At 37.1% G+C, this 113,101-nt stretch overlaps 9 protein-coding genes across 10 annotated transcripts; all 9 read right to left on the reverse strand.

Moving 5' to 3' along the window:
• Window positions 1-34,258: 34,258 nt before the first annotated feature.
• Window positions 34,259-41,296, reverse strand: LOC124414461. The gene is made up of 11 exons (XM_046895409.1): window positions 40,757-41,296; window positions 40,234-40,604; window positions 39,926-40,148; window positions 39,074-39,293; window positions 38,693-38,984; window positions 38,000-38,151; window positions 36,837-37,474; window positions 36,257-36,627; window positions 35,955-36,177; window positions 34,650-34,869; window positions 34,259-34,562 (listed from the first exon to the last, which is right to left on the reverse strand). Exons 1-11 carry the CDS (start codon window positions 41,229-41,231, stop codon window positions 34,259-34,261), a joined length of 3,489 nt encoding a protein of 1,162 aa, XP_046751365.1. The 5' UTR covers window positions 41,232-41,296.
• A 1,947-nt stretch (window positions 41,297-43,243) lies between these two features.
• On the reverse strand, window positions 43,244-46,622 carry LOC124414969 (UDP-glycosyltransferase UGT5-like). Its single transcript, XM_046896171.1, has 5 exons — window positions 46,065-46,622; window positions 45,137-45,507; window positions 44,806-45,028; window positions 43,636-43,855; window positions 43,244-43,547 (listed from the first exon to the last, which is right to left on the reverse strand). Exons 1-5 carry the CDS (start codon window positions 46,546-46,548, stop codon window positions 43,247-43,249), a joined length of 1,599 nt encoding a protein of 532 aa, XP_046752127.1. The 5' UTR covers window positions 46,549-46,622; the 3' UTR covers window positions 43,244-43,246.
• A 1,173-nt stretch (window positions 46,623-47,795) lies between these two features.
• LOC124414970 (UDP-glycosyltransferase UGT5-like) lies at window positions 47,796-51,968 on the reverse strand. Its single transcript, XM_046896172.1, has 5 exons — window positions 51,483-51,968; window positions 50,184-50,554; window positions 49,854-50,076; window positions 48,188-48,407; window positions 47,796-48,099 (listed from the first exon to the last, which is right to left on the reverse strand). Exons 1-5 carry the CDS (start codon window positions 51,955-51,957, stop codon window positions 47,796-47,798), a joined length of 1,593 nt encoding a protein of 530 aa, XP_046752128.1. The 5' UTR covers window positions 51,958-51,968.
• A 2,328-nt stretch (window positions 51,969-54,296) lies between these two features.
• On the reverse strand, window positions 54,297-62,720 carry LOC124414462. Its single transcript, XM_046895410.1, has 10 exons — window positions 62,229-62,720; window positions 61,718-62,088; window positions 60,290-60,512; window positions 59,815-60,034; window positions 59,107-59,320; window positions 56,308-56,863; window positions 55,704-56,074; window positions 55,382-55,604; window positions 54,687-54,906; window positions 54,297-54,597 (listed from the first exon to the last, which is right to left on the reverse strand). The coding sequence occupies exons 1-10, from the start codon at window positions 62,701-62,703 to the stop codon at window positions 54,297-54,299; spliced, it is 3,174 nt and encodes a 1,057-aa protein (XP_046751366.1). The 5' UTR covers window positions 62,704-62,720.
• Window positions 62,721-64,155: 1,435 nt separating this feature from the next.
• Window positions 64,156-66,955, reverse strand: LOC124414974 (UDP-glycosyltransferase UGT5-like). Its single transcript, XM_046896175.1, has 5 exons — window positions 66,487-66,955; window positions 65,338-65,708; window positions 65,040-65,262; window positions 64,535-64,754; window positions 64,156-64,456 (listed from the first exon to the last, which is right to left on the reverse strand). The coding sequence occupies exons 1-5, from the start codon at window positions 66,953-66,955 to the stop codon at window positions 64,156-64,158; spliced, it is 1,584 nt and encodes a 527-aa protein (XP_046752131.1).
• Window positions 66,956-67,684: 729 nt separating this feature from the next.
• On the reverse strand, window positions 67,685-70,318 carry LOC124414973 (UDP-glycosyltransferase UGT5-like). Its single transcript, XM_046896174.1, has 5 exons — window positions 69,738-70,318; window positions 68,867-69,237; window positions 68,549-68,771; window positions 68,082-68,301; window positions 67,685-67,999 (listed from the first exon to the last, which is right to left on the reverse strand). The coding sequence occupies exons 1-5, from the start codon at window positions 70,204-70,206 to the stop codon at window positions 67,699-67,701; spliced, it is 1,584 nt and encodes a 527-aa protein (XP_046752130.1). The 5' UTR covers window positions 70,207-70,318; the 3' UTR covers window positions 67,685-67,698.
• A 644-nt stretch (window positions 70,319-70,962) lies between these two features.
• LOC124414463 lies at window positions 70,963-80,492 on the reverse strand. Its single transcript, XM_046895412.1, has 14 exons — window positions 79,979-80,492; window positions 79,285-79,655; window positions 78,963-79,185; window positions 78,393-78,612; window positions 78,009-78,300; window positions 77,327-77,387; window positions 75,590-75,809; window positions 75,216-75,507; window positions 74,349-74,355; window positions 73,415-73,933; window positions 72,714-73,084; window positions 72,408-72,630; window positions 71,359-71,578; window positions 70,963-71,266 (listed from the first exon to the last, which is right to left on the reverse strand). The coding sequence occupies exons 1-14, from the start codon at window positions 80,451-80,453 to the stop codon at window positions 70,963-70,965; spliced, it is 3,798 nt and encodes a 1,265-aa protein (XP_046751368.1). The 5' UTR covers window positions 80,454-80,492.
• A 1,776-nt stretch (window positions 80,493-82,268) lies between these two features.
• LOC124414971 (UDP-glycosyltransferase UGT5-like) lies at window positions 82,269-84,856 on the reverse strand. Its single transcript, XM_046896173.1, has 5 exons — window positions 84,300-84,856; window positions 83,609-83,979; window positions 83,287-83,509; window positions 82,715-82,934; window positions 82,269-82,622 (listed from the first exon to the last, which is right to left on the reverse strand). The coding sequence occupies exons 1-5, from the start codon at window positions 84,772-84,774 to the stop codon at window positions 82,322-82,324; spliced, it is 1,590 nt and encodes a 529-aa protein (XP_046752129.1). The 5' UTR covers window positions 84,775-84,856; the 3' UTR covers window positions 82,269-82,321.
• A 13,224-nt stretch (window positions 84,857-98,080) lies between these two features.
• LOC124414968 (DNA damage-regulated autophagy modulator protein 2-like) lies at window positions 98,081-111,742 on the reverse strand. Of its 2 annotated transcripts, XM_046896170.1 has the most exons (7): window positions 111,314-111,742; window positions 107,577-107,884; window positions 103,535-103,656; window positions 101,473-101,699; window positions 101,209-101,347; window positions 100,709-100,860; window positions 100,200-100,443 (listed from the first exon to the last, which is right to left on the reverse strand). In XM_046896170.1, the coding sequence occupies exons 2-7, from the start codon at window positions 107,657-107,659 to the stop codon at window positions 100,345-100,347; spliced, it is 822 nt and encodes a 273-aa protein (XP_046752126.1). In that variant the 5' UTR covers window positions 107,660-107,884; window positions 111,314-111,742; the 3' UTR covers window positions 100,200-100,344. The 2 variants fall into 2 exon arrangements, with proteins under 2 accessions (XP_046752125.1, XP_046752126.1); XM_046896169.1 differs by lacking the exons at window positions 101,209-101,347; window positions 101,473-101,699; window positions 103,535-103,656; window positions 107,577-107,884; window positions 111,314-111,742 and having other exon boundaries at window positions 98,081-100,443; window positions 100,709-100,850.
• Between the last annotated feature and the right edge of the window lie 1,359 nt (window positions 111,743-113,101).

Below are 113,101 nucleotides of genomic sequence, written 5' to 3' on the forward strand. Positions count from 1 at the left end.
TTTATAACGTATGTAAGAATGTGAGATAATCCTTTCGATTTTTATTATATTATCCTGCAGCCTAGAGTGTGCGAGAAAGTGAAATGAAGGAGAAAAAAGGCGAAGAGATTCGGGGTTGAAATTCCAAAAGCGCCAAATTCCGATTTTTTTGGTGACGAAACTCAAAGTGAAGAAATCAAACTTTTACGAAACATCAAAGGTTTCAATGGTTCGATACGCGTTGCTCAAAATTCCGAAAAGACAAAATGCTGGAAGGGCGTAACTCCGACGAGCCAAAGTTTCGAAAGTGAGAAAATTGAAAAAAATCTGAAACATCGAAATTCGTATTGATCCAAGATTTTCGATCATGTGAATTTTTGATTTGGTAAAATTTCACCACTTCGATCTTTCTTTGTTTGGATTCATTTCGATTTTCGTTTTTTTTTACTGATTTTTTTACACCGACTCGTCGATTAAACTACCCCGTCTGAGTATATTTTAATTTTCCGAATTTTATCCTATCCAAACTTTACTTTTCGTAACTTTGCTCAATCGTAACTTGAATTTTCGAAATCTTGTATTTAGGAAGTTTGATCCGCCGTCGTCGGGTTTACGACGAATCGAAACTTCGTTGTTTCGTCAAAGTTTCATTTCCTTACTTCAACTTTTACCCGAAAATAATTCGGAATTAGGCGTTTTCCAAACTTTTCTAATTCGGAACTCTGATCCCGCCGCGCCGCGCCGCGCCGCGCCGCGGGTGAAGACAGTTACGTGGCTAAAGAAAGAAAGTTTGAGAAAAAAGAGGGAAGAAGAGGAGAGAAGAAAAAAAAAAAAAAAAATTAACACCCTACCAAAGCCACAAACGCAAAAGATGCGGTGTGTAAAGGTAACACGCCTCCAATTGCTGCCAATGAATAATTCAAGGACCCGAAGCTAACGTGAGGATCGTCAAAGTAAGTGGAAGACGTCCGTATCTAGTCGGGCAACAGATGGAGACGCCCACGAATCGATACGTCCGTCGTCCTGGAATAAAGGGAGGAAGAGAAGAAAAAAGAAAAAAAAAAAAACAAAAAAAAAAAAAACAGACATGCACGAATTACATGCCTATATTTAACGCGATAAATCGAAATATTAGTGCTGCGGAATTCAGATTTTTACATTTAAATAGATGATCTATAGGAAAAATTTTCTACGAAATATGTTTTGACAGAAATATTTTTCTACAACTGAATATTTTTAACAGGAACTCGATAGATTCGAATCGAAAATAATCTCGAATGATTTATTTTAAATGAAAATTCTTCTACAGAATATTTTATTATAGAATCTTTTTTTTTTTTTTTTTTTCTTTCTACAGAATAGTTTTCTAGATAGAATACAAATAATTTCAATTTTGAATCAGATCAAATTGTATAAAATTTTCAAGAAAATTTATGATAATTTGTGATTTTTACGATTCGATGATTCTAAAAATATTGTGTGAAAAAATTTATTCGGAATAATATTCTGTAGTTAAAAAATATTCTGTTGAAAATTTGCTATGTAGAAAGAATTTTTTTTAGAACCGAACCGCATTCTATTTGTAATATAATTTGAGGATTGAAATGATTGGTTGGTTGGTTGGTAAAAAAAAAAAAAAAAAAAAAATAAAAAAAAAAGATAAACTTTATCAGGTTTGTTTCTCAAAATATAATCGTATTATCAAAAATCCTGCACGTTGAATGATTCGTGTATTATATTGAATTGATTTACGAACAATATTAATAACAACAAGTGAACTGTTATTAATCGAAGAGTTTCGTTAGAGAAACTACAAACGAATTTGGGAATGTATATTTTAAATGAAAAAACTTGTCTTAACTCAATTCAGTCGTCGATTCTAAACCACTGTCTTTCGATTCTTCGTTTCGACACTTTTTCAACTGGACTGTGGAGCTGATTTGACGTATTCAACAGGGATTTGTCCGTATTTCAAACACTTTTGTACTTTATAACTTTTTTTTTGTTTTCAATTTTAATTTCAATTTTATTTATAATTTAAACGCTGTTTTCATTAAATTGAATTGGAAAAAAATGAACGTACGCCTTAGAATGATAATCATCTACATATTTCGTTTATTGGAATTCGATAATTTGTATACAGGAATTTTCGTTCGGTTATTAGATTTATACTCAATGAATTCAATATAAAAGGGAGAGAAAAAAATTTCCGAGATAATCATTCGCCAGAAAGAATTTTAGTGTTTTACGTTTTCAATGTTTTTTTTTTATCTCGAAATTGATAAAAAAAATTCTTACTCTTTTCGAAACATTTTTTCAAATCTGCAACAACATTTTTTCTAAATTGCTAATTTTCTCCTACTCGTGGTTCAAATTGTGTTTTTTTTTTTTCATTTGAAGCTGAAAATACTTTGACTGTAGACAAAAAAAAAATTCCTGAGCATTCATTTTTTCAACATGAGATTTATTCAAATTGTTCGTTGACCAGAGCATGAAACTATAAATAAAAGTAGTTTTTGCTATGATGCTTTTTTACAATTAGTACAAACAACCGATTTTATATTCAAAAAGTTCATTCAAAGTTTCAGGTTCGAATATTTCAGACTATTCGGAATATAAGTATTGACTTGTTTTTTTCTTTTGTGTGTAGAGTGAGTAGGTGATTCAATTTATCGCAAAACATACAAAAAAAACAACAACAAAAACACGTGTACAAGTATGCCGTGACACTGTATAAAAAATATGGCCATAAAAACGAAGATAAAAAGTTATGTTCCGGTTTTAAAAGCAAGGATAAGAAGAAAGGACAACGATCTAAATCCTAAAATCGCCAAAGTATTCTTATGTTCAATGGGTACCGAAAGGATTTTTACACAATGCACACAACGGTTCGCCTCAAACCCAACACATTGATTTCTCTACCACAACACGTAGCATTCAATGCTTCGCAAAACGTTTTCCAACCGCCGTTCGTTTTTCCACGATTTTTTATCTCACCTAAGAAAATGACTGCGTCGAAAAGACAAGTAAAAAAAGCAAAATTCCTCGGAGACGGTTTGAAATTCTTTTCAATACGGTGTTTTTGAACTGAAAGAAGACAAGAGAAAAAAAAAAAAAACAAAAAAAAAAAAAAGAAGAACCGTTTCTACTGCGCATTATTTTTGACTTTCTCTTTTTTTCAATTCCTTGTTATATTAAACTATATATATCTACTTTTAGTTAACACCGATTTCAAGATTACACAAGTTTCAAAAGATTGCGAAGCTTTTAGGAATTTTTAAAGATTACAAAAAATATTACAAGTTTTCAAAAGAGTTCAGAAGATTTCGGAGAGATTTCAGACGGTGTCAAAATATTACAAAAGACTTCAGATTTTTTTGAAATATTTAAAAAATTTCAAGAATTTCGAAGGATTACAAAAGATTTTATATTGTTTCAAAGACTTCGAAAGATTTCAACAGATTACAAATACTTGCGAACGATTTCACGAGATTTTCATTTCAAATGATTTCAGGAGATTTCTAAGGATCTCAAAGGATTTCATAAAATTTTAAGAGACTCCAGAAGAGTTCTAAGGATTTTAAAATATTGTAAACGATTTCGATAGATTACAGAAGATTTTAAATAATTTCAAATGATTTCAGGAGATTTCTAAGGATCTCAAAGGATTTCATAAAATTTTAAGAGACTCCAGAAGATTTCTAAGGATTTTAAAATATCGTAAACGATTTCGATAGATTTCAGAAGATTTTAAATAATTTCAAACGATTTCAGAGGGTTTTCGTGTATTTCAAGAGATTTCATCAAATTTTAAAGATTTCAAGAGACTTCACAGTATTTACAGAAATTACACCACATTTCAGGAGTAATTCACCCCTCAGCTAACATATTCAAGATGTAATTATTAGCGGGAGATGAATTTGTTGATAAAAAGTGGAAATAATTATGAATTCCTGATAGATTATACATGGACCAGATAAATGTGAACGGGAATTGTCTTGGAAAAGGGCAAAGGGTGAAAATTATTCCATTCATTCCGCTTAACATCCGTTTATTATCCGTTTTTTGAATCCGGCGTGCACGGTTTGCCCTAAATAGAATTACCACGCTAGCTAGATTACAGCGATGATCTGAAAAGTTTGAATTTGTGGGCGTGCTGATTGTGTTGAAGGTTAAATGTTTTCGCCACGTGCGGTTTCCGTTTATCGCTACTGCGAAGTAACAGGCGAGGGTTAAACCGCCTTCGCTTGGAATTGTAATTATCGTCAAGGGTGTACATAGCGTATAATAACTCAAGGAGGATAATTATTGCTCTAGCTGCAACTATATAACCGAGCTGAGCCGAGCCGAGAGTAATCAAGCCAAATTACAAAGTAAAGTATATCGCCGGCTCAACCGCGCGCATTACTCACTGCCGCTTGCCACTAACTAAGTAACCCTGATCTAGTTTAAAGGCCCAGCAGCTGGGCTCGTCGTCGGGTAGCTAAGTGGTCGAATTCTGGAAGGGCTGAAGTAGATACCGATTTTTGGAAACGGGAAAATCGAGTTTGGTTAGTTCGGCTTTCGTCTCGAACGATGAAAGTCTGGAGAAATCATTTTACACGCAGGTTCGTTTTTGACAATCTGATTTCGGCAGAATATTTAGAAGATTGCGGAAGGGTTTCAAAATATCGAAATCGAGCTCATGTCACTGATTTAGTTTTTCGAAAGCTGCAGACTTTGGTCAGGAAGGAGAAAATTCTGAAAAAAATGGTATATGAGACTTTTTGTTATTTTTGGCAATCTGAACTGAGTGATTCTACATTTAAAAACGATACCCCGAGCTTTCGGATTCCAGTTTTTCCCCCCACCAATAAATCCACCGATTGCACAAAATTTTTAATCCTAACTTTCGCTAACAATAAGTCAATTTACCTACCAGTTCCATTTTAGCGATTTTCATATCCCCTAACAAAAACACTCGTAAAACGGACCCTCTCAACTTTCATTTCCGAATCGTCAGGCAGATGCGTGGATTTCACGGTCGGAATGATTTTTTCACCCCGAAACTTTTCTTCCACCCCTTGAATAGCTCGCCGAGAGACTGATTCTCGGTTGAATTCAGGGCGAGATTCAGCGTTGCTGATTGTGAGCGCAAACCTCGTTGTCAATTAGTCGGGCATTCACGATGCATGTGCCGCGTGAATCATTTTGGAGCACACTTGCTGTCTATCTCTCTCTCTCTCTCTCTCTCTCTCTCTCTCTCCGACATATCATGCATATGCAGATCGATCCGTGCGGCTGTGCACTGCCGGGATATATAACAACGTGAATCCATCGACCGTCCGCCTCGTCGCTCGTAATTAGCTCCTATAATTAGAAAGCCAATCGTAGCTCTATGTACCACATGTAGATCCGTGCGCATATGTGTGTGTGTGTATTATATATAAATATACACACATATATATATGCATGTATATGCATACACACTTCACCGTTCACGCCCGTTCCAGGATTATACGGAAAATAATTTGATCGCTCTTCCGTGCCTGCGTTATACCTGCGTCAATTGAATTACTGCCGATAAACCATGACGATTATGTACTCGCTGATCCGTGCCGAAGGTTGGTTAACGATAAACACCTGTGTTCCAATAATCGAACGGAAAAATCCGAGGAATATTGGCTCGATCGGAGACTGCTGCGTTTTGGGTTTATTTCACAAGTTTGCGCTAATTCCGATTGTGTTTATCGTTGAAATTTATTTCTCTGTACAGAGCTTGAGCGGAAAATATTATCGGTGAAAACCAGTTTAAGAGTTTAATTTTTGACGTTAATAAAATTCAGATAAAGAGATTTTTTTTTTGGGAATTTTTAGTTTGTCTAGCAAATGTCAAATCGATTGACCTCGAGCGTCTTATGTGCGCAGATCGTAGATTTTTAAAAATATATTTGTTGACTTTGTTTTTTTTTGTCTCGTACAAAGTCTCGATAATCTTTTTTAGATCCTCCGACAATTAAAAGTTTTGTTGAATAGATGTAATAGTCAGTTGGCAAGTTCTCTCCAAATTCTTATCGAATATTTGCGTTTCGAATGAAGGCCGCAATTGCATAACTATGCCATATCCAATCTGCATTCCCAACATCTATTAGCGCGGGTTATCTGAACGAGAATACTAAAATATGCCTTGATTTCGTGATTGCTTTGAGAATATCTCGTAGCTATTATTCCATACGATGGAGTATCAAGGGTTCCAAGTGTACCAGTTTATTGACCTCATTTCAAGTATTGACCATTTGAGTCTTAACTGTTTGGTCCACTAGTCTGGAAATTAGCAAGTGTCACTACTAGAGTGTGTACAATTAGTAATGAAGATTTGTAAGTGTCTCAAAATCCTTTAGCAACTGGTTTCATTCATAGTTTATATAAAATTTCGAGGCGCAAGTTAGTATTTAGGATTCCTGAAAGTATCCAGATTACTGAGTCTTAATCGTGTGATTAGCTGTTCAACTTAGATTATGTCATTACACGGACTAGCAAGATTCCAGTGTCATAACGTGATGATGTCAATGACTTACTAGTCATATAATACTAATTGTGCTTTGTTAATTGAACGGGATCAGAGAGGTTTAACCTGCTTTATCGTAACAAGGTTTGCCGGTGCAGGCGTCCCGTATTTACAGGCTCGACCGCGTCATCATTTCCCGTTCTGAATCTCAGAAGGATCGAAGTTGCACTTGCTCGTCGGTGTGTTCAAGCTCCGGGGACCCGATTTATTTGCGAGAAAAAGTATCCGGCAAGTCTGGTGCTGCCCATCTGGCGGTGAATGGTTAAAATGCCTCCACCGTCACTCGCAGTCTTACCGTGGCCACTAAACGCCTAGCCGAACAAGCCGAATGCCCCCACTCTGATTGAAGAGAGAGCAAGAGAGAGAGAGAGCGTGTGTCTGGAATGTCTGTCATCGTCGCTCTCACGATTCAATGGCTTTGGTGCTCTAGTAGGCATTTTTTTTTTTTTTCTGGAAATTTGATAAAGAACGGTGAGATTTTTTTTTGAAAATTTTTTATCTTCTCACGCTTGGCACTTTTTTGAATTTAGAATCTGAAAGTATAGTATGAATCGTAAGATTTGTAATAGTTTTGAATAGACTGTTTCAGGTTAGAGCAATAATTTTTTTTCTTGCTGGAACACGGTCTGTAATTTTTTTTTTCTGTTGCCGAAATCAGCCTTTCTGAAAGGATTTTTAGGTCCAGTCTGAGACGTGTTGACTCTAACCCATTTTAAGTAAGGTAGAAAAAAGTATAAATTTGTCCCAGTTTTTTTTGCAGAATTTTACTAAACAATCATGTAGTACGGTTTGACAATTCCACTGGTTTCATTTTGATATGAACAATAAAATGTTAATTTTCATGAAGCTTTGAAAATCGGATTAACCCGTACTTGTGCAAATAAAAATTATCTTAACTATACTCGTTTGTCGATGTAATTTCTTCAGCGCCAAAAGGAGAAAAAAAAAAAAAAAGAAAAATCTGTGAAGAAAGAAACTTTACTGCGAATAAATTAGTGAAATATGTTTTGAAAATAATTCACAAAATTTTTCACTCAAAATTACTTTATATTCATGAACTTATGCATAGAAATAGTTGTTAATAATACTAATGATAATAATAAGAATAATAATCATTGTTCTTACTTACAGAATGAACGCAGGTGTGCAGAATTCCACGCAGAACGAGATATTGGCGAATTTCGGTGAGTGTAAAAGATTTGTTCCATTTTGTGCTTTGCAGGAAATCTGAAAAATCAAACGAATGATTTTTATTCATTAACATTGAGTTTTGATACTTTCCGTTGATCTCTAATTTTAGTGGTAATTTTCGATGCAAATACTAAAGCGTTCCAAGAAATTTTTGCAACGCTATAATCACGTAATTTGAAGTGATTCCGAATGATTTCCGCTATCTCGATTCTTAACTTGTTATTTCGATCAATATTTCAACCATCCAAGGTTCCATCAAATTTTGATAATTGTCGAATTCATGACTTTCTTGAGGAAACGGCTTCTCGTTTTATACCAATTTTGGATACTCTTTAAATATTGAAAAAGGATTCTATCGTATGCGCGATAAATGAGTGATTTTTCAAATAGTTCAGTCAAAAAAGGTCTGAATTAAAAATATTTGGAATATGACTATATTTTTGTGTATCGGAATTTTCGACCCTCAAGAACTCAAATCTGAAGTCGTTCTTGAACAGCATAGCCGGCGTTTCGAGAAAATAGTAAAATTCAACGTTTTTTGCGTTTTTCTCAAAAACTGCTATCGATAGATGAAAAATGACTTGACCATCGTATTGAGTGAAAAATTCTACATCGAATCATGTCCTCATATGACGAAAACGGAGTCGGATTAGTAAATTAAGAAAAAAGAAATTATTTCATAAAAGTAAAATATAAGTAAAATTTCTTTTTTCTTAATTTATTAATCCGACTCCGTTTCCGACATATGAGAACGCAATTCGATGTAGAATTTTCCGCTCTAAACGATGGTCGCAAGTCATTTTTCATCTATCGATAACAGTTTTTGAGTAATGCGCAAAAAACGTTAAATTTTCCTGATTTCTCAAAACGTCGGCTGTGCAACTGAAAAATGACTTAAGATGCGAGTTCTTGAGGTTCGAAAATCCCCGATACACCAAAATGCAGCCATGTCCAGAATATTTTTAATTCAGGCCTATTTTGACTAGATTAAAATTCCCCCCACGAAAAATGGCGGAATTTTTTTTCGACTCTGCGGAGCGAAAGGACGGGATAAACTTGCATTCACCGGTGTTTTACGGGTACGAATAGGATTCTTACGACACGCCTCTTCCTTCGAGGTTAAGGTGAGTTGTGTACTTTAAGTGAGATTTGTACCAACTGTCTAAAGAAATCCCTATATTCTTAGGGAATTATTTTTCTTGAAAACGCTGCCCTGTTCAGTAATGCCGCCATTTATAGTTGTAATGCGAGTTATTTAAAGTCCCGCTCATTTTTTCCCCACGCAGATTCAACATCGCAGCAATTAATCACTACCAATCTAGGGTATTTTGGTGCTGCTGGTACACTTCTTACTTAAGTCCAGCCCAGCGCGAGAGAGAAATTTTTCTGTAGAAAGAAGCCTTTAAAAGGTCAAAGCCTTTAAGTGAGATTTGTACCAACTGTCTAAAGAAATCCCTATATTCTTAGGGAATTATTTTTCTTGAAAACGCTGCCCTGTTCAGTAATGCCACCATTTATAGTTGTAATGCGAGTTATTTAAACTCCCGCTCATTTTTTCCCCATTCATTGTCAGATTCAATGTCGCATTAATTAATTACCACCGATCTAGGGTATTTCGGCGCCGTTGGTAAGGATCTTACTTAAGTCCAGCCCAGCGCGAGAGAGAAACCTAACCTTTTTTGGAGAAACAAGGTGCACTCCCAAGCACACCATGTATACTCACACCACGGTTCGAAGTGTGCCAGATCCCTGGCGACCGGTGAACCGAGTGAAACCTGCATCAACCATGAATTACACACGGTCGAGGGCGCCGCTGTGAAAAGAGGCTTTGCGCCTACAAGCCCGTGGCTATGTATGTACAAAATATAATACATAGACCGTTCTATGTAAAATGTAGACTCGGACAGAGACCCACTGCATTATTTTCCTCCGGCGAGGCTGCGGTAAACCTTTAACCTCAAAACGAGAAAACACAATCGTATATTACAGTATAGCTCTGCAGGACGAACCTTTTTCTTGCTTACAGTGGGGAAAAAACAAAAAAATTTAGAAGTCCTGATGCGGGTAATATGTTTGTTAAATTTTTTTTTTTCTTTCTCTCGGATTTTTTTTCTTTCATAACAACCCTTGTAGTTCAGCTTTGAAAGCGGTTCATATTTGCCGGGTATGCATGAGTAGAGTTAACTCAGGCCACAAAAGCAGCCTCTGAGCTTTGCCCGATTTTCCTCGACACTCGAAAAACCTTTGAATAATTTTCGGCAGAAAAAAATTAACGATGGAGTCTCGGACTTGGTTTCGTAGGAAACCTTACGAGATTGGTATAAATCATAATACATACCTCCAATTAAGGATAAATTTCTCCTGCCTAACTCTCGAGGAGACTATATATAATACCGCGTTAAAAGTCAATTGTTATTTATTCGAATCGTTTCCAAATGCTGAAAACACATCATTAATTTATTCAAAAGACTATTATCTAGAATATCACTTCAATGCTTTTTTTTCGATCAATTGTTATTCTTATTTATTTCTATTTTTGAAGCAATATTGATTTTGAAGGCATTACAAAGACACGCCGCTTCGTTGAATTCGTGAAAAATACTTACTTTTTTTTGTGTTTTTTTTAATCTATTTTTAAGAACAATCGTCGTAGCTTTCGGATACAATAATTTGCGATCTTATAATAAATCGACGTGCGACCACCTCGTGAAAAAATCAACAAAAAGTATTTTTTCATGCAAATATATCATGTATTTTTTCCACTTTACTTCGCCTAACTAAGAAGCTGAACAAATGTCGAGAAAAAAAAAGAACAACTAAAAATTTATCGCCGTGATGTATGTAAATTGAAGAATTTTGAGAATTGTGAATTTAGCACAATTGCCACCGAAAAGAGTCGAAACTTTTGAGGTTACGCACATCGCGGTAAACTGTCGTCTAAATTTATGACGGTTGGTCGTCCTGGGAAACATGCCATCCTTTTGAATACTAGCGCATACGCATTAAATTTAATCGTAAGCCGCAGACGACGGAACGTGCAGTTGTTAGGAATTCACTCTGTACACATGTAATTTCAACTGTTCTTTAAAATTGGCTTGCTTCGTAGGAAACTCATCGGTATGTTACATTGAAAGCGTTCTTTATCGGTCTTTTCTATTTCTTGAGGCTTGAATCCCTAGGATGTAGGTTAAGTTAGGTTAAGTTAGGTTACATTAAGTTAGGTTACGTTAAGTTAGGTTACGTTAAGTTAGGTTACATTAAGTTAGGTTAGGTTAATAAATCTGATAACTTTCTTCAAGTAAGCAGCTAGGTTAGATCTCATGTACATGTAAAATGTACACGTTGTGCATGCGCACAGCCCAATATGTAAACTAAAATAGACGTAAATTCACGGGTAAATTATTCAACTATGGTTATAAAGAGTAGGTAGGCTCTCGTAAGAAGAGATTCCCCCCCCCCCCCCCCCCCCCCTCACCTTCCCTGAAACACTCAAAAGTACCATGTGCCATTATACTTGTCGTGGAATAAGCGTTATGGGGTAAAATACAACGCGTAAAAGGGAAGGTGTTTCGGGGGTTATGAGAAGGACGCATCCTCGTTTCGTCCTCCTTCTCGCCCCTCGGGTCTCGTCGTCATTTCGCATCTTTATTTTCCCTCGACTTGTTATACGTGGGTAGAATATACAGAAAACTCTTACGCTAGGCTCGCGTTTTTCTTTTGTCGGAGAATAACTCGAAGCATGAAAAAAAAAAAAGGTGAGATAGTTGAAAGTAGGTAAAGGAGATGTGAAAAATGAGACACTTTTTTTTTTGCTCAGGATCATACCAGGCGTTGCGAAGGATTTTTGAAATTACACGACGCGTCAGGGTGAGAAAAAAAAAAAAAAAAAATGAGAAAAAATAGTGAACGATGGTGTAAAAAATGCGACGCGTAATGAAATTTTGTACGTTAAGAAAAACGCTAAAATTTCAAACTTTACGATGACTTTGATGGCGTCGAGTTCTTTTTTTTTTTCTACTGATGTGCGATTGATCGATTGATTCTTGATTTTGAGGAATCAATTAACCGAAACTAGAGATTCATTGAAAACACAATGAATCGAAGGTACTGATTAATCGAGTAGCTGAGAAAACGAGTCACGTATTAAAAACTACGATCGATCGAATAAAGGGTTGAATGAAAAGGCTGATAAATCGATCTATTCTCGACGAATCGATAAACCGAAATTTTCAATTAATGATAATAGATTCATGGGAAAAATTAAAGTTTCGATTATTTTTTGAAATTATAGTTTATCAAAGTCCACGATTTATCGATTAGATTAGAAATGATTTTATACTCTCTGAAATCACACTGAAATCAGTAATATTAAAATAAAATTCTTCATCAGTAATCATTTGTAGTCATGAGAAATCACTTACGAAATCACAAACAAAACAGACTTTCGGGATTATTAAAAATTCGATATTGAAATTTTCACGTTTAAAAATTCAACTAAACAGACTTTTGGGATTATTAAAAAATCGATATTGAAGTTTTCACGCTTAAAAATTTCACTAAACAAACTTTCGTGATTATTAAAAATTCAATATTTTCAACTCTCTATTACGTCTAACTACATTCTACTTTTTGAAACTCACCCAAACTATGACGTAAATAATTAAAAAAATATGCAATTCCAGAAGCAGCAAAAAAACTGACAATGAGCGTGAATATAACGCGTCGTGTTGAATTTTAACGAAATATTTGACGCGTTTTTCGCTCTGCATGTGAACACGCGACGACCCTTTATTCGTGTCTGTATACTCACTGACAATAAGGGATGCTCCGCAATCACTTTCATTGCACCCTTTCAGTTGCTTGCAGCTGTTGTCCCACACATTCTGCACAATTCTCATACACAATGAAGAAAAGTGTTTGCAAAATTCGCGCAGTCGTACCGAACAGCAAACGGAGCTTAGTTTTTTCGCACTTTTGCGAAAAATTCTGCGTTTTAAACTCCGTGAAAACTCACGTTTTTAAAGGTAAAAAGACGACAGACGACGTTACAGCTTTTTCCCCCAGCTGAAAATATTTCTTATCGAAAATTTATCTCAACCTGTCGAGATGAAAATTTTTCAGGAATTAGGAAACAAAATTTTTTTTCCCGTACCCCCCCCCCCCCCCCCCCCTCCCCTCTGTTTTTAGTATAGAAAAGATTCGATTCGATTTATTTATTCTCTTCACATTAATTGTAGTAAACTTGAACATAATCTTTAAGCAGGATAAAAATGTGAAGATAGATTGATAATAAATTCCCTTAGACGACATTTCCAGGCTTTCGGGATACGTGAAAAATGTACAACGATTCATTTATTCGTATTATTCGAATAAGAAGAAATGAAAAAAAAAAAAAAAAGCGTCAGTTTTTTACCGACGTTACAGTTGATTGCCTTTTTCGATCGGTTTTTTCTTTTGCCCCCATTCTTCACTCCCCTAACACAGCTCTGCTGAATCGAGATTACTTTGCAATTCAACCACGGTTCATATTTCTACATCGAGAAGGGTTTCTTTTTTAGCGTCTTTTCGCCATGCGGACTATAAATCGTTGAATTATACGCCAAGTTTTTTTGTAAATTTTTATACATCACGTATAGGGTATAATATATATATATATATATATGCATATATGTACAATTTGGGCGAAGAAAATTAATCTCGGGATATACTTGCGTCTTTTGTAATGTTGGAATAATCGTATGAACACGATTATTTTATAAGTTTTATTCGGGATGTTTGTATCCTTAAAAAAACCTGGAAGTCCTGGAAATCTTGGAGAATTTTTTTCCTCTTGGATTATCCTGGAATTTTGGGCTAACACAGGGAATTAAAAAAAAAATAATGATCGATTCAAAGAATTAATTTTTACAAATTTAAAAGCAGTATTATAGTACGAAGAAAAAAAAAAAAAACATTTTTTTATCCTTATTTATCCGACAAATAATAATAAATGCTGACAAATCTTTATGCGTGTATATATGCAGGAAAATTTTTACACAAGTTGTATTCAAATAAACGCTCCAGCGGCACTTGAATACCTGGAATATCCTGGAATTCTGAGGAAATTTTAGATCCCAACTTGTAATAATATTGAAGTTTTGTATTAAGAAAATGAAATATTTAAATCCGATAAATTATCTCGTAAATTATTCATATATTGTTAATTCTACAGGCTTTATGTGTAAAATTTATGGATATATTCAAGATAGCAATTTCATTGAAAGTAAGCTGACGATGGTATAATAATGAGAAAATTTCAATAATATTCCCCTGCAGAGCGTATATGAATTAAATTTTTTAATTCGTGCTAATTCCGGTTTGTTAACAACTTAAAACCTCCTTCTGGCAAAAATAAACAAAATTAAAACTCAACGCGAAAGAAATAATGAAAGAAAGGTGATCTAAATATGGGTAGTCATAATTATTCAACCAGAATTCGTATAATTGTACGTAATTTTTTTTTTTTTTTTTATATTCTAATTTTCACTCACCCAAAATCACTTCACGTTGATTTGTACAAATTTTAGCGTGCGGCAGATTGGCCTCATGCTTATAATAAGAGTCGCAAGAATACTAAGTTTTAACCATAAGAACGTGACTTGAATTATAATTGAGCAATTAGCTGCGCTAGAACGAGGTTTATAATTAATTAAAACGCTGAGGATAAGATCCCGTACATACGGATAAAATTCCGACATCAAATCTGGACGTTGTGAGTTGGAAAGTAAGGATCAAAAAAGAATCAAATAAAATAGAATATCAAAAGAGAGAAAAAATTAATATGTAATCAGTGAAAAACAATTGCAAGAAACATTCCGGGAAATTGAGGCCTGAAAGAAGAAATTTAGGAATGAAAGAAGGGATTAAGGGAAATTGAAGCACGAAAGAAGAAATTGAAGAATGAATGAAAGGATCGAAAAATGGAAATAAAAAAAAAAAGAAATGATAAAAAATCGATGGTACTGCAAAAAATATCTCAGAAAATTCAAGGCACGAAGAGAAAAAATTCAGGAATGAAAGGAAACGATGAAAAAGCGAAAAGCAATTGCAAAAAACATTCCAGGAAATTAAAGTTTGAAAGAAGAAACTTGATGATGAAAAAAAGTGAAAAACAATTGCAAAAAACGTCTCACGAAATTGAAGCACGAAATAAGAAATTGAAAAATGAAAGAAGGGATCAAGAAATTAAAAAAAAAAAAAAAAAAATATATGAAAAAGCTAATAACATCAAAGTAAAAAACACAATCGACAAAAAAAAAATCGTAAAAAATTATCAAAAACCGAAAACAATTTCAAAAAACACTTCACGAAATTGAATCACGATGAAGAAATTGAGGGATAAAAAAAGGGATCACAGAATTACAAGAAAAAGAAAAAAATATGGTCAATCGGTAAGAGAAAAATTTCATAAAAAACATCCCAAAAAATTGAATCCCGCGTATCTGCTGCTGCGTGCAATCTATGTATATCTGAACAGGTAAACGCGCAGCGTTTATATTTCGAATCGTTGTAGCACAGGTGAGCCGCCGGTTCGCGGTTTCATCGATTTTCTCAGCCCGGATTTCGGGGCTGCTGCTGCTGCAGCACGAGAGGCGGATTTTCGAAATACATTTTCGCAGGAATTACAACTACAAAGGCGGAGGGTGTTCGGAATATATTTCCCAACCTGCTTTGACAACTTCCGGTCAACTGCATCGCCGCCTTTTTTTTTTTTTTTTTTTTCTATCGTGCCAATGTTGCCCCCGATATTGCAGCTATGTAAGGGCTATTCCGCGCCAACTCGACCAGTGTTAAGCCCCGACCATCTCAGAATCATTTCATATTTTTTTTTATAACATTCTACTCGGTAAAAAATGTGACTTGATTAAAAATTTTTTTTTTTATTTAACCGTTTGTTTTTTATAAAACTGAAAAAGTCGTCAAAAATTCAATGAATAACACAAGACACCGCTTACGTTAAGGAAAACGTGGGCCGAATTTTTTTTCTATTTTTCTTTATCACGTAATACAGAATAAAAAAAATTTTAAACCCAAAATTAACACGGTCAAATCGTAAGCGTCAAAGAAGGGTTAATTTACTTGTAAATGTTCATTTTCACCAATTCAATTCACTCTAGTTAGTAAAAATAATTTTAGGTTTAAAAATTTCAAAATTTCGAATTAGGTGATGAACAAAAAATTGAAAAAAAAAAAAATTTGGCTGACGTTTTCCTTAGGCGGGGGGAGTATTTTGTATCAGTCACTAGATTTTTGAGAATTTTTTCAGATTCTTAAAAATGGGCATTCTGGATTTGGATCTCTCAATGGACTTGATAAAAAAATTTGAAAAAGATGCAGGTCGCTTTTTACCGAGTAGAATGCTAGAAAAAAAAAAACATGAAATGATTTTGAGATGGTCGGAGCTTAACACTGGTCGAGTTGGCGTGGAATACACCATAGGTATACGGTGATTCAAAATTTCACACGGCCATTTTCACAAAGCGCACCAATTCACCGCGTCCTAGATTTTCAAACGAACAATTTTTTTTCCTCCGTTTTATTTTCGGCACGTTATTTACTTCTGGTTCATGGAATTTTCGGACCAAGCAAATTTTTATCCCAAGAGTTCATTTGATTGATAGATTTTTTTTAGAATTATCAGTTAGAAATTTATATAGCTCAAGCTTCATATTTTTATTCGATCATTTTTCGCTGGGGTCTATTTTTTTTTTCCCCGGTTATTTTATAATGTTAGATCATTTTTCTATATACTTACCTTAAAATTTAGTTGCTCTTTTGAAAAAATGCACGCATGTCCTACGGTTATGTCCGATGTATTCCTACCGTCGAAATCCGTCCAGCAAAAGCAGTCTGATCCCATTCACTGTACGGTGTGATAGATTTGAATTTCGATATTTATAATGTATATATACATGTATAATACAAGGGTGCTGCGGGTGGTCTGAAAATGACAGGTTGTATTTGGAAGGGCTCTCTTGTCGTTTTCCACGTATATTATTCTGACAGTTGAAAGTACGTGGATCGACGTTACAAGTCTGTACATGTATCAGGGTGGCCGTTGAAAAAAAAAAAAAAAAAAAAAAAAAATGCTCATGCTCGAAGTTGAAAAATATTTAGTCTACCTTGAAAAAAGAAGATCCTCAAAGTTTCAGTCTTCTATCTAACTATCGAGGGGTTTCGGCAGATTTTTTTTTTTTAAATTTATTTATTTTTGTTTACACTTTTGGCCTTATAAAATATGTGATTTTTTTCAGACCTTGATCTTTTTAAATCTTTTGACGATTCAAAATGATAAAAAAAATCAAACTATAGACAAATAAATCTAGATTTAAAAATACTTGTTATTCAAATATTTTCAATGTTTCATGTGTGCAGTATACAGTCTACACATGATTTATGCTTTGTTACTATTTTGATTTGTTAATTATTTATTTTACTCTTTCTTAAAATTATTTATAGACTAATTTCCAGGGTATACTTTTTTTGTACGCCATGTTCCATTATTCCATCATGAAAAATTGAAAATATTTGAGTAAAGAGTACTTTTGATCACACATTTATTTGTCTACCGTTAGAATTTTTTTTTTCTCTTCAATTTTTATACAATTTAAAAACATTGAGGTCCGAAAAGAAATGAAATTTTATTTTAGAAAGCACGATTTTTTTTTTCTAAACCTGCTGGCAACCCTTAATAATAAGATACAGCATTGAAACTTTGAGGATCTTCTTTTTTCCAGGTTCATTCTAGATTTTTCAACTTGGAGCGTCAACGTTTTTTTTTTTTTACCCGATTAATCGTCTGCTAGAAATTAAACCCCAACGACTATGTACATGGATCTTTAATATCAAACCTCGAGTTTTCCGGGAATCGCGATTATATTGTCAGGAGTAAATATTAGTTAAAATGATTAACGCGTGCGCGCCAAACGCTCGGGGCCGAAAATTGATTGCTTATAAGGCAGAGTGGCTAAGCCTGCCGTGATTATTATTATTTTTTCGTCGTCGACTTGCCTTTAGGGTGTAATTACGGTTGACTATAGTACCAGACGGGATCTAGAGAAAAAAAAATGAAAATAAAAAATTACAATATTAATTGTTTTTTCGCGACTTATATTCTATTTTTTCTGCAGCAGGGCTAAAAAAATTTATTTCTCAAATTATTCTACATTTTCTTCTCATTACCCCCCACCGTTTGTAATAATGATTTACATCATTATTATTATTATTAATTTGTTGCATAATTGTACGTCAAATTATTTTCTTCTTTAAAGAGATGGAGAATTTTTGCGAGTTTTTATAATAATCCTAATTTACGGTGGGGGGATAATCGATAAAATACGAAGCTTAATTCAACTTCATATTACAACCTTATCAAGAAATTTGTGCTAATATTTGAACTGCAGGTTTATTACAGGATTACCGTTCTTTTTTTGCGTTTCATTCGGGTAGTCGTACCCTGATGAGCTTAATTGTTAACGAATGTGTATAATTGACTTTTCAATTCTCAATTAGACGAAAACGAAGGTGTATTCATAACGTAATGAAGTGCGATAAATAATTCTGGTAAAAATGAAAACATAAAAAGAAGTCCAGATCTTTTATTGAATTAATTGATTAATTAGCTAATATTGCGTTGAATTCGATTGAAATTTTTGAAATCAGTAACTTGAAGTTTAATAAAAGCCAGGTTATCAATAATTTGATTTGACCTGTAAACGCCAGAGTTTGTTCGGTTGCCTACCACTGAGGGGAACGAATGTCGGTAAAACAGACCTACCGAGTCAGAATCGCTTCAGTCAAGTCAAGTCAAATAATCACTTTAACGTGACTACGTAACGCGATCATTGAACGCTTCAGCAAAGCTTATGAACAACCAAACCATAAAAACAATTGTACAATAAAGACAGTTCCAGACTGTAAGCGCGCTGCTTACCGATAACGCGGTAAGTCTGTATTACCGATATTTGTTCCCCTGAGCGGTAGGCAATTCAACATATTGTTGTGTTTTCTCGGTTACACTCTGTATATTGAAAACTCTGCAGCATTGCTGCAATATCTACGTACATACGTGTAATTTAATATATTCCTAGGGATTGGACTATAGAAGAGCGTCCAAAACACGCGTAGATACGTCGTGGTGATGGCAGTTGACAAATTAACGGATAACTAATGTCTAATTGAATATCTAATGTCATTAACTACACCGACGACGAGATTCTACGTGCCTATTGCATATTCAAATTTATAATGTTTACATTGAAACTATCTCATCACCATTTCGTGTGGGTACTCCAGATGCGCACATCAATTGACACCCTCCCTCTTGGGTTCTGCTTTACTTTCTGCTGAGGTCGGTCTGCTAGAGGATTAATGATCCTGACGTCTAAAACTAAAATTTGGAGAGAGGTAAAAACAGTTTAATCCTTTCATTCGCACATTTTATCAACTCAATATTTTGCCCTAAATTTTGTTACTTTGAGGTTTTTGAGGTTACTGATCACGGATCTGAAATCAGAATTTGATCATTTCCAAATCCAATATGGCGGATCTAAAATCGAAAACACTATCAAAATTCCATGATTCTTGCCGAAACTTGTTACTCGTGGGTTTTTTGGGGTTATACGAACTAACGAAAAGATAATCTGAAGTTTTGAATAAACACTGAACATCACACTGGGACTGAAACGTTAAAGAAAAAAACAATAATTTTACTTACTGTGTAGCAGGAATGATTCTGAGAGATTTTAAATAGAACAAGTTAAGATATGTTATGAAAATTTGACAGAACTTTTTGTAATCAGAAAGTACAAAGTGCTCAAAATCTGCTGTTTTTTAACCGACATTGATTTGCAAAAAAATATCAGCAAAAAGTGTTTGAAAAACATTCAAGAAAATTTTTTAAATTGAATGCTCTTCGGACACTTTTTGCTAATCTTTTTTTGCAATTCAAAGTCGGTTAAAAAACAGCACAATTGTCGATGTAAAAAATTTATTCACATTTTACCGTAATACTTAGTACGAAAAAGTTCAAATCGAAGGTAAACAAATATAAAAATTATTTCGACCAAGTAAAACCAATTACATTATCGAAGGGATTGCGAATCATTTTGCCAGATTTTCATGCCAATTATTATTAATCATTTATGGAATCATACGTTGTTCATCAACATCGATGTTCATGAAGTTCAGATTTTTTTTTTGTACCAATGGAGTTCCATTCCAAATAAATTATTCCGTTCCATGTGCCTCAGTGACATTTTTCATATTTTGCACTCATTGTCATTCACTTCATGGTGTTTTTATTCTTGAATCTTTGCATTGTCCAGACTTCAACAAAGTGGAAAGTATATTACGAGAGAAGTTTTCGTTTTCATCAATTATGTGAAAAAAAAAAAATCCCCAGAATTGAATACGAAGAGGTAGAAAACCAACAAGAAAAAAAAAACAACAAAATAATAAGAAACGACGAGACCAAAGAGAGAAATCGATCCTGACGCAGCAGCTCAAAACTTAGTGAACATTCATCACGGGGACGCCACGGTTGGTTATAACTTTTTGAGAAATTGGAAAAATTTAGATCTCGTCACGTTCGGCAATTATTTGATCTAAAAGAAAAAAAGTTATTCTTATAATCTCTTTTCCAATAACGACTTTTTTTTTTTTTTTACTGATATACCGATTCAGGCTTTCTCAAGTTATTATAGTTGCATTTATTTTTTCCAACAATTCAAATGAAAAAAAAAAAAAAATTTCTTCTTCCTCTGTTACTGACTTGCAGGTAAAAAAAAAAAAAAAATAATAAAAAAAACAGTTTCAGATGAAAAGAGTTATCAACTCTGCATAATTTTCGGATAATAATTTTTTTGGAAATCGAATGATTACCTTTTTATTTTACGAGAGACATTGGTAATGCTTGATACATTTGTTTTGAAAACCCTTAGACCATTGATCGAAAATTCATAAGCACGAGAAGGCTTGTTATGGGGAATGTGGGTAGTTGTAATAACATGTGTGAATTATATATGGCGGATAATTATAACCTTCAAGGATCCTAGGTGATTATCTCAGACGTAACTTAGAGCCACCTGAGACCTCAAGTATTTCGGCGTTAAGCCGAGCCTCAACTTCAACCCTTTCGGGCTCGAGGAAAACTGGGGAGACGAGCTTTCCCTGAACGACGTAAGTCGCGGAGTTTGCGGTTTCGTCCTTTGTTCAAAACTCGATAAAATCCCGTCACTTTATCGTTTCTGCTTATCATCCGACAATGAGAAGAGTTTTAGAAATTTACGAATAAATTTAGATACCTTCTTCAGGTTCTTCCGACACCCAATTTAATCCAGGATTTATAATTTTTTTTCATTGAATTAGTGACGAAATTAACTCAAGATTTATAGTAATTATAATAAGGATCAAAAAAGTCCTGCCAAACGAAGGTTTGAAAAGTTTCACCGAGAATGAAACCACTTTGTGAGTTACGTGTAAAAATGATAAAAGATTAGCGCCACTTACCGGTAACTCGGTAAGTCTGTTTTACCGATATTCGTTCCCCTGAGTGGTAGGCAATCCAACTCACGTTTCTCGAAAATTCTTAATTAATAACTCAATTAGCGAAAGAAAAATTCTTAAAGATAGAATCAGCATCATAGTCTCGTAGATTCTCAAATCGAAGAAGCAAAAACAAAAAAAAAAAAAGAAGAAGTTTTCCAAAATCGATTTCTGGAAAGAAATAAAATTTTTCCGAATTATCTTGTATAATTTCTGTATCAGCCTATGTCAGGTTCAATCCCGTATTACGTGAGTTAATTAATTAATGCTCTCCATTCGGTGGAAGCTCTGCGAGTTACGCTGTCGCCGAAGATGATTCATCGTTCTTGGATAAGCGATAGAGCTAATGCCGTCGTTTATATGGTTATACACGTACGGAGATCAGAAATTGATATCCTTTCAACTATCTCCTAATGACTCAAGTAGCCAAACTCTGTCATCTGTGGCGCCGTAACAAGGTTACGTCGAAATTTAGGATTTGACGAAACGGTCTCTGAACAAAAAACACGATCACAAAAAAAATGGAAAAAAGTTCAATTGGATAAAAAAAATTTACAAAATTCCGATCATTTTTTTTCTTTCTTAATATTCATTTTCTTTAAAATGAGATCAGGATTTCAATAAAAAAAAGATCATCATTTTGGAAAATCTGAAAAACCTGAAAATATCAGGGGACTCAAAAGGGATCATGGAAAACCGGAAATTGTCTTGGAATTTTTATTTTGGTCATGGAAATAACTGAAAATATCAGTTTTCTATCACGGGAATTGGTAATGATTTTAGGAGGTGACAAATTCACTTTTTTACATCGAGAAAAAAATTGACTTAAACCGACTTCCTTGTACGTTATACTTTTTTCAATTCGAAATGAATTTTAATGTAATATATAGTTAATAAGCTGAACGATTGAGGTTTTAGTAACTTACTAGAACCGGGAAAAATTTCAGGGAAAACTGTCGAAATAAAATTTGTGGTCAGCCTGTATTATTAACGGATTTTTGACAAAATATACGATTGAATACAGTTGATTTGAATTTAACAAAGTATTTTAATTTACAACATCCTTAAAAAAAAATTTTCTCAAATCATTTAGAAAAGTTATCCAAGATTAAAAAGAATCCAGAAGCATTCAGCCGGAAATATTTTATCCCATAAATTTCCTGACTGATTTTCGGTTTTGAAATCACTTTGACGAGTGATTAACTTTGATTTTGCTTGACAGAATTTTCCCACCGTAAAAATTTCTTAACATTATTTCATTCGTGCAGGTTAATTTTCACTTCAAGAAACTTCCGGGCTGAGCGCCTCTCTATAATTTCTTGTAGATTTTCACCACGAAGGAAAATTTAATCAAAAATTGTCGGTATAATTTAGCACAGTCGTTTAAACTGGCTCGGGGCTAAAATTTTCGTCGAGCTTTAATCCTGAATTCTGGGCAATGAATAAGTGCCGAGAGTGAAAGCTTTTTTTCAGAATATATAAATATCCCCATAAAACTCAAATTACCCCGAGCCTTAAATCACACCCCAAAGTATTCTATTTACATAACGTGACTACAACAACAACAACAACAATAATAATAATAATAATAATGATAATAATAATGACAATGACAATGATAAGCAGAGATTATGAATTTCTAAAAATTTACACGCATCTTATTATATATGGGGCATTACACCTCTGAGATTTGGTGCGCGATTTTTTCTATGATTATTCTCACTTTGAAAGGTACTCAGTTTTTTTTTTTCGACTCAATTTGAATTTTCTAAAATTTTTAGAAATGATTTTATCGACCGAGCAGAATTAAGAATTTGAAAAAATTCGGAAAAATCCTGTATCAAATATCCAAATTTTCAAGCTTGGATCCGGATTGGGCCAATTTTAGCTTCTTACTCTTTTTAAACTTTCCCCGAGAAAAAAGAACGTTCAAAAAATTAATATCGATCGAATATCAAAATTCGGAATATCTCTGAAGAGAAAAAAAAAAGAAATTCGAAATGTAGAAAGGTCAGGTCTATAGAAAAAAAAAACGTAGAATCTATTTTCTTACATACTCGACCATTCTACGTTATGACTTTTCTAATTCTATAAAATAGCCGATTCCGTGTTCTCGCAAAAGATCCGATATCGTCGCCCTTCTATTTTCCAATCTCTTTACATTTTCACCCCCTTTCCACCAGCAAAAAACCATAATAATTCATTGGCAAAATATGACAATAAAAAGGGGGGAAAAAAAAAAACGAACAAACATAACCAACGGAAAAATCGTTGTCGACGAATGATTGACTGATAGAAAAAAAGTTAGAAAAATGAAAAAAAAAAAAAAAAAAAAAAAATTCCCTTTAGAGTTTCAAAAAAATTTCACAAAATTACGAAGAGCTTGCTGTTGTACGATTACAATCTTTGTATGCATAGGGCTGGTTATAAGGGTGTGTTGCGTGTATTTGGTAGTGATGTAAGTGTCTGTATATATGTAGAAAGCGATACACGGGGGCTGAAGCGACCCTCTTAATATAGAAGCCCACCTTCTCGCGGTTTCAATCCGATGGCGGAATGCGTAAGAGCTGGAAAACAGGCGGGGGAGGGAGGGAAAGAAAAAGAGAGAGAGAGAGAGAGAGAGAGAGAGAGAGAGAGAGAGACGGCCAAAAACCGCATCCACGAGAAAAGTTTGGCCGAATTTACGCCGGAGGGGAAATACATCCACCTTTTCGTCTTTATTCCTAAGTCTCCTTTTTTTTCTACCCTCCTCCCCCCCCCTCCCCCCTTTTTTTCTCTCTCTCTCTCTCTCTCTATCTAGTTTTTTCTTCTTATTTTTTTATCGGTTTTTTTTTCTCCTTTTTTACACGTGAGCGTAATATCTAAAAGTTTTCACGTTTTCACGGTGTACCATACATATGTATATGCACGCATGGGGCATTCCGTGCGAAATTGACCATGGCCTTACGGAGAGTGTCCCATTCAAGGTGACACAGCCGAATATCTTGCGAACCATGAAATTGAGAGATAAAAAATTTTTTTTAAATAAAACTTTCATGGTTCTAAGGTGGAAATACACACACTTGTGCTTTTCATTCGGTGGACGTTTACAAGATCGTTTTGAGGTTAACATTGCATTTTTAAACGGGTACCGTGTACATCACGTTTATTCACAGATTTGGACTTTACACGAGAAAGAAAAAAAAGAAGATTTTCATTTCACCTTGGATAACCAATTACTAATAGTTTTCGTCTAGCTATCTCAATATTGCATTAAAACAGTCTCAGGATCGGAAACATTTGCACGAATTTTTTTTTTTTTTTTTTTTTTTTTACGATTTTCGGGACAAGAGTAACTTTCTTGAATTCCGCTAAAAAAAAGAGCAATTCGTCGTCGAAATTTGAGCCCCTTTCGTTCGTTTGTTTATTCAATACAGGAAGAAAACGGGCGAGTTTGCTCGGTCGGTAAAGTTAGAAGTACTACACGACCTTAACAATAATTACGAGGAAGAGAAAAAATGTAATTAGATGGTCGGCGAAGCAACGTGCAGTAAAAAAAAAAAAAAAAAAAAAAAAAAAAAAAAAAAAAAAAAAACAACGAAATGTTGAGGAATAAAAATAGAAGAAAAGTTTGAAACTGGGGCGAAAAATAAAAAAAATAAAAATGTAAAACGAGAGAGACAGCGAGAGAGAGAGAGAGACAGAAACTTCCAATTTCTGCAGAAAAATTTCGAGGCATGCTATACAACTACGTTTTATATATATTCGTAAAAATATGCGCGATTATTATTATTATTGTTGTGCTGACATTATTTTTACGGTAATTCCTTTTTTCTTTTTTTTTTACAACGGTAACATTACGCTTACATTTCACGTCCTACCGACTAATGTGCAGGTACATTATATCCAGTTCCATTGTCTTTAACAAAGAAGTTAAAGCCGATATTCCAAGAAAAATTTGCGCATGTAAAATTTACAGACACAAGTTTGATGATTTTTGTCATTTATCGTATTGGTTTTTAATTAGTGCGCGAAGAAAATTTTCATAAAAATAGAAAAGGAAAAAACAATTTTTGAAATTTGTTATTCGATTGAAGGAAAAATCGATTTCGAGAATAAAAATTGCAAAGACTTGAAGCGATTTGACAGATAAATTTTTCAATAATTAAAGTCATTTAAAGAAAGTTTTTACTGATCGGTTTTTTAAAAAAAAATTGCATCTCATTCTTGCAGAATTTTTGCTATTTCTATCTTCTTTTTACATGTTGTGTGAAGTACTTTTACAGACACCTTTTCTAGGTTAGGTTGAAAATTGTACTTTTCATGCATGCAACCTGAAAAGACATTACGTAGCTCTGCTGGAGTTGGAATGAAAGGAAATAGAACTTCTTTTACGACGTGAAGAGTTTTTATGGTCACGTGTTTGATTATATTCGCAGTAACGGGTGTGAAGTGAAATTAAGTGAAATGAAGTGAAATGACGGGGTGAATACGGAAATTTTTTAATAGTAATAAAATCGGAATTTGTGCAGCATTTATTTACACAAAATTAACGCTTTTGCCATTCAAATATTTTCCACAAGTTTCGAATCATCTCTAGAATTTTCTACACGGACTCAACAGTTACGAAGTTAAAAAGTACAAAGATCAGATGACGTTGAACATGCATGAATATTTTTTCTATTCTTTTTTATTTCTCAAGTTTTTCCTGCGAAATGAGAATAAAAATTTTATTTTTACCTAGAAACTCAAATGGCTTCAATTTTTCTGGTTTTTGACATTTTTTTTTCCCCGATCTCTTTCCTATTTCTCAACAAAGTTATTCAAGTAGGTAATTGAATTTTTTTTTTGCCTTTGTTTAAGGGGAAAAAATTATTATTTCAAAAATCTATCCGCACGGATTGAAACTTTCATGATATTTTTTTGTTTTTCAAGGTGAATTCAGGATTTTTCAAGCTGAAGCATGAACTTTTTTTTAACGGCTACTCTGATATAATATATATTTATTTATAAACCATTGCAGCCACGCGATCGTTTTTCCACGATACATTCAAACTCAGGATCAGTTGGGTTCATCGCTTGGGTTGTGTTTATACGGTCGGGTTAAACCTTCGTGGGTTACCATGAAAATAAATTTTCTCCACCCCAACACGCGACTGGTTGTACGTCATATAGGTAGAAGCTGCGAGTCGCGCAATCCTGAGTTTATCCTGCTTCTACATTATGTAGACAAATCGAAATTGTTTATTTCATATTAGCTGGCCAAAAACCGATGCGTTTCCATAATCTCATTATCAGATATTCGCACACCGAGTATTTTTCGCATTATTGTCATCAGTTCAATAAATAAATAAATATAAATATGTATAGATTCATTAGAATTCAGTTTACAATGGCTGGTATTTTATTCCAGATTTATATTTTTTTTAATAAAAAATTGATTTATTAAAAAAAAAATTTCATCTGTCGCACAAGATTTTTTAGGAATTTACTTATGAAACTAATTTTTGAAAAAAAAAACAAAAAAAAAAAAAAAACGCAAGAAAAAAAAAATGAAGAAGGAATCGCAATCCAGTGTGAATTTTATCATGTTCCTAATAGCAAAATGTTTAAGATTAGAAATCTAAATTCAGTGTTTTGAAATTCACTTATCAATCGGAGAGAATTTTTCTCTCAACTTGACGCGGTTCGTTATTGCAGGTGCAAATAAAACGTGCGCAAACTCGGAAGCCTGGGGAGTAAAGTTATATCGAGAAATTCGTTATCCAAAGTCTATTGAATCAAGCCGATTGCGGATCGCGAAGTAAATCTAGCCTGAACAAAGAATCCCGGAGAATCGGAGATTCGCACTGTTTTTTTTTTTTTTTTTTGATTGTAGCGAAATTCTAAACCTTAGAAATGTGCCGAAAATGATGAGCCGAGATTTTCCCGATACTTCTGTGCGAGGAAAAAATATTAGATAGATTTATCCTCTAATTTGAGTATTACGGTTTTTGATAACGCTGAATTTGAATCTGAAACCAAATTTTTTTCGAATTTGAAATGGTGAAGCCAATATTGACGGATGCGAGTTCGAAAAATATAATTTTATTTCGAGGAAAGTTAGTTTTATCAATTTTTTCACATCCCTGAATTTGAATCTGAAATCAGATTCCTAAAATTCAAAATGGTGGATTCAATATGGCGGATGCCCTATTCGAAGAATAGTTTCATTTCGAAAAAAGTTAGTTTCATTGAATTTTTCAGATCCCTGAATTTGAATCTGAAACTGAAATTCCTAAAATTAAAAATTTTGTATCCAATGTGGCAGATGCAAATTCGAAAAATAGTTTGATTTCAAGGAAAAGTTAGTTTCACTCACAATCAGTTTTTTAGATCCTTGAATTTGAATCTGAAATTATATTTCTAAAAGTCAAAATGGATATCTGATGTTAGATTCAAATTCAACGATTTCAAAAACCACAAGAAACTCACTTTCCTGGCAATCAAACCATTTCTCGAATTTGCGTTCGCCATATTAGATCCGCCATTTTGAATTCATATTATTTGTTATACCGCAAAAGTGACACTGTGTTTCGATCAGCAGTCTGTTTGCGGCATTTCAGGTTTTATCCAACGGCTAATCAGCTCATATTCAATTCGTCCATTCTCCCAGCTGCACTATGTATGATATACGAAACTGGATGTGTGCGATATGAATATGTATATCTGCCTGATGTGATCCGTTTATTTGCCATCCGAGACCGCGATTAAACGGTTAGAGCTCCCGTTGTTTATCCACACAAATTGTGTTGTTCATTTTCTTTCTCCTTCGAAAAAACTTACCCCATAGATATTACACACATAAATTTAATTATTAAGGGGTTTTTCTGTTCCAGATGCCTAAGTTTAAGGCATTTTTCTAAGCGAGATGAAAAAGAAATAAAAAATATTTTTACCATCCATTTTTTTTACAAGATCTTTATTAAGGTTTCAAAAATACAAAAAAAAAAATTCATAGATAAAAAATCAAAAATACAATAAGTTACAGGGTGATAAAGTGTCGGTGGGGGGGAGGGGGGGGGGGAGGGCGGGGGGCACGTTTTTGATTCTTGTAGCGTTCCGAAACAAAAAATCCAAAGAAATTCTTTATTAGTAAATTTATTAGAATGGTCCGGAGCACGGAAAGAGAAAAAAAAAAAGTTTTTTCACAAAATGCCGTTCCAATTCCAAAAAAAAATCCAATCATATAAATTATTTCGTGCAAATTTTGTCAAAAATTCAAACTTTTTGCTGTCAATTTAAGTTCCATTGACAATGTTTTTTTTTTTTTTTTTTTTTTTTTTGTTTTCTTTTCGATTCCATTAAGCTGTTTCGTTAATCTCGTTGCAATTTTATCGATCGATGAAGAATATATAATTTTCACGCTCACCTGAAATTCGTTGGTAAAAAAAGAGGAAGGAAAGAAGAGAAAAGCTCGGTCACGCTTTCGGGGGCGATTGAATTGGCGATAAAAGGCCGCGTGTCGGAATTACGGTTGGAATTGAAACTCGCTCGGCTATTCAGGAATTATGATAACGAACCGAATCGGCTTGAATATCGTTGAAAATCGGCCCCATCCCTCCGCTTTGATTTGTACCGGGTATTCCACGCCAAATCGCCAGGGCTCTAATCCTCAACCTCTTGGATTTTGTCTTAAGATTTTTTTAACTCTTCGTTGCATCTCTAAGAATCATTGAAATTTTATACGATTGATTTTATTCGCGTGAATCTGTAGTACTTAAGATTTTCAAAAAATCAAACGTATTTTGAAAATATTTAAAAATTCTCAAAAATCTTACGTCAAGTATGAAAATTTTTTGAAAATCATCAAGTAAAACAGATTTATTGAAAAAATAATCGAAGAAATTTTGAGATCTTTTTAGAGCTGGAACGGCAATATAAAAAATCAAACTCAAAATCTAAGAGGTTGTGGGTCAGATCCTGATCGATTTGGCGTGGAATACACCATGTCCATAAATGATCCGATAAATTCGGAGTGCTTCAATTGGAGAATTTTATCACGTGCTCATTGAATTTTCAGATCCGGCAAGAAAAAAAACGTAAATAAATTTATTCCGAATTAAGTTGAACCAAATTTCGATTCTCTCTGGCAAGCTTAGTGATTTATTTGAAACGAATTTTTATGCCATCTGATCTATCTTTTAGAAATTGAAATATTCGTTGAAAATAGACTTTCACATTACAATTTATTTTCGTACTGATTGTGAGTTTTATTTCATCATATTAAAATTTATTCATTATCTATTTGAACTTCGTTCGAAAGATCCTGAGAGAGGGGGGGGGGGGGGGGGGGGGGATTCATAGATCATATATAAATTAGATCCAAACTTTGTTTCTATTCATTCTTTCCACGCCGATTGTTGAAATGAAATTCTAAGCGACGATGAATAAATTTTAAACTGATGAATAAAATTTTTGTTTGCCTGTACTTGTCAGACTGTATATATTATTCGTACATTTTTGTTACTGTTTCGTATAATTGATTAAAATCTGTCTGTTTGAAAAGAAAATTTATTATTGTTATCATTATTATTATATTCTTTTTTTAAACTCCGAATGAGAGATTGAAAAATATTTTACTCCGGAAATGAAATCTCTTGGAAAATATGTTTATTTGACAAACTTATGTCGATATGTTAATAATATACGATAATTTTTTTTCACCCAGGAATGAAACGTTTATCATTATTTTATTATCACTTAAACTTCTTTTGAATAATTATTCAAACGTTCATTTGAAGAGTTGTTTTTGTTTTGTTTTGTTGTATTCGACGTCGAATTTTTAAGAAATTAAAAATCCATTTCACACGATACTTAGATACTTGAAACAAAGAATTATGAAATATAAAAAAAGACAAAATTCAGTCGAATTTTCAAGTATTCAAAAATCTTTTTATACAACATTTAGATACTTGAAATATAAGAAAAGACAAAATGTAGAAACATAAAGTGTTAAAAGCCATAGCTTTCGGTATCGTTAAAATTCCCTCAAAAATTCCCAAAAGTTTGTAGAAAACAAAAATTTACAAAGTTTGTTTATAAATCTAACTAAATATGATGTGAAAATTATGATTATATTTTATTTTAATGGTTTGTCTTAAAAAAATATCCTCCCAAAAAAAAACTTTAAAAAAACACCCTTCACACCAGACGAACCCCTTAAGAAATCCGAGTAATTTTCCCGCGCAGGAGCAGCGTTATTACATATATCAGGAAATTGTGCAGCCTAGAAATAGCATGTAATTTCCGAGATAACAGACCTGTTAACCACCCCCGTATATGAATATCCGGGCATTTGCCTTTTCACCACCGGCGCCTTCGCGGCGGAATATAATTTTTAATCGCGTGACAAATTCCTGCCATCGAGTAAAATATTCACATAATATAACGTTATTACGATTTTACATCAAATTCTCGAGTTATTTTTTTTTTTTTTTTTCGTTTTTTTAAACATGTCGTTTCAACGGAGCTTTGCTGATGAATAATTAATCGAACGGACAGAATTATTATTGCTCGTGAATTTCATCCGGGGTTGAAATTTAAAATTCAGTTTAACAGTTCGAATTACATAAGCATACGTTGATTATATTTTTTTTTTTTTCTTTACTGGATCAAGCTTCCTTTTATCACGATCATTATAGATTGTACAATCGAGAATCGGATTAACGCAACTGTAATAAATGTTGTTTTTTTTTTTTTTGATTTTTGGTTTTTCAATTTACCAAAATTAGAAACGAATTGTACTTACTTGTGCCTTTTTTTTATATCCTGAAACGGTTGGTACAAGTTTCTCAAATTTCGCACTTTTACCTACTGAATTTGTTTTTCAGAAAATTTTTGCTCAAAGGTAATTGAGATAATTAATTTTATAACACCCGCGGGCGAAATTTAATAATACAATGAATGTCAACTTGATGCGTACGGAGAGAATCGATTCGGTTTCCCCATTAGTAAAAAAAAGTTTCTAAAGTTTCTTTTTCCTCTTTTTTCGCACGTATTTCGCATAATTTTAACTAAGTAGAAAAGAAATTTGATTTTTGACGTTTTAAAAAATTTGCAGCGACCTCTTAAAATTTTTTTTTTTGAGCTGTCCTTGGGAGTGGGCTCTTAAAACATCAAAAACTAACATTTTGTCACACGAGACTCGAAACAAAAAAAAAAAAATAGTCGGTTTTTTTACGCTACCCTAATATATATATTATTAGATCTCAATTCGCGAATGTGTGTCTCTTCATTTTCAAAGGGCAACGTGAGTAGATGCGATTATGAACTCGCTGGACAGTAATGTAATTGTTAAAGAGCAATTATAAACTTTTCCATTGTACCTATGATAATAATACAGGAACTCGATCTACAGTCTTTATCTTTGCGATGCGAGCTATGACACAGACATTTTGTGGTTACGCAGTTTGACCGGTAAATTCTGTAGCAAGTTTTGAGTGATTTTAGAATTATAGTATTAAACGAAAAAAAAATAAAATAATAATAATAATAAACGCGGAGAAAACTTTTTGAAAATGAAAAAATTCACTCTCCTAGAGAAATTATCTATAACCATGTTTCTGGTTGAAAAGTTTTATTAGTTGTCTGAGAACAAATTATACTAGTAGCACTATTCAAATTAAAACATTCCGATTGGTTTTTCTTTTCTTTTTTTTTTTTTTACAATAGAAATTTTCTCTTGCTCGAATCGATAAATTTTTATTCACGGTGATGTTAATTTAATTTGAAGAAAACGTTATTGATCGTTTATTATTTTTTTCTAGTCACCTTAAGGATGAAATTTCTCAACGCAATTAAAATAAGAAAAGCGTTTCGTTCTTCTTTTCTTTTTTAATTCAAGAGAAATCGTGCAAATTTTCACAAATTCTCTGAAAAGATCGTATCGGTAATCGAAAAATATATGTTAATTTTTCGAATATATGGATATATTCGTAGACTCGAAAAAAATTTTTACTCAAATTCAATGAAATCTGTCAAAATCCAGCAAATTTTTACCTTGCCTTACTGTTGAATCGCAGGTTTTTTTCGTATTTCTTTGTTTCAGCAATAACTGTACGCATTTCAATCATGCATTTGCTTTGTTGGAAAAATTGATAAAATAAATATATTTTATTATTTTTTAATCCTTTTTGATCTTTTTTTTAATTTTTTGAAATGAAATAGAAAAAAAAATCCGTCTCATCTCGGACTCGGTTTTCGAAATATTTGACGAAGATACTACAGTTTTTGAAAATTATTTGATAATTTTGAAAAAGGTCCTTTTCAAAATCATTCTCAATATTCATAACTAACTATCCAGTTGAATGAAAAATCTGAAAAAACTAAGGTTACTGCTTCAGAGTTTGTAAATTTGCATGAAAAAAATTTTGATAAAAATAAAAAATGGTGAGGATCAGACGTTGGTTGGATTCGCAAGGAATTCCGCCTATAGTAGATCGCAGTCAACAAGTTACCCCGAGCTGGATATGGCGAAACCGTTTTTGTGGGCACATCTGCCGAGTTCGACCCTCCGACAGCGTCTGCATGACCTTTTGCCTCAAGGCGTGGCTTCCGGGGGTTGGGAATATAAGAATTTCGGTCCCTCAGAAGTCGTATTTCATCCTTGGAATCAGATCATCGAAGGACATGCGATTCATTTTTTGGGGATATTTTCCCTCCGGGATTTTTTTTCCCAACCCCTGTGTACGAAGAAAGTCTCGAATCGTGGAAGGACTGAAAGAGACGCGTTGCTATACGGAATACCGAGTCTGAATGAGCTCTCTATGAGCTTTTAAGTAATTACGCCAAATGGACACAGGCGAGACGTTTGCTCAGGGGGTAAAAGCGCGCGTTTTTACATCCCTGCTAAGTGCTTGCTTCGCGTATAATCTTGCGGCCTTCATCGAGCTAAAGTCAAGACGAGGCTTTATTATTCAATTCACCGGGTTTCTCTGTTTGAACAAGAAAGAAAGAAATGACGATAAGAAGCAAGAAATATTGTTCAATCGACGGTTTTGTGATCCAAGAAACTTTGTCCTCGATTCTACTCGATGTGTGGAATAAAAATTTGTTTGAAGCACTGCATTATGGAAGAAAACTGATTAGCAGATTACTTTTGTTATCTTTTTGAAACTTAAGTTTCTATCGGGCGGTAAACAATAAGTTATATTCAATATTTCGTCCGTAAAAAATTCACAAAGTTTCTTCAAATATTGACAAATATGATGTAAAAATTATCAGAAATTTTATTTCAACGATTTGTTCTAAAAAAAAAAAAAAAAAAAAAAAAAACGGTCTTCACGCTGGTCGACCACCTTAAACTGTTATAAAAATCACATGCTTATTACTGGAACGTCGAATCCATTGGCCAGAAATAAAATGGCTTGCCAAACCAGCATTTTAATGATTAATAAATCAAATCTAGCGAATATATTTTTTAAGAGTATTAAAAATATTTCAACACAAAGAAATATACAGCAGTGAAGGTGAAATAAAACGAAGTAGAACCTCGATTGTCAAAGAGCTATTACGCCCTCACCATATGCTGTGGTAATCGAAAAATTCATACGCTATGCACTATTGAACTGAATGCACATTTTCCAGTCATTGGTATATCGGATATTAATTACCTGCAGTTCCACGTGAGAGGCATCATTGAATTAACTAATAAGAATTTGCGGTAGCTCGGATAACCAGAGTTACATATACAACTACGAGGCAAACTCGAATAATTGTAACCTCGGGTGAAGGAGGCTCGGATAATCGAGTCTTTACTGTATTGTAAAAAGTTTTTTCTTAAAAGTGTGTTGATATTTCGTCAACGTCATTCATTCACAGACTGTTTGAATTATACGTATGTTTGCTGATAAGATAAACATGAGTTTCTTTGCTCGATTTGTTTTCGTCGAAATACTTTTCATGATACACTTAATTTCATGCTATTTGTGGAATGGATTAATACAATTTTTCTTTTTTGCCAACTGACAGCTGATTACGGCTTAGGAAACAAACACTGTTAACCAATACCTTGTATAACAAAACTAGTATTATAATCACAGCTGTCCATATCGCGGTAGAAATAATAAAAATCAGGTCCATGTCCTGCCGCTGATACCAAGGATCGTCGGCGGTCGTCGAGTGGAGATGAGGAGCACCCTTGTGACGTATCACGTGTTCCGTCCACCAAACCGCGTTCTCCAACGAATCGTGCGGCTTGTCTTTTAGCAAGTCCCTCAATTCGAGCATCCGTTTCTTGTAGCTGGAAAGGATTCAGGTAACTGACATCCATACAACTGCCAGTGCAGTCACGTGACGAATTGTGGTGACTGAAAAGTGTTTTGTTTACCTACTATCGAGCACAATCGACTGAATTGCTTCTACCAGGTCCATCCTGTTGACGGTGAGGATTTCCAACTTCTTTCCAACACCAAGGGAAACCAGTTTATTCACGTGTGTGTCCTGATCGCTGTAAACAGGTAAACCGATCACGGGAGCGGCCTGAGAAATCGCCTCCTCTGTGCTTTGAAGTCCTCCTTGGTATATGAATACTTTCAGATTTGGATGCGCTGAAAAGACGCAAATTTAAATTTTGAATACATGTTTCGGTCCCTGTTGATTTTTTATCGCCTTTTTTCTGATTTGCCATGTTATATGTGGTCACTTATCATCACAAATAGAATATCGGCTCGCAGTGAGTGTTTTTTGGGAACAATCGAGCTGAATAAAAATACTAACCATCTATCTGAATATATTACGTAATCAACGTTGTAGTTGTTCCTCGAAACTTCAGAGTCAAAATTTAGTCAGCAAATGAACACCAGACACGACGGCTGTGTTCAGTATCGTTCCGTTCCTCCATGTTTAAATTTGATGATTATTGTACATCAAAAACAAGCGGAAATTTTCCGAATGGACACGGAATTGAAGAATGGGCCGTTGTGTGTTGAATAAGAATTCAGTCAAAGTAGTTCCAAAAAACCGAAAACTATGAAGCGAGTTGTACTTTGTTCAAAGCAATTAATCCTCAACAAAGCTTAGTAACAAAATACCCGTCTTTCGGATAACGAAGTCATCTTTCTTCTGGCTTTACTCAGATTTTAGATAGAATAACTGACAACAATCGTTGTTACAGTAACTACTACAAACCTGGACACGAATTTCTTCATTCCAATACCCAGGTTTTCAAGAAAGTATTTGCAACTTAACTGACACGCTAAACAACACAAATACTCGTGATGATTAGTGACTAGATGATCTAGGTAAAGCCAGTCGGCATCTTAACCTTAATCGGTCACATCTCAGTAGAATCGCGTAACGGTCACGCTGACAATGAGTGAAATTGCCCCGAAACATAATATTTTGCTCCAACAATGAGATCTAAAATTGCAAAACAAAATCTCGGTATTGTTTATAGATCCAAAATTGATTGTTTGAATGTTTTAAAACATCGGTAACGTTACGGAAAGTGTCAGAAATGTCGAAAAAGGACTTTACTTCGCATGTAGAATGGCGCGAAGAGACTCATTTTCACGATTAAGGGACTCTTCGAGAAGTTTGAAAGGTGTTTGGCATGAATTTCATCCCAAGTGACCGATTAGGGTTAAACTTATACGGATAAATGAGATCGGTAATGGGTTCCAGACTTGGATACCTAGAATGGACTGCTGTGGGGCCCACTTCATGATTATCACGTTGTCCGGTCGGCCAGGAAGAGTATCACCTTCGAACTTCCAAATAACGGTGTAGGGTAGTAACGAAAATGCGGCTATAAACTCTTTTCGCAATTCGTTACTCATCATGATGCTTTTGACATTTGTTCCGAGGCTCATGTATATGAAGCCTTGCGTCGCGTCATTCAAAATCTTCCGAAGGTTCTAAGCTCGAAAAGATCGTTAGATTTCTTGATATCTCATCAGAATCATCAAACGGTTTTAAATATCTTGAAAACGATACCTTTGACAGCGGCTTGACTGTCTCTGAGATGTGAAATCCACCGATGTCTATTATTTTGGGAATATTCGGCCTGACAAATGAAATCGGTGCTTGCTGATTGACGAAAATCACACTAACATTTTTTTCGATATCAGCAACATCAGGAACATCGCTTCCAAAATATTCCCTAGCAATCGCCTGTTGCCTCGACAGATAATCCGTCCTGTAATAGTGTACAAATCTCCAAGCGTCCACGAAATTCTGTAGCCTTTCCCAAAGTGAAGATTTTCCAAACACTTTTATCTTGGAGTCCCAATGCGCTGGATGAGATGGCATTATGGGATTACCAATTCCATATTGCAAATGAATCGGCAAACCGAAAGATGCTACACCTTTATAACAAATGACAGACGGTATCACACTAGGATCTACCACAAGACTTCGAGAATCGTTGTTCAATCGTTGCACGTATAGCGCTTACGACCTACTTCTGGAGTCTTGATGTAAGTTGTACTATCGTTGCCGCAGCATTCACTAGAACTGCCGTATCTACGATAATTTGAAGACAAGTAGCTGAACAAACGTAATGAAAATTACATACCCACAACTGGAACGCCAAGTCGTTCGGCGAGAGGTAAAATAGCCGGCCAATACAGCATCTCGATCATCAACAAGTCAAACTTCAGTCCACTGTTGGGTGAATACAATTGTTTTACTTCCGGAATACTGAGAACGTGTTCAGTCATCGAATTGAACCTTGACATTACTCTCTGGACCAATTCAAGCCATGACTCCTTCTTTCGAATTGCTATCCAATCTATGTCCTTATTAAAACCATCGTAGAGAAAATGTATATCTATTTCCGTGTAGTTCTTCAGGCCTGGATCTTTGATCGGGTCCGTAGTGATGACAACGAGTTCATGACCTCGCTCCCTCAGCGCCAGCGTTAGTCCGCGATATACGATTTGATGACTGATCGAAGGAAACGGAAATATTCCGAGTATTCTCGATGAAAATACATGGTGAAAAACACTCGTGCATAGAATCAGTGCGGCCATTATTAATATACGCGACATCTTTGTACACACATCTAAAATAACAACGGCACAGCGTGCAGACTGACGTTTTGAAGCAGGCAGACGTCTATTATCTCTTCGTATCCAACAAAACGGCATCCGACGATCTGCGTGGGATTGTGGTGGGAGCGAACGAGTGACGACTCCTTGGCTGAATTCTATGCTTATCGAGTAAATTAAATGGTGCATGTGTGGGGCTGGTCAGCTGACTTACGATTGATTGTGAGTCGAAACATACATAACAGTTGATTTATCCAGACGGTTCGGTGCTTCCATGTACGTTACGCCAGTCCCCCATCTTGTCGAAATCTATCTTTTTAAGAGAAAAAAAACCTTCGAAAACCTTGCTTTCCAACTGTTTTACCGACGAAGTACTAACTAACGGTCTTTGAAAAGATCGATTTAGTCAAGTTAGCAAGGCTGGCGTGACGTTCATGATGCTTCGTGGATCCCGTAGTTGTACACACAGAGAATTTCTGGTGAAACGGACAATTCCGAGCTGACACGCGCACAAGTATTCGTTAGCAGCATGTGGCGTTGCTGCTGTTATGCGTTGAGGTTATGCGTGTCTCGGCGCATGCGCATTGCGTAGTGCGTGACTCGTAGTTGGCCCTTCCACTCTAGATATTCCCTTTAAACATGGTATGACTGCATCGATTATTATTGATAGACTATCATTTCCACTTACATTTTGCCTCCCAAGAGCCTTCGAGGCAGTGTGAGACAGTATTCGTATGGTTCTACGGTATCTACGCCAATGGTTGAAAGTAATAAGTTCGAGTATAGATAAGACGCGGCGATGAGACGTCGCTTAGTCGTGTCACCAGGTGAGGACTGTTTCTACAAATTCGTTTCAATGTTACGATCCTATAAGTTCGTTCCTCATACATTTGATTGTCGATTTCGTACATTTTGTTTGATTTTAAGTCTAATTTATTTAATTCAATTTTAAATATTTGACCACACTTGTAGAAATGAACTTCTAGGTATCGGCACTTGTAGATAAGAAGTTGTAAAAACGATACCCACTAAAGACGAATGTCTTGGACTCACTTTTGATGACTTTTGCAACGTATACAACGTGTCGCAGAAGACTAATCTACACCACATTCGTCTGGAATGTCATTATCTCTTGTTTTGCCATATCCGATTAATGAAAACTCCTCTGCAATAATGTCAACATTATTGGACACATGTATTTGTATTACTTAAACACTTAACAAATATTTTTTGAAATTCAGAATATCAGGAATCAATTGGTAAGAAAATCTAAAACCTATATATAATAAGAATAATATCTCGGACGATTTTAGCAGACATGGACGCAACAAAAACCTATGGTGCAAATTTCCACTAGGGTGTTATCAGAAGGTTAATAGACTTTTTTCTTCTTGCTAACGAGCAGCTGATACTTCAGCACATGAATACTGTGAAGTAATAACTTGTATAGTACAAATAGTGTTACGATCAAAGCTGTCCAAACTGCGGTTGATATTAAGAAAATCAAGTCCATGTCCTGCTGCTGATACCAAGGATCGTCGGCGGTCGTCGAGTGGAGATGAGGAGCACCCTTGTGACGTATCACGTGTTCCGTCCACCAAACCGCGTTCTCCAATGAATCGTACGGCTTGTCTCTTATCAAATCCCGCAACTTCAACATCCGTTGCTTGTAGCTGAAAACGATTGACGGGATTAAAACCCGTAAGACTACTTCTACAGTTAAATAACTAATTTTAACGATTTTGATACACGTTGTGCTTACCTGCCATCGAGCACAACGGATTGAATCGCTTTCAGCAACTCCATCCTGTTTACAGTGAGGATTTCTAACTTTGTCCCAACGCCAAGGGACACCATTTTATTTACTTGTGTATCCTGATCGGCAAAGACTGGTAGACCGATCACGGGAACACCGTGAGAAATCGTCTCCTCTGTGCTCTGAAGCCCTCCCTGATATATGAAAGCTTTGATATTGGGATGCGCTGAAAAAACAAAATCGTCCAAGACATTGAAAAAAGTTTTCAATCTTGTCTTGTATCGTCAAGATGTCGGGAAATCGGACCACATCAAAGTTACTTAACTTTGGTGATGTCCTTAAATTGTATATTGTTGTATGAAAATTAACATATTACAATATTTCGAGAGAAAAAAAAAATTGCATTTGGTTCAGCACCATATCGATGAAGCGATTGGGGAAAATAGACGCTAGAAAGCTAAGTCCACTTCGTTAGAAATAAATAATTATCATCAAAATGGCGTACTTTCAGACAGTACTGATATCGTATCCCAATACCTTTCTATGAAATAACCTCATAAACACAGTTTCATGTTGTCGACAGATGATTACTGTCAAATCATTATCTACTGCTGATGATAAAAGCCAGAATATTCGTTACCGTACCTGATTTCTTCCACCAATTGATGTAGCAGTTTTCAAGGTAACAATAATTACGACTCGACAGGATAATACTCTAAAAGGAGTAAAAGCATGCAATGAGTCTCAAATCACGTCATAGCAACGTATCGTGAGTGGGGTTAAGTCTTTGGCAAGCCTGTTGGAAGCATAAAGCTGTAGAAACGGAATGATCAAGGAATCAAACATTGTCATGGTTACCTAAAATAGACTGCTGTGGAGCCCACTTTGTGATTATTACGTTATCTGGCTGGCCGGGAAGAATATCATCCTCGAATTTCCAAATGACAGTGTAGGGTAGTTTAGAAAACGCTGCCAGAAATTCTCCCCGTGTTTCCATACTCAACATGACGCTCTTGACGTTCGATCCAAGGCTCATGTATATAAAGCCTTGCGTCGCATTGTCCAAAATTCTCTGAAGGTGCTACATCAGGATAAAAATGATAAAGTTCCATTCATCAATATTCCATTGGAATCATCAAACGGTTGAAATATCTCTGTAACGATACCTGCGACAGAGGATCAATCTGCTTTGAGACGTGGAATCCACCAATGTCTATGATCTTGGGAATATTTGGTTTCACAAACGAAATCGGTGCTTGCTGATTGACGAAAACCAAACTAACGTTTCTTTCAAGGTCTGCGACATCAGGGATGCCGCTTCCAAAATATTTTTCCGCAATCGCCTGTTGCCTTGGCAAATAATCTGTTCTATAAAAGTGCAAGAATCTCCACGCATGCACGAAGTTCTGCAGCCTTTGCCAAAGCGATAATCTACCGAGCTCTTTTATCTCAGCGTCCCAATGAGCTGGATGAGATGGCATTATAGGATTGCCGATTCCATACTGCATTTGAAAAGGCAAACCGAAAGATGTCATACCTGCAAAATATAATACGAACGGTTATGTTACCAAACAGATTGACCAGAAACGTGGACAAGTATCGTTGAACCGTTACAGGAACATCGATTACGACGATTATCAAATATTGGGAGATGTTGAATCCAGTCAAATCGTAATAAGGATCACTTGCCTATGACTGGAACATCAAATCGTTCGGCGAGAGGTAGAAAGGCCGGCCAATACAGCATCTCAATCATCAACAAGTCAAACTTCTCCCCACTGTTGGTTGAACACAACTTTTTCACTTCCGGGAGATTGAAAATTTGTTCAGTTATCACTACCAACCGTGGAACTAAGTTATAGATCAATTCAAACCATGTCCCTTTTTTTCGAGTTGCTATCCAATCAACGTCTGCATTGAAATTCTCGTATAAAAAGTTCACATCTATTTCCGTGTAGTTCTGTAGCGTTGGATCGTTGACTGGATCTGTCGTTATAACGACAAGTTCGTGTCCACGATCCCTCAAAGCCATGGTCAGACCTCGGAATACGACTTGATGACTGAACGACGGTGTCGGAAATATGCCGAGTATTCTCGATGCAGATCCTTGATGCGAAACACTTGCAACAAGAATCAGCGCAGTGGGTATTAAACAACGGAACATTTTCGTAAATTAGAAAAACTCACAGCCCAGTTCACTGAGTAACGGTTTGAAGTCCGAGGCTCACTGTTTAATGAGGTGAACAAAACTTCATCTAATCACGAACGCTTCCCACCGAGAGCTCATGAGAAAGCATGAGATAGCATTTTTATCATTTTATCTGTCGGCGTCTCATTAACATATATTTCATAAAAGGCTGTTCCAAACATTACATTTTAGTCCAGTAAGTTTTGGAAGAAGAAGCGTAAGTTCAAGGTGTTGATATTTTGCCTCATATTCATGATAACCTTAAACGAATACGTGCCTTCCCGTTAAAAAGTTTTCTGATAAGCTAAGATAAAGATAAGGAATCGTCCACATCAGGCCGAATATAAAAATTGGCCAGAACTGGTCTTATGTCGAGAGGTCTAAATATTTCTCATACTTATGTAAACCTCACACAACAATATCACGCAACACAATACACTTGAAACTTCAACTTAAGTTAGTAGAATATAGTAGGTATACGGATCTACTATATAACTATATAACTCGAATGTCGGAATACATGACAGCGTTTTTTGATAACTTCTATGTACGATATACTAAAGCTGAAATATTACGCTACTTACAAGAAAGGATATCATGTTTAGGACTCTGATTAACACATCAAAAAAACAATTTTTCCGTAAAACTGCATTTGAAAGATGGACTCGAGTTTTGAAAGTTGATATTACTGATAAGGGAAACAAATTTCTGAGTTAAATATTTCCATGATAACGGAGAGCAGAGAAATGACTTTACATACCTCGATAGCCTCATACGTTTCTGTATTACAAAATATTTCATCGCAATATTCAAAATCATATGCCGCCATATCTGGCTGTATTTATTGAAACTTGATTTTTCATTGACATTTTTCAATACGGGCATATATTTAAATATCAGGTGATACATGACCATGTGAGTATATCTATTAACGAGGTAGAAAAGCTATATCATACGTGTCTGGATATAGCTATAAATGTTTAGATGTCATTACCTGATATGGCCTCGTGTAACTTGATACGGCCATATAATATAGTCTGATATACCTGTATCAAAATGCAATTTCGATAAAATATTTTATAATATAGAAATAGATAAGAATCACAGAGTATATGTGTCCATATGAGGCTGTATAAAACGAAATTAGGTCACATGGGGCCATATAAAAAGATCAGTCACCGGTTATCTATTGTTATGTATGACAAGATATGGCCATATCTATTCATCTATAATATTTTTGAAACCACCGTATATGGGCATATCTGAAAATTTATTTACGGCTAGTGATGTTTGAGTATATTTTGCTTAGTCATGCACCAGGCTAATCGTGCCGTTTACAGAATGTTGGAAGCTCGTAATGAACATGACACCGTGGAGAAACCAGCGTGATTACGTGGCACCAACAGTAATTGGAATACACGATTCCACTTTGTTTGATAAAGATTGTTGGAACTTTGGTTACGGATACTTGATCACCGCGCATTGAGTATGGATCACTGCGTATGAGAACTCGTTATTCAGTTTCTGGTGGTGGTGGAAGATCATTATCTATACTTTTGTGATAGACACTTCTTTATTGGATCTGAATTGCTTTTATCATATAGAATTCTCTGGTGGCGTATTGCAGACGACGTCGTGTATATTCGGAATGATCGACAAGTTACAATCTTTATTGACATATGAATATACGTCGGTGTTACGAATTTTCATTGTACAACAATGCCTATCAGGATTCACAGGCTTCCCTAGGAGGCAATCGCTAGACGAAATTAACATGCTTCCTTTTTTTTTTTTACTCATCAATTGCCGACTGTGGACGAACAATTCATTTGTATGTAACAAATCTTTTTTGAAATTCAGAATATCAGGAATCGATTGGTAAGAAAATCTAAAACCTATATATAATAAGAATAATATCTCAGACGATCTTAGCAGGCATGGATGGAACAAAAACCTAAGGTGCAAATTTGCACCAGCGTGTTATCAGAGGGTTAACAGACTTTTTTCTCCTTGCTAACGAGCAGCTGATACTTGAGCACATGAATACTGTGACGTAATAACTTATATAGTACAACTAGTGTTATGATCAAAGCTGTCCAAATTGCGATTGAAATAATGAAAATCAAGTCCATGTCCTGCCGCTGATACCAAGGATCGTCGGCGATTGACGAGTGCAGATGAGGAGCACCCTTGTGACGTATCACGTGTTCCGTCCACCAAACCGCGTTCTCCAACGAATCGTGCGGCTTGTCTCTCATCAAATCCCGCAACTTCAACATCCGTTGCTTGTAGCTGAAAACGATCAACGTATTTCAAATTTTTACCACTGCTTCTGCAGTTGGAGGATGAATTTTAATTACCATGAAACTTGTTTGCCTACCTGTCGTCCCGCACAACGGAGTCAATCGCGTCCACTAAATCCATCCTGTTTATATTAACGATTTCCAACTTCTTTCCAACACCAAGAGACACCATTTTATTGACTTGTGTATCTTGATCGGCAAATACTGGCAACCCGATCACAGGAACAACGTGAGATATCGCCTCTTCTGTACTCTGGAGTCCTCCTTGGTATATGAACGCTTTTATATTGGGATGCGCTAAACAGACATTCATAGATGCATTAAATGGAAATTTCTAAGCTAATCTTGCCGGTCGTTCTATTTAGATTGAATTTATGAAATATCTGGACATCTGTCCCAGTAGAATTCAAAGTTGTTCCTAGTATTCGTAGTATCGTTACGTGTAATTTGGGTAACTGGGTAACACGTGAGCAAGTTAGTTACGGATACCCAATATCAGTTACTTGTAACAGATGAGTATACAGGGTGTTCATATCAACTGCATTTTGAGGCCAGACACTCATGGTCAAGAACTCATCGTAACGGTTGTGGAAAGCTTTGAAGGATTTGATTCCAATGACAAAACAGTTTTTTGCAGTTTGGAATATGTAAAATTTGGTATATTTCACAAGAGTATACTGCACACTGTGCACATTCACATTTGTGCTTTTCGTTGTCCATAATTTTTTTAAATTCTGTTTATAAGCACCGGAATTTGGCTTGCTACTTTTTTTTATTGCCAAGTTTGTTGTTCTGTTGACTTCATACAAGAATTTTTTACTGCTATGTACTGCTGAGTAAAACATTGTGTCGCAAGTGATCACATCTGATTCATTACCAAATTCTGCAAAGCCGTGTTCGGCCGTAGATGGCTTGTCTCAAAATGCTTGAAAAATGCTTGAAAAAAAAAAAAATAATAGTAATCAAAGAAAAGTTCAAACTCCACCACGAAAAAAACAATATTAATTAATATCTTGAAAGTGGATGGACATCGAGGAATGTTGCAGTTTTCTTGGTTTCAGGAATATGTCATTCCGACGTCATAGGTGATCCCAAGTATTCCGTTACGTGAAATGATGTATCTTTTTGTTTCTCAAAATGTATGCTGAGTCATGAAATGTTTGAAAAAGAATGAAAAATCAAGTGTTGTTTGAAGAACTGACAAGCATTGATGAAACAAAATGTTAATGAGATCCAAACATTCTTACCTAAGATGGACTGCTGCGGAGCCCACTTCATGATAATCACGTTGTCTGGACGGCCAGGAAGATTCTCATTTTCGAATTTCCAAATAACGGTGTATGGCAGTTGTGAAAACGTGGCAAGAAATTCTTTCCTTGTTTCGTTACTCAACATGACGCTCTTTACATTCGTGCCAAGGCTCATGTATATGAAGCCTTGGGTCGCATCGTCCAAAGTCTTCTGAAGATTCTGCGGCGAAAAACGGTGTGATATTGCGATATGATTGCGTTTGATAAATTGATTTTTTTTTTTTTTAATGAAAATTGTCAAACAGTTTAAATATATCGAGAACGATACCTTTGACAGTGGCTCGATTTTTTTGGATCTTTGAAATCCACCGATGTCTATCATTTTAGGAAGGTTCGGTCTGACAAACAAAATCGGTGCCTGCTGATTAACGAAAACCAGACTAATATTCTTCTCAATATCAGCAATATCAGGAAGTTCACTTCCAAAATATTTTCTCGAAATCTCCTGATGTCCTCGAAGATAAACGGTTCTGTAATAGTGCAAAAATCTCCAAGCGTACACAAAGTTCCATAACCTTTGACAAAGCGACAATTTTCCCAACACTTTTATCTCGGCGTCCCAATGAGCCGGATGAGAAGGCATCACGGGGTTTCCGATTCCGTATTGCATTTGAAGAGGCATACTGAGCGATGTCACACCTTTCCAAGACATGAAAAACAGTTTTACAATTTCATCTATCACAACGGGTGTGGTGCGATTATCGTTGAGCCATTGCAGATACGGCAATTCAATCATCCCGACTTAGAAAGTGAGTTTTACTTTAATTAGCAGGTGATATGTTAACCAGAATCATTGTACCTGCAACGATTTGACAATACAAAATTGACTTGGCTTCGTTGCAGACGATAATTCATCGGCCGGTTTTTTTGCTATTTACTTAAATTTTACAAGGCTTATGGTTGAATAAATTTCAGATTTGAATTTAGCGGATCAAAATACATGAAAATCATACTTGGTCTATAGTTCCATAAATTTTTTTCCCACCAAAACTGCTAATTTTCGGCCATTTTTATGGTTTTTTGCAATTTACTCAAAATTTTCAGGATTTACGGGCAAAACTGACTTCAGATTCGGATTCAGCGCGTCGAAATACATAATGATAGGTAGGTCTGGTCGAAAGTACAGACTACTTTTTTTTTTTTTTTGGGCCGTTGATATATAATCATTCGCTTCGGAATAAAAATCGCTTAGGTACCTATAACTGGAACGTCCAAGTATTTGGCGAGAGATAAAAAGGTGTGCCAATACAGCATCTCTATTATCAACAAGTCAAACTTCTCCCCACTGTTCGGTGAATACAACTTTTTCACATCTGGATGGTTGAGAACGCGTTCGGACATCGGTGTGAACCTTGGCGCGATGGATCGGAACACTTCGAACCAAGTCCCCTTATCCCGAGTGGCAATCCAATCCATATCCTTGGTAAAGTCGGCGTACAGAAAGCTTATATCTATCTCCGTGTAGTTCTTGAGGGTTGGATCGTTGATTGGATCCGGGGTGATAACGATCAGTTCGTGGCCTCGATCTCTCAGAGCCGTGGTCAGCCCTCGGAATACGACTTGATGACTGATCGACGGCATCGGAAATATGCCGAGTATTCTCGATGCAGATCCTTGATGAAAAACTCTCACAGCCAGAATTAGTGCAAGCGTAATAAAATACGCGGCATTCTCGTTCATTATGAATTATTGTATCGGTGCAACGTACCGTCCACACAGCTCATCAGGATCTAAGCAACTTTTAGCACATCGACATCTTCTGTGAAAACCGGACATTCGCGCTATCAGCGAGAATGTTTTTGAAATAAATACTTGCACAAGTTTAATTTCGCAAATTGTTTTTTTTTTTTTTTCTTTTCTTTTACCATTATTAATATTTTATTAACTGCAAAAACAAAACATAAAGCACCACACGTGTGAAAATACAAAGTCTTCAATTACGGAAAAGGTTAAAGGAACAGTTTATTTGCCTTGCTATTTGCATAAATTCGTTGTCGAATGTGTGTCGATGTTCTGAACGCCATTTGTTTGGATAACTTTGAACTGAGTAACGTTATTGTAAAGATTCATGATAAACAAAAACCGTTATTTCGCGATTTTGAAATTGTTTGAAATTCAGTAAACGGTGTAATGAACGAAAATTTACTTATATTTTGCAATCTTAGTTTCTTCAAAATCAGTGTCAAAACAAGAAAATAGTGATTGTTTTCTCAATCTTTCGTAAAGATGATCTTAGCAACCCCAACCTCGTTTATTTAAAAACTGTCTGAATTAAGTGTTTAAATATCGAATAGTCATGAGATTTTTGTTACACCCACTGGGGTATTCGATTATGCGATTATGATCATGTTATTCGATTATTATTCAATTATTCAATATAGGTACGCATATTTAAAGATTTTCGAACAATTTTTAGAAAAAAGAAAAAAAAAAAAAATACAAATATATAATGAATATAAAACGGAATGCTTAGGTATAAAATGAACTTAATCCTTTCTAGTGACACAAACATTCGAACCATCTGAGGAAAAAACTTTCGAAATGTAAAAATATTTGCACAAGAATAATTTGGCGAGGTATTTGTTTAATTGTTTGTTAATAGTCTACATTTAATTTTATTGGCTGCGAAAACAAAACAGAAGACGCAACACGTCTAAAAATACAAAGTCTTGCGTAAGAAAAATAATCGAACCAACTGTGTATTTGCATAAATTCGATATCGAATGTGTGCTGATATTTCCAACTCCATTTATTTGGCAATCATTCGAATTGAACATATGTTGGATTACAAAATAGTCATGACATTCCTGTTAGACTCTTTGGGTTACTTCATTCACTTCGTGGTAGTCACTTGTAATACCCATTATACACAATATTCGCAAATGCCATTCGTAAAATACATACTGCAAGAAAATCTTTGAAGTAATCTAACGCACTTTTTTTTTTTTGTCAACGGATAGTTGATTATGGTTCAGTAAACGAACACCGTAAGCCGATATCTTGTATAATGCAACTAGTGTTATGATCAAAGCTGTCCAAATTGCGGTTGAAATTAAGAAAATCAAGTCCATGTCCTGCCGCTGATACCAAGGATCGTCGGCGGTCGTCGAGTGGAGATGAGGAGCACCCTTGTGACGTATCACGTGTTCCGTCCACCAAACCGCGTTCTCCAACGAATCGTGCGGCTTGTCTCTCATCAAATCCCGCAACTTCAACATCCGTTGCTTGTAGCTGAAAACGATCAACGTATTTCAAATTTTTACCACTGCTTCTGCAGTTGGAGGATGAATTTTAATTACCATGAAACTTGTTTGCCTACCTGTCGTCCCGCACAACGGAGTCAATCGCGTCCACTAAATCCATCCTGTTTATATTAACGATTTCCAACTTCTTTCCAACACCAAGAGACACCATTTTATTGACTTGTGTATCTTGATCGGCAAATACTGGCAACCCGATCACAGGAACAACGTGAGATATCGCCTCTTCTGTACTCTGAAGTCCTCCTTGGTATATGAAGGCTTTTATATTGGGATGCGCTAAACAGACATTCATAGATACATTAAATGGAAATTTCTAAGCTATTCTTGCCGGTCGTTCTGTTTAGATTGAATTTATGAAATATCTGGACATCTGTCCCAGTAGAATTCAAAGTTGTTCCTAGTATTCGTAGTATCGTTACGTGTCATTTGGGGCTGGGTAACATGTGAGCAAGTTAGTTACAGATACCCAGTATCAGTTACTTGTAACAGACGAGTATACAGAGTGTTCATTAGGGTGTTTCATTTTCAGGCGATGTTTTTTTTTCTGTGCTACCTGAAAATCTCATACTTTATAAAAATCAAAAAATTATCCCGCTGGGTAAAAGGTTCCAACTGCATCAGAGACTTAGCTCTTTCAAAAATTCAATTTTCCATATAAATAACACAGAAATTTTTTTTTTCGGTTCCAATTCGATTTTTCGATGTTCAAAATTTTTTTTTGGCAAAAACACGTGTATAACTTTTGTGGGGCATACAATTTGCTACAAAAACTTCTTGTGAGTCAATTCCCCCTGACCAACAGTTTTTAAGTTATAGAGCTGGAAAGGTAAATGTTAATTATATCTCACATCAAATTCTCTTGAAATCATCTCTTAAATCAATACTATAAAATATATAACTATAAAAATGGATGAATGAAATTCATATTCATTCGTTTCATTTTATAGTTATTATTTAATGTAAAAGTATAAACAATTTTGATTTTCAGAGAATTTGATGTGAGATATAATTAACATTCACCTTTCCAGCTCTATAACTTCAAAACTGTTTGTCAGGGAGAATTGACTCGGCAGAAGTTTTTGTAGCAAATTTTATGCCCTACAAAAGCTATACATGTATTTTTCACCAAAAAAAATTTTTAACAGTGAAAAATCGAAATGAAACCGAAAAAAAAAATTTTCACACTGTGCACATGCACATTTGTACTTTTTGTTTTCCTTAATTTTTTTAAATTCTGTTCATAAGCACCGGAATTTGGCTTGCCATTTATTTTTTATTGCCAAGCTTATTGTTCGGTTAACTTTATACAAGAATTTTTTACTGTTTTTTAGTGCTGAGTAAAAAATTGTGTCGCAAGTGATCAAATCTGATTCAATATCAAATTTTTCAAAGCCTTGTCCGGCCATAGATGTCTTGCCTCAAAATGCTTGAAGAATGTGCTTGAAAAGTTCAATCTCGACCAAGAAAAAAACCAAATTAATTCATATTTTGAAAGTGGATGGACATCGAGGAATGTTGCAGTTTTCGTGGTTTCAGGAATATGTCATTCCGACGTCATAGGTGATCACAAGTATTCCGTTACGTGAAATGATGTATCTTTTTGTTTCTCAAAATGTATGCTGAGACATGAAATGTTTGAAAAAGAATGAAAAATCAAGTGTTGTTTGAAGAACTGACAAGCATTGATGAAACAAAATGTTAATGAGATCCAAACATTCTTACCTAAGATGGACTGCTGCGGAGCCCACTTCATGATAATCACGTTGTCTGGACGGCCAGGAAGATTCTCATTTTCGAATTTCCAAATAACGGTGTAGGGTAGTTGTGAAAACGCGGCAATAAATTCATTCCTTGTTTCGTTACTCATCATGACGCTCTTTACATTCGTGCCAAGGCTCATGTATATGAAGCCTTGGGTCGCATCGTCCAAAGTCTTCTGAAGATTCTGCATCCAAAAACGGTTTGATATTGCGATATGATTGGGTTGGATCGATTGATTTTTTTTTTTTTAATGAAAATTGTCAAACAGTTTAAATATATCGAGAACGATACCTTTGACAGCGGCTCGTTTTTTTTGGATATGTGAAATCCACCGATGTCTATGATTTTAGGAAGGTTCGGTCTGACGAACGAAATCGGTGCCTGCTGATTGATGAAAACCAGACTAACATTCTTCTCAATATCAGCAATATGAGGAAGTTCGCTTCCAAAATATTTTCTCGAAATCTCCTGATGTCCTTGGAGATAAACGGTTCTGTAATAGTGCAAAAATCTCCAAGCGTACACAAAGTTCCATAACCTTTGACAAAGTGACAATTTTCCCAACACTTTTATCTCGGCGTCCCAATGCGCCGGATGAGAAGGCATCACGGGGTTTCCGATTCCGTATTGCATTTGAAGAGGCAAACCGAGCGATGTCACACCTTTGAAAAATATGAAAAACAGTTTTACAACTTCATCTATCACAACGAGGTGCTTATAAAAGACCACCGTTGTACACCTCAAAAACGCCGGGATGCAAAACTCCTATACCGCTCAAGTGATCAGAGAAAAATTCCGGCAGTTAATGCCTTATTTTGGCAAAAAGTGGAGCGACTTTTTACTTTTTTGAAATTTGGAAAAAAATTTACAGATTGGTTACCACCCACAGAAACTGGCCAAATTTTCACAGTTGCACTGAATGGATCGAACTGTCCGGTATGATGCCACTCGGCGGTGATAAAACACACATTTTGAGCCCAGTCCCATGAGATTTGATAGTAAAGAGACGAAATGGCAGCTGATCTAGTTCTCGATTACGAAGAACACCGAAATCTCATTTTGGTGACAATTGTCGGTAATTTCTTACCGACATTACACGCATACATTGCCGGCATGCGCGTAATGTCGGTAACAAATGTCGCCAAAATGAGATTTCGGTGTTCTTCGTAAGCGAAAACCAGATCAGCTGCCATTTCATCATTTTACCATCAAATCTCATGGGACTGGGCTTAAAATGTGTATTCTATCACCGCCGAGTGGCGTCATACCGGATAGTTCGATCCATTCAGTGCAACTGTGAAAATTTGGCCAATTTCTGTGGGTGGTAACCAATCTGTAAAATTTTTGTCCAAATTTAAAAAAAGTAAAAAGTTGATCCACTTTTTGCCAAAATAAGGCATTAATTGCCCAAGTTTCACTCTGATCGCTTGAGCGGTATAGGATTTTTTCATCCCCGCGTTTTCGAGGTGGACAACGTGTCTTTATAAGCACCTTAATTAACGTTGTACCTGCAACGATTTGGCGATACGAAATTGACTTGGCTTCGTCGCAGACGATAATCATTCGCGCCCCGGAACAAAAATCGCTTACCTACAACTGGAACGTCCAAGTATTTGGCGAAAGATAAAAAGCTGGGCCAATACAGCATCTCGATTATCAACAAGTCAAACTTCTCCCCGCTGTTCGGTGAATACAACTTTTTCACATCTGGATGGTTGAAAACGCGTTCGGACATCGGTATGAACCTTGGCGCGATGGTCTGGAACAATTCGAGCCAAGTCACCTTATTCCGAGTGGCAATCCAATCCACATCCTTGGTAAAGTCGGCGTACAGAAAGCTTATATCTATCTCCGTGTAGTTCTTGAGGGTTGGATCGTTGATTGGATCCGGGGTGATAACGATCAGTTCGTGGCCTCGATCCCTCAGAGCCGCGGTCAGCCCTCGGAATACGACTTGATGACTGAACGACGGCATCGGAAATATGCAGAGTATTCTTGATGCACATCCTTGATGCGAGACATTCGCGACCAGGATCAGTGCAGCGAAAATTGACCAACGTGACATATTCGTTGATTCGAGATGCGCACAATTCGGTTAACTACTTCGTGGTTCGAAGCAAAACGTTCACTATTCCATCGTGTCAACCAGTATTGAGTTTTATCTAATTACATTCATTTCCCACTCCAGTTTTTTATATCATTTTTATAAGCGCTAGTGCCGAACCAGTGTTGACTTTGCAATAAACGAAGCACAGTCTGCAATGCTAAGGAACCATTAGTTCCGGTTGTTGGTATGTAGTATGTGTAATGCTATCTGTTATCAGTGTTATATTAAGTATGTACACATTTGTTGTAGATTTCGTGGCCTGTATTTTGTAGAAACGAGTGTATTCGTCGATAGAGGCCAATTAGAAACAGGCCATTCTAATTAGCCTCTATCGACGAATACACTCATTTCTCTATACATATACAGTTGTTCTGCACTTATAGTTTACTTTATACTAATAGAATTGAAAGAATTGTTTACACTGAAGATAAAGAGTATAAAGACGTACAATATGTGTGTGAAGTTAGCATATCATTTCTAAGCATATCAAAAATTTGATCAAGTTCTATTTGCATTCAACTGAGTTCTACAGTTCCTAATAGTTTTCAACAATAGTTCTGGTCATTAAATACGTGAAAACGAAAATTGAAAAAATGAACTTATTTCTGTTGGTTTTTTTTTTTCAGTTTTCGGTTAGTTCTATAGTTCTATAAATAAAACTCGAGGAGTTCTGTGAGAAAGGCTACAGAAAATTTCTTTTTTTTTAATCAAAATAAGAATATTTTAGATGAACGATCATGATATGCTGAAGCTTCAACAGGAGTTCTGGGCTTTAATAATTTTTGACATTGAAGTATTTCTGTTTCCGAACGATCTTCCGAAGAGTTCCATCCCTTGCGCATCGTTGAATAATTATAAAAAATTATTAACAATTGTCGACTCGTACGATACGAGTATGGCTTTCTTCTGACTTCCAAAGCGTTTTTCTTATTCTATACGTGCTTTTATAAGCTTCTATGAGCTTTGATTATCATATTGATTTACTAAAATGTTCCATATTCGTACTGTGGCCATATTTTCTAAGCATGCTGCAGTATGTGCAAGTCATATTCTGAAGCATGAGACGGTATTTTTTAGCATTTCAATAAGTAGCGTTTCATGCAGATAAACAGAAGACTTTTTCAGTTATGTGCCAGACTATAACTTTTTGTACAGATAAATAGTTGGACATTTGCGATAAAAGTGTAATTATGCAACATGAATCAGCATGATTAAATAGAACGAAGATGATTACATAATTTTAGGAAGTATCACGAAGTTGGATCAGCATCTTATAACTGTGCGTATCAGCTCGTTTCACAGATTTTTTTAATGATTTCACACGAGAACTCTCCTAGTTTTTGATAAACTTGCAAAATTATTATTTACACGTTTATGATAACAATTCCATCTTTCAAAGTAAATCCTTTTATTAATGTAATTCTGAGTGTGTGCGTATTCCAAATGACATTTTCTCATGATAATGATTAAAAGTTACAACGCTTGTTCGCCTAGTACTAATCAACTTAGGCGTCGAGAATTTTTATTGTCAATGAAATGAAGATAACTTTTCTTTTTTACTGATCATCTGCCAATTGTGGTTTAGAAAATAAATACTGTAAACCATTGACTTATATAGTACAACTATGTATATATTAGTTACTTTTAAGGAACGAGTATAAATAAATAAATTAATAAATTAAGTAATTTGGAGCGACCTCTGAAAATTTTTTTTTTGAGCTGTCCTTTGGAGTGGGCTCTTAAAACATCAAAAACTAACATTTTGTCACACGAGACTGAAAAAAAAAATAGTCGGTTTTTTTGCGCCATCCTAATGTACACGTTATTATTCACAGTCGATCCAATGACCACATTCTGGTCTAGATAACTTCGAGAAAAGAGGCGTAACAACCTCATACGAACACGCGTCTTGCGAAGTTTGAATAAATTTTCCTTAGTCATGTATCATGTTACTTCTTACACTTTTAGATTCCTGGAAATTCAAAATGAGCGTGAAACTGTTTAGAAATTAGCACAATTGACTGAAATATAGGCGAATGTATGATTTCACTTCGTGCATTAAGTGAGGAATAGAACTTGACTTACGAGTATTTGCACCCTTCGATATCCGAAACTTTGATGATTGCCCAAAATTATCGAGCGATGTGTAGCCAGGAACTTGGTATGATAAAAGCGTTTCAAAAACTTATAACGATTACATCTTGTATATTTAAATACATGTAGCTATTACGAATTTTCACTTTAAAATAATTCTTCTCACGATCTTCTTACCCCGAGAATATGCGTAGATGAATTGATCATGCCCTTTTCTTTTCGCTTATCAACTGCTGATTATTCTTCCAGAAATTGATACTGTATACCAATGATTTATACAAGACAAACAGTGTTATACTGAAAGCTGACCAAATCGTGATTGAAATAATGAAAATCAAGTCCATGTCCTGCCGCTGATACCAAGGATCGTCGGCGGTCGTCGAGTGGAGATGAGGAGCACCCTTGTGACGTATCACGTGTTCCGTCCACCAAACCGCGTTCTCCAATAAATCGTACGGCTTGTCTTTCACCAAGTTCCGCAATTCCATCATTCGTTCCTTGTAACTGGAAATCATAAACGTAATCGAAGTCTGTAGGACTGCTTGTGCAGTTGCCTGATGAATTTTTATGATCTTAAAACAAATTGTAAGTACCTGCTGTCGGTTGCGACGGATTGAATCGCTTCTATCAGATCCACCCTGTTCAATGTGAGAATTTCTAACTGCTTTCCAACACCAAGGGACACCATTTTAGTGACTTGTGTATCCTGATCGGCAAATACTGGTAACCCAATCACGGGGACAGCGTAAGAAACTGCTTCTTCTGTACTCTGAAGTCCTCCTTGGTATATGAAAGCTTTTACATTCGGATGCGCTGAAATGAAAATTTGATAAGTGTTCTTAAAAAACGTGATTCAACCCTCGTCGTATCACGAGTTGAGTTAACAGTTGGTATTTGAACTTGTTGTTTAGGAAACGGAAATTGTGGTGAAAAATTGTCTAGAAAAGATGTTAGAATTTTAGTGAAAACCAGACTGTCCTTGTACTTATGGTCTCAAAAAAAGTATCGCCAATCTTTTATGGCGGACGAAATGAAAAAAAAAAATTTCATTTTCAAAAATTCGCTGTGTCTAAAAATTAAAATTAGGCCATCAGTCTCAGCTGACAAATCCGTGAAAAGGAAATCAATTTGTTGATGAGTGAAAAATTCACCTCCTTTCAAGTATATGTCATCCTACCATTCTAAATTGCGGTGAATCAATTCTGCTGTTCAATTTCCAGAATAGATTTTCTCTCGTTAGTACTCATATTCGTTCATATTCTAGTTGACAAACGTATTATGGTATCACCTAGAATAGATTGTTGTGGTGCCCACTTTAGGGTAACAACATTGTCTGGTTTGCCTGGGAGAAAGTCATTCTCAAATTTCCAAATAACGGTGTAAGGCAGTTTAGAAAACGCGGCAATAAATTCTTCCCGTGTTTCCTGTCTCAACGTTGAGCTCTTGACGTTCGATCCAAGGCTCATGTATATAAAGCCTTGCGTTGCTTCGTCCAGGATCCTCTGAAGGTCCTGGAATAAAAAAGGATATGGTATTGCAACAAAGTCAGATCAAGATGTACCGATAATTAACTGAATCATCTGATGATTCAAACATCCCAAAAACCGTACCTTCGATAAAGGCTTGCTCTGCTTCGACACGTGGACCCCACCGATATCTATAATACTGGGAACATTTGGTCTCACGAATGTAATTGGTGCCTGTTGATTGACGAAAACTAGGCTGATATTTTTTTCAATATCACCGATATCAGGAATATCATTGCCAAAATATTTCCTCGCAATCTCTTGCTGCTCCTTCATGTAATCTGTTCTGTACCAGTACATGAATCTCCATGTTTGTACGAAGTTTTTCAGTCTTTGTAAAAATGTCAGGTCTTCCAAATCCACCGCACCGTCGTCCCAAGTTGATGGGTGAGAAGATAGTATCGGATTTCCGATTCCGTATTGCATGTAAACTGAGAGACTCAGAGACGCCATACCTTCGTGAAATATTTTGCATTATTTTGAGGTTAGATTTATCAATAATCACCAGACGTAAATAACCATATTTAAATCGTTGCATGTACAAGAAATTACGATATAACGAATGTCGTGACAAATTGTAACATAGATATTGTGATTTGAGTCCAAGACATATTCACACTGGAATGGAATTAAAGAATTTTGAAATTAGGTCTAAATAATAATTATTTGCATTATCATCATCACTTGCCTATCACTGGAACGTCGAATCGTTTAGCGAGGGGCAAAAAAGCTGGCCAGTAAAGCATCTCAATTAACATCAAGTCAAACCTTTCTCCACTATTGGGCGCGTAAAGCTTTTCTAATTCCGAATGGCCGAGGATGCCTTTGGTCATCGACAACAATTTTGGTTTTATTTTCCTGACGATCCTCAGCCACGTTTCTTTTTTTCGAAGGGCTATCCAGTCATTGTCTTCAGTGAAAATATCGTACAGAAAAGCCACATCTATCTCCGTGTAGTTACTAAGAGTCGAATCATTGATCGGGTTTGGAGTCACAACAACGAGTTCATGGCCTCGCTCCCTCAGCGCTAGAGTCAATTCCCGAAATACGACCTGATGACTTAAAGAAGCCATCGGAAATATGCCCAGAATTCTCGATGCGTTACATACTTGATGCAGATTATGCATGACCAGGATCAGTGTAACTAACAATAAGTACCGCGACATTATCGTTTGCCCGGAATAATGACACCGTGGTTTTCTGACTATTTCTGATTGGCTTGGACCGCGAACGTAACATTGATGCTAATGTAAATCCGATTGATTTGTTTGGTTTTCACTTCACAGTAGGCTTGGAGTTATCACATTGGAGTTCAGACATCTCCAAGGCACGTGGGATCAATTGCGATTGCGATTGGTCCGAATATTAATTCGTACCAATATATGTGATGAATACGTATTTAGTGTTGCTGCAAATTTTGTGAGGGATTCAGGCTCGAGTCGCAATGATCTTATGGATCTTGGATTTTTTATATGTTGTAAGAAAATCATTTCCACACATGTATCATTTTTTATTCTTGATTTGGAATGAATTTTTCTTTTCTTTTCTTTTTTTTTTTTAAACATCTCCCGTATCCATTGTATAAATTTGTAAAAAAACATAAATTGAAAATATTGAATATTGATCAATCAGTCATTCATTATATGATCACCTGTAGATGTGTGGAAATAATTTTCTTACAACATATCAAAAATCCAGACGATTTCACTAGAGCCAAGTCCCATAAGATTATTGCGGGGTTCTTTCAATTTCACTTTTGTGTACGCGTGTTTTTTGTGACAAAATCTTTTAAAGTCGGTTATTTTTTTATCGACCGTCGGGCTCGAGTTTCCAGCTTCGTACTGGAAGTTTTGAGTTGAGGGAATTTAACTTTCTGATATAAACGTTCCCGAAATACTCTCAAGTGTCTACTGATCAGTTGAGATAATGAAGAGAGAAAAAAAAACTCGTAGACTTCGTTATGTATTTTAATCTTATCGTGGATACGGGTAAATTGTTAATGGTTCTTACGACTGATAATGAATATACAATTAATGCACCGAGACTAATTAAAAATAATATCAGTAACACAGCTTATTTATAGCAAGATTTTATGACTACATTCCTCTTTCTCAAGTGTTTGGATTCTACTTTGCTGCGATGGTTGCATTTCGCACAAAGTTTCAAACGTTCGTAAAACTGAGCCAAATTTGATATCCATTCGCATAAAGCTTGCATAATACCAGTATTGACAATTCTATGTCTTGCACAGTCACAATTGAAAACTAGAATAAGTCGAAAAAAGAAAAAAATTGCGTTTCCATTGTATGATTGAAACGGTTGGTCACCAAATGTCACCGAGTGTTCAGCGTTTTGTTAACACAAGAAGTTACGAACTGAGATAAGTAGTATTAATAACTATGTATGTGTTCAATACGGCACGTCAGCATCAAATTATTTTTTCCAAAATCGTTTTGTTTTAATTCGAGATGAGGTAAGATTAGAACGAAGCACGCAATACCGATAGTTCGATTGCACCACAATTCCATGATTCGCTGCAATTTTGTACAAATTTTCTCGTAGTTATTACAGACATTTTTAGTGGTACATTAAAAAGGGTTGTTTACATAGTTTCATAATCAAAATAAACCGAAGCATTGTTTATTCAACGATTATATAGATTAACGTTGGTGATTAACGAAGAGGAAATACTTAAATTCATCATAATTTTTCATATTGTTATACCTACCGTGACAATATGCACAGTAGGGTGGCGCAAAAAAAAAACCGAGTATTTTTTTTTTTCTTTTTGAGTCTCGTGTGACAAAATGTTAGTTTTTGATATTTTCAGAGCCCACTCCAAAGGACAGATCAAAAAAAATTTTTAAGAGGTCGCTCCAAATTTTTTAAAATCTCAAAAATCGTCACAAAATTAAATTAAAAAAATTATATTTTCAGTATTTTGTTTGATTTTTAATTCATGTCGTGGTGTATTGTTATCGATTCTTCCTTACTAAATTAAAGAAAAAAAATTCATGATATTTTAATGTGAATATTAAAAGGTCGCTCGAAAAGATCTAAAGAAATGCACCAAAAAATTAGAAAGAAATTATGAGCTACCTTTTAAAATTCAAATTTTGAACTGGAACTTTCGGAAACTTATGTTTCTTTCTTTTGTCTATAAAATTATACCGTAACGAGAAACAAAATAAAAAATAAAAAAAAAAAAAAAAAAAAAAAAAACGATTTTTGACCATTTCTGACGTTTTAAAAAATGTGGAGCGACGTCTAAAAAAACTTTTTTTGAACTGTCCTTTGGAGCGGGCTCTTAAAACATCAAAAACTAACATTTTGTCACACGAGACTCAAAAAAAAAAAATAGTCAGTTTTTTTGCGCCACCCTAATGCACAGGTTGAATTATCAAGATTTTTTCTTCGCGCTAATAAACTGCTCGTCACGATTCAGGAAATGAATACTGTGAACCAAGAACTTGTATAGAACACTTACTGTTATAATCAAAGTTATGAAAATCACAGATGAAATGATAAAAATCAAGTCCATATCTTGCCGCTGATACCAGGGATCGTCGGCGGTCGTCGAGTGGAGATGAGGAGCACCCTTGTGACGTATCACGTGTTCCGTCCACCAAACCGCGTTCTTCAAAGAATCGTAGGGCTTGTCTCTTACCAAATCCCGCAACTTCAGCATCCGCTGTTTGTAGCTGGAAAAGTTCAATGTCATTTAAATCCATATTACTGGCACTGCACTCACGTGAAGAATTTTGATGACTATGAAACATCAGGGATCATCCATATTCAGGATGCTGACGAATGTTTTTCGGCTCACCCCCTCAAATCAACTTCAAATAATTCAAAAACAATTGCCTGATTTGTTATAAATATAAAAAAGTTCTAACCGAATTGCACACCCTCGCAATCTCATTTTTTTCTTTTTTTTTTTTAATTTACAGGAAGTGCAAATCGTCTAGTTGGTTGCCATATGTGCTGTATAGTATAGTGATGGGAATTTTTTCTTAGACAGTCCCACTAACGCCCACTAAACCCTCGCAGTTACAGATTTTTCTAACGTTATCAGAAATATGAAAGAATTAGGCAGTTGTTTTTTAATCACTTGAAGTTGATTTAGAAGGGGGTGAGCCGAAAACAAATCATCATTACCCCAAATAAGGGGCACCCTAATGAAATATGTGCATACCTGCTGTCTAGCACAACGGAGTGAATTGCTTTCATCAGATCTACCCTGTTAACGCTTAAAATATTCAAATTTTGACCAACACCAAGAGACACCATTTTGTTTACAAGCGTGTCCTGATCGGCTAACACTGGTAAACCGATCAAGGGAACGGCGTGAGAAATCGCCTCTTCTGTGCTCTGGAGTCCTCCTTGGTATATAAAAGCTTTTATATTCGGGTGCGCTAAACAAACAGTGTTAATTAATGAATAAATATTCCAGATATACCCTTGAAACAGTTTTTACCTTCTCGGCTTTCGTCCTGAATATATTTTTTAGCTAGTTTGAAAATTAAACAGTGCGAAAAAATGTTTTGACAAAAATGAAAAAAATTATAATAATTTTTTCGACGTATCAACGAATACTTAAAACAAAGCAAAGTGGAAAAGCAACAATTTTTTACCAGACCAAAGAGTGATTATTATCTAGTTATAATTACCTAAAACAGACTGCTGTGGGACCCACTTTATGATTATCACATTGTCTGGTTGTCCGGGAAGAACATCACCCTCAAATTTCCAAAGAATGGTGTAGGGCAATTGAGAAAATGCGGCTACAAATTCTTCCCGTGTTTCGTTACTCAACATGATGCTTTTCACGTTTGTTCCAAGGCTCATGTATATGAAACCTTGCGTTGCTTTGTCCAAAATATTTTGAAGGTCCTGTGCCCAAAAAATAACACAGAATAGTCGAATGAATCTATCTCATAGATTAAGGGAGGGGGGATTCCAAGTAAGAGCAGTAGAAAAGGATCATTTTATTTAACGTTTTTTATTATTACTAGACTAACGCATTTGAAAGCTGAAGATTTTTGCTTTTAAACACAAAAAGGGTATTCAAATTATGTTAGAAATTGACCGATGTTTGTCCCTTCAAGTTGAACTTTGCTGAAAACGATTGTCAGAACGGTAACCAGCACGCTTGCAGGCGAACGAAATATCCGAAATACAAAAACCAAGACTTTATAGAATCGTCAAAGTATCCTCTAAGCTGTATGGAACAGATTTTTGATAAATTGAAATTTGGCTTAGCTGCGACTTTTTTTTTATCAGATTTTGTGTTGCTTTTTTTCTAGACTTTCAGGAACGCTTTTATCAATTTCTCAAAAACAAAAAGTTGAATCAAAAATCCATTCCACAGAATCACAGAGGATATATTAACGATTCTAAAGCGTTTTGGTTCTTGCGTTTCGGATATTCGGTTCGCCTACAAACGTGCTTACTGTTTCGCTAATCTTTTTCTGCAGAGCTTTACTTGAACCGAGACGACGCGACGTGAGGAAGTTGATTCTTAAGATAATTGCAAGAAAAATATTTTCTGCTTTGAAAGCGGAAATTTGTAGCTTTCGAATGCATTTTGTTTCAGTCTATTTCGCCCATTAGTCTGGCTATAATGAAACGATAGATTGACCATTTTCTATTGCTCTTACCTAGGTAATCGCGTCAAAATAGCTATTTATGTGGCATGCCCGTAAACCGCCTGTTTTTTTGGCAAGGATAAAGATTTCAGGACAAGCTGAAGGCGAGCTGGAAGCGAGTACTGAAATTATCCGAGCCAAAAAACGGTTTACGGGCATGCCACATACAATATTTTTTACGATATGGGCATTGAAAAGCAAAACGAAGAGTGAGGTTATGTCGCGATCTGTTCGACGAAGCTACTTTATTCGGCAGTTTGGGATGCGCACTTCGAACTGCGCATCAAAACTGCAGAATAAAGACTTTATTCCGCAACTTTGTTCGCTGCCGTATAAAGCGTCACTTTACGGAACGAAAACTGCCACAAAAAGTAGACTTTTCAATGCCCATGCCGTAAAAATATAATTTATTGAATCTACTCGATGGCTTTAATATTTTAATAACGCTACCTTCGACAGAGGCTTTGTCTGCTTCGACATGTGGAATCCACCGATATCTATAACTCGAGGAATATTCGGCCTAACGAACGAAATCGACGATTGTTGATTGACGAAAACCAGACTGACGTTTTTTTCTAATTCACCGATATCGGAAATATCGTTTCCAAAGTACTTTCGTGCAGTGGCCTGCTGCTCTTGCATGTAATCTGTTCTGTACCAGTACAGAAATGTCCACAACTGGACGAAATTCTGCAACCTCTGCCAGAAGGTCAGCTTTCCAATTACTTGTATTTTAGCATCCCAATGTGAAGGATGAGAAGGCATTATGGGATTTCCGATCCCGTAATGCATTTCAACATTCAGGCCCAACGACGACATACCTTCGTAAAATGCACGATATAGTTTTCAACTAATTTAAGTCAGTTAAAACACTCCCAAAGAAACTTGAATTCTACAGTTAGACATAAGAAAACCTTTTAAGTCAAGCTTCCAGTATCTCAAAGAAAATCGTCAGGCTTACCAACGACTGGAACATCGAGTCGTTCACCAAGAGCGAACAACGCTGGCCAAACAAGCATCTCGACCAATAACAAGTCGAACTTTTCACCACTGTTCGTAGAATAGAGCTTTTTCATTTCCGGATGGCCAAGCACGGTTTCAGTCACCTGCATAAACTTCGGCGCCAAACTCTGTACCGAATCAAGCCACGTGTTGGTCTCTCGATGAGCAATCCAGTCTAAATCCTTGTTGAATTCCCCATACAAAAAGCTCACATCTATCTCCGTGTAGTTTGTCAGGGTTGGATCCTTGACCGGGTCCGTGGTGACGATGATAAGCTCGTGACCTCGCTCTCTTAACGCCAAAGTCAGTCCACGATATACGACTTGATGACTGATCGAAGGCAAAGGAAACACACCGAGAATTCTCGAGGTGCATCCTTGATGCAAAACACTCGTCATCAGGATAAGTGCAACGAATATTATATGTCGCGACATCTTTGACCGTTCGAGGCACCTCGAAGTACTGAAATTTTTTGCGTGTTAGACTGTTGCCAGTAGTCACATTATCATTTAACATACATGACTGCCTCTTATCTAGTTGATAGTTAACTCTATGCTGATACTTGGCGATAATTAATTGTGACGTATGTATGTATGTGATTGTAGTTACGTTTTCATATCCCAATATTGCATAATACTTCCGATAAGGAAATGAATACGTGCTCTTTAGTGAACCGTGTGTGAATCGTCCTCCTTGAATATTTATCGGTATGATTGTAAACTTGACTGTCTCAACGTTATGTCCACGTGTTGAATCAATGTCAAATTCTCAGTGTATTTTATTGGAGCATTAGAAAATAATTGTGACTTTCACATAGTTTTAGAATATGGTTACGACCTTGGACTCTTCATTGAAACGTCTGAGTACAACAGTGATTTACTTAAAATTATGAACATTTTCTTCGTATGGTGAATGGAAAAAAGGAGGACATTGCGACAGTTATTAGTATTTCGATAAAGGATATTTCGTGATTTGACGGGATTTATTTTATACATACCGAAGAATTTTCGGCTCTTCAGCAGAGGATTCATTTCATACAAATACTTATGAGATTGTTTTAATAATTAATAAACTGTATTCCATGATAGATTCTCATGATCTATCTATTATGTAGGGGGCCATTCATTAATTACGTAAGGATGATTTTGACGATTTTTGACCCCCCCCTCCCCCCCTACCTCCATGTAAGGATATATAAAATTTCTCGAACCCCCCCTCCCTTTTCTTACGTAAGATTCAATCGCGTTTTTCTGAATAATAAAACGTTGTCAGAAAAGGATCAGTTGGACTAAAACTCACAGTTTGACGTAAATCAAAGATTTTTATTTTTTAGCAGATGATTTAGGTTATAGTTTATCATTGCTATCAGATATAGATTATCTTTATATTATTAGATAACTATCTAGTCTTTGAAATATTATTATTATAATTAAAAGTAAGTTTTTAAATAATCTTAAAGTGAACAAACATAAATCAGTTAAACAATCTTTAAACGAATAACACAAGAATCATTTTTTATTTTCCAAATGATTAAAAAAAAATTAATACGCAGGAAGAATTCACTATAATATAATTATTATTTATGACATTTAAAATTGATGAAAATGAACATATTTAGGATTTTTAAATTTCAATAAACAATAAAAATTTGTAAGATAAGATGTAAATCGAAGTGCACATTATGAAATTAAGAAAATCATTCAGCATCCGAAATAGTAATAGATTTTTAATAATAAATTTCGACTTGTAAAATATTAAGTAAGAATGGGTTTTACCTTCCTCCACCCAAGATAGGGGCATGCATAGATTTTCTTAACCTCCCCTCCCCCTGGGGACCCTTACGTAATTAATGAATGGCCCCTAGTAGGTAAATAGCGTGGAGTGAATTACGATGTTTTGGTTTTTTTCTTGGCTGACAGCTGATAGTACAATACGTGACGACCATGAATCAATAATTTGTACGTCACGAGTAGTGTTGTACCAAAAACCGCGAAAATCGCCTTAGTAATGATGAAAATCATGTCCATGTCCTGCCGCTGATACCAAGGATCGTCGGCGGTCGTCGAATGGAGATGAGGAGCACCCTTGTGACGTATCACGTGTTCCGTCCACCAAACCGCGTTCTCCATCAAATCGTACGGCTTGTCTTTCATCAAATCCCGCAACTTCAACATCCGTTGCTTGTAGCTGAAAAACATCAGTAATATCAAATTTCACGCTTCTATTGTAGTCAGATAAAGGGTCTTAGTGTCTTGTTCCAAATACCTGCCGTCAGACGCAACGGATTGTATCGCTTTCACTAGATTGAATCTATTAATGTTAAAAATGTCCAACTTCTTTCCCACACCAAGTGACACCATCTTGTGAACATTTGCTTCCTGATCAGCGTTTACTGGTAAACCGATTAAGGGAACACCGTGAAAGACTGCCTCTTCTGTACTCTGACGTCCTCCTTGGTATATGAAGACTTTTATATTGGGATGCGCTAAACGGACATTCATACAGACGTGGAATGAGAATTTTGTTAGTTATTCCTGTCCGTCGTCGTTCTGTTCATGTTGAATTCATTACAGATTTGGACATCAATCAAGCAGTTGAATTGGAAATATAATTTGGGACTGGGGATCATGTCAGCAAGTCAGTTCAAGAAGTCCAGTATCAGTTACTCGTCACTATAGAAATGTTGGGAAAGAATTAGACAACAAGTGTTCTTGGAAGAGTTGACACGTGTGACTAAAACAAATTGTCAATGGATTCGAGTTACACTTACCTAAAATGGACTGCTGTGGGGTCCACTTCATGATTATCACGTTGTCTGACCGTCCCGGGAGGATCTCGTCTTCGAATTTCCAAATTACGATGTACGGCAGTTCCGAAAACGCGGTAATAAATTCTTTCTTTGTTTCGTTATTCAATATAACGCTCTTTACATTCGTTCCAAGACTCATGTATACAAAACCTTGCGTAGCTTTGTCCAAGGTTCTCTGAAGGTCCTACGATTTAAGTAAGCTTAAGTTGCACATTGATTTTCCTTTGTCGAAATAGTGAGTATTAAGAGTATCATGTACCTTCGGTAAGGACGGGATCCAATCAGAGATCTGAAGCCCACCAATATCGATGATATTGGGAACATTTGGTCTGACGAATGAAATCGGTGCTGGTTGGTTGACGAAAACCAAACTGATATTTTTTTCCAAGTCACGAAGATCCGAAATATCGTTCCCAAAATATTTTCTCACAATTTCCTGTTGCTTCTGCATGTAGGTCGTCCTGTACCAGTACAGAAACCTCCACGTCTCTACGAAGTTGCATAGTCTTTGCCAAAATGTCGGGTGTTCAAGGGCGCCAATTCCACTTTTCCAATGCGATGGGTGCGAAGGAATTATGGGGTTGCCAATTCCGTAGTGCTGTTGGGTAGCCAGACCCGTAGAGGATAGCCCTTTGCCAAATAAATTTCTTATATATGTAATTTTTGAACTTACAGAAATCACAACAAGGATCATAACTCGGAAATTAACGCACTGCCTTTAGGAGGGGGGGTTACAGCTTGGACTGTCAAAAATCTGCCCTATTTTTGAAAGTTGTTGTTGTTGTTGTTGTTGTTTGGAAATAAAAACACTTATAGAAATTTGAGATCGAGAGGTTTATTATTCATAGATTTAATAATATTTTAGAATTTTTTCATTGAAATTAATTACAAAATGGCAGTACGGCGCATATACGTGTCGAACGATCACATTTTCAATCCTGTGGCGCAAATTCCTCGATTAGTTTTTCTCCAATTGGCTTGAAATTTTGACACAATCTTTAAAACTTGTTTATTGATTCGACCTACTGGGTTGATTCTTGAATTTCAATAACAACATTTTTTTATAAAGTTTTTTTTTTAACAATATTGTGGACAGGAATTGAAATTTTATGTTCATAATTGTTTATTGGGCGCTATGCTGGCATTTTGTTGTTAATTTCGCTGAAAAAATTCTAAAACGTTCTTGAAACCATAAATAACAAAACCCTCAAACTCAAATTGCTCTAAGTGTTTTCGTTTTCTAGAAAAAAAAAAAAACGTAAAAATTGGTATGATTCTAGACCGTCGATGATGTACCTCCCTTAACCTGTGGCAGTACAGATATGTTTGTCCGTAAAAACAATTTTCAAGAACCTATAAATATGAATGTAGATAAACATCGTTTTTATACATTATTTGAATCACTTACCTATGACTGGAATTCCGAATTGTTCTGCAAAAGACAAAAAAACAGGCCAACGAATCAGCTCAAGCAATAATAAATCAAATTTTCTTTCACTGTCTGGTTTATACAGTTTCTGCAATTCTGGATGACTGATGATACTTTCAGTCATCAATAAGTACTTCGGTAATAGTTTCACCTGGGCTTCATACCACGAGTAAGTTTTTCCAACCCCCATCCAATCCAAATCCATGGGCTTGTACAGAAAGCTTATATCTATCTCCGTGAAGTTCTTCAGCTTCGGATCGTTGATCGGATTCGGAGTCACAACAACGAGTTCGTGGCCTCGCTCTCTCAATGCCAGAGTCAATCTCCGAAATACGATTTGATGACTAATCGACGGATACGGAAATACGCAGAGTATTCTCGACGCACATCCTTCATGCAAATTACTCAAAGCCAGGATCAGTACGACTGATATGAAATACCGGCACATATTTGTCTTTTTTCTATATATATTTCTGCTACGCTGTTGTTTCCAAACTTGAAGCCAGATGGTGTTGCAGTAATTGTTTCCAATGTGCATCAAGGCAACAGCCAGTGCTGACGAAAACTGTGTTATGGAACACTTTGGTTTCTGTGTTTCAAACTGGGTTCTGTATTCATAAAACGACACTTTTGACCTCCAAATATCGTTCTCCAGATGCGCAAACACCAAGAGGGTAGTCCATGACTCAAAATAATTACGTATCTGTATGTACAGCTTGGTAAAATATTGTTCGAGACATTCGCTGACGTAACTATGCTGTGTATAAATATTTCGCAATCTTGATATGCACAAGCACATGTTCTTTTAAGAAAACTTTCGTATTTTTGATATGAAATGCGAATAATACAGTTGAAAAATCGTCAGTGATTTGAGAAAAATTCTAGACACGAATTATACTTGGTTATCTATCTGCGAAGACGTGATTTTTTTAAACATCCTTTGAAGGTGCTATACCAAAAAAAAAAAAGAAATTTTAGAAGGACATTGGTTTTACCAATGAATTCCACAAGTATTGTTCAAGCATTTGAAGAGCAGAATTTGTGATAGAGTTTGAGGATTCGGAAGAAGAATTTCGCCATTTGATTAATTGCACCCACTATTTAATTTCCAGGAAACAAGATATATGAAATGCACGTGTAATTTCATTGTGCAAATCTTGTATACATAATTCACACATAATTTGTTATGACTTAATACACTTTCTCCTTTTTTCTAATCAAGTGCTGTTGGTTGAGGAAATAAATGCTGTAAGTCAACAACTTGTGTAAGACTCCTAATGTTATACTAAAAGCTATCCAAATCGCGGTAGAAGTAATGAACATCAAGTCCATGTCCTGACGTTGATACCAAGGATCGTCGGCGGTTGTTGAGTGGAGATGAGGAGCACCCTTGTGACGTATCACGTGTTCCGTCCACCAAACTGCGTTCTTCAACGTATCGTATGGCTTGTCTTTTATCAAATCCCGCAGTTTCAGCATGTTTTGTTTGTAGCTGCAAACAATCAGTATAATCAAAGCCGTAGTTCGTTTGCGATTCTCGATTCTGAATGCAAAGAGTGTTTTATTTTACACACCTGTCATCGCGCACGATGGAGTGTATCGCTTCCATTAGACCGAATCTGTCGACGCTAAAGATGTCCAACTTCTTACCAACTCCAAGCGAGACAATCTTGTCGACGTTAGATTCTTGGTCGCAGAAAACTGGTAATCCGATCACAGGAACGGCATGAGAAACTGCCTCCTCTGTGCTCTGAAGTCCTCCTTGGTATATGAAAACTTTCAAATTGGGATGCGCTGAAAAAATATCGTGTTTGAATGTTGAACGAATGTTTTAGATATCGTGAAGTTGCGATGTATCGTTTAAACGAGGTATTCCAATAGTAGTTTTACCCTTTAACTTTCCTCGCGCACAGCATTTCGCGAGAATAAGAAAGAATAAGAAAATGAGAAAATTGCATGATTTTTTTTCCTTAGAATAATTTTCAAACTCAACTGACACTGGAATCCTCAGAATAAAGCGTTAAATAATGCACAACGTTACCCAGGATTGACTGCTGCTGGATCCATTTCATGACGTGGACGTTTTCCGGCTGACCTGGAAGACGGTCGTCTTCAAATTTCCAAATAACGGTGTAGGGTATTTTTGAAAACGCAGCAACAAATTCATCCCGCGTTTTGTTAGTCAACGAAGCACTTTTGGCGTTCGATCCAAGGCTCATGTATATAAAGCCTTGCGTTGCTTCATCTAAAATCCTCTGAAGGTCCTGCGATACAAATCAGCCAAGATTGCGTGATTATATTTCGTCAAACGATAATCTACCGGAAATGCCTAACTTTAGTGATATTTTGGCCACAATACCTTCGACAGAGGTTTGCGCTGATCCGAAATGTGGAACCCACCAATGTCGATTATGTTAGGAACATTTGGACGGGCGAATGAAATCGGCGCCTGCTGGTTGACGAAAACCAAACTGACATTTTTTTCCAAGTCACCAAGATCCGGAACATCGTTGCCAAAATATTTTCTCGCAATTTCCTGCTGCTCCTGCGTGTAGGTCGTTCTGTAGTGATGCAGATATCTCCACGTCGCTACGAAGTTGTATAGTCTTTGCCAGAATGTCAATTTTCCGACGGCTGTTCCTTTCATGTTCCAATATGGCGGATGAGAAGGCATTATGGGATTGCCAAGCTGATAGTGCAGTTGGTGAGGCGGATATAGCGATGTTATTCCTTCATGAATGGTAAGATACAGTTTGTCAATTGAGATTATTATAGCCCGTGGACAAATAATTCTTCTTCTATTGTAGAAAGTACACTCGCAGAAAAATGTTGTTTATGGTTTCATTAACCGACGAATGAAATATGATAACTAAAATAACTTGAGAACAGATCGAGACTACCATGAATTCGGTGATTTTATGTGGAACTTGTATACATTTTATCATAAGACGAACCATTCTCGTTGTATGAGGAACTATCCATTCGATTTCAGCAACCGTATGTAAGTTATTTTCGAAGAGTTCAATGACTTAGTTTTATAGTTGGAACACGGAAACTTCGATAATATTTCTCAAGAGTGTACAAAAATATATCGCTATGAAATACAATGCTTTTGAAATAACTGAAAGACACATGTTCAAGATATTAATATACAGGAAGAATCTTTCAGAACTTGTTAAAGTATAAACACAGATAAAATTTGTTTGAATGACAATACGAAAATCACTTGCCTATCGTTGGAATATTGAATCGTTTAGCAAGAAGCAGAAGAGCAGGCCAACGAAGTGTCTCACATAGTAACAAATCAAACGATTCACCACTTTCCGGTTCGTACAATTTCTGTAGTTCTGGATGGCTGAGAATGCCTTCAGTCATAGCTGAATGTATTGGTGTCGATTTCATGACAAATTCATACCACGTGTACTTTTTTGCAAGAGTTATCCAATCCAGACTCAAGTGTTGGTACAGGAAGCTCACATCTATCTCCGTGTAGTTCTTCAGGGTTCGGTCGTTGATCGGGTTCGGAGTGACGACAACGAGCTCGTGGCCTCGCTCCCTCAACGCCAGCGTCAATCCTCGAAATACAATTTGATGACTCAACGAAGGGAACGGAAATACGCCGAGTATCCTTGCGGCACATCCCGGATGTGAAAGAACCACGATCACAATCAGAGTAGCCGTTATAAGATGCCGCGACATCTTACGATTAATATTCTCGCAATATCAAGGGCCCGGCAATATACTAGTTCGTTTCGAAGCACGAAGCCAGTTGTTGTAGCTATTGCTTGGCAAGGTTCTAGTCTTGGTTCCAAGGTGCACCGGAACCGCAGGCCGTGTGACGAATGCGGTATTTTCTCATAAATTGTTGTTTATACGTCGAATACTAGACTGTCGCGGTTCATATGGTACTTTTGTGGCCGAGCACATCAAAACGTGATCTTCGCCTTTCACATACTCTTCACCAGCTGTGCAAGTCACAAGCGTACAGTTCAACAGTGCAGACAAGGAAGGTTGCGGCGCAGTACGTAATGCGGGATATTCCCAGACGTTGTGTAAACTTCATTCGAATCTAAAAAACTGAGAAAACATGCGCTGCTGTGTATTCTTAAATGTTGTTTCATGCTTCCGACGTGTGAATCCACACAAATTGTGACTTAAATTGTGGTACCTTCAAAATGAACGAAAAATCTTGCTTTCCGAAAATTGTGAGAATTTTTTAAAAAGATCGGTCGGGAGTCATGATAAATGAATTTGTGGGGAACATGATTTATTCAAGATCACCAAGTTATTATAATTTGATTACTTATACCGCTTAGGCTACAGTCGTTATTTGATAATAAAATTGAAAGCGTTCAATACTAATTACTGACATTCAAGTAAATTGATGCGTTAGGTAATACTACACAAAATATCACTCCCAGCGAATTCTTTAGTGCCACATTTCCGCTGCGTTAATTAATATACTTTTTTCTTCCTGCTGACCAACAGCTGTGAATACTTGAGCACACGAATACTGTTAACTAATATCCTGTATAATACAACCAGTATCAAGCTAAGAGCCGTCAAAAATCCAGCAGAAATTAAGAAAATCAAGTCCATGTCCTGCCGCTGATACCAAGGATCGTCGGCGGTCGTCGAGTGGAGATGAGGAGCACCCTTGTGACGTATCACGTGTTCCGTCCACCAAACCGCGTTCTCCAATGAATTGTACGGCTTGTCTCTCATCAAATCCCGCAACTTCAACATCCGTTGTTTGTAGCTGGAAATAGAGTGTAATTAATGGTCCCGAGATCATTTGGTCACTTTATAAATGGACAATTTTTCACAGGCTAAATTCCACGTCATACGTACCCGCCATTCTGCACAACGGAGTGTATCGCGTCAAGTAAATCTTCGCTGTTGAAATTGAGGATTTCCAACTTCTTCCCAACCCCCAGGGACGACATTTTGTCGATTATTGAATCCTGATCGACAAATACTGGTAACCCGATCACAGGAACACGGTGAGCAATTGCCTCTTCGGTACTCTGTAGCCCTCCTTGGTATATGAAAGCTTTTATATTCGGATGCGCTGAACAGACCAAGTATTGGAACCAGGAATTGGAACAATTTTTCAAGTAGTTTTAATCGTATTAGTATTATGCTAGTATGTAAGTTTGACACATGGATTCTTCTTCATTGTTGAAAATTTTTGTTTTAAATTTACTAATAATGTATAGGAAGCGTTATTCGAGTTCGGTATTGGGAATTTACTATACCTGTAACAAGTAGTTGAACTGTTCGTAATTGTGTGATTAGTAATCAATTGCATCATTTAGTAAAATTACCAGACGTTAGTACGATAAGTAGCGTAAACTTGGATATCATTATTCCAGTTATAATATACAAATTTAATGCAGTTGAATAACAGTTTGTTAATTTTATCACATAAGTGTAGAAACTTTATGATAAATGTATAATATAACTGGGGGACAGAAAAGTCAATGTAAACGATTCGATCATTTTTTCAATAACTGTACTCGTAGAAAACGAATTTCAAATCCGGCTGATGTATTTTGCTGCTCAAGCAGCAAAATTATCAGAAGTTGATGCAAATTTGATGAGAATGCTGAATCATTCACTTGCAAACAGCAAATTTTGACTATCCAATGTGGAAACAACCAAGTTTACTGCGACCAATATGAGTTAAATTTTACGAAAGGGACAATTGTGATCAGTGACGCAGCAAATTCTCTCTGATGAATTCAAATTATTTCACTAACTATAGATCAGTAATTCGAGTGAAAAATCAGGATTCCAAATGATTTCGCATCAGAGATATCAACGAAATACCCTGAAACGTCACGAAGTACAACAAATTGAAACAGTTCGAAAAGTGAACGACACCACATCATCATTACCTAGAATGGACTGCTGTGGGGCCCACTTCATGATTATCACGTTGTCCGGCTGGCCGGGAAGAAACTCATTCTCGAATTTCCAAATAACGGTGTAGGGCAGTTTTGAGAACGTGGTGACGAATTCACCTCGTATTTCATCACTTAACAAGGCGCTTTTGACGTTTGATCCAAGGCTCATGTATATGAAACCTTGCGTAGCTTCGTCCAAAATCTTCTGAAGATTCTGTGTCAAAAAGTAGACCAAGATTATGCATCAAACATCTGTTGTTAATGAGATGAGCAAATACTGTGTCTTGAAATTTTTACCTTCGAGAGAGGTTTCACCTGCTCCGAGACGTGAAATCCACCAATGTCAATAATCTTTGGAGTGTTTGGTCTAACGTATGTGATCGGTGCATGTTGATTAACAAAAATCAAGCTAATGTTTCTCTCAAGATCTCGGAGATCAGGTAGATTATTTCCAAAATATTTTCTTGCGATCGCCTGATTTGCTGGCATGAAATCGGTCATGTACCAGTACAGAAATCTCCACGTTTTCACGAAATTTTTCACCCTCTGCCATAGCGACAACTTTCCCACAACCGTCGCACCGCAATCCCAATTCGATGGGTGAGAAGACAGTATGGGACTTCCAATTCCGTACTGAACATTAGCAGGCAGCGCCAGAGACGTGATACCTTGACGACATGTTGAAGACTCTATTAAAATTCAGTCCAACTGAATACCACAATAACGTGATAAACAGATGTTGTTTGAAAGTTTCAGGCATGGGAATGTCAATAATTGAACGATATTAAACCATCAAAAATGTTGTAAATCACGAAATAGAAGTGCTTCATAAAATAGGTACACTTGAAGGAATAATATGTGCGATACTTAAATATTTTCATCACAAAGTATTATCGTACTGAAACCCTTCCAAAATTGGGCCTCAAATCAATTTGTCAGTTCACCCTTATGGAAATAAAATTCTTCATTGATTTTTATTCGCCATTTGAATCACTTGCCTATAATTGGGACGTCAAACCGTTGACCGAAGGACAAAAATGTGGGCCAGTAAAGCATTTCGATAAGTAGAAGATCAAACCTTTGCCCACTGTTAGGTGCATAGAGGCTCATAAGTTCTGGAAGGTTTAGGATACGTTCGGTATGCAATTTACCCCGATCAGACCATTCTATCACTGTATCAAACCAAGCTTTGTTTCTCCGCTGTGCTACCCAATCCACTTTCCCCAGAAAGTCCCTGTATAGAAAATCGATATTTATCTCCGTGTAGTTTTTCAAGGCTGGATCGTCGACTGGGTCAGTCGTCACGACAACAAGCTCATGGCCTCGCTCTCTCAGAGCCATTGTCAGCCTTCGAAAAACGATTTGATGACTGATCGAAGGCGTCGGACATATGGCCAATATCCTCGAAGCCCAACCCGGGTGTAAAGCACACACGAGTACCACGAATGCGGCCAATATCACTTTCCGTGCCATGACGTTCGCGTCTTCGACACACCACCAGCACCGTACACCACAGACTGTGGTCCGAAGCACGAAGCCAACTAATGATAATACATCTCGTATTCGGCGTCGGATAACAGTATCGCGTCACTGACACCTGCCGTTTTTTAACCTATCAGTGGGCATAACGGAGAAATTTTTTGTCATCAATGTATTCCTGTATAATCAGCTTGTAGATGAGTTGTTCCACACTTTTCTTCACATCAATGCTAAAAGCGAAACAGTCGCACGGAAGTAGACGCAATTCAAGAATTCGACACTTCTCTTCACGACATCCATCACTGCTATGCTAGCACTTGCTTTTGTGCGTCAATCGGAGAATCTCGTAAAATTAGTGAGGTATCGCAAAAAATATCTTCCCATCGAAGTTGTATGTGTCGTCAATATGCTTGTTCTTACTCACATTTATTTTGCAATATAAATTCAATTTACCTTGGACCTGAAATAACATGTTTTCTCGAAAAATGCGAGTTTTATGACAGAATCACATTAATCACGACGGTTTCGTCCCATTAAAACATCCAACGCTGCTCTAGTTTTTGTCTTCATTTCTCACCATTGGACTTTATCCGTTTGCGGTATACAATCTACACTCATATATTAATTTGTTAAACTTACTGAATATGCGATCGCTATTGTCAAAAGGTATATTCATAAATTCGTCAACTTGTTTCTCGTCCATAAAGCGCCTCGTGTAGAACGAATGTGACTTCGAACCACTGCATGTAGAATTGAACCCACCAAACTTTTTACTCGTGAAAACGATTGGTGTAGAACCCATACCCTCTCCTTGTAGCAGCAGGGTTATTCAAGAATGGAAATAGATAGACGTGTCGTAATTTCGTTGCAGCATGTACAGCTAGGTGAAATATTGTACGTATTATTACACGGAAATCTCACGTGACTCGTTCGAGGTTGGATAGTTTGAGCGAACTGACGTAATTGAAAGACACGTGAATGTTTCAGATTCAGGCGGCATGGATAAATTCTTGCTTTCAAGAAAATTCTGTCAATTTGAGTATCAAATATTATCAACACTTCTCTGAAATTGTTAGTAACTATAGGAGAGGGAAATACGGCTTTATGTCCAGTGTGTTTGCGAAAAATATGATTTTATTCAATCGAACGAGTTTTCACAAGCGTGTTGCATAGCATAGTCGGGGTGTCGAATTATATACATTGGAAGAATCGATTACTTACTTACATTAAATTACATCAATGTATCACATGTTTCTGATATAGCACATCACTCCTCACCATGTGTCTTTTATAGAATTCGCATATAACAAATTAATGTACTTTGTCTTTTTTAATAGCCGCTATCTGATACTTGAACACACGAACACTGTAAAGTAATAATTTGTACAACACGACCAGTATCGAGCCAAGAGTCGTCAAAAATCCAGCAGAAATTAAGAAAATCAAGTCCATGTCGTGCCGCTGATACCAATGATCGTCGGTGGTCGTCGAGTGGAGATGAGGAGCACCCTTGTGACGTATCGCGTGTTCCGTCCACCAAACCGCGTTCTTCATCAAATCGTACGGCGCGTCTCTTATCAAGTCCCGCAGTTTCAGCATGCTTCGTTTGTAGCTGCAAACGATTAGTATAATCAAAGCCGTAGTTCGGTTGCGATTCTCGATTCTGAATGCAAAGAGTGTTTCCTTCTACTCGCCTGTCATCGCGCACGATGGAGTGTATCGCTTCCATTAGATCGAATCTGTCGACGCTAAAGATGTCCAACTTCTTACCAACTCCAAGCGAGACAATCTTGTCGACGTTAGATTCTTGGTCGCAGAAAACTGGTAATCCGATCACAGGAACGGCATGAGAAACTGCCTCCTCTGTGCTCTGAAGTCCTCCTTGGTATATGAAAACTTTTAAATTGGGATGCGCTGAAAAATATCGTGTTTGAATGTTGAACGAATGTTTCAGGTATCGTGAAGTTACAACGTCTCATTAAAGTGAGGTATTCCGATAGTAGTTGTGCGCAGTAGCGTGCAGGCTTAAAATTTTAGCGATTCGATGTTCGCTAATATTAACTATGCACGTAACTGCTGTCGATTATTAATGCTTGGTATTCCGATGAAACTATAGGTGCTAGATCAGCATCTGTTTGCTTGGATGAGGCGAACGTTGTCAATCTGTACGTGACTTTTGCTAAAAGGGGAGGAAATGGCTGTTTCAGTAACGTGAATAACTGCTTCATAATTATCACTTAGACAGCAGGATAGAGAGAATATTTGTAACGAAATGGAAATGAATTTGAAAAATACCCAAGTCGGGGACGTAACATCAAGTTTCTTCAAGGAATATTCAGAAAATTGGATTATTTTTGTTCCTCGGAACATTTCTCAAAGTTAACTGACACTGGTATCTTCAGGAAAGAACGTTAAATGATGCACAAAGTTACCCAGAACTGACTGCTGTGGAATCCACTTCATGATATGGAAAATGTCCAAAAAATTTTCGCGATTTCTTATTTTTTATACCAAAATTGAATTTTATTTTTGTCTCCCATCAGAGTAAGTGCTAAAAAATACTCAAAAAAAAAAAAAAAAAAAACTTTCTGAAAGATGGCTGTTTACAAAAAATATTTGAAGGTCCCTAACCAATTGTTAAAATATTTTTCATTTATATTTATGTGTATACCCTACGAAATTATGAATACGAGTAATATGTATACAGTTGGTCACAGCTCTCACGCTGTCAACTGAGCCGTGTACGTTAGGGATCTCGTACGGAGATAGCCGAGCGGCGCCGATGAATGACGAAGACGCCAACGAGTGAGAGTTACCAGGAGGGACCAGGACGGACGACAGTGAACTAGCCTTACCTGAAATTCGACAGTGGCGTCGCCACTTTCGACCGGTCCGATTCCATATAAATACGGGCGCCTCGCGCGCTCGCGTCATTCAGTCTGAGTAATTCGCGCGCTGGCGTCACTGTCGTAAAGGGGTAGCCTCGTCTACGGGTTGATTACTAATCTAGAGTCATTTCGTTAGATTTCACTGGTAGCATGTTCTTGGAATTCTCAAATTGTCGAAAGATAGTCAATTTCAGTAGAGCGCTGAATTCGATAGAAGATAGAGTCAATTGTAAAAGAACTTTCGCATAGTGCTTAGTCTGTTATTTTCTAATTTTGTAAAGCTTTATGTTTGATTATTCATTTTTTTTTCTTTTATTATGTCGAGTCTTTGATTTATTTTTATTGTTCCTCAGTTCCATCGATCACTAAAACGTCAGGTTTTCTTGAAAAATGCAAGTTTTGTAATAAAATGCTATTTAACTTGACGATTCTTGTCATAAAAACATGCAACGCTGCTCTAATCTTTGTCTTTATATCTCATAATATAACTATATCCGTTCATCGTATAAAATCTATAGGCAGATAAAAAGTTGTTGGGTTTACCGGATGTGCAGTCGCTAGCATCGAAAGGAATATTTATCAATTCAATAACTGGTTTCCTGAGCTTAAAGCGCGTCGTGTGAAACGAATGTTATTTCGAACTACTGCATATAGAATTGAACTTACGAAACTTTTCTCTTGTGGAAACGATTCGTATAGAATCAATGTCTCCTCTATGTAGCACCAGGGTGATTCAAGAACGAGAGAAAAGAAAACCGTTTCGTAATTTCGTTGCAGCATGTATAGCTAGGTAAAATGTTGAACGGATTATCCATAGACATGTTATGTAACTCATTCCAGCTTGGATAGTTGAGTTAACGGGCGTAATTGAGAGACATGTGAATGTTTTGAATTCAGAAGGCATTGATAAGTTTCTGCTATCAAGTAAATTCTACCAATTTGAGTATAAAATATTATCAACACTTCTCCAAAATTAAAAGTAATTATCGGAGACGTTGACATGGTGCTACGTTCAGTGTGTTTGTGAAGAACATGATTTTACTCAATTTAATGAGGTTCTACAACTGTGTTGCATAGCATAGTTGGGGTGTCGGGTTATAAAAATTGGAAAAATCGATTACTTACTTACATTAAATTACATCAATGTATCACATGTTTCTGATATTGCACATCATCACTCCTCGTCATGTGTCTTATAAAATTCGCATGAAATAAATTAATGTACTTTGTCTTTTTTACTAGCCGCTATTTGATACTTGAACACACGAATACTGTAAACTGATAATTCGTATAACACGACCAATATCAAGCTAAAAGCCGTCAAAAATCCAGCAGAAATCAAGAAAATCAAGTCCATGTCCTGACGCTGATACCAGGGTTCGTCGGCGGTCGTCGAGTGGAGATGAGGAGCACCCTTGTGACGTATCACGTGTTCCGTCCACCAAACCGCGTTATCCAAAGAATCGTACGGCTTGTCTCTTATCAAATCCCGCAAGTTCAACATCCGTTGTTTGTAGCTGGAAATAGAGTGTAATTAATGGTCCCGCGATTATTTTCTCACCTAATAAATGGACAATTTTTCACAGGCTAAATTCCACGTCATACGTACCTGCCATCCTGCACAACGGAGTATATCGCGTCAAGTAAATCTTCGCTGTTGAAATTGAGGATTTCCAACTTTTTCCCAACCCCCAGAGACGACATTTTATCGATTATTGTATCCTGATCAGCCAGTACCGGTAACCCGATCACGGGAACACCGTGAGAAATCGCTTCTTCGGTACTCTGAAGTCCTCCTTGGTATATGAAAGCTTTTATGTTTGGATGCGCTAAACAAACAAAGTGGCCAGATATTAAATTACTCTCTCAGGTAGTATCTATTAGTACTATAGTGCTACCTTTTCTTTATGCATTTGGTTGGCGTTCTGTGGGAGTAATGACATTCACTGTGATTAATATGACTTCACTTTTACAAACGGGGAAAATTCCGGTCCAATTATGCGACAATATTTTTTCTGAAGATTTCAAATTTTCGCGCTAGCAAAAATCAGTAAATCGGGAGAAAAATCAGGGTTTGGAATATTATCCCATCGTAGATATCACTGATACACCTTCAAACGCCAAACTATAAACAAAATTAAAACGAATGGAATAGTAAACGAAACCTTCCCGTCATTACCTAAAATGGACTGCTGTGGGGCCCACTTCATGACTACCACGTTGTCCGGTCGGCCGGGAAGGAACTCATCCTCGAATTTCCAAATAATTGTGTAGGGCAGTTTTGAGAACGTCGCGATGAATTCGCCTCGTATTTTATCACTCAACATGGCACTTTTAACATTCGATCCAAGGCTCATGTATATAAAGCCTTGCGTGGCATTGTCCAAGATCCTCTCAAGATCCTGCGTCAAAAAATAAATCACGATTGCATCACACCTTCGTTTTATGCGTAAAGAACCTACTGAAATTATTCAAAACTGTAATTGTCTTGGCATTTTTACCTTCGAGAGAGGTTTCACCTGCTTCGAGACGTGAAATCCACCAATTTCGATAATTTTCGGAATATTTGGTCTAACGTGTGAAATCGGTGCCTGTTGATTAACAAAAATCAAGCTAATGTTTTTTTCAAGATCTCGGAGATCAGGTACATTATTTCCAAAATATTTTCTTGCGATCGCCTGATTCGCTGGCATGAAATCGGTTCTGTACCAGTACAGATATCTCCACGTCTTCACGAAATTTTTCAGTCTCTGCCATAGCGTCAACTTTCCCAAAACCGTCGCACCGCAATCCCAATTCGATGGGTGAGAAGACAGTATGGCATTTCCAATTTCGTACTGAACATTAGCAGGCAGCGCCAGAGACGTGATACCTTAACGACATGTTAAGAGACTCTGTTAAAATTCAATCCAACTGAATAACACAATAACGTGATAAACCGATGTTGTTTGAACGTTTTAGGCACGTGCATGTCATCAACATCAAACAATCGAAAATGTTGTGAATCACGAAATAGAAGTGTTTCATAAAATAGGTACACTGAAAGGAATAATATGTGCGATACTTAAACATTTTCATCACAAAGTATTATCGTACTGAAACCCTTCCAAAGTTGGGCCTCAAATCAATTCGTCAGTTTACCCTTGCGGAAATAAAATTCTTCATTGATTTTTATTCGCCATTTGAATCACTTGCCTATTATTGGGACGTCGAACCGTTGACCGAAGGACAAAAATGTGGGCCAATAGAGCGTTTCGATAAGTAGAAGATCAAACTTTTGCCCACTGTCAGGTGCATAGAGGCTCCTGAGTTCTGGAAGGTTTAGGACGCGATCGGTTTGCGATGTATACTGTGAAATCCATGATGTTATTATATCAAACCAAACTTTGTTTTTCCGATTTGCGACCCAATCCACTTCCCCCATAAAGTCCCTGTATAGAAAATTGATGTTTATCTCCGTGTAGTTTTTCAGGGCTGGATCGTTGACTGGGTCAGTCGTTACGACAACGAGCTCATGGCCTCTGTCCCTCAGAGCCATTGTCAGTCCACGAAACACGACTTGATGGCTGATCGAAGGTGTCGGGCATATGGCCAAGATCCTCGAAGCCCATCCCTGATGTAAAACAGACACGAGTATCACCAATGCGGCCAATATTATTTGCCGTGCCATGATGTTCGTGATTTCGACACACCACTAGAGCCGTACAACACAGACTGTGGCCCGAAACACGCAGAACTAATCATAATCCATCTGATATGTCGTGTACAAAAAACGCTATCTGTTTGTATACGCTCTTATTCATCTCGCCGTAGAGCATGAATACGCATTTTTTTTATTATGAATGTATTCTTGTATATTGAGTTTATAGATGAGTTCTTTACATGCTTCGTATCAAATGCTAAAGGTAACACACATTCTTACAGACACTCTGGAGTTTTTATTTTTTTTTTCACATTTCGTCAGGCCCACTGCTGATAGGCACGTGTGTTTCACGCGTGAGACAGCGAATCCAGTAGAACTGGCCTTGCTCAGTATTCTAAATTATCAATTTAATAATCAGTTTGCACACACTGTTAGATTGTAAGAGTTTTTTGGTAAGATGAGTATTAAATATAATTTGTACTTCAAAGAATTGGTCGTCAATTTAAAAAAAAGTCGAAATAGAATATTTTCAGTATGTCGGTGTGTATGAATTTGGGGTGGGGTACAAAAATGCGGTAGGAAATCGTGAAAGTCAAATTACCGACAGGTAAAAACGTAGAAAGACCGTAAATACGAAAAGATGACTCGTACGAAGATAAAAACTGAGAACGCAAAAATGTGTAAATAAATTTATCCTGACATTTTTTATACGTGCATGGCCAAGGTGACGAAGGCAAAATATTGAATTGCGATAATACCGAAGTATCGAAAAGTCGATTTTTTTATGTCAGACTCGTGCCTTTGCCGAAAATCTACGAATCCGAATTTATCAATGACGACTGACTAAAGACTCGAAAGGTTGGAATCCCGAAACCCGCTAATGGCCAGAATGCCGAATGATTGGATGACGTCAGAAACACGTAAATTCTCTTCAACTCCACGTGGATCCGGTAGGCGATGTCCAGTACCATTTAGCATAAGGCTACGTGACTATAACAAACGTATTTCGGCCGTTTGGCTTTCTGGCCCTTCTGTATTTTGCGGTTCATAATTTTGCTCGTTCTGAACTACGATTGTCGACAGCTAATTTTTTAGATTTTGCGGCTGCTCGAAGGATTAGTCGCTCTTAGTTTTCGAATTCCGGAACTTTCATTTTTCTGTATCTCCACATTCTGTGCTGTGATCATTCGAAATGCAGACTTTTCTGAAAGTATTTTATCGGATAAAAGACCGTTGGGTTAAACGAACTTTCGGAAAAACACTTAATTCTACTAGGTGATCTATCGAAATTACTAATTCCGGTACACTGATCTTTTCGTTATTTTGAAATTCGTGTCTCGAAAATTTCGGATTTTGGACCAGTCCATTTTTTGCATCAAGATTTGGTAGGGTAAACAGTCTGTGTACTCGCCTAGCAAAACTCAGCACAATTCGCGGATTTTTTAGTTTTTGTATTTTTCAATTTTGAGTGCATTATAAATTCGTACCAGTCATCACAACGTAGCTGAATTCTCGAAATATTGGTATCTCAAAAGTGCTGGGCTGGCGGAACTTTCGTTTTTCCGAATCTGCCAGAGAACCATTCAAGTTGGAAAACCGGGATTTACGGCACAAACTAGCACAAGTCTAGCACAACGTTCAAAAGTGTCGATTTTTTTATGTGTTGGGCCAACTTTCCATGTATAAATGAGTACGTATGAGTGAAATATGATGTTTTGTCAGGCAAATCAATTTCTTTAAGTATATTGCATAAAAAAGTACAGTTCAGGTATCACAGATCATAAAAAAAATTAGAACAACAATCGATCAGTCACATTCAATTAAAAGAACACATAGCTGATACGACATATTATCACTGTTAAAATACATCTTTTGTGACATTCGCGTGGAACAAATCAATCTAATTTGTCCTTCTTGCTGCCGGGCAGCCGATATTGAACCACAAAAATACTGCGAACCATCAACTTATGTAATAAAACTAGTGTCATACTGAAAGCTATCAAAATCGCGGTTGAAATAATGAAAATCAGGTCCATGTCCTGCCGCTGGTACCAAGGATCGTCGGCGGTTGTCGAGTGGAGATGAGGAGCACCCTTGTGACGTATCACGTGTTCCGTCCACCAAACCGCGTTCTCCATCAAATCGTACGGCTTGTCTCTTACCAAATCACGCAACTTCAACATCCGTTGTTTGTAGCTGGAAATAGAGTGTAATTAATGGTTCCGCGATTATTTTGTCACTTAATAAATGGACAATTTTTCACAGCCTAAATTCCACGTCATACGCACCTGCCATCCTGCACAACGGAGTGTATCGCGTCAAGTAAATCTTCGCTGTTGAAATCGAGGATTTCCAACTTCTTTCCAACCCCCAGAGACGAGATTTTATCGATTATTGTATCTTGATCAGACATTACCGGTAACCCGATCACAGGAACACCGTGAGAAATTGCTTCTTCGGTACTCTGCAGTCCTCCTTGGTATATGAAAGCTTTAATATTCGGATGCGCTAAACAGAAAATCCGACTACGTGTTGAACTAATTTCTACGATGGTATTGATCGTATAGTCGTCTAGTGGTACGTTTTTTATGCAATGGGATTGCGCCTTGTAATAGAAACAGAGTTTACTGTGACTAACTTGAGTCATGTCTCACAAATGAGAAGATTAATGGCCCCGTTACGTAGAAATTTGCTTGTAATCAACTCTAATCATAACTAAAAAAAAACCTATAATTCGAATGTAGGATGAGATTCGAATCGACGTTGAAACAGGATTATTGGCTATATACATCCGAACGTCAAATAAAAGAAAAAAAGGTTTCATTGCATTTGAAAACTTGAAAAACCATGTCGTCATTACCTAAAATAGACTGTTGCGGTGTCCACTTCATGATTATCACGTTGTCTGGCCGGCCGGGAAGGAACTCATCCTCAAATTTCCAAATAACAGTGTAGGGCAGTTTTGAGAACGTGGCGATGAATTCATCTCGTATTTCATCACTTAACATTGCACTTTTGACGTTTGATCCAAGGCTCATGTATATGAAACCTTGCGTGGCATTGTCCAAGATCCTCTCAAGATCCTGCGTCAAAAAATGAATCAAGATTGCAATATTCCTTCGTTTCATGCATAAATAACCTACTGAAATCATTCAAAACTGTGATTGTCTTGGCATTTTTACCTTCGAGAGAGGTTTCACCTGCTTCGAGACGTGAAATCCACCAATTTCGATAATCTTCGGAGTATTTGGTCTAACGTGTGAAATCGGTGCCTGTTGATTAACAAAAATCAAGCTAATATTTTTCTCAAGATCTCGGAGATCAGGTACACTATTTCCAAAATATTTTCTTGCAATCGCCTGATTGGCTGGCATGTAATCGGTCCTGTACCAGTACAGATATCTCCACATCCTCACGAAATTCTTCAGTCTTTGCCACAGCGTCAACTCTCCCAATACAGCCTCGCCAGCGTCCCAGTGCGACGAATGAGAGGAAAATACTGGGTTGCCAATTGCGTAATGATTATTGGTAGTCAAACCGAGAGACGTTAGACCTTAAAATCATGTTAAATACTGTGTTAAAATTCAATTCACCGTAATGATATATGGTAGACAAATGTGGTTAAAACGTTAGAGTTACGTCAACAACTTCAGTTACAAGATATTACACAACCAGAAATGTTGTGCATAATGAAGTTCAGCTGCTTTACGATGTTCACTATCGGAAATATTTCGTGCGATGTACAAAATTTCTTATCGCCAAACATTTTCACACTGAAATTGTCGCTTCTCTAAAGAACCTTTTCATCAAATCATCAGTTTCAAATTTTTTCGTTTTTTCCAACAGTTTCTTCTTACAATAAATATAACTTGCCTATGACTGGTACGTCAAATCGTTTAGCGAGTGGTAAAAATGCAGGCCAATAAAGCGCCTCGACAATCAGTAGGTCAAACTCTTCTCCACTATCAGGTGCGTAAAGGTTCCTGAGTTCTGGAACGTTGAGGATGCGATCAGACTGCGACTTGAACGCGGGAGCCCAATTGGCAACGACGTCAAACCAAGTTTCGTATTTTCGGTTCGTAACAAAATCCACACGTTGAATGAAGTCCTTGTATAAAAAATTGATGCTTATCTCAGTGTAGTTTTTCAAAGTCGGATCGTCGACTGGGTCCGTCGTTACGACAACGAGCTCATGGCCTCTATCCCTCAGAGCCATTGTCAGCCCACGAAACACGATTTGATGGCTGATAGAACTCGTTGGACATATGGCCAGGATCCTTGACGCCCATACCTGATGTAAAACAGCCACGACTAGCACCAACGCTACTGATATCAAATGTTCAGCCATGGTTTTCGCGTTCTAGAGACATCACCAGCACCGCACATCACAGACTGTAGTCTGAAACATGAAGCCAACTATTATTAATGTACCACATTCGAGGTTCAAGGACGTGGCATCCCACCACTTAAATCCATAGGACGATATGACTCGGCGATAAATGCGGAAGACCAAGAAGTCGACGGGACGAAATCTTAAAAGTCAAACTATCGATAATCAAAAACGTTGAAATACCATAAATTTATACCGACATTTTTTTTTATGAGAATGCCCAAGATTACGAAGATGGCAAAATATTGAATTGCCGAAATACCGAAGAGTTGAAAAGTCGACAGCGAGTGTAGTGTATAAAACAAAAATTTTTTGCGTTCGTTGCCAATGCTTTAACGTGATTCCAGACTATAATTTATTACATTCATGCTCTAAGGCATCAGGTTTTTTGCTACCAGCTTCACTTCTTCCATTTCTTACATCATGTGTCAAGGGTATGGAAAGGCGCATGTGAAACACACGTGCAACGGCGCCAGCATCAAACGAATCATTTGATGTTGAATATAAAACAAAATCGATTCAAACCAGTTTCTTTTAACGGCTCCACACAAATATGATTTTAGTTACATAATGAACGGGGTCTCCAGGCTCCAGTAGTCGAGGATCTTTCGCAACGTCGGAAAAAAATTCGATGAAATTTTGCGGTAATAGACTGCTGAAAAATGAATCGCAGTTATACGCGTGTTCTCGTTTCTGTACACTGTGTCACGGGATACTTTTCATCTTCTATCATGGATCATCACTCTGAATCGATCAGCTTGAAGAAAGGAGAGTACAAGTCCAACACGATTTTCTGTCGCATCTCTATAATTGGGACCGTATAATAAAGACTTTCTTCTTCTCTCATCAACATTTCCCGCAAATGGTCAGGTAATGACCGTCCGCAATCTAGCGATCTTACACACTAAATGAAGAATTTTTTTTCCTTACCCATTCCGTAGTTTCTAAGTACCTACCTTAGTCACCAACACGGATGTAAAAATCTCGCATCATTTTCTTGGTGTTCATTCGTCAAGTGGAAAACGAACGGATTTGAATTTCTTATTCGACTTAGCCGAATCGCTATAAGGAAAAAGTGTTTTCTCGCGTAATTCATCTTCTGGGAAATGAACATCTCGTTTGCGGAAACATCGTTTGTAGATTATTTGATCGATAATAATTTCACAGACCAAAATATTAGACTATTCTTCAAATATACTCTGAAATCTTGCGAGTTGAGAATGAGAGGGATGAAGAAGTTGACGTATTCAGACTATATAGATAGAATATGTATCCATCTTGCGGTGTGTTTATAATTCACTTTATCTACGAAGGGGCGAAGTTTGCATAAGTGAGTCAAGCAAGGAGCTCCGGGAAAGAAGAAACACGTCGACGAATTGCTACACCGTCAATTTGTCCGGTTAAACCCTGCAAGTGTCTGGTTTCTCGTTAAACTTTTCTTTCATCCCCGTCAGCTGCTGTCGATTTAATGAAGGGCGTTGTATGCGGGACTTGTTATTTTACTTTTTTTCCAACTTTATTTCTATTTATCTTATTTCACTTTCACCGTGAAAAATCGATCGTATAATTTACATCGGAAAAAATGAAGAGTGACAAACTATTATCGTCAACTACTTTTACGAACGATACCGAAGTGAATACCGTTTACAAATTCAGATGTTTTTTTCCTCTTTTTCTTTTTGTGCATAATACTTTTTTTTTAAACCTTTTTCATCTTTTTTTTTTTTTTTTTTTTCTAGCTTCTATACCGGCACGGAATTCCCAGACCATCAAAAACTAGGCTTGTGGGCAAATCCCGAGGATTTTCCGAGGTCGGAAATGAGGTTTGTAAAATTTCATCAAGGATTACGCGTTCCGAAGAAGTTCGTTTCAATTTCGTATACCGTTCCTGCTGTCCCTTTTTTCTCCGTCCTTCGTTTTTCCAGTTCTTGCCTTAAATTTTTTTTTTTTTTCTTTTACCTCCTCGTCTTCTTCTTTTCCTTCCTTGATTTCAGCATCACCTTCTATCTCGTACTCCCATTTTCGGATCTAAACCCAAATATATCCAACTTTTTTCCCCAGGGGTTAGCTCAGGTCTAACCGGCATCCGTTCGATAGGTGAAAAGGCGTTTTATCCTCTCCGCAGCGGAAGTATAACAGCGTCGATGCCTGTACTTTGTGCTAAAATATCAAGGCGACTTGAGATTAATATCAGAAATTCATTTTCTCGCAAAAGATTTCGGCACAAATTTTTGCTCCGCTATATTTAATTTTTTCGTATACATCGTATCTTTATAACGACTTGTTTTTTGTTTTGTTTTGTTTTTTTATTATCCTGACGTTGCAGAGAGCGTATATTGCTGCGTAGCCAAGCTCAGAGAATTTATGAGGATCTTCGCAAAATTCCGCAAAATCGCGAAGCCGAATTTCTTGGCGACATTGTATTGCGAGGGTTCATGTACCGAGAATTTGTGTAGTTCGAGAGAAATGGAGGCAAGTGTAATTAAGCTGGGTCTCCTGATATTTATTCTTCTCCGTGATACAGGGCATTCCATGCCAAATTGTCCAATTTTCAATCCTGTAGATCATTTTGTATTTGATTTATCTTCTTATTACAAATTTTCCTTTCATTTAGCTAACCATTAAAATGAGCTTTGACTCGGTTAAAGTATTCGCGTGAACACCGAGCTTATTTCTCACAGAATTCTGTAATTAAATTTCAGCTATTCGACACCATAGAGAAAGACAATTCCAAGCTTTATGTGATGATTCAAAATTCGCTACGGTAAATCCAAAAACGATGATAAGAGAAAGCAAAAATACATCTAATTTGCATGAAAATTGACGTATAGAAGGTTTTAGAAGTCGCTGATTTGAATCGGAGGTTGAAATCCCTCTATTTCAAGTGAAATCAGAAAATTATTCGAATTTTGTAGAAACTTGATTTCACTCAAAAAACGTTAATCGAAATATGCAAGCTCAAATACTGGTTATAAAAAAATGAATACAAAGGCTGGACAAAAAATCTTGAAGAAGTGTTGATCCTTGGTGGACTTGGCACAGAATGAGCTATAGGGTACTCAACACTAATACAGCGGGCCGAGAGTCGAGGAGAGGGAAACTCATCCAGGCTTGAAGCTGGTCCCCGAATACGGCTGGCGTGGATTTTCATCACTTTCCGAAGTTCCAGGGTCGCCAAAAGTTTGGCTCGTATAGTCGTGGACCCTCGTCCTGACTTAAGACGTTGCCCCAGCGATAGGAGCCTACAGCGAAATCCAAAATAAGCCGAAAGTGAGGGAAGTATTATAATGAGAAGAGTTCTGCGTACAGATCCCGATACCGATATTTTACCGACACGTTAGATGCTTTACAGCTCAGACTCAAACCCTTTTTTCAAATGTCGGTAAGTGTCGGTACCGGGATCTGTACGCAGAACTTTTCTAAGTATACTACCCACGGGTGAAAATGTCGTGATTGGCAATGCGGAAAGAAAAAATTAAGCAAAAACCTTCCACGTCGCCTCGGCTAATTACTCGAGGTTCCAGGGGCGTAATTTCCTGTGTAAGGTAAACTAAAATTATTAGAGCGTGATGAAAATTAACCTGAATCGCAGAGCGCTGAGCTGTGTAAAATGGCGCCTGCCTTCATGGAGTGAAGTTTAACGAGTTTTTAAAAACCTCAAAGATCTCCCGGTAGGTGGCGAGGTTTTTGACAAATCGGGCAAAACAAAAATGACGCTTCGACCGCAATTTATTCGACCGTGTTTCGCGTTTTCTTGTGTGCGGTATACGATGCATTTTCCACAGATTGCACGGGCGGAACTCACCTGGTTTTCTCACAGATAAATATCGCCCGTGTAATTTATCAAGATCTTGTATTTATACGCGAAAACCTTGCGGTGCTGAAATATCCTTTCCTCGGTTTACGACCGTGCCGCATAGTTTCGAAAGGTCAGGGTTGAAATTCCGAAATTGAAAAGTTTTCGAAGCGCCAAATTCCGGATTTGTTTGTGGTGAAACTTAAAGCAAAGAAATCAAAGTTTCGAGTGGTCGAAACCCGATGCTCAAAGTTCCGAAAGTCCAAAATTCCGAAAGGGCATAACTCCGACAAGTCAAAGTTTCGAAAGTGCGAAAATGAGAAAGAAATTCCGAATGATTAAAGATTTTCAATCCTGTAAATTTATGGCTTGGTGAAATTTCACCATTTTGATCTTTCTTTGTTTTGTATTTTACATATTTTTAGGTTCGGAATCCTGGCCATTCTGATTTTTGGTTTTTCACATTTTGTAATTTTCCGAATTTTAATCTGTCGAAACTTTGCTTTATTATAACTGAAATTTTTGAAATCTTGCATTTCCGAACTTTGAGCCGTTGGGTGTGTGACCATTCGAAACTTTGTTGTTTCGTAAAATTTTCGTTTTTTTTTGCTTCAAGTTTCGTCACCAAATAATTCGGATCCAGACGCCGTCGGGAGTTTTAAAATTCAAATGTATTTCAGTTAAAATCTTTAATTTGATCTTAACTTTATCCGGAGTTTTTTTTTTTTCATGAAACTCGTCATCAGGCAGTCAATGCTATATTTTGAATTTATAATTTTACAGAAACGAACTACACAGTCTTGCGAACAATTAATTGCAATGAATTATTTTTTCAAGTAACTCCATAAATCAAAATTTTTATCCATCGTTTAAAAAAAACCGTAAGAAATGTGTAAACCTTGAACCTAAATCTACGATATAAGAATATATGTAATCGCTGTTAGATGTATGTGACACACGTTTTACACATGCAAATAAATCGCAGAAGCAGTCAGACGTGCGAGGGCAAAGGGTGAAAAGAAAATACTCGGGAAACGTCGTGTCGAACAAGCTGTACCGTTGCTTTGCCTGTCCGACGATACATTTTTGACGTCAGAGAAACGTCGGAGCGTCGTTTCACCCGACGAAACCCCGAGGGAATAATATTTTAGGTTTTATTTTCGAGCCATGTACCTGCGGTATTCCGGGTGTGGCGGTTGATGTTTCGCCCGTTGATGTCTGTGATTAAAATTCCCAGCTTCGTTGCTAATTACTTTCCCAATAGGAGGGTAGTTTTTAGACTCTCTTTTACTTTCTCCACCTACTATTTGCGGTAGGTACATTCTATCGACCTTGGAAAAAGACCTGCGAAGTAATTATCGTCTCAAGTTTTCCAACGTCAGGATGAAACGTCATTCCAAAAAAGAAAGAGATTGCGGACATCGAAGTCTACAAAAGCACATAAGCCTGGCCTGTAACAGAACCAGCCATCAAAGTCTAAAAGAATTTGGCGACCTCGTGAAAGACTTCACATTCAATCTCCCGCCGACCTTTGACCTGAGAAATAAATCCTCGGCCGAAGCTGGCTGATCTTATATTTCTTTGCAGCTCTTTATTTCCTGGCTTTCATCTTTCGCAAGTTCCTTTTAAGGTGCTTATAAAGACACGTTGTACACCTCGTAAACGCGGGGATGCAAAACTCCTATACCGCTTAAGCGATCAGAGTGAAACTTGGACAGTTAATGCCTTATTTTGGCAAAAAGTGGAGCGTCTATTTACTTTTTCAAAATTTGGAAAAAAATTTTACAGATTCGTTACCACCCACAGAAATTGACCAAATTTTCACAGTTGCACGGAATGGATCGAACTATCCGGTATGATACCACTCGGCGGTGAGGAACACACATTTTGAGCTCAGTTCTATGAGATTTGATGGTGAAATGACGAAATAGCATCTGATATGGTTTTCGTTGGAACGAAATTAATAAGGAACAGAGTGACGTCGTAAGACTCGTTTCAAGAACGTGGATTTATTTTTATCCCGGACGTGCAATTGGGGGGCTGGAGCTGTACTTCAATGCCGGGGTATTGAAGACTCCCTTTGTAGTTTAAGCTGGACGCTGACTAGGCCGACGAATTTACGACGAGTTTTTGTCCGGACGTGAGAAAAGCGAGAGGAGAGAGCCGAGCCAGAAAACTCGACAGACATGAATCTTTCATCAGTCCTCGCCTCCAGCCTTCCACCTTTCATTCCTCCTCATCCCTACGCTTCGTTCCCGATCTTTTGGACGCCGTCTTTTCCCGCGTTGAGCTAGGTTAGGTAGTGTTAAAGAGGCACTCGCCGTCCCCTTAACCGTGTGACAATGCAACGCCTTATAAATTTTACGTATACCCCTTACTTGCCGCCAAAACTCGTTGTCAAAGTTCACGGTAGAATCTTTGTCTCTGAAGACTCGAGTCGCTATACTCACGAAGAATTTTCATCCTTTTACTCCTGACCATCCGCCGTGATTATAAGCGTACTGGATCGACTGATTCCGGAAGGTCTGAACCTCCGTTCAATCGACTCGAGAAAGCTTACGACGAAGCTTAGGACGAAGGAATTTATCCCCGAGTGCTTTCTTAGGTCCTTGTAAAGGACATCTCGTCCTTATTCGGGCACCACTCATAAACTGCTGACGGAGGTATTATTATTTCGTCGGAATCGAGTCTCCAGACATGAGAAATAATCGATCACCCTACGCCATGCTGTTAAGGCATCAGAGCGATGGAAAGCACCGATAAGATACAAGTTGATGCTGTCGTGTACTGTTTTATTTATGAATTATCGATCAGGAATTCATATTGGCTATGAAATAATTCAAGGTTTTCTCCTACCCCCCTCTCTCTCTCTGTCTCCCTCTATGATGCATGATGAATTTAATGATGCTGCGTACGAAGTGACCCAGAACACGGAGAGAAGGTATAGGAGACATTGCGGAAGGGTGAAAGCTCTCTCTCTCTCTCTTTCGTACTCTTTCAGCGCAGAAGTCTGTTTGCGTTTCTCCTATCCACAGGCAATCCCAATCGCTGACGCTTTGCTTCCGGCTGACTTGCGCCAAGGCTCATATCCTCGCTACATTAACGGGAGCTTGACGTATGCGCACTCACACTCGCGAAAGCCAACCGCCAAGCTCTGTCAATAGGAGTGAATTTCCGATTTCATCCACCTCACTATTCCTATCAGTTTCCCGCCACTACCTTGGTAAACCTAAACCTCTGCCGGGATAACTCCCGGTTTATATGCCCTATTGAAATGCACCTCGATATTCAGATATGATGGAAATATCAGCGGAGAAAGAGACGCAAACATTGAATCAAAGAAACAGGAAATGCTTTTCATTACGCTACTCTTCTCGTCTTTCAAAACGAGTTCTGCTAATGCAGACGTAACGTTATAGACTCTTCAATTTGATTCGCTACCCGCATTCGCTGTATGGTTGATTAAAAATAGAGGTTGTGGACATTTTCCATTCGTGCCAGGGGAGAGAAACCTTCTTCAATAATCACTCTCACGATATTCGTTCATCGGTTGTAAAACGAGCTGGCCAAAGTCGCGAGGTGGAGTGAATAGATCGGAATATGGCCGCCATTGTTCCCGGCGCTTCACAGCGCGATAATATAAATTGAATATAAATTTGCTACCAAACCATTCCTGTTTTCAGATCCGTTGTTAAGAATGTCTGGCAACGAGTCAGAGCTATAATCAGTTCCGTGTAATCGTGACGAAACGAACGTTTTCTTCGGGAATTTTCGCCTAGCGACGAATCTGTAAATACTGATGAGAGTGAGGAACGAATGTTCAGCCAGTCAATCGCTGAACGTTGTAAGGATGACATCGGATACTCGGTTTCTCGTTTAAGTCTAAAATCGACAGTTTTCATATCTGGCATTTGAAAATGTTAATTAACGCGATAAGAATTATACGCGCAGCATGCAATTTGTAACATTTAATATCTGTGAAAAATCAATGGACTGTGAATAAATTAAATATGATTGAGGTGAAAATAAAGGTGATTTATTCTGGTGAATGGTGATACAGGATTATACGTGATCAGGATAACACAAGATTAACGTCTGTCTTGGATGAATGTGACTGGATTTTTAACCCTCAAGGTAATTAAATATGTAAATTCTTTTGTGACGAGTCTGCGAAGAAACTTTTATCCGGGTTTGATTAAAATTTTTGTGTACAGACTTTTAAATGAAGGGGTCTTTTGAAGTACTCCTGTTTTATCTGCGTCTCAAAGGAATTTTTTCATCCCAAGGGATTATTCCAAGTCTGACTTTTTAGCGTATATATATATAATATTCATAGGCTCTTTGAATGTCATTAAAATCTTGGGTAAATTAGCAGATCCGTAAAAGAAATTTCATTTTATATTCCTATAATTAGAATAATTATTTAAACAAGAATCCCTGGAGATGCTTCAAAATCCTAAAATCCTTGAAATCCCTGCAAAGCGAATTAGTATCTGCAGTTTAACATTTAGTTGAAAAAAGTTGTCTACATCAAAAAAAAGTCTGATAACCCAGAACGAACCGAAGGAAATCTTAAGCCAGAAATTTAACAAAATTTTCGTAATAATAAAGTCTTGTTATGATAAAAATTTGCGACAAATTGACGTAATTTTTCTTTTCTAAATAGAGAATTCTAAAAAAGTGAAGACAAATCATCAGACCCGATGATGACTGACGGGATTTTTTCAACGAATCTAATATCTGCAAAATGGCGAGTTGAACGGCGCGGTATTTCAGCTCGTTTAAGGGCACCGCCCAGCGCGGACATGAGGAGTATAAATGCGATCATAAACCGGCAGCGAGTGACACCATTAAACGATTAATATCCCCGGTGCAGACCGAAGCGAGGGCGTAAACTGTTTGACGTAAAATTTTAACGGTTATTGTATATATCAATAACGCGAAATACAGGGAGAGAGAGAGGCAGGTACGCAGCGCTTTAATGCCGGAGCACGGATCGAACCCGCTGCCACAGAAAGTGTCTCCTCATGGCTCATTGAATTACGGTAATGGAGTATTTACTCGTAAAAGTTGGAAGGAATTCACCCCCGTTCGTCCCTTGCCCTAAGCAAACATTGGCTCACATACACACCCCTTTGCAATGTGTTTCTTCGGATATTCAATATCGCTACGAGATTCCATTCTCTACCCACGAAAATGAACCAAGCCGTTAACTTTATCAGGGTTTCTTTCTTCATCATCGTATTACACCCTCGGTGATCGTAAGCTGGCCTGTCCCTACATTAAGTTCACAATTTTCAAGCCGAGGGAATTGCCTTCTGTATAGTAACGATGTTACTAAAAATCATCAAGAATCAAACCCTCGTATATGTTTAGATTTATTTCTTCGGTACTAACAATAAACCTAACTCCTTTAAAAATCTGAAATGAATGATATTTTATTCGAATACCTTAGAAACTCTCAATTTTCTTTGGTAATCTTCAAAATTTATCGTAAAAATTCCTGTCTTGTAGACAATGGATGACTATGATTATAGATAGTGGTTCTGTATTTTATAATCAACACTCAAAACTGTATAAAGTTTGTAGTTATTTTAGTCTCATTTCCACGTAACTATTCCGTGTCTGAAATCTGATCGCAATCCGAAAATTCTTTAGTTTCAAAATATTTAAGGGAGTGATAAACCCTCGATTTTTGAGTTTATTGACTTTGAATCGCCGTTGTTGGTACGCTAAACTTTAGCAAATAACTAACGATACACGGCTAAAAGATGCTGATTTTATTTTTATTTCGAGTTTTTCAAATATCAAAAAAGATCCTTCATAGTTTAAGTTACAACATCTTCAGCAGTTAACAGAATTCTCGACGATCTTTTACTCTTCATCTCATTATGATGTCAAATCATCGTGTGAAAAAAGTTGAAGAACGTTGTTTCGAGTGAAACGAGTGTAGAGCTAAACAATTATAGACTGTTTTGAAATATCAAATTTAAAAGCTACAAAAAAAAAAAAAAAAAAAAAAATGATAAAACTTACAGTATTTTTCAACCCCGTATATAAATCGTCGAACATTTGTTAACCCCCCCAATCAATCACACAACAGCAGTTCAGGGTTGACCTGAAAACGAAATTTTGTTTACAAATAAAACAAATTTTCGGGTATATTAAAAACGTTTTTCGCTTTGAACCCGAATTTTTCGAACGAGTTTTAACGCGTTCAAGTTTAAACGTGAGAGCAAGCCGACGACGATTATAATGATGATGATGATGATGATGATGATGGTGATGGCGGCGATGAAACTAATTGGTACCCAGCGTGCAGCCGAACTTCTTCTTGCTAATAAAACGGCTTTTAATATACGCCCAATCGTTTGAACGAAGTGATGAAATTCACGTCCCCCGAACAAAAGGAGAGGAGGAGGGACGCAGCGCGCACTTGCTCCTCTTAACAAATAGCCTCGTTAGGCGGACAAAGAGCTTTGTAATTTTCCGTACCTCGAGCTAAAAGTGGGCCATGAAATCCTGCCGTTCCGGCACGCCAACGGGCTTTTCAAATTTTTTCTCCGTGCAAACCAGGTGATGTAAAATAAAAAAGGGCAACTAGACAAACGAGGTGGTTTAAGAATCCCGGGAATAAATAATAAATTATGAAAAAACGATGGAATCGGAGTTTGAAAAGTGAGACTGAAGGCGATTTCGGTTAATTTTTATAATAGAATCTCTTCTTAATCTGGAAAAACATTGTCAATTAGGGGAGGGTGGGGCAAAGTGGGCCTAAAAAAATGCCTAAAATCAGAATAAAATGTTTAGGTTTCATAACTATTCTTTCTCGAGAATAATTAATCATAAATTCAAGTTCAGAGAATTATTTGACTTTGACGAGTTGAGAGTAAAGCACAACTTCAAACGTTTCACGTTTATGAACTGTGCAATTACTCGAGTAAATGATTTCAGAATAATTCATATTTAATGAAAAGTTTAGCTGGTTAATTTTGTCCCTTGTTATTTAAAAAATTTCAAGGGGCCCATTTTGCGCCCAAATTTTTTGAGGTATCAAAAATTTTATGGTACCCACTTTGTCACACCCTCCCCTAAATATTCTACGTTTTTGACAAGTCGCTTCGATTGAAAATAAAAATGATATTAATATCCTTTTTTCAATTGTATAAAACAAATTTGAAATAATGATCTAATGTGTCAGATGCCTCATAATTATTGACAGTCAGACCTTTCAAGAGAGAAAATATGGGTTGAAATTGTCTTTAACATTGAAGAGTTATTGTCTAAATTGAATTTAACGTGACTGACTCGGGTCGAAACTTTTGAACCTTTGATACACAGATTTGTCATACTGAAAGTGTCCTAAAAAAAATTTCAAACCACACTTTTTAATAATTTTATTACGAGATAATTGTATACGAATATTTATCAAATTGATGAATTCTCAATCCACGCCATGTGGTAATAAAATAAAAGAAAACTATCGATTTTCTGACAACCAATTTCGTTGAGCAAAAAACCTGAAAAAAAGAAGTTCTCTACAGTCAGTCTAAAAAATTAACACGCTAATAAAATCCAATTTCTTCCAGCCAAACGTTTGAATGGAATTTTTTTATTCCTTTCTCTCTCTCTTCTCTCAATGAGTGCTGCACATACCTCCATGTATTACTGAAATCAGGGTTAATAAAAGTCGTATAAAGCTTATTGTGAATTTGAAAATGCGAGGAAATAAATTCAGGCACATTAAGGGGTAATAAAATTAATCAAAGTATCATTTATGCTTGTGTTGAATATATATTTGCGTCGATGAGTCTGTTTTTGTTTTAATTTTTACAATACAGGCTATGATCATCGCACCTTGAAAATCACATGCGATTTTCGTTTCATTACATTTTTGATATCGATCATTTTATTTTAGTTTTAGGCACTTTTGAAAATTTATATATGTATATATATATATATAGATACCTACATACGTATTTATATATTTTTGTTATTATAATATTCAGTAACACACTCTTTTTTCTCACATACCCAGGCACTGCACACAATACTGATAATTTTTGAAAATTATCGTAAAATGGCGCCGTTCAATTATGTTACATTATGCAGACTTTTATTCACATACAATAGAAAAAAAAAATTAGATCGAATCATTGGGCAAAAATCACTCGTATGCAATATGAGAATGAAATTGCTGGAGTTAAGTTTCTAAAATAATTCTGAAATTAGGAAATGAAGGTTTGAAAAAAAATTCATCGCCACTTTAACGTCGCAATCTTCAACTTCGTAGAAAGAAACAAATAAAAGACAAAGAAACGAGAAATGACTTGCTTTTACTTAACTTTTAACACGTTGCATTTTACACATTTTACAGCAATAATTTACATGTTAGAACGAGAACCTGCATTACTACTACTGTTATAATAATGATACTAATATGTCACCTGCACGATTTATGCGTAAAATTGTCCGAATCATTGCAAAAAATATAATATTGATTAGACGAGGTTCAAACTCTCTTGATTCTTATTTCTTATTCTGTTTTGTAATTGAACAATGACATGATCATTGTGATCTTTACAGAAAAAATTACGCGGAAGCTTATCGTACGATATAAACTACTCTTTATCTTAGGCCATTATAACTCCAAGCCTTAAGGTAATCCAGTTCTTCGCGAAATATTATAAAACCAAATTAGATTTTTATACAATTCATACAATTTATTACAAGCAGTATATAATTGTTACGTTTGATAAGATAATTTTAGAATATTTCCAGTCGAATTCGAATTAGCGTTAACTATTTCAGGTTATCACACACTTCATTTTCATTCATTCACAGCGATGCAATGCCATCGGATATATTTTATTATTTCATATATGATAGGAGAGTGTTAAAATTTGAATCATCGATGTGACTCGACGATACGATGAAGGATTTAACCTGTTGGCTCTTATTTATTATAGTTAATTCTTATACCGTTTATTAAAAATTTCGCGAGTGTCAGAATATATTATTCAAGCTTGAGAAAATGTCTAAATGATAACGCGATATATGTATAAGCGATCGTTATACTTATATCTAGTCGGTAATTGTACGTGTGTTAATGAAACTAGGACGAGGTATATTACATTATTTTACCCTCACGATATAATATTTGGTTTGACTAGTCTTGACTTACGATTAGTCTCAAGCGCTGGGTAATATTATTACTTCCAGCTGAAAAATAGAGTATTCGCAACTACTCGACATCAATTTCTAATTTTTCTAGAAAATTCTAAACCTATGTGAATTTTTCTTAACAAAATAAACTTAAAATAAAATAAAATGACATTTGTTCCATTTTTTTTTCCTACTACGACGAAGAGGCATATTTGGTTAAGATGAATAAAAAATAACAAAATAACAACTTATTTTAAAGATTCATAATTACATTAACGTTACTAACTTTAGCTTGATTAACTTACGTTTTACAGAAGTGAAAAATTGATAACGTAACGAATTATAATAAAATCACATTCACTCATATTACACATGTGCGTAATAACATAATCATCATAGAGGTATAACAGACTTACGCTTTCTTGAAAGTAATCATCAAATCGATTAAAGCTCAACAATTAACATCACGATTGACAGTCGAACCGTAAACGCTCGACACGTGAAACGTATGAAAAAATAAAAGTACAAAACGGTGAACAGTGATGATGAAAATGAATTGAAACAGTAAAAAAACATGGCGGCCGTCTTCACTCCATTAGTCCATTTCTGTCGTAGCTTACGGACCGGAAGGCGTCGTCAACGAGGTCAGTTAAGCACCTGACAGCCTGTAAAAGTGCTGCGAGAAGAAGAGACAACGACAAAGAGATCAGTTTGCTCGGAACGAGGGCAGCGTTGTCGGCGTTTTGAACGCGGCCAGTTTTTTTCCGCTTCCGTTTCTCGAAGCTGTTTGACTTGAACTGTTTCGCATTCGGCGAGTCTCTTCCGGCGGTAATTTTGTCCAGAGAGCTTTTTCTCACCCTTGGTGATCTCTCCTGTGAATTTTTCCGCGTCTCGGTCGTATTTCCGACGCCTGGATTCGACCTTGAATTTTTCCTGGCTTTTTCACCGCTCGGCAAGGCCGATTTTCGACTCGATATTATGCTCTCGATCTTCCGCCGGAACTCATCGGTCTTCGCCTCGACTTCGGCCAGTCGATTCCCCTTCAACTTCCGCCTCGACCTTCGACTCGATTGCTCGCTTCGCTTCTTGCCATACAGCGATTTGTTGTCCAGAGTATCGTCCGACTTCGCCTTGACATTGACCTCCAGGTATCTGTCACCGCATTCGTTTTCACCCTTGAACTGAAGGCTTTCGAAAGAGGACTTTCCCCTCCACCCAGGGTCGCCAGTCACCTGAAACATCATCTCGTTCTCATCCAACGAGTTGGTTCTACTGTGGCACTTCTTACTATCCACCAATTTCTTGTCCTCGATTCTGCTGTTCAAGTTGTCATTAATCTCACGATAATTCGATGACAAGTCCCCGCTGTTCATCGAGTGGGATTTGATATTCTTCCCTGCCTCCTTGAACCGCCCCTTCGTCGGTGTTTTGCTCAGACTGTTCGGTATGAAGTTGACGTTCTTGTCGACCGACCCACAAAAGCTCGAGTTGCAGGTCCCGACAAGTTCCCCGAGATTCGGAGGTGCGCTTGCGACGGGTTTGTCGTCGTTAAACTGCAGCAGGTTATCATCGTTTGTAAAAGTGTCGTGATCGGAGTCAGGCGACAGGTTCTTGCCTGATATTTTGACGAGCTCGTCACTTTCCTCGCTGAATGTGAACGAGAACTGCCCGCGTTTAACGGACTCTATGTTCTCCGTGCAAAGCAGGTCCTGGACTTCGAACAAGCTACGTTCGATGCTTGGACTCTTGTACAGCAGGTTCTTCAGCTCCGGAATATCGAGGTCCTGGACCTGGAGCAAGTTCTGTTCAATGTTGAGCAAGCTCTCCTCAATCTGTACGAGGCACTCCTCGATGTCACATGTGGTGCTGGTCTCCTCGGTGGACCTTGAGGTGCGACTGGAGTCGCTCCGCGCCGGACTGGACGTGAGGTCGAATCTGGTCTGGCTGTTATAGAAGACCTGGTAGTTGCTGTGGCTGTTGGCAATCTCGTAATTGGCTTCGTCCCGTGGGATAAGGTTCTCAACCGAGAGGTCCTCGGGCTCTGGTCCAGTCCGACAGTCACTACAGCTCTCAGAGAGCACGCGGTACGTCTCGTGGCTGTTGGCAATGGACACGCAGTGGCTGTTGGCCTCGGAACTGTGGGACGCCCGGATTTTCCTTGTCCAGGAATCGAAACTGTGAGTATCCTCAGTTAGCAGGTTGTAGTTGCTGTGACTATTCGCGTCCGGGTAAGTAGCGCGCTCCGGAGTGTTGTCCGAGCTCTGGGAACCACCAAGGAACATGCAACGACTCCCGAGGATGTTCTCGTCGTCGCTGTCCAGGTTCAGAAGGTTCCTCTGGGACCCGGCAGCTCCTTCCGCGTTCTCAACACTCGCGTCGACGTGGATCTCCACCGGGCACAAGACCCGCGAACGTCCTATCATCGAGTTGTAGTTGTCACGGTGATCGGCCGCCGTTGTGTCATCTAGGAAGTCGTAGGCGTGAGCTCTGTAGCTCGGGCATGGTGTGTTCACCGGCGAATGTGCCATACCGTTCGCCATCTGACCACCGCCCCATGTTCTGCCCGATCAAATGATCGTCGTCGGTGGTTTTGGCTGTGGCACCTCGTCCTGGCTCTCGTTCAGGACCTCGTTGCTAGTTCTCATGTGACCCGGTTTAAACAGTATCTGCGAAAGAGATTTTCTTGGTTATTTAGAGCGGTTGTTGACTCTTCGGTGATGGTTACTCTTCCTTGGAATCACCATCATCATCATTATCATCATCTTTTATAAATGCGCGTAGTGCGCAGAGTATATTTATCGTTCTTGATCGACGAATCCGATCACAGCTTCAGGATTCTGCTCACGTGTCTCCGACTGTCTGGCCATTGTCACCGCGGTTTCTATCGCGATAAAACTTAATGAATAAGTAATGAGGATCCAGCAGGCTCACCTTCGGTCGCTTTAGCTGAACGCCTCGAAACTCGTCGGTGAAGGTAAGGATGTAGACGCAGAAGCATCCAGCGCACAACCATTCGGCAACCGTGCTTGCCACGTGCAGTTCCCAACCGCCATCTGCCTTGTACCATTTCCTGGGATTGTCACCTGAAAATACACGTGAATATTCATTGTCCATCGCAGCGTGATGACCGTAAGGTTAAACGGTGCACAAAACTAGCAACAAGTTCGTCTCCTGCATATACATAATTGCATAATGCATGTCGGTTGCAGAGACCTCAAAGTCCGATATCGGTGATTCGACTCATTCAAAGAGTTCATAAAAAATCAGCCCACTGAATTATTTATCAACCTTCCACTACGATCTTGCATCCAAACCGGTGCGGATTTATGCAAGAAGGTTGAGTTCGCGCCAGGAATTCAGGATTAAAAACAAATAAAATGCTTCCAAAACGGCTCGTCTGGATAGTTTTTAACCCCTTGCTCGTAACTAACCGTGATACTTCAGCCGGGCCAAGACCGCGGTAACGGTTCCAACGATGAACAGGATTGTACACGAGAGTACCAGGGACAGACGAATATGCGCAATCCTGATCGAGCACCCTAGTGGATGTAGATAGTAGGAGCAGAGTACCTGAAAAAAGCGAATCAAACTTGAAAGTAAGTGGAACAAGGGGAGCAGAAGACACCTGTGGTCGGTAGTTTCTGGTTTTTTTTGTAACGCACGCTGATCCTGATCTTGATCAAGTCGAGGCTTACCTGGGTCCAGAAGTAGGCCGTTCCGCATCCGAAGCAGACAAGCGCTCCGATCAGATGAACGACAATGACATTGGTCTCCTGGAAGTTTGCAACCATGGACAATCCGAGGCAGGTCAAGAGGCCGAGGATCAGAGCAGCCCTGTTCCACTTTGGCAACGAAGCGTTGAACTGGTAGGAGCTGGAGAGTTCCTTGGTGTGGGAATACCGTATGTAGATAACGACGCACACTGTAATACAAACGAGCAGAGATCAGCGAGGAGATCGTTTACTCTCTCGCACACTAGGGATAAACAAAGACACGTTGAAGTCGTGGTAACGTCAAGGACAGTGCGAATGCGGTGCTCATTTCAAGGACTCTCATACTTTTTGACATAATCGAAATTATTTATCGATGGTAGGAGTGTGAAGTCTGAAATTCAGAGTAAATTTATGAGCTTCTATCTTTACCTCATCCACTTGTGCATCGATTCTACTGATAAAGACCTTATCACCTCGTGTACCACACCAACGGCGACGAGTGAAACTTTTGCCAAGTCATGTTTTTGCGAGTAAACAATGTGAATAGCGATAAATTGCGGTTATTAAATGATCTGATAAGCCACTCGAACCCGGAGATAATACACTCGAAGAATGTTATGTTGTACTCATTTCGTAATCCTCTGATGGCCGTTAATACCATTGCAAAAACGTGTAATGGGAGCAATAATATCAGTGTAATAACATAATAACAATAAAAAATCTACCGATTAGCTGATCAATTGCAGTAAAGAGTCACCTATACCGATGCCGACAAACAATGAATCGTTTAACTGTTCACACCTTCTCGGGATCAATGGATATGGACAGATATTTTTCGAATCTTTATGCCAATTCAACGCGTCATGCTTATACCGGTGCGGAGAAAAACAATCCAGTAACGATTTTGACATAATCACGTCTAGTTCTGGTGTGAAAATTGCAACTTAAAATTTTGAAACGACTTCCAAGGAGTTGAGTTTCCAAACACGAACATGTTTTGCTTTGTTATCATTGACTGAGTGAATTTCAAACAATCCCAAGGTTGAGAACTAACGATTTTCCTAAACATGCATCATTAAAGTAACGTTACCAACTTCAAAATCATCGCGGAAGTCAGTCGACACTTGAAGTCTTCTTCCAGTTGTTACTTCGTGATCACCGATCGAAGTAATCAATTCGGTTGACTTTGATGAGTCATCACGAAGTGAGCGGTGCTCTTTCGCTAGTTTTGAAGTTGACTTTGGTACCGTTTCAATATTGGCACTTTGCCAATTTTGCTCACTTTGTTACTAAGGATTTGAATCGCGTCACCTTTCTGTTTGGCAACAGCTCATCGCCGGTGACAATCAGCAATTTAACTGTCACGTGTCGGATTATACACACTCGTGTACCGTTTCTGTGATACTTTATAGCCAGTTACAAACGGACGTTAACTACTTCCTAATCGGTAATACGGCTGGTTCAAAGACCCCGCGATTACGTCAAGTCGAGAGTCACTGTCGGATCAGTGAATGGAGAGACCAAAGTCTGTACTCTTTCTCTTTCTCTTTCTCTCTCTCTCTCTTCAAGTCTTGACCTTGAATCGCAATGTTATCTCACTTCCAAGGCTTCCCTGACCCAGTAAATATATCGGGAAATAATGATGATTAGAGTGATTTAAAAATCCAGCAATAGCTTGTAGAACTACATTTTTATAGGAATTAAGATGCTTCGCGAGAAAGGTATAAACTGTGAAAGAATCTTTACCTGAGTAGGTAGGTACGCGCATATATTATTAGGATGTTACACAATATTTAAATCGCATTTACGACTCTGATCACGTATGTGGCTGCGACCCTATTTATCAAATATCAATGTTTTTACCTACTCGAAGTATTACCGAGGAGATAAACAAATGCAAAGTATTTTCAAGGCGAATCGTTCGGCGGTGATTATTGACCCCGAGATTCTTTCGAAATAGAAATTCGGTCCCACCTATATCTATAGAACGAGTCACAATCGTGTCCCCGCAAAGTAAGTGGCTATCTTTTATTTCTCTACTCACTTGTCGCAGCTGCCATGTTTATTATTTGAGCAAAGATGCAACTTTCTGGCGGGTAAGTGGCCGTGTCCGAAATGTAGGGGAATCCCGCCTCCACGTGTCCCAACGTAACGGCAATGATGTACCTGCAATAAAACTAGAGCATGTATCCTAGAAATTATTATCTTACGGCATGGGCATTAAAAAGTCCACTTTTTGTGGCAGTTTTCGTTCCGTAAAGTGACGCTTTATACGGCAGCGAACAAAGTTGCAGAATAAAGTCTTTATTCCGCAGTTTTGATGCGCAGTTCGAAGTGCGCATCCCAAACTGCCGAATAAAGTAGCTTCGTCGAACAGATCGCGACATAACCTCACTCTTCGTTTTGCATTTCAATGCTCATACCGTAAAAAATATTTTATGTGGCATGTCCGTAAACCATTTTTTGCCTCGGATAATTTCAGTACTCGCTTCCGGCTCGCTTCCGGCTCGCCTTCAGCTCGTCCTGAAATCTTTATCCTTGCCAAAAAAACAGGCGATTTACGGGCATGCCACATAAATAGCTATTCTTCTACAGCAAAAAGTTGTTGTCTTATGAATCTTCACTTGACGTGTACGAATTCAAACCACCAAAACCATGAGTTTCAAATCGTAACTGCCACAAGTTGCCTTATGAATCAATATTCGACGTGAGATCGCGAGAGAATAAATTACTCGCTTTGGTCTGGGAATTTTTCATTCGTTTTATTTTTTCTCTCAGCCTGAGTTCGCGAGAATTTATATCCATGTAATCAAGGTGTCGCAAGTTATTGCGTGTTTTTTAAGTGATCTAATGTATTATAAGCTTATAGGTATATCGCACGATGAGCTCGTATGTGACTGCATATCTTTGATAGATTTTCATCGCTACTAATGCGGTTATGGTATTTGTATAAACGATATGATATCGCTACGTGAAAATTCATTTATACAATAACGAACCCGCAGGTGTATAATTTATTGAATCATTATCAGACACAGCAAACATCACGTCGAGTTGAGTTTAAAATACTGGCAATCTTAGGTTGTATTATCGTTGCTGTTATGTAAGTGCAAAAGAGGCGGAAAATGTAAAGAATAAAACCACGTCTGAGAATATTATCGTGTAAACGGATGTTGGAACGGAGAACATGAATCGCAGATAAACTTTGAATAGTCCGAAGCGCATGATCATCGTTTTTCTTTTACGGTTTTTGTTCCTCGTATTCTTGGTTCGTTTGCTTGTTGTTGGATTTTTTCAAAATCTCTTCAGTCCAACCCCAAAAATATATTCGCGACTTGTTTAATACAGAGAATGGATTTTATTCGTTGAAATTCCGTGTTATTTTCAGACATAACAATAATAATAATGATGATGATGAAAATAACTCCCACGAGATTTAACCAGTGCCAAAAATATCTTATTAGATATAAGATATAGCGGAATGAAAAATCGCGTAGTATCCGTGAATCTGTCTCGTGAAGGATTCTTCAAGCCTTTCAACAATCGCTAACCGTTGCGAGACTGAAACTAATTGAACAATCCTCTTATATTAATGCGCTGTAATCCAATTTAATTTAATTTAACTGAGGACGTATATGATATGTTATATATGGGGCATTCCAGCTGGACTCGATCTACCTTTGACCTCATGTTTTCGGATTCAGTTTTCAATTTTTTTTCATATTTCTTAAATCAAACGGTTTCCAGTTATAATTCTTCGCAAATGGCCTTTTTTTAAAAAATCACTTTATTCAAGACCACTTAGCAAAAAAACGTGAGGCTCGACAAAAAAATTTCACGTAAGTAAAATACTCAAATCGATTCAAAGTTTCATTAAAAAAATCATGAAGCAATCTACCACTTCCCCAAAGTTGATTTTTTTCTTCTTCAATAAAAAAAATTCATTTTTCGTCAAGTACGTCATAAATAATTTAGCCCGTATTTTTTTTGTTCAGAAAAAGTTGCATTCGTTAAAAACATTTAAAAACCCGGAATATTATGCCTCGACTTCTCGTTAAAAAGTTAAAACGATTTTAAATCGATTCGGGAGAGTCATTGGAACTCAAAACTCGACAACGTTTCGTGAAAGAATGAATAACTAGTCTCGGATGACGTAAAAAAGGTTTTTCCTGTTTGTTTTTATATATTACTGAATAAAATGAAATGAATTAAAAAAAAAAAATAAAAAAAAAAATAAAAATTAGAATGAAAAAAAGTTATTCCCATTTATTTATATACAAATATAAATTCGAATACTGGTAATTATAAGTATTGCATCACGTCTAGCTGAAACGTGCCGTGGTGTTAATGAAATTTTTACGAGTACAAATACAGCGAGTGATTTGCATTTACGTCTAGAAGAGTGTATTCAGGTACGTTAAACAAAGTGCAAACGGTCACGTACTTTAAACGGTTAGAAAAAAGTAAAAATATACACTAACGATTATGATGACAATAAAGAAGCAATTGAACACCGTCTGGTTCTATTGACCTGAATTCTCTATTGTCCGAGAAAAAAGATATGTTTGTTAGCCCATTTATTATTATTCATAACTCAACGAATTTATTTAACGTTCAATCGTGCCATCGGGTAATTAGTCGGATTTTATCATCGACTAACGATCGTGTCGAGGAGTCTTATCGTTTTTTTTTTTTTTCAACTCTTCTAGCTTCTTTAATTTCTTAACGGTTTCAATTTATCTAATTCGAAATTTAGCGCCTTGACTTGATCCGCGTGCAACAGCTTATGCTGCACTGAAAAAGGCCTTGAGGAAACCCTGAGACTTAATGAGAACCTTAGAATCATTAAACAAGAGGTGAACGGTTGGGCAACTCGACTTCTACTTCGACGACTACACACGCACTTTGATTACCTTCCATGGAGATACGTACGTATAGTTTAAGGCAATGTGCAGCATTTGCCCTCGAATTATAAGGCAGACACTTGCGCACCTTCTCCTTTCTGTTTTATAACAGCTGTGAGAACTCGTTAAGAAATTCAAAGTGTAATTGTTTTTAGATAAAAAAAAAAAAAAAATTCCTCTCGGACGTCTTTCGTAAGTTTAAGTTAAGATCAGAAATTCTGTGGGAAATTATGACTCAATCGCACGTTGTAACTGACAATTGTTCCATGAGAAAGTTTATTTCTTGAGTCGAGTTAAGGAATTCAATTCCACCGTATTGTTTAAGTGGTTTTTCAGTGGATTCTAAAATCAGTGATGTTAGAGGGATAGAGAGGTTAGAGAAATCAATTCTTCGGTGTAGTTGCGATAAAAATTTTTCTCCCACACTCGGAAAAACAAAATATGACTAATAAGTATTATTTTTTTTCAGTTCAATAGATTTCAAGTGTGATTTCAGTTATGAATATCAATTTAAAATTCAGTGTAATTTCATTGGAATAAGATATCTTTTCGATTTCAGTGTTATTCTAGTGGTGGAGTCGAAAGTTTTTCAATTCAGTGATTATTTTTAGGTGGGACTTTGTTGTATCCTTTTAATATAATTACAGTGAAAATAGAGTGTAAAAAATTCTTAACTCCACTGTGAAATCCAAGTGTAATCGAAATGAAATGAAATCTAAGTGTAACTTTGGTTTTGTTTCAGTGGGAAGGAAACCACCAGGGATTGCTTGAGATTTTTTCAAATTCCAAGTCGAGCTGAGAGTCTGATGTCAATCCTCACAGTCTTGACTGAAAAATTTCCAGCCACGTTTTCTCTCTGCCACTGTCAATCTGCCATACAGTTACATCCAGTGTTATTTTATACAAAACTTACGACAATTTGTTTACCTCAGAAATCAAGATTATACTCTCAAAATGTATAAGTTGAGAATTTGGAAACAACCTGGACAGATCCAGTTTCGAAAAAAGGTAGATTAAGAGTAGATTCAAGTCAGTCATGCACTTTGTAAGACGTTTTTAGTGCCCACTTGTCGTCTCTTGAATCGTTTGGCGTGATTTTTATTAATTGTAACAAATTTGGACGAACTTTCAGACAAAAAATTCCAAAAATTCTTCGATGCTGGTTTGAAAAATACAACTTACGTCACGATGAAGGTCGTCGGTATGAGGATGAACAAGAAGATGGGAACGTAGTGGAGATTCTCAAGGGTCTTTTCGATCTCCATGACTGCAGAAGGGCCCGAAACAGGGGCCGGAGATACTCGTTGCGTGTCGAACGCGTTTCAAAATCGTTCCGCACGGTTCAAGCTCCGGAGCTACTCTGTCAGAGGCGACGACCACTCATGAGCTATTACGGCAAGATATCCAGGAAACGTTATCGTACCTTGTCATGCCATGGCTCACGCTGACCTTTCAATCGGAATCGCAGACTCTTTTGGCCGTGGTTCGTTCTGCGACAGAAAACACACAGGATAATAATTCCACTCACTTATCCGCCAGTAGTGGTCTAAAGTTGCACTTACGGAGAGGTGAGTGAATTGAAAATCGATATAACTTCATGTTTATTTGATTTAAAAATGGTCTTTGGAAAAGAGGAAATGCACCTTTTAGTGGAAAAAAATTTGGACCAAATTAATGTTTTTACTTTAAGAAGAAAGAAAATCAGCTTCGGCTAGGCGTAGATTTGTTCACCTTTTTTTTATGAAATTTTGAATTGAACTGAGTATTTTGTTTTGATGAAATTTTATTGTCAAATCACAAGTTTTTGTCGTATGTCCTCTTGAATAATGTAATTTTTTAAAGAAGATGATTTGAAAAAAAATGATAACTCAAAGCCGTTTTATTTGAAAAAAAATCTGAATAAATTCGAGAACTGAATCAGAAAACAGGAGGTCAAAAGTGAGTCAAGTTCAGCTGGAATGCGATATAAATATTATGAATACTCTATATGCGACTATCTCGTAATGAAATGCATACAAAAGTACAGATTCTCTCATGAAGTTCCTAAAAATGAATTCACTGGATAGTTATTCGCAAATTCTCACGGTCAACTACTGTTCCCAATTATCATAACCATGATCAGAATATCTTCGTACATGCAATACGACCTAAATAAGCAGTTTATTGCCTTTTCTACGATGATGGGTTAATTATTCTTTCGTCGTTTGCTTATTATTTTATCTGGCATATAAAAATGCAATTCTTTTTTATTTTTGCAGGCGTCACCTTCCTTGGACTGATCCAGAAGAACTTTTTGATTCACCTGGATCGACGGAAATACTACAGACAATCAAAACTACTAGCAACATACGTGACATTTATCCTTCATAAGTTTGAAAAGTTTTCATCTACACTTATGTTAATCTTCGTGAAAAGTTTTGTTATTACAGTTTAATTGTACGTTAAGTTAACATCCATAATCGTTTCCTTAAACTTGAACAAAATTATCCACGATTTAGTCTCCTGTTCTTCTAATTGAAAAAAAAAAAAAAAAAAAATACTTGGAAGTTCTAAACCTAGAAAAACTTTTCACAGCGTAGAAAATTTTCCCCACGAATAGTTAGATAATACTAATAAAATGCATTTAGAATTCAAATTATATTAATAAATTTTTTATTTATTTTAAGAACTTATCGCGTGAAGTCACCACTTCCGGATTACGTCTTCACGTGAATTGGAAAAACTTCGATTATTGAATGCTTTGTTGTGAGATGCAAAGTGTCCGGTCATTGTTGGGACAGGGAATTGTTGGTACCTGCAAAGGCCCGGAAACTTTGTACCAAGTGTAAAGTTTCTTTTCTCGAAATGCACTTTCGACGGTGAATCGTTAAGGGCATTCGTCGTGTCCTCGAAGATACCAGAAGATATTCATTCAAACCTTAGGAAATAGGTATTTAAAAGATCCCTCTGACGCAGGCACAAAAGGCGTTTTATCTTGATTGTCGTTAAGATTACTTCGTTCACTGTGAAATATGGAAAAAAGAAATCTGAAATAGAAATACCGAGCTAAAACTCAGGGAGCGAATGAAGAAAGTGAAACATTATATGAGGTAAAGAAAAGTATAAAACAATTCTCAATAAACTATAGAATGTTGCTACTATCATGATAAATTCAATTAATTCCCCAAATGGCTACATCGAATCTGAATCAAACAGCGAAACTTTGACCTGGGAATTCCAGAAGTATTATAATCGATTTTCCTGGACACCCTGATGACAAGCCCAATTAACTTCCGGTGAGAATAAAGTACTCATGAAGGCGTAATAAGAATAGAAAAAATTAGGCAGTTTAATGACTTTAAGCTAATTGTGAGACGTTACATCACTTGCTGTATTCACGATCGCAGATTCAAAATGGTGAAAACGTTTCCCAAGTAAATTCACGAGTTAATTTGCTTCGAGAAATTAAACAAAGATGTCATTTCGTTTCAAGAACCGCAGAATAAATTATCCGCTGATAATCAGAGTACACGACAAGTGTAATAATAAGCATGAGGTAAGTAAAAGTAATCTTATGACACGTGAACGTCATGGTGTAATTAATATCCAATCACGCGTAATAGTGAAATATTATACACGCGTATTAAGATTTCAAAAATTTTTTTTCATGATTTATTCACAATCTAAACCGCATAGTGGCTACGCAGCCTTTGACGAGCGTCCAGGCCCGTATAAATTAAACTCAACTACATTAGGAAAACGAGTCGATAAAAGTGGAAATACGCAACCGACTGATAAAACTGCCAAAAAAAATAAAAAAATAAAAACGAAAGTTTCCTGGGAATAATTATCGGTCTGAATCCACATCCTGGAAGTCATTTCCGCTCCAGACTATGCTGTAATCGACACAAATGGCAAAACTCTATTTACCAACTCGACGATTCGACTCCAACTACGCGTCCCCAATTTATTTTCTAACAATAAGAATGATGCGTGTGTAGCTGAGCGCGAAGTCGACTCTTTGTCTCCAATCAAAAATAGCCTCTCCCCGTTATTCTCCGTTGCCAAACGTCGAATGTGTGTTAATAATATATTGCACTTGTTGAAGGATCAACTATCTTGTTGTCAATAATAGTGCGCGTGCTTCAATCCGGTAAAAATGAATTCGATTTCGAAAGACCCTCTCATCGTGTCAATTGGAACGAAATTAAGGGGTAACACCGTGCACTGTAAAAACAAAAGAAAAGCTCTTTTTGTCCATTTTTCTTTTGTTTATATAGATGGAAGAAAAGGTAATAAGATAACAATATATTTAACTCATATTTTACCCCCCAACGGCAATCGGGGTTCCTTAAAATGATCCGTCGCGACAGTCTTTTTACAGGTTTCAATTACTCCGCTGATGAACCCCTATAAATGGGCCTACCGATACTTATATCCCCCCCTTTGTGGGACAGCTAATTGACCACGATGATGACATGCGGCAGACGTCAATGACTCATTGTCAGTGTGGATGCTCTCGTGTGGCTCTCATTCCACCTACTCACGATAGTAGCTGCACGATCATATTTCACACTTCATCTCTCTCATTCTCAAATTTTCTTCAAACGTAAAATACAGGTCCTCAATTCCGAAAAAAAAACTTCTGAAACGACTCGGTAAGCTGACTCTCTCGAAGTCTCTTACACTGAGATAAGATACCACGAGACGATACAACTCGGAGATAAAAAAAATTGTTCCGCAGCTGCTCAGACATTCTTAAAAAAAATTAGCCACACGTTCGTCGAGTGCTCGACTTAGCGAAATGGATAGCGCAACGGTTTTGCGCAACTTGGGATTGGGATGCTACTACACACTACGCTACACTTGTGTGTGGTCGACGTCTTAAACACCGGTATCCAAGAATCTTTCCACCCTGTTTAGAGGCTGTGGATATTCACCTGTTGTCACTAATCAAGAATATCGTAGAGGGTGAGACACTGATCTGGATTCGAGGCGCTGCAGCGCAGCCGATGACTCGAGAATCACGGTTTCAGGCCGGAAGGACACTGATCACTGACTGCACCCCGTGACTTTATTCGGCGTCTTTGTCGACGAGTTATTATACTCAATGAAAAACTGCACAGCACTTGGATACTTTGGATACTTCGAGGAGTTGCGAGGAGTGGACGGTTATTCGGGAGTGTTTTTCACGTCGAGGGAAGTTGTTAGAGACCGCGAAGAACGGCCCTCGGTTTTGTCTGGAGGACGATCGATTTCAGACCCGCGGCGCTGCGAACTTGGCATCGCACCAAATACCGCGACTCCTACTGCGGACGCGCGACGGATGCGAATTGCGGACCGAAAATCCGAACCCCACCGTCTAATTTAGATCTTATCGCTGTTTTCACTCGTGCTTCGAGAGGTTGGATGATAACGGAGTTCAAAAAACCCGCGCTTTTCGTCATTTTTGTACTTGACGGGATGCCATTTCGCGGGATGTCGATTTTTTGTAAAGAACCTTTTGTAAGACGGGAAAAGAGAACAACGACTGCACCCGCACGCGGTAAAAGTAACATCGTCAACGCGATTGCGCCTTGGTATTTCTCGCTCGGCTCGATTTCTTAATTGTTATCATGTTAGTATATGTACATCGCACCGGCATCTCTCCGTCGATTGTTATAACAAAAATCCTTTTTGCTCGGTCGATAAGCCCTCGCAAAAAATAACGAGGTGTCAACCGCGGCCTGTAACTCCGCGATTACCAATGGGTTGATGAAAAAAAAGGGCTACTTTTTTTAATTAGAAATGTTTTTAAACGGAGTTGCATATTCCATCGTTATCCGAAATCTACAGCTAAATCTACAAGCTTAATTTCAATTTGTGACTTATCTACCGATGGTAAGGTAGAGCTTTGTCGGTGATCTCTCAGCCAGTCTCTGCATTGCAATAATCGCCTGAGGATAAAACCAATTGCCAGCTAGATACAGTTGGAAACGTTCTGTAGGTACATCAATTGTGCAACTAAGTATATTTGACCGAGTTTCCCACATCGACTTTTGGACGACGAAGTGTCAACGACTAGTTTTCGAAATGGAGAAGCAAATCATTCCACTTTTGGATATCTATCGATAAACTTAATTTTAGTATCATTTGTACGGACGTATCAGTACCGGTGGAAATAGATTAGTCAAAACATATCCTGAGTATACTTACGTATTAACTGAAGCTTATTGTTACAAAGAAGGTATCCAAAGTCAATCCCTTGTTGGCAATTTCACCCACAAGCCCATAATATTTTTAACTAATACGAATGGATAAGTTTTCTCATAACGAGAAATGGAAAATATAATTTTATCGATTAAAAGAAAGAAAAACTGCCTTAATTTGAAGGGTAGTTTCACCACCTTAAAGTGTTCAATGGCAGATAAAAAAAAATACGTGTCACTTAGTTTTTAGTCTACTATAACATATTACAAAAGAAATTAAATCGGAGTGATCCACCTGGGATACCTTCCTTGTTAGAAAAGGCCAGTCATTGTGATACAGCTATGCCTGATGGTTGTACCGCGCCTTACTTACGCAACCCGTTGTTCAGATAACTGCTTCAACGTTTGCGAATTGGAATCAATCCAGAATGGCGTATGAGTATCGGAATAGAGTAATGAATGAAATCGTTGTTACACTAATATTCACGAAATAATAAAAACTATAATCAGATGTGGCAATCAATTCTAGACCATTCAAGG

This window comes from Diprion similis, chromosome 14 (genome assembly GCF_021155765.1).
Source record: "Diprion similis isolate iyDipSimi1 chromosome 14, iyDipSimi1.1, whole genome shotgun sequence".
Lineage (NCBI taxonomy): Eukaryota > Metazoa > Arthropoda > Insecta > Hymenoptera > Diprionidae > Diprion > Diprion similis.

Bases quoted from the DNA above. Each gene is read 5' to 3' on its own strand.
- LOC124414974 (XM_046896175.1), bottom strand. From the start codon at position 66,955: ATGTGCCGGTATTTCATATCAGTCGTACTGATCCTGGCTTTGAGTAAT. The intron at 65,263-65,337 runs GTACATGATACT...CTTAAATCGTAG, and splicing joins GGATCCCGTCCTTACCGAAG to GACCTTCAGAGAACCTTGGA. The intron at 64,457-64,534 runs GTATTTGGAACA...GATGTTTTTCAG, and splicing joins TCCGTTGCGTCTGACGGCAG to CTACAAGCAACGGATGTTGA.
- LOC124414968 (XM_046896169.1), bottom strand. From the start codon at position 100,317: ATGGCGAACGGTATGGCACATTCGCCGGTGAACACACCATGCCCGAGC.
- LOC124414970 (XM_046896172.1), bottom strand. From the start codon at position 51,957: ATGTCACGTTGGTCAATTTTCGCTGCACTGATCCTGGTCGCGAATGTC. The intron at 50,555-51,482 runs GTAAGCGATTTT...TATTTTTCAAAG, and splicing joins CTTGGACGTTCCAGTTGTAG to GTGTGACATCGCTCGGTTTG. The intron at 50,077-50,183 runs GTATCGTTCTCG...TTTTGGATGCAG, and splicing joins AAAACGAGCCGCTGTCAAAG to AATCTTCAGAAGACTTTGGA.
- LOC124414461 (XM_046895409.1), bottom strand. From the start codon at position 41,231: ATGTTCCGTTGTTTAATACCCACTGCGCTGATTCTTGTTGCAAGTGTT. The intron at 40,149-40,233 runs GTATCGTTACAG...ATCCTGATGTAG, and splicing joins AGATTGATCCTCTGTCGCAG to CACCTTCAGAGAATTTTGGA. The intron at 37,475-37,999 runs GTAAGTGGAAAT...TTACTCGATAAG, and splicing joins AGGCTCTTGGGAGGCAAAAT to CATAGAATTCAGCCAAGGAG.
- LOC124414969 (XM_046896171.1), bottom strand. From the start codon at position 46,548: ATGAACGAGAATGCCGCGTATTTTATTACGCTTGCACTAATTCTGGCT. The intron at 45,508-46,064 runs GTACCTAAGCGA...TGTCTTGGAAAG, and splicing joins CTTGGACGTTCCAGTTATAG to GTGTGACATCGCTCAGTATG. The intron at 43,548-43,635 runs GTAGGCAAACAA...GATCGTTTTCAG, and splicing joins TCCGTTGTGCGGGACGACAG to CTACAAGCAACGGATGTTGA.
- LOC124414971 (XM_046896173.1), bottom strand. From the start codon at position 84,774: ATGGCTGAACATTTGATATCAGTAGCGTTGGTGCTAGTCGTGGCTGTT. The intron at 82,935-83,286 runs GTAATGACGACA...TTTTCTGTTTAG, and splicing joins ACCGCAACAGTCTATTTTAG to CGCATCCGAATATTAAAGCT. The intron at 82,623-82,714 runs GTGCGTATGACG...CTCTATTTCCAG, and splicing joins TCCGTTGTGCAGGATGGCAG to CTACAAACAACGGATGTTGA.
- LOC124414462 (XM_046895410.1), bottom strand. From the start codon at position 62,703: ATGTCGCGACATATAATATTCGTTGCACTTATCCTGATGACGAGTGTT. The intron at 62,089-62,228 runs GTAAGCCTGACG...CATTTTACGAAG, and splicing joins ACTCGATGTTCCAGTCGTTG to GTATGTCGTCGTTGGGCCTG. The intron at 60,035-60,289 runs GTAATTATAACT...CTGTTTGTTTAG, and splicing joins CCCACAGCAGTCTGTTTTAG to CGCACCCGAATATAAAAGCT.
- LOC124414463 (XM_046895412.1), bottom strand. From the start codon at position 80,453: ATGGCACGGCAAATAATATTGGCCGCATTGGTGATACTCGTGTCTGTT. The intron at 72,631-72,713 runs GTAAAAATTTCA...TTTTTGACACAG, and splicing joins AGGTGAAACCTCTCTCGAAG to AATCTTCAGAAGATTTTGGA. The intron at 71,267-71,358 runs GTACGTATGACG...CTCTATTTCCAG, and splicing joins TCCGTTGTGCAGAATGGCGG to CTACAAACAACGGATGTTGA.
- LOC124414973 (XM_046896174.1), bottom strand. From the start codon at position 70,206: ATGTCGCGGCATCTTATAACGGCTACTCTGATTGTGATCGTGGTTCTT. The intron at 69,238-69,737 runs GCAAGTGATTTT...CCATTCATGAAG, and splicing joins ATTCAATATTCCAACGATAG to GAATAACATCGCTATATCCG. The intron at 68,000-68,081 runs GTGTGTAAAATA...GATTGTTTGCAG, and splicing joins TCCATCGTGCGCGATGACAG to CTACAAACAAAACATGCTGA.